The sequence below is a fragment of the Cotesia typhae genome, unplaced genomic scaffold, assembly GCF_013202065.1.
Source record: "Cotesia typhae breed Kobodo isofemale line unplaced genomic scaffold, CoteBio_Ctyphae contig_5, whole genome shotgun sequence".
NCBI classification, from domain to species: Eukaryota; Metazoa; Arthropoda; class Insecta; order Hymenoptera; family Braconidae; genus Cotesia; species Cotesia typhae.
Window position 1 is genome coordinate 817,942 of NW_027423757.1, and position 112,165 is coordinate 930,106.

The following is a 112,165-nucleotide window of genomic DNA, read 5'->3' on the forward strand; positions in this document are numbered from 1 at the left end:
CCAAAATCAATATCAACCATATAAAAGCCTACCATTTTACATCTCTACTAGTTTAATATCTACCAGAAATAACTCAACCACATAACAACAATACCAAAATTAATTTATACCAAAAAATAACTCTACCGTAATACAGCTCTAACATTTTTAAGTCTATTAAATTAAAACTCTACCATTTCAAACACTATCAATTTTTTTGTAGTAAACGCGTGAAGAAAATATTGCTTAACGTTCGTTGGTACAGTAGTGAATTACCAATCTTTAAAAATTATCTAGATATAATTTGAATTATGGCGGCAACTGATAAATATAATACAATTGAAATTTTCAATATTAATAAAAATCGGCTTGTTTACTTAAATAATAACAATGAACAGCTTGCAGTCACTATGCGATTTTATTTGCACATATGTTAAATATTTTTTTTTTTTTAAACAGGTAGACGGCTGTATAGATACTCACTATTGTTTTTCATTTCTTAGAATAGAAAACAGCAACTTGTTTTAATTTAAAAATTTTTAACAATTAACATTTCAACAGAAAAATTATTATAGAACATGGACAAATCCATAATCTGATTTATCTTTCTGACTCTATAAAAATCCTATATGTATTTTTGACCATATGTTCTTTAAGGAATTTTCTACAGGATTGGATATTTCTATCACTTAAAAATGTTCTGAAAAATTTAGAGGACGCGTTTTCGCATTTCTAAATAATTTATTTCAACAGAGCTAAAATGCTAAAATACTCTTTTTTTTTTTTAAAGAAATATTTTAAATTACAAATTTTTAAACTAAATATTTTGTTTGAAAAGTTCAAAATTTATTTATTATTTTATTTAAAAAAACAATTCTTCTGCAAATAATTATGGCTTTGTATTATATATTTTAATCAATGACAAATAAGAAATTAACAATTTCATTGTAATTAAATAGAATCACGTTATTTTTAAGTTTTTAAATTTAAAAAAGTTGATTAGTAATAATGAATAATAACAGGGAAAAAATATAAAAAGAAATAATATACTTAATGAAGTACTATTAATCTAATTTTTTATCATTATGTCAATAAACTATATATATTCTTATAAATAAAAAAATGATGTCAGTAAAAAATATTATACATTTTTATTTTCTAAATACAGATTATGATGGTTGTAGTATTTGACAATCCAAAAAATGTTTTATACGTTAACAATACTTGTTATAAAATAAAGATTAATCAGAATAGCATTATTACGCCTATTATTTTTCGTTATAGTGTACTTTAGAGTTTAAAAATTGATCCATACAAAATATAATATATTAGTAGTAATGATAATTTTGTGGTCATCACCACGTAAAATAATTTCTATACAAGTTGAACGTAATATCAGAGTATGTTCAAACTGAGCAGTGTAGCAGCCTTTTATATCAACCAACGGAGCAAAGATCTTTCAATGTTGTTTAATATTTAACATTAGTACTTCCAACACGATCTAGCCAACGTTTACAAAATGCTAAAGTATCTATAACAATAACAAATATCAATATTAAAAATGTTTTTAACGAAAAAGAGTAATGATTTTTTTTTCTTTTGAATACTTACTGAAATTTTTGTTAATAGTATTTGACAATGATTTACTACTCTGTAATCTTAATATGGTACAAAACCAACTTCAAAGCTCTTCATGTATTGAGAACAATCATCATCATCATCATCATCATGTACATTATGTTTCAATAGCATAAAATTCATTTTTTTCCATACGTGTAGCTTCTCCACCACGTACAATAGGAACAATTTTACCATCATGAATACGATAAAGCGCAATAGAATGACCATTTAAATTTTTTATTAATTGAACTTGATAAATTTTACCATCAATTTCAACCTGATATGAAGCCATAACTTCTTGAATTGCAGCATCTACTTCACACAACTGTACATCAATGCTATCAGCTTTTATTCTAGTATTAGTTGCATCACGTACTGCTTCAATAAGTTTATCATATTTTAGATTTAGATTTAGATTTTGTTTATTTAATGCCAAGGCACAGGCCAAATGGCAATTTCAATTACATAGTAAATACAGTTTTTACAAGAAGCAATTTCTGTGAGTACATAAAATAATATAATATAGTAAATATTGCACTATAATTAATTCAATTTATTTATATATAAACAAAGTAAAAAAGGAAAATCATAATAAACTTGAAACTTAATGTATAAAAACAATAATTTTTAAATATAGAATTTTAATGTTATCAAATCAGATGAAAATTCCGCACAATAATTTTGCGAATGGCAATTTCTTTATCCTTACTTTAATCCTTAATTTGCAATGAATTTATTTAAGTTTGTTATTTATTAGAATTTGTTTTAATTGTCAAGATTTAATAAATAATTAAATACTTCTTTTTTGAAGACTTGTAAGCTACTCGAATTTACAATTTCGCGTGGCAGTTCTTCCCAAAGCTTTATTACAGTAACCAAAAAAGATTTCTCCAAGTAGCTTGTAGTAAAAAGAGGTAGTTTGAAGGAGGTGTGCTTTTTGCAGCCAATCGATTTGAACGTCGAACATCAGCTTCCTCAACGAATAAATTACGCAAGTACTCCGGTTTTCCATTCTCGAGCAATTTTATTTTAGATTAATTGATGAAGTAAAATCACATTCATTTACTCTACTATTAATGTAGGTACCAAAATCAATTTTAAATCCATCATATTCAAAAACGGTTTCATCACCAGCATATGGACTATTAATAGGGGTGCGACATACAGTACAGCCTTCATTATCAGCACCATTACCAACAGCTTCTTCTGGCCACGCAGCATTCTGATGCCAATTTTCTAAAATTTTAATTGACAAGTCAATGTTGTCAATTATAAGATCTGCAAAATATGCATAAGAATTTTATTAAATTCTCTCATTTTATACTAATATAATTTATAATTAAAATTATACTCTACCATTTTTAATTTTTTCATTTGATATAAAGTCCGTTACTTCGCTATTCAGCGTCGCTTTTAAAAAATCTTTAACTGTAAAGCTATAAAAAAAAAAAAAAAAAAAAAAAAAAAAGCAGAGAGAGAGAAAAGTAAATAATTTGATAATGACTGGAATAAAAAGAGACAGGTATATTAAATTTTAAATCATTATAAACTAACGCTTCTTCAAACAGGTGTTATCTAAGACGCCATAGTTGTAAAAATTGCTGTTTTGGCTTCACAAAGTTACTAGCTCTGGTGATCCATTCCTCTTCCTGTGTTTTAATTCTTTCAACTACATTTCCTAAAATGAAATGAATTATTATTATTATTTTTATTTTTATCGTTATTATAGCTGTTTACAATTTGTGATAAACAAATATGTACTTGTGAATTATACTTACTCAATTTTATGTAAATTTTTGATTTTTATGTATTACTCAAAAAAATAAACTTTTTCAAGATAAAAATCATAAGCCATGCTAGTAAACAATTAATTCTACTTTTACCTTATAATGAGCCCACTAAATTTTTGAAAAGTTTCAGAGCCATTAAAAAATATTAAGCTTTTAAAATTAATTTTGCTAAACATTGACTTTTATGAGAAATGTCATTTTTTATTCTATTGTACAAAAAGTGAAATTCAGTTTTCAATAAAAATAAAAATAATTTGAGTAAATAACATCTAATATTTTACGTGTAAAAAAGTCAAAGGGACATAAGAGAAAGGGAGCATAGGAGAAAATCTAACTTTTTAGAAAAAATGTTGACAAATAGATTCTACACACAAGTTTGATCTAAAAATTACCAGTCAAGCATGCAACTCAGAAATATTATAAACAGGAGCAAAACGAATACAATCGTTTAGTTTCGCGGTGACATAATTTCTAAATGAAAACCTTATGGAACGCGATATTTTTTTACAATTAACACGGATATCATTTCAAGTTCACTCCGTAATTTTTTCGGACCTACCGACGTCTACTTAATAAGGACCATATGACACTTTTATTTACGGGTGTACTACCTTACTATAAATATGTTTTTATAAAATACGACTTACTCGGTAAAAAGATTACTCGACAGAAACACTGAAGAAAATTGTTGGGTTGCTCGAGGGAATTTAGAAGGCTCCATTGTCTAAATATATTCTGTAAATTTCAAAATTAATTTGAAAAAAAGCTTACTATTTAATTTTTGTTAAATATTTGAGTTTTACTTATCTCAGTCTTGTATGGTATGTAAATTTCTGTAGATCTGAAGAAACGGTGAAACATGTCTTTAGTCGTTATTATGACCAATTCACAATAATTCAATTCACGATCAATTAAATAGCGTTCCCAATTTAGTTCATCGTGTATTAAAAGGGTCTCCATGTCATTAAAATTTTCTATAATCATTCTCTGGCTTCTCGCTTCATTGATGTTAAATAACATCACCGCATCAGACAAATTATAAGATACATTTAAATAGCTGTAAAAAAAAAAATCATATTTATATGTTAAGCAATTACACTATTGAGGAATATTAATATTGTCATATACATAAATAATTTATCTCGAGTCATCTATTAAAAAAAAAAATAATTACTTGATTCAAGAGTTAAAAATTTTTGATTAGCTACATTTAATTTAAGAATTTTATGATAAATACAAACCATCTAACCTCTTTTAAGATTTTTAATAAATCAAACATGTTTGTAACGCTTTTTCGTCTCAACTCTGCTAGTAAAGCATCATCGCAATTTAGTTAATTAATAAACAAAGACTCATGTTCATGTCGGCCATATACTAGAATGAATTCCCGTAATTGGAGCCGTAATTGGAGTAGCAGTAATTGGAGCCGTAAATTGACATATACGATCCATTACCGTATATGCACTATGAAATTTTCCTTTATTTCCTATTTTATTTATATACTACATTTACTATTTTTTAATCAAACACTTGCTTAATATATCTCGGCTTTGAAAATCATTAACCTTTCATATCGAGTGTAAGACTCTAACTGCTGCTGCAACCGGCTGTACACCACGAAGGAACGACAAGTCCTCGTTCTTAAACTTGAGCATGCGCAGTAACTAATGTATGCACAGTAAATACTGTAAGTATTTATTTTACATTTCTTAAAAGATGAAACAAATAAATTTGACATGAATATTTTTTTTTTCTTTTAAAACTTCCGAAATTTGATCCCATTATTATTATTATTTAATTAATCAGCTCTTAACCTTGAAAAACCACGTCAATCGCCGCTAATCCGGTCAAAATCGGTCAATTCGTTCAAGAGATATCGTGAACGAAAGAAAACCGAAAAAAAAGTGTTTTTTTTTTTTTGAAATTACCCCGAATTTCCTAGTTTGTATACTCGAAGAGCTCAAAAGCATAGAATACCTATCTTTCTAAGCTCGGAGAGCTCAAAAACATCATTAGTACAATTTTAAGCACCTAGGTATATGGAATTAGCGGGAAGTTGCAGGGATGGCCTTCAGGGTCTACCGTTTTTCTAATGTTTTTTTAATTTTTTCATGTTAAATTTTCGCTTAATTTTTAATTTGCTATATATTTTACAAACCATCTGATTGTCTTTAAGTCTATCACCATTAAAATTTTTATAACAACAATTACGATAAATCAATCACGTTACTAATTTTCTTTATTTTTCAACATCGAGTTGAGAGAATTTGAATCATTTATTATTTTCCTTTTAAAAAGAGTAAATTTTTTTCGTAACACACCTTTTTAACTGCAAGGAAAATAAAATTTTTCCATCAAAGAAGTGTATAGACATCCAAAAATAATATATAACTTTTGAGAATCTTATATTGATCGTCATTTCATGGAAAAATTGGATTATGAAAATTGAATAGTTTTTTTTTTTTTTTTTTATTTTAACATAAACTTATTCATTAACAAAAAAATAATTTTTTTGTTTCATAAATGCATGGGACCACTTTTACAGTATGTGGTGCTTTATACTTACTAGAAACTGAACAATTTCAACATTTTCTTTTAAAAGTTTGAAATTGATTTATAATTTTATTAAAAAAAATATTCTTCTGCAAATAATTATGGCTTTGTATTATATATTTTAATCAATGACAAATAAGAAATTAATAATTTCATTGTAGTTAAATATAATTATGTTATTTTACTTGTTATTTTTAAGATTAAATTTAAAAAAGTTAATTAGTGGTAATTAACAATAACAAAGAGAAAATATAAAAAGTAATAATATACTGTATCAAGTACTATTAATCCAATTATATTATTATATATCGTTATGTCAATAAACTATAAATATTTTTATAAATAAAAAAATAATGTCGGTAAAAATATTACACATTTTTATTTTCTAAATTTATGTATTTCATTATTATTTTAACGGATAATTAATAATTAATTAATTAATTACCAGATAAACAAAAAAAAAAAAATACTTTTCAGATCCATACAAAATATAATATATTACTAGTAATGATAATTTTGTGGTCATCACCACGTGAAATAATTTCTATACTAGTTGAACGTAATATCAGAGTATGTTCAAACTGAGCAGTGTAGCAGCCTTTTATATCAACCAATGGGGGATAAGCTTCACCAGCAGCTTTATCACAAAGATCTTTTAATGCCATTTGATATTTAGTACATCTAACACGATCCAGCCATTGTACATACGATTACTTACAAACTTCATTAAGTTGTGTACACTTCACGTGTACTGTCAATACGTGTACGACAAACGGGGCAAGTTGGATATAAGGCTTCATTTTCTGCTAACTGACGATTATAATGGTGCTGCATCATTGTATTACAAGGCATGCATAAGCATAAGTGGAAGCACGGCAGCACTACTATTGTCGACGAAGCTGTGAGGCAAATTGAGCAATTTCCTCGATTTACAACCACTGCTTCACGAGCACCATCGTCATTATCAGCACCATTAGTAGTATCATCTTCTTCTGGACGCGCGACATCTTGATGCCGATTCTCGAAATGTGGAATTGTCAAGTCAATATTGTCAAATATAACATCTGTAAAATATTCATAAAAACTTCATTAACTTTTCTCATTTTATACAAATATAATTTATAAATAAAATTATACTCTACCATTTCTAATTATTTCATTTGAGATCAAGTCCGTTACTTCCCTATTCAGCGTCGCTTTTAAAAAATCTTTCACTGTAAAGCTATAAAAAAAAAAAAAAAAAAAGTAAATTATTTCATATTGACTGGAATAAAAAGAGATAGGTATATTAAATTTTAAAGCATTATAAACTTACGCTTCTTCTAACAGGTATTGTCTGAGGCGCGTTAGTTGTAAGAATTGCCGTTTTGGCTTCACAAAGCTACTAGCTCTAGTGATCCATTCCTCTTCCTGTGTTTTAATTCTTTCAACTACATTTCCTAAAATGAAATAAATTATTCTTATTATTATTTTGAAAGGATGATGTGAAGATCGGTCGCTATAATTTGATGATGTTGAAGGAATGTGTTATAATAAGCCGAGTATCCCGATCCATTTTTAGACTGTTTTATTTCTCTACTGTCACAACGTTTCACCCTATAATCTCCTATAATAGCTGAAATAGTTTTAGATAGACTGATAGAAATTAGTTACAACAATATTAATTTTGAAGTAGATTTTATAAAAAAATATGTAGATGATTTTTTAATATGTTTACCGTCTGACAAAATTACTGAAATACACAATACTTTCAACAATTACCACCCAAGACTACAATTCACGATTGAAACAGAAAATATTAACAGAGAAATTAATTATTTAGATCTTACGATAATTAGAGTTGACAATCATTTAGAAACCGATATATATAAGAAACCAACCTTCTCAGGAAGAAATATTAACTATCTATCAGAACACCCGTACTCTCAAAAAATTGGCATAATTTACAGTTTGGTAGACAAGGCTTTCTATCTTGCGGAACGAAAATACAATTCAAAAAATTTAGCGTCGATAAATAAAATATTAACAGAAAATGGGTATCCACAATATTTCATTAGAAAATACATAGGTAAGAGATGGAAATTTCTAATTAAAAAAAAACAAAAAACAGAATAGCATCGGGAACAACAATATAATTGATAATAATTTAAATTAGAAATACACTAGTAGCTTTATTTATTGTACACTATACAATAGGTGGATTAAAGAAATTTTCAAAAGACATAACATCCCTATAATTTTCAGAATTGAAAACAAATTACGGAAGTATTTTAATAAAGGTAAAGATAAAATTCCGAATGGATTAAAATCAAATTGTATTTACAAAATAAATTGCAATAACTGTAATAAATGTTACATAGGACATACTTGCCGTTATCTAAAAGAAAGAGCTTATCAACATAAATATAATCTTAGCAGACCAATTACCGAGCATACTGCGCTCACTACACATGCGATAGACAACGATCACACTATAGATTACAATAGTATCAAACCCCTAAAAATAGAGGACAATAGTTATAAACGAAATATTTTAGAGATGATATACATAGAAAAAAACAAGAACATAAAAATGAACAAAAGAACAGATACCAATTCATTACACAAATGCTATACAAATTTAATCAACATATCTAATAAATAATTCCAAAAATCCTTACAGATCAATATTGTCTCCACTTTAGTATATGTCACAGCAGATATACATACCAAATAAATAATCCCAAATAAATCCTTACGGACAAATTCTTTCCTTACTTTAATGCACTTTAGTACATACCACAGCGGATATACATACCAAACCAATAATCCCAAATAATTCATTACGGACAAATTCTTTCCTTACTTTAATGAGTACGATAGTATATATAAACCAACAAATAGACATCCCAATTCAGTCTTTAATCTCACTTCATAAGTTGAAATTATACAGTTTCGTACTAGTACAAATATTTATTAAAAAATAACCAATTAATCAAAAGTTATTAAACATGACCATAGTTAAAATTAACAGATATAAGTGTGAAATCGTTAACCAATATTAGATACAATCATTCATTCAACGTTAGATACAATAATACAACTTAAATTGATAATATTTAATCTCGAAAGTTTAGTTCAGTGAAATTGTAGTAATAATTTGCAAATAAACAGAAAAATCTTTTAGACTTATGACATTATTTAGAGGTAAGAAATATTATTAAATTTATATAAATATTATAAAATTCATATAAATTCACATTGTTGTTCAAAAAATACATCTTGTAAAAATGTTTTTCATGTAAAAATTTGTAGTTCACCTGATGATGCCTTGAGACCTCAGGGCGAAACGTTGTGACAGTAGAGAAATACGACCTCGGTCGCGATTTACAAGAGGGGGTATTAATTAAATAATTGATTCGTTTGATGAGGTGACGATGCGCGGTAATGTGTATGTGCAAGCGCTGCACTTTTCGGCAGAAATGGGAGGCCCTGTATTATGGACGGTATGCCGGACATAACATTATTATAGATAAGAATTTTTTTTGTTATTATAGAAACAAATATATACTTGTGAATTATACTGACTCAATTTTACGTGAATTATTGATTTTAATGTATTGATTAAAAAATCACCTCCATTCAAGATAACAAATCATGAGCTAAGCTAGTAAAAAAATCATTTTTACTTTTACATTATAATGAACCCACTAAATTCTTGAACAATTTCAAGGAGCCGGTAAAAAAAATTGAGCTTTTGAAATTTATCTTGCTAAACGTTGACTTTTATGGGAAATGTCCTTTTTTAATTTTTTTGTACAAAAAGTGAAATTCAGTTTTCAATAAGAATAAAAATAATTAGAGTAAATAATATCACATGTTACGTGTGAAAAAGTCAAAGGAGTATAAGAAAAAATTGAACTTTTTATACATAATATTGATAAATAGATTCTCCAGACAAGTTAGATCTAAAAATTATTAGTCAAGTATACAAATGTAAAATATTATAAAAAAGCAATACGAAAACAATCGTTTAGTTTCGCGGTTACATAATTTCTAAATGTAAGTTTCACATTTTATAGGCAAATCAAAAAGGCTTTGTACTAGAGGTATGGGTAGTTCCGGACCTGAATAGTTCAATGATTTTTATCTTTTGTCGAGTATGTATCTATTCGTTTAACGAAATTTATTTTTATACACTCACTATAGTTCCTTTTTTGCACGACTCATGATGCGAAGCATCAGAGAGTGCTTTACGATCGAAAAATTTTTTTGCCTCATTTTGGCAAGTATTTTTATTATTATAGCCTTGTTAGTTCACGGAATCAAGATATTTTGCATACTATTGTCAAGATAATTTAATGGAGATTAATTCCATACTTTTTAAAAATTGATTTAGTGCAACAGAAATGGAAAAAAACATCAAAATAGGTCAAAAAATTTTCCTGTCCGTCATGTGTGAAACTCCGGAAACACTGTAACTTGCGAAAAAATCCGTTATTTCAGTTAAATTTTTTTTTTTTAAATTCTTAGTGAGGATTGTAGGTCACTGAATGCGAATGGCTAGGTAATTCAGTGTCGTTTAATTACAATTAATAAAAAACAAAAACCAGAAGACTGTATATCTATATATATCCATGTAAAATTAACATGGATGGTGACATGTCTATAGATATTATGTACATTTATTCCACCAAGAGCGCCTGCGCATTACCTTCCGAGTACAGCTGTTTTTTTATTTAATTTTTAATTAATTTGTTTTTTTTTTCTTTTCTTTTTTTTGCACAGCTCATGATTATTTTTTATTAATTAAAAAAATTAATTAATAATATTTTTTATTTTATTATTATTATTTCATACTCTAATGAGCATTATGAATCGTGCACTTTTGGATTTTCCAAACTTTTTGTCGATTACGGTCCTCATTATAAACAAGCAATGATGTATATAATTATCTTACTATAGATAATAATTTTCGAAATTAAATCAAATATATAATATTATTTTCAAATTGATTATTATTTTTTTTTTCATACGATTTCATTAATTAATTAATTAACTGAACAAATTAAATAGTTCCGCGGATATCATTTTAAGTTCAATCCATAATTTTTCCGGATCTACCCATCTCTACTTTGTACGCGTACATAGTACATTGTCCGCGGACCATATCACTTTTGTATTTACAAGTGTACTACTTTAATATAAACAAATCTTCATAAAATATTACTTACTTAAAAAAGAAAATAAATTTGATGATGTCAAAGAATCAAGCGGAATAATGTTGGCACCATAAGTCACTGCTCGAAAACATAATTGTCTTCTTCCGGTAAACCAATACTCCTGAATACGTTGAATTAATATCATCAGTCGTTCAGTATGGAGCTGATGCTGCTCAAGAATACCTTCAAAGATACCAGCCCACTTCTCTTGCGGTAAAAAGATAATTCCACAGAAATATTGAAAAAGTTTGTTGGGTAGCTCGTATAAATTTAAGAGGTTCCATTCTTTAAATATATCCTGTAAATTCCAAAAAAAAAATTAGAAAAACGGTAGACCCTGAAGGCCATCCGTGCAACTTCCCGCTCATTTCATACCTAGGTGCTTAAAATTGCACTCATGATGTTTTTGAGCTCTCCGAGCGTAAAGAGATAACTTTTTTATGCTTTTCGAGCTCAAAAGTCTAATAGAAATTTGATAAAACACAATTTTTCAAATTTTTAAACCGCAATATCTTTCGAATGAATGAACCGATTTCTATGCGGTTGGCGGTGATCGACGTGGTTTTTTGAGGTTAAGAGCTGATTAGTTTTTGGAGTTGATCCATCGAGCCGTTTAAAAGTTATTCCAAAAAAACCACATTTGAAAAAAATTTTTTTTTCAGTTTTTGAAGATTTCTTAAAATCTATCGATCTGAATCGGTCCAAATAGTTTTTGAAATCTAAGTTTGGTCAAGCCCTTTCGAATGGCACCAACCGCGATGAAATCGGTCAAGCTGTTCAAAAGTTATAAGCGGTTCACACACACACACACACACACACACACACACACACACACACACACACACACACACACACACACACACACACACACACACACACACACACACACACACACACACACACACACACACACACACACACACACACACACACACACACACACACACACACACACACACACACACATATATATATATATATATATATATATATATATATATATATATATATATATATATATATATATATATATATATATATATATATATATATATATATATATATATATATATATATATATATATATATATATATATATATATATATATATATATATATACACATACACACACAGACATAGTGACAACCTCGCGGGGATAGTCAGGGAAGCTTCCTATGACCTTCAAACGTCGAGATCTGATGAAAACTCGATTCTTGCAAAACGGGGTAAAACCAATAACTTCCCGATTTTTGAAAATCTTCGATTTTCTTAGCGGGAAGTTAAAAATATTTAGTTATTTTGATTTACTTATCTAACTAAAGAAAATGAAAAAGATTGAATATTTTATTAAATCATATATCTACACTACCCAAATTTTTTTATTCTTACCCGCATCTATAATACAACGGAATATTTGATTTCCACTGTGGGGAGGTTTGAAATAATTCCCGCCGCTAGTGATGAAGAAATTTCACCGGATACTGTTTTCAGATATCTAGTTAACTCGGGCTGGAATTCTAATAATCGCTCCCAAACAGCATGGTATACATTAAAATCTCCTCTTATACTCAATAACACATATATTGCTGGACATAAAGTGTTATCATGTACGATTGATATTATAATCAACTCCTTGGCACGTGGTTGATCAGGAAGGTGCTTTATTTTAATATTAAGATTAATAAATTTATTAATATACGTTTCAATTAAGAACTTTTAAAAATTAATTTGAAAAAAATCTTAGTTAGGTGGGAGCCCTAATTATTGATAGGGACCCACCTCGGATGCCATAAGGGCGTATAAAAAAATTTTTTTTTCCGGAACTGATGCACTTTTGTATGAAACGTGAAAAAATGCAAAAAAACAAATTTTTTCAAACTAAAAATTTTTTTGGACTTAGAAAAAATAATAAAATTTTTATTATACGCCCTTATGGCATCCGAGGTGGGTCCCGGGAGCCATAAGGGCGTATCAAAAAAATTTTTTTTTTGGGAATCGACGTACTTTTGTATGAAACGTCGAGAAATACAAAAAAAATTTTTTCTTCCAACTAAAAATTTTTTTTGGAATTAGAAAAAATAATTGAATTTTTATTATACGCCCTTATGGTTCCCGGGTGCCATAAGGGCGTATAATTTTTATACGCCCTTATGGCATCTGTAACGCGATATGTAAAGCAATGAAATTATTGAGAAATCCTAATATTGTCATTTAAATAAATAAATTATCTCATGTCACCAATTGAAAAATAAATTAATTACTTGATTCAAGATATAATAATTTTTAAATCTGTACATTTTACTTAAGAATTTTAATATATATACATACCAACTAATCATTTCATCCTTTAAAAGTTTCAATGAATTAAACATGTTTCTCATGCTTTTTTCTTTTAACTCTGCCACTAAAGCATCAACACGATATTGAAAGTGCGTAAACAAAGGCTCATGATCGTGTTGGCCATATACTAGAATTAATCCACTGGCAGTAATTGAAGCCGTAACTTGACAAATACGATCCATTACCGCATATGCACAATAAAATTTATTTTCTTCGCCTAAACGATAAATGTGCCCTTTATCAATAAATTCATTAAAATTATTGGCCATGGTCTTCGTGAAATCTGTAAAATAATTATTGTTATTAGAATTAACTATTTTAATCCATCAGTATATTTAACATAGTCAAATTGATTAAAATTTCAATTATAGTTTGACTAATAACTAAAGTTAAAACGATTAGCAATTCGCGTCCATGTAAAACTCTTGGTTATTCCTAGCAAAATTATTAATATATCACATAAATTTTTTTCATAATTAATTGAATTCAAATATTTTTAATTTAAATTCCCGGGAATAAGACTCACCAAATTTAATTTGATTAAAAATTTTTTTTTTTACTAAAAATTCGCTCAGTATTTCTACGTTAAAAATTATTAACCTTTCACATCGAGTGTAAGACTCTAACAGTTAGAGTCTAACTGCTGCTGCTACCGGTTGTACACCAAGGAGGAACAACAAGTTTTCGTTCTTAAACTTGAGCATGCGCAGTAACTAATATATATGAAATTAAACAAGTATTTCTTTTATATTTCTTGCAAAGACAAACAAATGAATTCCACATGAACTAGAAATTTGATACATTTGAAATTTTTTGTAATTTCTCGAACAAATTAAGTATAGTACTAAAATTATTTAAAAAAATTCACGCTTTTATTTTTCTTCAATTTCTTCCTGTAAAATTTTTGGTTTAATATTTAATTTGCTATATAATTTATAAACTATCTGATAGTCTTTGAGTCTATCACCATTAAAAAAATTTTAACTACAAAAAAAACTGCGTCGAACGCTGCCGATTGAATAGCTCGAAATATATACCACAGGTGATTTAGAGCTTGAATAACTCAAAATTTTGAAGTAGATCATTTTTCGTACGTTTTGAGCTCGTACACAGCGGGAAGTTTTGGGGATGGTTAGTGGGGTTAAATTTTCCAGATTATTTTTTCATCTCGTATTTTAGTGTCGTTTCTCTTTTGAAGATTACGGTAATAACTCTAAACTAATGCTCGCCATTGGTTCGGACTTCCCAAGTCCAAGGCAGTGGTACCAGATCGCGTGAAAAATTTCCCCTTCCAAGACCTCTAGTCAGCCACACAACGTAAGCGATGTGTGTCGGTGAGCCAGAAAGGAGTGTGAATATTCGTCCGATAGCACGGGGCACGGGTCTGTGTTCTTACTAATATTCACGCACGGGTACTGGCACGGGTACAGATATAGATATAGTATTTACATTGGCCCGTGCCTCGTGCCATCGGGCGAATATTCACATACGCCAGAAAGACACCGATCGCTACTGGCGGAAAGAAGAGAAAAATACCACTATCATGTGGTGTAAAGGAAAAACACACACAACGATTACTCGCTGTCCGTGTGAAGCCCGAGAATCCGAGCGTACCCAAGATAGAAATTAATTACGCGGAAAAAATTTAGCATCCTGGAAACAGATTTTATGAATTTTTTTTTTTCGGCTGACAAATTTATAATATACCTACAACCGGTTATAATTCACAATAATTGCTAATGATAATTGTTACCCGATATGTCAAGCACAGTTTATATATAATTTGTAGCACATTTCTAATAAGAGTTCTTATGGGTGTGCGGTAATATTTTCGACTCCATTACGCGCTTTAAGTCGCGGGTTTAAATCCGCGGCCGGGTCTTCTTTTTTTTATTATCTATTGTGTTTCTGTAATTTTTCTTGTCTTTTCTTGTCTTTCCGTCTGCCGCGATCGTCTTCTCGCGGCTCCTGTCGGGTTTTTGAGTCACCGACACACATCGCTTACGTTGTGTGGTAAACTCGAGGTCTTGGAAGGGGAAAGTTTTTCACGCCATCTGATATAGTATTGCTGAGTGGCTGACCAGTAGTTGCAGTGCGTCGCTCGACTGAAATGGTTGAGAACTTTCGTGTCTTTATTTCCAGTGATAGTCTATTAAAAATTAATCAACCTTAATATTATTATAATTCAGTGTTGATCTGGACAATTAAGCGTACGAATTACGTATTAAGATAATTATTGTTTTAATAATTTGCGATGATAGGTCTTAGAGGTCAGCGGCTTAGAACATTGCGGTTTCTTCATGATGGTCATATGTACCATCATGATGCGCGATACAACAATGGGGATGAGGATTACGTGTGTTCCTTGAGAACATCAAGAATATCAAGATGCCCGGTTATAGCTTCTGTACACGACGATGGTGAAGTCGAAGTTGTAGGGATTCATACTCATGGTCAACGTTTCTCGGCAGAAGAGTTGAGGAAGCAGGAAATGGTGACAGAGTTGAAACGACGAGCTGTAGCTAGTAATGAACCACCGAATGAAATACTGAATGCGGTTTCTCGCGAGTAAGTATAAAGAAAAATATACATATACTGAATTTTCTATTTTTTTTAAATTTTATCTGTGAAATTTTTTTTATAATTTATTTGTTTTTATTAATTTTTTGACAATACTTGAAACATTTAGAAATGTTGCTTAATTTTATTTAATCATGTCTTTTTTCTCATTTTTGGTGTGTATTATTACTTGCAAATTTTACAAAGAAGTTATTTTTTTACTAGTAAATTATTTATAGGAGTTTGTCGCATAAAAAGATATATGAGTGTAGCTTAATATCTATGAGGTCATATATTAAGCTCTGTTCAAATTGTATTATTTAGTTGCTAAATAATAATGGTTTTCGTAGCAAGGGCATATATGCTTATTAAATGAGTGAAGTTGAATTTGTTTTATCAAAATTTTGATATTTTGTCAACACTAAAACTAATTTTGATTGCAATCAAAATACGTATTTTTTTTTATCAGAATAACTCCTCGGTTAGAATACCACTTTTTTTTTCTTCACTGCACATACAGACATGTACGCTTCCTTTTTTACATCAGTTATTAAAAATCATCATATTTTTTCTTTACTTGATTTTATTTGTAGTCAGCATAATGCGATTCATATTTTTTTTTTAATTGAATGAACGTTAGGAGACATAAACGTTTTTAGAACTTTAACTTGTATAATGAATGTACTAATAAATATATTTATTAAGGTTTATAGACATTGCTGACATTATTAATCCAGTCTCTGCTCGAGCAATAATTAATCGGGAACGAATCCAACTCCGTCCTCCAATGCCTCAAACCGTGCATCATGTGGGTCCTATGTTAGATCGTTATTTACAAGCTGCAGAAATTTATCGCGGAGAAATCCAGGCGAGTGATGGAAGTATTGCAATAGTATTTGGAAGCCAACGGATGCTAGAACGCTTAAACGAAGCTGTTGAGTTGTTTGTCGACGGAACATTTCAGGTAAAAAGTTATTTCTACGATATACTAAAAATATTTATAATAACTATGAATTGATTTTTAGGCTGTCCCAGATCAACCTCGCTTTATGCAGCTCCTAATAATTCATTGCCGTAAATTAGATATGGTGATTATAAACAATTAAATATACTAAAAAAATCCCGAGTAAAAAAGATTTTATAAAATTAGATACAATTATGTATAATTATATATAATTATATAAAAAAATGGTCCGATAAAATTGGATAGAAATGATATATAATTGTATAGAATTTTATAAAGTTGTAAAGGCGAATCACATAAAATTTTATATAATTTTATGCAATTGTGTCTCATTAAATATAATTCTATACAATTGTATCTAATTATATATAATTTTATATAATTCTCCTTCATGATTTTGAATAATTTTATATAATTGGATATAATTATATAGAATTATATAAAAATTATATCCAATTGTATATAGACGATATACAATTATACATAATCGTATCTAGTTATATAAAATCTTTTTTACTCGGGATAAGAAAAACTCGTAGATTGAAGATAGAAATTCTCTTTCAAATTTCTCTCTTGCTTTTGGAAATTTAGTTCAAAAAAAAAATTAAAATAAATAACCGTACGAATAAGCCTTTTATGACATTATTCTGTAAAAAAAAAAAAAAAAAAATTAGTATTTGAAAATAACATTCACACATAGGTTAATTCCAGGTTTATTTTTCTGCACAAATTAAAAAAAATCTTGATATTTTTCTGTAGGACCAAGTTTTTAGAACAATAAGGAAACTTTTTAAGAGATAATGAAAAAATCTTTCGTTATTGGAGAATCGGTTTAGAATAAAATATCATCAGATATACACCACATAAATTAATCTGTGAAACCTAAAGTTACGAGGTTAAAGATATAAAAAAAAATTTTGAAATTGACCGTAATACTTTCTTTTTTCGAAACAATTTTTCTCGACTAAGAATATTTATATTCAAAAAATTTTCTTATTAATACGATTATGAATGTAAAATAGTTTTATACATATAATACTTAATTATAACATATAATTGATATACTCAGGGGCTTCCTGCACTATTTATTTTATGCGAGAAAAGAACAACAGCAATATATGAAAAGATTTGGGAATATATATTGGATCGGTCACCTGAGATGGAAAATAATTTAAAGTATGTGTCTGGTGATTTTGAAAAAGCTGCAATTTCAGCTGTCAGGAATAAAATGCGATGGGTCATCTTTAGAGGATGTTGGTTTCATTTCACACGTGTAAGTTAAATTACAATTTTTCTATAAAATAACAAATTAGATTTTTCCACGTACATTCTAAGAGTTAATTAAATACATGTACTTAAGTATTTTAAAAAGTTTAAAAACGTCCTGCTGAAGTTAAAAAGTATTTGATTGTGACTGAAATTAATTTTGTGATGTGATTATTTATTTTTTTGTATATTTCAGGCTGTAACAAGAAGGTGGCGTAGATTACGCCTCATTAGAGCTCCAGAAGCTGTACTTCATCTAACTTGGGTTCTTCCATTGGTGCCAGCGTATCTTTTCCAAGAAGCATTTGAAGTAATTAGAACAGAAGCTCGTGTAATCGAACGAGATCATCCTCGTATTATGTTTTTTATCACATATATTGAGACATACTGGCTACCTCAAGCTGCTCGAGTATCAACTCGAAATTCACCAATTAGAACAAATAATGTTGCCGAGGCGTTTAATAGACAATTAGTAACCAGACTTGGAGGTGCTCACTTAAATTTATTTTTATTCATTGGTAATTGAAAACTCATTATGTCTATATTCTTAAGATATTTAACGTAAAAAAAAAAATTAACTGTCGAAATTTTTAATATCAATTCAGTTAAACGTCACAATTATTGTATGATTCTCTTTAAAAAGATATGTTCTCTTATTATTCGGCTATAATATATAGCAATTAAAATTTTTGAAGTTTTTATTGAATTGTATTATGTATTTTTCAAAATTTTCAGACTTCAAAGTGTTTCTTAAGAACTTAATAATTGCAACTTACTTAATATAAAAATTAAAAATTATTCAAAATAAAGTCTTACAGTATCAAAAATAATATAATAAACTGAAAAAATTCATTTATTTCAGAAAGATTAAATTCAATAATTAGAGATGAAGAAATCAAATGGCGTAGGTTAGATCAAGGTCATGATTTAGCTGCTGAACGTCGTGCTTACCAAGCGTCAGTGGACAGTCGTATAAGGAATTATCAAATAGCCCTTGATAATGGGAGGTAATATAAAAACAAAAACAAATTTTACAAAATTATATCCCAACTTACTTGACTATTTCATTTTCTAAATTTATAGATTCACGGTAGCAGAATTTCTTCGTACAGTCGGGTTACAACGAGTCCACGTGGCTGTTGCAGATGCCAACATACGACTACAAGGTAAAAACTAATGAATAATATGATTTTTAACTGCTACGTTGAATGATACAAAATTGACAAAAATAAATTTTTTATCAACTTCCACAAATTTAAATTAATAGACGAACAATTTGATTCTGACGACGAAATGCCGTTGTTAAGAGATTTGGCTGATCCGTTGGTGCAAATGAAAATTTGCCTGTATTACCTGCATTACCGCCAATTCGAGAAGCGCGTCGTCACCGTCGTCGAGGCGCGAGGAGAGGTGGTGGAGTTGAGGTTGGCGGAGAAGCTGTTATTAACAATCAGCAAATCGGAGGTCGAGGTAGACCTCGTGGTAGACCTCGTGGAGCGCGAGGTGGCCGTCAAGTACATATCCCTCCAATTGCAGCCGGTATTGAACAAAACCAGCCTGTAATTATTGAAGGTAATAGTAGTTCCTTGAAATGACACTACAGCGTGTCATTTTTGTTTAATGTTTTTGCATACAGATGTTTTATGCATGCTTTCTTTGATGTGTATAAATTTTTGCATGTCTTCTACAAAATAGGAAACCGTTACGTACAATCAATTCTTTTTATTATATAATTATAGCTGAAATTGTAGCACCTGGCCCAGAAAATAATCTACCACGTGATGGCGGCAATAATAATAATAATGGTGAAATTTACGATAGAATTGAAGTAAACGAATTTGAAAATGATGAATTAGCGGATGGCAATGCAAGAACTTGTTCCATTTATCTTATTAACATACCTAAAATGATAATTCTACCGTGTTTCCATTTATGTTTATGTTTCCGTTGCGATTTCGGTCGCCAATTAATCGACGCGGATCGACTTGAGGTTAACGCAGGATACCGACCGACGTGTCCTGTATGTCGAACCCCCATTGATAGTTCTCGTGAAGTATTCACAGCTTGATAAAATCAAAAATTCGGTTTTTATTGTATTTCGTTAAGATAATATATTTTTGTTTATTTTTAAAAATTTCTACAATGGCATGCTGGGAAATAAAATAAAAAATGTTAAAATTTTATTTGTTCGTTTGTAAAAGCATGCACTGTTAATTTCAAATACAATAATAAAATTCCAGTGTTTTTTTTTTAAATTTAATTGCTTATAAAAATTATTATATATATACCCTATTTAACCCCCTAAGGTAAAAGCCCTAATTATTGACACGGGTGTAAATATTGACACCCTAAATTATTTTTAAATACATTCAATCATCTGTAATAAGAATGACTATCACATAAATTTTTATTAAATTCCGATTAATTAAAAAATTGAAAAAAATTACTGTCAGTTCGAAATATTAAATATTAATTATAAAAAAAAAAAAAAACAAAATTAGCACCAGTTCATCAAACCAGCTTACGAACGTTTATTTTCTTGACAACTTTGATCAAAAAAGCATTGAGAAAAAAAAGTTGCCGGTCAGTCCTCCATTTTTGACGAAGCTATCGGTTATTCAAAAAAATATCTAACAAATGTTATTTTAAATGAGCTGAAATAAATTTTTAAGAGTATACTTATTATTTTTTTTGTTTCTAATAAAACACAAAAAACTGTATCAATCTGTATGATTGATATCAATATCTGTATCAATCTGTATCAAAAAACTGTATCTTCTTCGTTTTTTTTAAGTTATTTTTTTCTAAAAATTTGAAATTTTTTTATAGTTACAACTTTTAATGTATGAAAAAGCTGCTTTTAGCGATTACTCAAGAAAAAAAGTAATGCTAAAAGCAACAATTTTGAAAAAATCAGAGGTTCAAACACTCATATTTTTAGAAAAAAAAATTATGACTAAGGAAAAAAATCAGAGTGAAATCAATAATTTCCAGATTTTTTTTAATTTCCAATTCTCTCCGTGAGAAATTGAAAATATTGTGATTTTTAAAAATTCGTCACTTTGGTTGGATAAAAAAATTTCCAAAAAGAAAATTATTTTTCAACTTCTAATCTCAAAATTTCTTTTCAAATAATTACGATGAAGTTAATTGAAGAGTCTCAACAATAATTTGAAAATTTCAGTAGAGAGTTAAAAGTATTGAAGATAAAGAAAACACTTTTTCACTTGAAAGTATTTCAATATTATACAAAATAACATTTCAACTTATAAATATAACTGTACACCTTATCGTTAAGAAAATATTATAAAATGATTAACTTAATTAATATGAACATTGACTCAAACTCTAAATTTTTCTCACTAAAAATTTTCGTATCCGCGGAAAAAATTTCTGTTTATTTTTGCTCAGAAAATTGATCACATCGTATATCTAAATTATTTAGTTGAAGATATTTTCACTTAAGTATACATAATAAGCGAAATTGAAATAATTCTACCTTGCAAATTGACAGTAAAGACATAATTTAAAAAAATTCGAAATATTCGAACTATTCGATTCGAATTTCGAATCGAATATCACTATTCGATTCGATTCGATTCGAACACTATTCAGACACCCCTAATTAATAAGTAAATATCACTGATTGTCATTTTAAAAAATTGACTATAGTAAAAACATTACTAGAGACATTAACACAAACAAAATGTAACGATATTGATATTTGATTGCTTTAAAAAAAATCAAATCATAACTTCGTCCCTAATAGTGTCAATAATAGGGGCTTTTACCTTATAAGAGGTAGAAGAACCGTTCTTAAATATCTTAGTTGTATTTTCGACTACTTAGAATAACAATGACTATGCAAAAAATTGGAATATGAAAATTAAATTTTCATTGAATTTTTAAATTTTAACATCCACGTTGACGAAATTTTGGATATTATCATGTTTCTAATTTACTCATGTAATTGGTTTTGAACTATAAATGGCCTAAACAGACATTAAATTAATATTACAGCTTATAGTAACAAAATTAAACTAATATAATCCATTTTTTTTTAGTATGTGAATGAAAAAAATTAATTAGTTACGTAAAAAAATTAGTAGTATCAAAATTTCACTGTTGGAATAATATTTTTGTAATGTCATTAATATTATTAGTTATTACAAGTAAGTATAAAGTACTAAATTATTGAATATATTATCAGTAATTAATTATCTGTAGAAAATTTCTTAGAGAGCATGATCAAATATATGTACATAAAATCTTCATAGAGTAGGAATAAAATATCAGATTATGCACATATATGTATTGGGACAAGTCCCATAACAATTTTACTGTAAAATAGTTGATTGGTAAATTAATTAATTATCAAAAAAATAATAATCCAAGAAAATTTGCATTATGGCAGTATTTTTGGTTCAATTTTCATAATTCAATTTTTAATGAAATGACGAACAATATAAGATCCTCAACAGTTATATCTTATTTTTGGATGTCCATATACTTCTTTGACGTAAAAATTTTTTTCCTCGAAGATAGAAAGGTGTATTTCGAAAAAAATTCACCCTTTTGAAATGAAATTAAGAAATTTTTCACATTCCCCAACTCGATATTGAAGAATTAAAAAATTAAAAGCTTGAAATTTTTAAAATAGTTATAGTATTATAATTAATTTGTTAAAGAAATTAAAAAAAAGAAAGAAAATATATCAAGTTCTTTTGACATAATAAAAATAATAATAATATACCTAGCTGCTTAAAATTGTACTAATGATGTTTTTGAGCTCTCCGAGCTTAGAAAGATAGGTATTCTATGCTTTTGTGGATACCCATTTTCTGTTAATATTTTATTTATCGACGCTAAATTTTTTGAATTGTATTTTCGTTCCGCAAGATAGAAAGCCTTGTCTACCAAACTGTAAATTATGCCAATTTTTTGAGAGTACGGGTGTTCTGATAGATAGTTAATATTTCTTCCTGAGAAGGTTGGTTTCTTATATATATCGGTTTCTAAATGATTGTCAACTCTAATTATCGTAAGATCTAAATAATTAATTTCTCTGTTAATATTTTCTGTTTCAATCGTGAATTGTAGTCTTGGGTGGTAATTGTTGAAAGTATTGTGTATTTCAGTAATTTTGTCAGACGGTAAACATATTAAAAAATCATCTACATATTTTTTTATAAAATCTACTTCAAAATTAATATTGTTGTAACTAATTTCTATCAGTCTATCTAAAACTATTTCAGCTATTATAGGAGATTATAGGGTGAAACGTTGTGACAGTAGAGAAATAAAACAGTCTAAAAATGGATCGGGATACTCGGCTTATTATAACACATTCCTTCAACATCATCAAATTATAGCGACCGATCTTCACATCATCCTTTCAAAATAATAATAAGAATAATTTATTTCATTTTAGGAAATGTAGTTGAAAGAATTAAAACACAGGAAGAGGAATGGATCACTAGAGCTAGTAGCTTTGTGAAGCCAAAACGGCAATTCTTACAACTAACGCGCCTCAGACAATACCTGTTAGAAGAAGCGTAAGTTTATAATGCTTTAAAATTTAATATACCTATCTCTTTTTATTCCAGTCAATATGAAATAATTTACTTTTTTTTTTTTTTTTTTTTTTATAGCTTTACAGTGAAAGATTTTTTAAAAGCGACGCTGAATAGGGAAGTAACGGACTTGATCTCAAATGAAATAATTAGAAATGGTAGAGTATAATTTTATTTATAAATTATATTTGTATAAAATGAGAAAAGTTAATGAAGTTTTTATGAATATTTTACAGATGTTATATTTGACAATATTGACTTGACAATTCCACATTTCGAGAATCGGCATCAAGATGTCGCGCGTCCAGAAGAAGATGATACTACTAATGGTGCTGATAATGACGATGGTGCTCGTGAAGCAGTGGTTGTAAATCGAGGAAATTGCTCAATTTGCCTCACAGCTTCGTCGACAATAGTAGTGCTGCCGTGCTTCCACTTATGCTTATGCATGCCTTGTAATACAATGATGCAGCACCATTATAATCGTCAGTTAGCAGAAAATGAAGCCTTATATCCAACTTGCCCCGTTTGTCGTACACGTATTGACAGTACACGTGAAGTGTACACAACTTAATGAAGTTTGTAAGTAATCGTATGTACAATGGCTGGATCGTGTTAGATGTACTAAATATCAAATGGCATTAAAAGATCTTTGTGATAAAGCTGCTGGTGAAGCTTATCCCCCATTGGTTGATATAAAAGGCTGCTACACTGCTCAGTTTGAACATACTCTGATATTACGTTCAACTAGTATAGAAATTATTTCACGTGGTGATGACCACAAAATTATCATTACTAGTAATATATTATATTTTGTATGGATCTGAAAAGTATTTTTTTGTTTTGTTTATCTGGTAATTAATTAATTAATTATTAATTATCCGTTAAAATAATAATGAAATACATAAATTTAGAAAATAAAAATGTGTAATATTTTTTACCGACATTATTTTTTTATTTATAAAAATATTTATAGTTTATTGACATAACGATATATAATAATATAATTGGATTAATAGTACTTGATACAGTATATTATTACTTTTTATATTTTCTCTTTGTTATTGTTAATTACCACTAATTAACTTTTTTAAATTTAATCTTAAAAATAACAAGTAAAATAACATAATTATATTTAACTACAATGAAATTATTAATTTCTTATTTGTCATTGATTAAAATATATAATACAAAGCCATAATTATTTGCAGAAGAATATTTTTTTTAATAAAATTATAAATCAATTTCAAACTTTTAAAAGAAAATGTTGAAATTGTTCAGTTTCTAGTAAGTATAAAGCACCACATACTGTAAAAGTGGTCCCATGCATTTATGAAACAAAAAAATTATTTTTTTGTTAATGAATAAGTTTATGTTAAAATAAAAAAAAAAAAAAAAACTATTCAATTTTCATAATCCAATTTTTCCATGAAATGACGATCAATATAAGATTCTCAAAAGTTATATATTATTTTTGGATGTCTATACACTTCTTTGATGGAAAAATTTTATTTTCCTTGCAGTTAAAAAGGTGTGTTACGAAAAAAATTTACTCTTTTTAAAAGGAAAATAATAAATGATTCAAATTCTCTCAACTCGATGTTGAAAAATAAAGAAAATTAGTAACGTGATTGATTTATCGTAATTGTTGTTATAAAAATTTTAATGGTGATAGACTTAAAGACAATCAGATGGTTTGTAAAATATATAGCAAATTAAAAATTAAGCGAAAATTTAACATGAAAAAAATTAAAAAAACATTAGAAAAACGGTAGACCCTGAAGGCCATCCCTGCAACTTCCCGCTAATTCCATATACCTAGGTGCTTAAAATTGTACTAATGATGTTTTTGAGCTCTCCGAGCTTAGAAAGATAGGTATTCTATGCTTTTGAGCTCTTCGAGTATACAAACTAGGAAATTCGGGGTAATTTCAAAAAAAAAAAAAAAAACACTTTTTTTCGGTTTTCTTTCGTTCACGATATCTCTTGAACGAATTGACCGATTTTGACCGGATTAGCGGCGATTGACGTGGTTTTTCAAGGTTAAGAGCTGATTAATTAAATAATAATAATAATGGGATCAAATTTCGGAAGTTTTAAAAGAAAAAAAAATATTCATGTCAAATTTATTTGTTTCATCTTTTAAGAAATGTAAAATAAATACTTACAGTATTTACTGTGCATACATTAGTTACTGCGCATGCTCAAGTTTAAGAACGAGGACTTGTCGTTCCTTCGTGGTGTACAGCCGGTTGCAGCAGCAGTTAGAGTCTTACACTCGATATGAAAGGTTAATGATTTTCAAAGCCGAGATATATTAAGCAAGTGTTTGATTAAAAAAATAGTAAATGTAGTATATAAATAAAATAGGAAATAAAGGAAAATTTCATAGTGCATATACGGTAATGGATCGTATATGTCAATTTACGGCTCCAATTACTGCTACTCCAATTACGGCTCCAATTACGGGAATTCATTCTAGTATATGGCCGACATGAACATGAGTCTTTGTTTATTAATTAACTAAATTGCGATGATGCTTTACTAGCAGAGTTGAGACGAAAAAGCGTTACAAACATGTTTGATTTATTAAAAATCTTAAAAGAGGTTAGATGGTTTGTATTTATCATAAAATTCTTAAATTAAATGTAGCTAATCAAAAATTTTTAACTCTTGAATCAAGTAATTATTTTTTTTTAATAGATGACTCGAGATAAATTATTTATGTATATGACAATATTAATATTCCTCAATAGTGTAATTGCTTAACATATAAATATGATTTTTTTACAGCTATTTAAATGTATCTTATAATTTGTCTGATGCGGTGATGTTATTTAACATCAATGAAGCGAGAAGCCAGAGAATGATTATAGAAAATTTTAATGACATGGAGACCCTTTTAATACACGATGAACTAAATTGGGAACGCTATTTAATTGATCGTGAATTGAATTATTGTGAATTGGTCATAATAACGACTAAAGACATGTTTCACCGTTTCTTCAGATCTACAGAAATTTACATACCATACAAGACTGAGATAAGTAAAACTCAAATATTTAACAAAAATTAAATAGTAAGCTTTTTTTCAAATTAATTTTGAAATTTACAGAATATATTTAGACAATGGAGCCTTCTAAATTCCCTCGAGCAACCCAACAATTTTCTTCAGTGTTTCTGTCGAGTAATCTTTTTACCGAGTAAGTCGTATTTTATAAAAACATATTTATAGTAAGGTAGTACACCCGTAAATAAAAGTGTCATATGGTCCTTATTAAGTAGACGTCGGTAGGTCCGAAAAAATTACGGAGTGAACTTGAAATGATATCCGTGTTAATTGTAAAAAATATCGCGTTCCATAAGGTTTTCATTTAGAAATTATGTCACCGCGAAACTAAACGATTGTATTCGTTTTGCTCCTGTTTATAATATTTCTGAGTTGCATGCTTGACTGGTAATTTTTAGATCAAACTTGTGTGTAGAATCTATTTGTCAACATTTTTTCTAAAAAGTTAGATTTTCTCCTATGCTCCCTTTCTCTTATGTCCCTTTGACTTTTTACACGTAAAATATTAGATGTTATTTACTCAAATTATTTTTATTTTTATTGAAAACTGAATTTCACTTTTTGTACAATAGAATAAAAATGACATTTCTCATAAAAGTCAATGTTTAGCAAAATTAATTTTAAAAGCTTAATATTTTTTTAATGGCTCTGAAACTTTTCAAAAATTTAGTGGGCTCATTATAAGGTAAAAGTAGAATTAATTGTTTACTAGCATGGCTTATGATTTTTATCTTGAAAAAGTTTATTTTTTTGAGTAATACATAAAAATCAAAAATTTACATAAAATTGAGTAAGTATAATTCACAAGTACATATTTGTTTATCACAAATTGTAAACAGCTATAATAACGATAAAAATAAAAATAATAATAATAATTCATTTCATTTTAGGAAATGTAGTTGAAAGAATTAAAACACAGGAAGAGGAATGGATCACCAGAGCTAGTAACTTTGTGAAGCCAAAACAGCAATTTTTACAACTATGGCGTCTTAGATAACACCTGTTTGAAGAAGCGTTAGTTTATAATGATTTAAAATTTAATATACCTGTCTCTTTTTATTCCAGTCATTATCAAATTATTTACTTTTCTCTCTCTCTCTTTTTTTTTTTTTTTTTTTTTTTTAAGCTTTACAGTTAAAGATTTTTAAAAGCGACGCTGAATAGCGAAGTAACGGACTTTATATCAAATGAAAAATTAAAAATGGTAGAGTATAATTTTAATTATAAATTATATTAGTATAAAATGAGAGAATTTAATAAAATTCTTATGCATATTTTGCAGATCTTATAATTGACAACATTGACTTGTCAATTAAAATTTTAGAAAATTGGCATCAGAATGCTGCGTGGCCAGAAGAAGCTGTTGGTAATGGTGCTGATAATGAAGGCTGTACTGTATGTCGCACCCCTATTAATAGTCCATATGCTGGTGATGAAACCGTTTTTGAATATGATGGATTTAAAATTGATTTTGGTACCTACATTAATAGTAGAGTAAATGAATGTGATTTTACTTCATCAATTAATCTAAAATAAAATTGCTCGAGAATGGAAAACCGGAGTACTTGCGTAATTTATTCGTTGAGGAAGCTGATGTTCGACGTTCAAATCGATTGGCTGCAAAAAAGCACACCTCCTTCAAACTACCTCTTTTTACTACAAGCTACTTGGAGAAATCTTTTTTGGTTACTGTAATAAAGCTTTGGGAAGAACTGCCACGCGAAATTGTAAATTCGAGTAGCTTACAAGTCTTCAAAAAAGAAGTATTTAATTATTTATTAAATCTTGACAATTAAAACAAATTCTAATAAATAACAAACTTAAATAAATTCATTGCAAATTAAGGATTAAAGTAAGGATAAAGAAATTGCCATTCGCAAAATTATTGTGCGGAATTTTCATCTGATTTGATAACATTAAAATTCTATATTTAAAAATTATTGTTTTTATACATTAAGTTTCAAGTTTATTATGATTTTCCTTTTTTACTTTGTTTATATATAAATAAATTGAATTAATTATAGTGCAATATTTACTATATTATATTATTTTATGTACTCACAGAAATTGCTTCTTGTAAAAACTGTATTTACTATGTAATTGAAATTGCCATTTGCCTGTGCCTTGGCATTAAATAAACAAAATCTAAATCTAAATCTAAAATATGATAAACTTATTGAAGCAGTACGTGATGCAACTAATACTAGAATAAAAGCTGATAGCATTGATGTACAGTTGTGTGAAGTAGATGCTGCAATTCAAGAAGTTATGGCTTCATATCAGGTTGAAATTGATGGTAAAATTTATCAAGTTCAATTAATAAAAAATTTAAATGGTCATTCTATTGCGCTTTATCGTATTCATGATGGTAAAATTGTTCCTATTGTACGTGGTGGAGAAGCTACACGTATGGAAAAAATGAATTTTATGCTATTGAAACATAATGTACATGATGATGATGATGATGATGATTGTTCTCAATACATGAAGAGCTTTGAAGTTGGTTTTGTACCATATTAAGATTACAGAGTAGTAAATCATTGTCAAATACTATTAACAAAAATTTCAGTAAGTATTCAAAAAAAAAAAAAATCATTACTCTTTTTCGTTAAAAACATTTTTAATATTGATATTTGTTATTGTTATAGATACTTTAGCATTTTGTAAACGTTGGCTAGATCGTGTTGGAAGTACTAATGTTAAATATTAAACAACATTGAAAGATCTTTGCTCCGTTGGTTGATATAAAAGGCTGCTACACTGCTCAGTTTGAACATACTCTGATATTACGTTCAACTTGTATAGAAATTATTTTACGTGGTGATGACCACAAAATTATCATTACTACTAATATATTATATTTTGTATGGATCAATTTTTAAACTCTAAAGTACACTATAACGAAAAATAATAGGCGTAATAATGCTATTCTGATTAATCTTTATTTTATAACAAGTATTGTTAACGTATAAAACATTTTTTGGATTGTCAAATACTACAACCATCATAATCTGTATTTAGAAAATAAAAATGTATAATATTTTTACTGACATCATTTTTTTATTTATAAGAATATATATAGTTTATTGACATAATGATAAAAATTAGATTAATAGTACTTCATTAAGTATATTATTTCTTTTTATATTTTTTCCCTGTTATTATTCATTATTACTAATCAACTTTTTTAAATTTAAAAACTTAAAAATAACGTGATTCTATTTAATTACAATGAAATTGTTAATTTCTTATTTGTCATTGATTAAAATATATAATACAAAGCCATAATTATTTGCAGAAGAATTGTTTTTTTAAATAAAATAATAAATAAATTTTGAACTTTTCAAACAAAATATTTAGTTTAAAAATTTGTAATTTAAAATATTTCTTTAAAAAAAAAAAAAGAGTATTTTAGCATTTTAGCTCTGTTGAAATAAATTATTTAGAAATGCGAAAACGCGTCCTCTAAATTTTTCAGAACATTTTTAAGTGATAGAAATATCCAATCCTGTAGAAAATTCCTTAAAGAACATATGGTCAAAAATACATATAGGATTTTTATAGAGTCAGAAAGATAAATCAGATTATGGATTTGTCCATGTTCTATAATAATTTTTCTGTTGAAATGTTAATTGTTAAAAATTTTTAAATTAAAACAAGTTGCTGTTTTCTATTCTAAGAAATGAAAAACAATAGTGAGTATCTATACAGCCGTCTACCTGTTTAAAAAAAAAAAAAATATTTAACATATGTGCAAATAAAATCGCATAGTGACTGCAAGCTGTTCATTGTTATTATTTAAGTAAACAAGCCGATTTTTATTAATATTGAAAATTTCAATTGTATTATATTTATCAGTTGCCGCCATAATTCAAATTATATCTAGATAATTTTTAAAGATTGGTAATTCACTACTGTACCAACGAACGTTAAGCAATATTTTCTTCACGCGTTTACTACAAAAATTGATAGTGTTTGAAATGGTAGAGTTTTAATTTAATAGACTTAAAAAATGTTAGAGCTGTATTACGGTAGAGTTATTTTTTGGTATAAATTAATTTTGGTATTGTTGTTATGTGGTTGAGTTATTTCTGGTAGATATTAAACTAGTAGAGATGTAAAATGGTAGGCTTTTATATGGTTGATATTGATTTTGGTAGAGATATTAACGGTAGAGATTGTTGTGGTATAGTTTGACACGTGGTAGAGTTTCAAACTGGTAGAGTTGTTTTGCGGTAAGGTTTTTAACGGGTAGATTTTCTGATTGGTTGACTTAAATGTTGGTAGAGAAGTAACTGGTATACTTGCAATTGGTAGAGCTGTCTAGTGGTATAGTTAGTTATGGTAGACGTGTTAAAGGGGTAGAGAAGTAACTGGTAGACTTATTAATGTGCCATTAATTTATATTAATAAACCATTACAAACTCAATTTGTTTTAATATAAATTTTTTAAAAATCAACAAAAATATGGTTATATTATAATTTTTTATAAATTAATTGAAATGCTAACTGGCCAAAAACGGTGCTAAGGTGGCCAAAAACGGTACTTCTACCCTATATGCAAATGAAAATTGGAAAAATAAATAAAAAAAATTTTTTAAATTTATGTGTCCAGGTAAGTAGCGCTACCGCCATAACCGAGAATTTGAATACAAAATTTTTAATTTTATTATAAAAATATTTTACAATTACGGAATAAAAATTCTAGTCCTAGAGATCAATTGATGATTGAATTGAAGTTAATTTAATTTTTAAATGATAAAAAAAAACTGTGGTCCCTGGTTCCTTGTTAATCAAAGTTGTAGAGATTGGTGGAGTTCGCGGGTTTCACAACTCAATTACCAATACCGAAATTGTCTAAATATATATTTATTCAGTATAAAACTAGAACTATTACAATTGTTGTTCTTGATAAATAATAAATTATAACTGAATCATTGCGTCTAAGCGTGCTACAGCTGTAACGTGTGTTCAGAATAAAAATTGTCGTTGTAGTCTGTTCTGGCGGTCAGAATCTATTTGCGCGGTCTCCGCTGTTGCTGGTTGTCGCCACTACCTTGAGCACTGATGTGCCTCCTGTCAGGCACTGGCGCGGGTGCCACAAAGTTAAAGTGTGCAATTTGAATTTTTAGTGGTATCCAATTTCGAAAAATATATCAAGTCAAATATTTATTCCGGCGCGAAAATCATACTTGTTACATACAAATTATATTTCACATAAATATTTTTACGATAAAAATGACTAATATTAAAAAAATAGTGCAAAATAAGTATCTGTAAAACAAGACGAATTAAAAAAATTGAAGTTGAAAAAATTGATGAATAATTTATTTATATGACGAAATTAAAAGTCAGTTTTTTAAGCGATGTTTTTGATTAAAACCAGGTTTAATTTTTTTTGGTTCTATTATGTTAACATAGAGTCTAGGCGCTCGAAGAGCTCAAAAGCACAGAATAGCTATTTATTTCAGCTCAAAAAGCTAAAAAAATAAGTGAATTGTTGAGAGCTTAGGTATGGAGGCAGCGAGAAGTTGCAGGGATGGCTTTTAGGGTCAACCTAGGGCCCGATCTATGGAACGCGGACTATGACGAGCTTCTTGAAATCCCGTTGCCAGAGCAAGTAAAGCTAACGGGCTTTGCACATGACGTTGCGGCCACGATAATAGTAGACAGCGTAAAAGAAGCCGAACGACTGGTTCAGGAAACCATTGACACCGTCGAGACCTGGCTTGATAAACACCACCTGAAACTCGCCAAACAGAAAACCGAGATGGTCGTTTTGACATATCAAAAATGGTTCCCAAAACCATTCGCTGTGGACATGGGAGGAACAACACTGATGTCAAAAAGAACCCTGTGCTATCTAGGGGTAATGATAGACGAGAAACTATCTTTTCGTGAACACTTCGACAGTGCATGCAAGAAAGCCAGCAAGACGGTGTCTAGCCTTGCAAGAATCATGACGAACTCTATGGGACCAAGAATCAAAAAAAGAGAGTTCTTCCAGAAGCAGTCCACTCGGTACTGCTTTATGGAGCAGAAATATGGGCAGACATATTGAAGCAAAAGACCTACTGGTGAAAGATAGCGGCGATGTAGCGGCGAGGCACTCTCAGGGTTGCCTGCGCTTACCGAACGGTTTCCGAGGCGGCTATATTGGTCATTGCGGGAGCCGTGCCCATCGACCTACTAGGGTTTGAGAGAGCAAAACTCTATGACGCTATAAACAGTGACGAAAACATGAAAGACGCAAGAACGAGTATAAAGGCGGAAATGCAGCAAGAGTGGCAGGATCGATGGACATCGGGAGGGACGGGCAGATGGACGGCGCGTCTGATCCCAAACATAGACGTCTGGCTTTTTCGGAAGCACGGACTTCTTCTTGACCCAGCTATTAACGGGACTGTAAATTTGATTATATTTTCTTATCTTATATTATTTCTGTGATGCTTACAAATATTTTTCTTTCTATTAACAATTAGATTTACTACATTTTATTGAAGTTAGTTATGATTATAATTATTTTGAGTTTATAGAAAAACATTTATAAATCTCTAAATTATACTTTATTCTTTATTATACTATATTCTTAAATTATTATTACTATCGACTTAAATAATAAAGACACTGATGAGCGAATAAAATGACTTTTTGAAAACATGACTCATAAATACAGTTCGGTTACAAAATTTTATTTATTTTTACAAATGTTATTTTTCATTTATAATAGATATACCATTTTCCCCAAAATAGTTTTTAATACAAATTTATGAATTAATAAAAATAAATTACCAATTAGATAATAGAAGTTCAAAGATGCTACTAATTATTACAATGGCTGTCGAAATTTTCTTTTAAAATGATAAAAATTTTTATCAAGTTTGTTTATAAAAAATAAATCATCATGACTCATTACACTTATTATAAAAATAAATGCAAGTTTTTTGAGGAATTTAACAGTATTCTCTTCGTTTTAAATACAATATTTTTAAAACTATAAATAGAAAATAAATTGTTTTCATCCGAAAGCTAAAATTCTAAATTATTGATTGTAAAATAAAATTAGAACAGTTTTCTTTAACATAAAAATGTTATAAATAAATTTACTTGAGGAAAATGAAAAATATTTAACTAAAGTTTACATAAATTATTTACTAATGAATTGCAAAATTAATTATATAAAAATTAATGTGATGTCGATGAATTAAATGCTTGATTCTTTATATTTAAGTTTATATAAAGAGAAATTATTACCACCGTTAATGGATTGGTACGTAGTATCAAATACACTTACAACAAGGTGATAATTATTTATAAAATCCTTTATACGAGGAGCTAAACTGTCGTACATTACCACCAATGATGGAAGTGTTGAATTAGTATAACGCTTTCGCAGCCAGGCCTTAGGATTTTTGAAGAATATATCAGCTTCATTCATGTAATTGTCTTGATTTTTGAGATTTGGTTCACAATGTAAAAAGTCCATTGAAATGTTTTGATGAACATGGCTGTAGAATGGTGTTGAGTAGCAAGGTGTTAAAAACATGACGTCAACATTAGATGGGCTATTAGTTATCTCTTCTCTTAAATAACTCATAATCTGTGCTGATCCTTGTCGATGGCTAGCACAAAGGTAGAATATCCAGATATTTACACCGATCATAAATAACGCGATGAATCTTTCTTCCATTTCAGAAACATGCTCTCGGTAGTTGTCGAAATACGTAACTACATAGAGTAATAGTGGTAATAGTGGAAGAAGATAATAATGCTCTTTATCCGGTAACATTGAGTAGATTGTAATTGACCAAATGATTATAAAAATGCTTACTAATAATTTTTCACTAGTTATTGGTTGACTACATAATTTATTAACAGTGAAAGGTACCAAGATTGTTTTCATAAGCAAAAAAACAGAGTATCGTGAAACGAAGATACCATATAATAGATTTTGATTTATAGTCATTGGTGATGCCGGTAATAACATTGACCTTGAAAAATTCCCACGGAGTTATTACAAATTGTCCATAGCAATAGCTGTCAATAGCGATTGCGATTACAGAAACGGTTCCAAAAATGAAGAAATAGTCTCTAATTAGCTGGTTAATGGTTTTGCCATAATAAAAAATGTGATATAAGCATAATGGTGCACAAATAATTGCGGAGGTAGGTTTAATAAAAAACATAAAACCGACTAGCCACAGGAACTTGGATCCATGCTCGTTCTTATTTCTCCATGGAAATATCGATAAAGTTATCGTCATCAATGAAGCTTCCAGGGTGTTTTCAAGTGTTCTTGTAGAACAATACTGCCAGAATGCATTGAACAGTAAAAATAACGCTGTAATTTTTGGGTTCCATTTAAAAAATCGGTATTCAGCAAACCCAGTTAACACAGCTTGAAATATTCTTGGTGAATAAATAATCATCAATGGAGAGTCCAAATTGAGGATGGCAAGTTCTTATATATCATCGAGATGACAAACGGATAAATATAGCTACGAGTCTTGTAGTTCCATTCCCAGGTAAGATAACCATATCCAAAAGCTTGACGATGAGCCACCTCCAAAGATTGCCAGTATTCATTAGGAATGTAGAAACTCGTTAAAAAATAAAGAATTATTATTTTAAAAAGTATGATCAAGTATAGCGAATTTGTTAATAACATCGATTTAATGTTTGAAATCATTGTGAGTGTTAATAAATTTCAGCACTAAACTAATAACTCATCTGTTCACTTATTGGATAGTCTCGATTGAACTGAAGCTCTTACAAAAAGCAAGTATTAACAGCTTGGTTAATTCCTACGTCAAGAAATTTCATATAATCCTAGACAAACCTTGCTTGAAAATAATTTTACATTTTAGATTTCGATAATTTTGTTTATGAATAGATTAAAGATGACAATACTGTGTTTACAAGCTCAATTATGTCACTGCGAAAATATTCGAATGCAATAAATAGCGTTCACAATATTTCTTTTATCTATGCTTTTCTTAATAATATAATCCTATAATTAGTAGATTTTATGTCTAATTATTGTATTTCTCATCATGATGGAATTTTTGATAAATTTTGCTTATTTTTGTTTTAGTTCTTCAAGCCGATTTAGAAAATACATACGGTATGTTACGACGATAGCATCTACAATTCATAATGGACCCTAATGAAACCCAAAATAGTTATTATTATTCTCTGTACAATTTTAGAGGTCAAGATTGTATATGAGCCAAAAACGGCGAGTAAATTTAAGAATGACAACAATGCAAAAATGATTAAAATTTCCAAAAATCGTATTTCTGTGTAGGTTCTTTCTGAAATAACTTTTGAATGCAATAACTTAACAAATTTCTATGAAGTTCATCTGAAAACTCATAAAAAAAAGCTTTAATTTTCGTCTCATTTTTTTTCTTTGAAATTACCTACACATCCATAGATGTCATTTTAGCTGCCAAATGGCTTTTTAAAAAAATTTTTTTTTTTAATTGCATGATCCTTACTGTCCAAAATTAATAAGAATTCATTAGAACAATCTTTTTTAGGGAGTTATATAAACTTTTTATTTACAGTACTGAGTATATACCCGGGAAAAAATTATCAGACTTGATCAGACATGAACAGGCATGAGTCTTCAGGCCGGATCAGGCACAAAAAATGACCATGCCTGATCAGGCATGAATCGGCCTGATCAAACATGGTCAGGTCTGAAAGCCCATTGTTACTTTTAATTAATTATTTTGCTTTATCTTATGGATATAATACTTGATAGTCATACGCAATTCTCTATAATGAATTAAAATAAAAAAAAAATGATTACATATAATAATTATACGGCTGTAACACCAGAAGTCACCCATCCAACTACTAATCACGCCTGCTGTGTTGCTATCTTATGTGACAACAATTCTATGAAGTACATAACGTATCAAATAAGTTTACCATAAATATAAGATGAAAATTGATTTTATAATATATTTTGATAGTCCTAATTTATTTATTTAACCGAATCTCATTATAACATCACATTTATTTAAATAATAAAATAAGTAATGATTTGAATATTAGGCAAGAGCAGAGCAGACCAAGATATTCCATAGAAAATGTAACAAATTTTCTATTCCATAATTATTTAAACGTAATGATAATAGTATTTTACACCCCTAGGGAAGAAAAGTAAGAAATGTCTCAGAGCACATGCAATTGTTTGCACAACAAACATGTGATCTGAGGCTTTCTTATTTACTTCCCGAGGAGTGTATACTATTTTTTTCCCCGACGAAGGCGTAAAGTGGAAACTTCGTTTAGCGCAGCGGGGCTAAAGTTGACGCTTTACGCCCGGAAGGGAAAAAAAATAATTTTGCACATTTTGTCATGACCAAAAAAGTTTTTTTCATCAAAGAAAAAATTTTCATCGCATTTCTGACTATACAAAGGCTATTATAGGCCTGATTAGAGATGGACAGGCTTGATCAGACCTGAGTGTATTTAACGCTTCAGAGATTAAAGACATGAACAGGCCTGGTCAGACCTGAGGTATTTGACGCTTCAGGCATGAACAGGCCTGCTCAGGCCTGAGCATATTTAGCATTTCAGACACGACCAGACATGAACAGGCATGGTCAGGTCTGATAATTTTTTCCCGGGATATTTACATTTTGACAACGTTTTTATTAAGATAGACTATGAAAGAAGTAGTGGCTGAACAATCAATTTTGACAAGCCGCAATAGTTGAACACTCCGGAAGCAGTAGTTGAACCAATAAAATATATGGCTATAGGCACAACGTTTTGTTGAAATATCAAAAGAATTATAACATATTATTGAATAATATTGAATATAATACTATGAATATTTAATATATTCATTTAAAAATGAGAAATATTTATATTTAATTTTTTAATTACATTTTTTTTTGAATGACAAAGCAAATTTTCAATTATAAATAAAATAAACTCAAATACAAAAAAGTCAATTTTTGAGTTGAAATGTAAGAAAAGACGACAAAAAAGAAAAAAATTTAGTTTTTTGATTTTTTTTTCCCGAAAACTATATTTAAAAGTTGTAACCGGGGGGTTTAGCCCAGGTCCAGTTAGCTACCCCTTTCCTCTTTAGAAAGGGCGCCACTGGGATTTTAGACACGGTGTCCCAGAAACCGGGGAAGCATGAGAGGGAAGACAGGGTCGTGAGAAGTCCGAGAAAGGCTGTAAATAAAACTGAGAAAAAATTATTTATAACAATTAAAATGATTTATTCAATCAATCTACAAACTTAACAATTTCCTTATAACTAACTTAATTGTGAGAACCTCTCACCTACGTTGGCCCTTGCCAATTATTCTTACAACTTAAACTAACTTAATCGTGAGAACCTCTCACCTACGGTGGCCCTTGCCAATTTATTCAAACCTCGTCATTCCGACGCAGTGTGGCCAGATCGTGCGATTTTTTTACCCCCTCTTTGGCGTCGCGCGCGCCTCGGACACAAGCAAGCGATGCGTGTCTGTGAGTCGGAAAACCGAGCGGAGCCGAAGGAATCCGAGAAAGTCGAACGAATCGAGGGGAATAAACCTCTTGCCACACGAAACAGAGGAATAACTCACACAACAGTAGCTCTCTGTTCGTGTGAAATTCTAAGAATCCGATTTCAGCCGAAACATACAGCGGGAAAAATAATGTTTTAATTTTTATTCAAATAAATAAATAATGCTTTTTTGTTAAAAACATGTAGGTTTAATTTTTTTTTTTTTAAAATAAAAAATAAATTTTTTTTTATCAATAAAAATTAAAATACAAAATTTTTTTTTCTTAAAAAAATTAATATCAATTTTTTACGCTGTTATTAATAATAATAATTTATTATTAAATAACAATAATAATAATAATAATAATTATGGTAACTGGAAATTCCCAAACGCAGTTTTTATATTAATTCTTACTTTTATTCGATACGACGTCTGATGGCTACGCGGCGTAAGTGAAAGCTTACGTCGGCGAAATTTTTGAGATCGAGTCCTCGCCCAATCAATTTTTTTTTTTCAAAAATTTTTTTTTATGTTGCTATACTAATAATAATAATAATAATAATAATAATAATAATAATAATAATAATTGTTATTATTTTTATAAATAATAATACCAATGGTTATTTATAATAATTATTATTAATAATTTTGGTTACTGGGAATTCTCAAACGCAGTTTTTATCTCAGTTCTTACGTTTCCACGGCAGGTCCTACGATGGCTGCGCGGCGTAAGTGTAAGCTTACGTCGGCGAAACTTTTGAGATCGAGTAAAAAAAAATTTTTAAGAAAAAAAAATTGTTTGAGCGAGAACTCGATCTGAAAAGTTTCGCCAACGTAAGCTTACACTTACGCCGCACAACCATCGTACGTCTTGCCGGTGGGAAGTAAAAACTAAGATAAAAACTGCGTTTGGGAATTCCCAGTAACCAAAATTATTAATAATAATTATTATAAATAACCATTGTTATTATTATTTATAAAAATAATAACAGTTATTATTATTATTATTATTAGTATAGCAACAAAAAAAAATTTTTTGAGAAAAAAAAATTGATTGGGCGAGGACTCGATCTCAAAAATTTCGCCGACGTAAGCTTTCACTTACGCCGCGTAGCCATCAGACGTCGTATCGAATAAAAGTAAGAATTAATATAAAAACTGCGTTTGGGAATTTCCAGTTACCATAATTATTATTATTATTATTGTTATTTAATAATAAATTATTATTATTAATAACAGCGTAAAAAATTGATATTAATTTTTTTAAGAAAAAAAAATTTTGTATTTTAATTTTTATTGATAAAAAAAAATTTATTTTTTATATTAAAAAAAAAAAAATTAAACCTACATGTTTTTAACAAAAAAGCATTATTTATTTATTTGAATAAAAATTAAAACATTATTTTTCCCGCTGTATGTTTCGGCTGAAATCGGATTCTTAGAATTTCACACGAACAGAGAGCTACTGTTGTGTGAGTTATTCCTCTGTTTCGTGTGGCAAGAGGTTTATTCCCCTCGATTCGTTCGACTTTCTCGGATTCCTTCGGCTCCGCTCGGTTTTCCGACTCACAGACACGCATCGCTTGCTTGTGTCCGAGGCGCGCGCGACGCCAAAGAGGGGGTATAAAAATCGCACGATCTGGCCACACTGCTCCGACGGAATACTTTAAAATCTAAATTTTCCCTCGTCAACCTAACGGAATACCAATTAACATTATTTACCTCGTCAACCTGACGGAATACCGATTAAAACCTATTCCCGACTGCGCCCCCGACTCGGGCGTCTACGCAGCGGTTTCCTAACTTAATCCGTTGTACCCCCGACTCGGGCGTCTATACAACGTTTCTAAATACTCACTAAATTCCATACAGAAATCGTCCACCGGATGCTAACTTAATACCCACTTTATCCGAATTACTAATTCTCTAAATTCCTGAAATTTTACGCTTAACATTTCTTTAACACAAAATACCAAATTCACTAATTTAATTCATTACCAAAATTTCTCAGCTAAATTTATTAACAATTTTCTCAATAGATTAATTCACTAAATTTACTAAATTAATTAAATTCAGCCCAACGGCCTAGAATAAATTTTACAAAATTTCAAATTTCAAATTCTACAAATTTAACAAGCCTCATTAAATATTCAAACTGCATATATTTCAAAGTGACCTTGACTATCTAAATTACACAAATGCTTCTACTATTTCAACTTAATCAAATAATTTTAACTAAATAATTTCCCATAACTAAAAGGCTTGTAACAAACTAATTAATTGACGTTTATGAATAATTTACTTATAAAAGAATCTACTAAATTAAAAGTGACATCTGAGACAATAGCGATCATTAATTGACAAATTTTATTACAGTTAATTCGGCCTCTCAATTTTCAAATTCAAGCTTGGCCTGAAATAATTGTAATAATAATACCTGACTTAACTTTTACAATTCTCCAAACGTTGAGTGAAGTCCTGGTGGAAACGGGCGAAATCAGCGGCTGGTTGGTCTCTCTCTCTCGTCTCGAATAAACTTTCCGGCTCCAAGTAATGGGTTCCCAATTCCGGATCGTAGATTGACTTCCTTCTTGATGGTCCTGAATCTTGATGACAGAATTTATTACACAGCACTACACTGACTCACTGTTTTGCTAAAAGCCTCACTGTCTCAAAGCGTCACTGGCTCAAAAGCCTGGCTCAAAAGGTGTTACTTGTTCCAAGGGCTGGCTCAAAAAGCGTTACTTGTTCCTGCAGGGCCTGACCAGTGTGGCCAGATCGTGCGATTTTTTTACCCCCACTTTGTACCGCTTTCAATGTAGTCAGACGAGAGTGTCCTACAAAGTGGGGGTAAGAAAAGAGCACGTTCTGGCCACACTGGGCCTGACTCAAAAAGCCTCGATGTTTCTTTTGTCGGATCTTTTATAACCCTTGACTCCGAGTTCTCGAACTTTCCTATTGTCAACCCCGCTTCGTTTTTGGGGACAGCAGTGGGGACTTTCGATTTGCACGCCCGGTGACAAGTCTGAACTACTTGTCAAAAATCGAACGGTAAGGGAAAACCCTCATTTATCGTGGCGTCAATAAAGTGGTCAATAACGACCATGGGAAGTTCAGTTTTCCCTGTCACAAAGTGAAGAAAAGAGCCACTTGCAAAATGAAACTTCGATAATTTAATCAGGAATTATGAATTTGTGAAAATTACCTCGTGTTATTTTTTGACGATTTTCAAAAATTTATATCTCCCAGGCTTTTGAAAATTAAGGACTCAAAATGTAGGATTAGGTGTCTTTTTATATGTACTTATAAAAAACAGAAAAAATTCAACTGGATCAAAAATTATGATTTTAAAAATTAGGTGATTTGGCACGGAATGACCCATGTATAAATATTCGTATTTGATTTTCATAGAATTTTAATAATTTTTTCCGGTCGCTATGGAGATATTATCTCCACAGCGGAAATGGTCAAACAAAGCTCCTGTTAAAAATTCTATGAAAATCAAATAACTCGTCTCAATCCAAAATATCTCAGCAAATGCCCAAACACAATGAAAATTAACTTAGCTGATAGTTGATAATTTTAAGAATTTTTGTAACAAACAAATTATAGCAAAAAAAAAAATTTATAAAAAATATTATAATGCTGAAGTTAGCCATCAGCTGTCAATTTTAAAAATTTTAATAACAAATCAATTACAATAAAAAAATGCTTCTAAAAATTTTTCGCTTGTAATTTTTATTAATTTTCACATGTGGAATTTTTCAATTTTATTTTTTTTATAATAATTGCATTGTTATAAAATTTTAAAATAATTATTTAATTTTATTTTTTTTTTATAATAATTACATTGTTATAAAATTCTAAAATAATTTTTAATATCTGCTAACTTCAGTGTCATAAAAAATTGATACTTAGAAATTTTAAACAACTACAAATGCAATTTTTTTAAAATAATTTTTTGGAGCAAATTTATTTGTTAAAAAAAATTAAACAATTGTCAAGTGACAGCTAACTTTAATGTCATCCAAACACAGCTTCTGTTAAAAGCAGAACTCAAAATTTCAATTTTAAAAGGTTCTTCACGGAAAATTGGCACACCCTAAAATATATATACATGTTTCTTACTTACCATCTGTTAACAACAAGACTTACTATTGAACCGTCGTAGTCAACAACACAGGGTGTGAAAACGTGCAATAAAAGTCAGCTGTCCGGCTGAATAGTTCATTACATGTGTATTATGGAGGGTAGAGGTACCTCTACCCTCCATACGCTATCTGTATTATTTTAGCAATTTTATAGGTTATATTTACTTAATTACATTCAACTACGTAAGTAGTTTAGGTTTTAAATATTGCATTTCTCCTCACTACAAAAGTCACAAAAAATATTAAATTATTACGTCCTTTTGCTACACTAGAGCCACTTTGGCAATTTTTTGAATCATAATTTGCTGTTTACTGGTGGACACTTTTTCAACTGATTCCCCATACTAGATGGTCCTCCTTACCTCTACCCTCCATAATGTGTATTAAGATCCATGCCGAATATACAAGAATAAACAATGGCATGTAAAATAATACAATGTTGTGGAACTATTGCTCGCGTCCCTCTTATTTCGCGAGTTTTAAATAAAGGTTTTAAAATATTCACTACTATTTGCTTATTTTATTTTAAAATATTAAATTTCAGAATTTAATTTTTTTGTTATTTTAGGTCCAAGTTTTTCTCATACTATTATACAACATAATTTTAAACTACCACAAGTGCAGAATTCATTAATTAATGTTCGAAATGTTTCATTTTTTAATCGATGTAAGTAATAAAAGAGTTTAAAGGACTAATATATAAATTGTGGGTAGATTTATATAATATGATTTAAATGAATTTCAGATCCTGCTGAACGATTATGGAAAAGTGCGACGAGTGTTAGTAATGCAGGAAGAAAGCGAGGAAGAGGTAAATCAAGGAGATTGATAAAAAATTTGAACAGAGGACAAGTAATTGGCGTTGGAAAAGTTAACATGGTTTGGCCAGGTTTAAATGCTCCTATAGTAAGAGGAAGAGAACTCGTGGAGCAAAAACAGCTTCCAGAAAATCCTGATAGAGAAAAACAAATTTTTAAGTTAAGAGATTCAATTCAAAAAAAGAGAAGAGTTAAATTACATCCACTAGAGAGGGGTTGGACCGGTGGAAAACCTGGCGGAAGAAAAATTGGCCCACCAGATCCTGTTGGCACTGGTTTTTATAAATTTCAATATTATGCTTATATATAATGCTTACCATAATTACGTATATATTAATATGTACTAAAATTATTTCGCTTACAGAAAAATTTGAAGGATTTGAATCAGTTATTTTGGAATACAAACTAGTTACTGTCATGACTGGAAATATGGGTAGAAAAAGAAGAGTGAGCGCTATGGTCATAACAGGGAATAAGAATGGCTTGGCAGGGTTTGCCGTATCTAAAGCATCTGAAGGGAAATCGGCATTAAGAATTGCTAAAAATCGTGCTGCAATGAAACTTATGTTTATTAACAGATATAAAGAACACACCGTATTCCATGATTTTTTCTGTCAATTTGGAAAAACTAAAATTTTTGTTACAAAAAAAGGTGAAGGATATGGATTGAGGTGTCACAGAGCAATCAAAAGTTGCTGCGAAATTATTGGAATAAAAGATTTACATGCTAAAGTTGAAGGATCTCATAATTTGCAACATATTATTAAAGCTTTTTTTATTGGTTTATTGCAACAGGTATAGTCATAATTACTTTCATTATTAATTAATATATGTTTTAACATTGAACTAATAAAAGCTCTTTTAATGAAATTTAGAAAACACATGAGCAGTTGGCTGAAGAAAAGAAAATGCACCTTGTTGAATTCAGAGATGAAGATGATGATTTTCCTACCGTAGTAGCTTCTCCTGCCCAAGTAAGGAAAGCAGAAGAAATAAAATCAGACGAAATTATGGATTTTACTCAATACGTTATGGGGGGTAAAGTAGTGTTAAAAAAGAAAACATTTCCTCCATTTTTTCAACGCCTTCCTTCGTGGACGATTAGGTTACGAAAGACAGCATATTTAAGAAACAAGGATGAAGTAAGAACACGTTTGTATGCTGAACATGGAGAGTTAAGAAGTTTCTATACTGACAAATATCCAGAAGCAAAACCTAAGTTATGGAGTAAAAATTTAAGAAAAAAACAGGAAATTGAATTTGAATAAATTTACAATTATATGAGATCTTGTATACGAATAAATTGGTTAAAAAAAAAAAAAAAAAAAAAAAAAACAAAACCATTTATTTATAATCCGATATTGCTTTTTCAGCTCAAAAATAAAGCAAATAAATTTTTTACAAATTTTTCCTTAACCGCATTAGCCGAACTAATTTGAGTTCATTGAAAAATTGAGCTAAGCTGAACAGACATTCTAGACGACTTTTTTAATCTATTAAATTGTTTAGTTAATATTGCCCTAGAACACCAATAGAAACGTAGTGTTATTTAAAAATATTTGAAATAAAAAATTTTATGATTCAATAATAACAAATTAAACACGCAAAATCTATTTTAATATGTTTATTATTTAATATTATTCATTTATTTATTCTATAGTTCGGTAAAAAGTTGCATCTCGATTTAGAAAAAAAAGTTATAAAAACAATCTGAAAAATTTAATCTCTACAAAATAAAGAACTGAAAAATATAGTTTGGTAGTTTGAAAATAATTGACGACGAAATTCGATGATCTATTTTTTGCTTCTCTTTTTGGACTATCATATGATTATTCGATATTATTGGAGTTGTGGTAAAAAATATCTACATTTTATTTTGACTAAATTTTGCGTCATCAAATCATTATAGAGTGCATCACTAGAACTGATTATAAACTGGGATCGAAAATTGAAAATGATCTATGATATTTGAGAATGTTTTGATACACTTGTCACATTCCACTTTACTGCATTATTAATTATTCCTTCGTTGGTCGACTAGACGAAAATTACCTCTTAATACTGGTTAAGCTTCGAAGGGTAACTATATCGTTCATTTGATGGAATATTAGATTTGTGTTTATCTCAGTTAAGAACGTGGGTTTGTGTTGAATTACATATGAGCGTTCCCTATATTCTTACTCGAATAACGCTGAACACTATTGTTATAGTATAAAATAAATAATAACAAATTTAAATAATAATTGTTTATTAAACTTAAATAATTATCAATTGAATATACGCTCTGAATTCTATAAATTATTAAATTCAACCATTCAAATTAAATAGTTGCAATTCGTATGTAATTATTTATTCTAATGCGTATTTATATACTTATATCTCTTAAATTTACTTTATTCAAACGTTTAGTTATTTATATTTAATCTTAAAAATAGAAACGCATCCGTGTAAGTAGTTACTTTAATTAAACTTATTGGCAATTTATATACAATACAATATACTCTTGGCATTTATCTGTTACACAATAAAGTTCTTTAAAGTATCAAGTGTGACTTGATTTTTTTTTCAGATTTATTCATTTTTATTTTTTTTTTCTTGATCACGTGAGAAAAATCAAATAAAGAGTGCGAATAACGTTTTTTCGATTTTAATTCACGTAAATAGTTTATATTAATTAATAGTATACATACTCGTTATAAAAGCAACCAGATCGAGTAATAATCTATCATCATTACTTAAATTATCTTTCATACTTAATCAAATTTTAATTTCATATAAAGTAACAATTATTTTATAGCCTATTTAAACGTAAGAAAGAACTTGATAGTCACAGCTCAAGTAGAAAATTATAGTATTTTTGTATATATCCAATCATTTTTAGTAAAGAAATGTAATACAAAAAAAAAAAAAAAAAATAAAATAAAATAAAATGAAATAAAATATGAATATCTTAAACTTACTAATAATTCTTTAACTGTTTACTTTTTAGCTTTAAATATTCGACATGTTCATTATAAATTGAGTTTTTTAAACTGAAGTGTTTAATTTAATGGGATATTTTTTGTCATCTTACATTAATTTCAGTCATATTGTTCAACACTACAAATAGACTTTTCAAAAGATCCAACAATCTTTGTTATTAACTTTCATCAGCTATTCACAAACATTGGATACCATTTTCTCCATTTCAACATCTGTATCAATTTCATGATGAATGTGATTGCTGCCTCCGACATTAGTTACCGGAGTAGCTATTGTCACTGTTGATGATGTACTTGTTGGCGGTGTATTTGGCGTCCCAGACATTTCCAATGGTGAGCTTGGAGATTGCAAAGGTTCAACTAGATCTTCAAGGCCCTGAGGTGTTGACAGTTTATTAAGAGCGTCTCTCAAAAGTCTATAGTGTCTCTATAAAATTTATAATTCAGATAAAGAAGATTTTTATCGAATACAATTAAAAAAATAAAATAAAAAAAAAAAACAATAATAATAACCTTCAAAGCCAAAGCATTAAGGGAAATCGTACGAGCAGAACGTTTATCAGATCCATAAGTTTCCATATCCATAATCCAACTTTCTAATTGGGCTACTATTTCATGTCTCTTAATCCAGAAATGCGTGTGAATAACCTGAAAATTTGTATTAATTTTATTATTTAACAATTTAATACACTGTAAATTAAAAGTTTTTTAATGTTGAAAATAAAAGAATTTTTAATCATTTCTAAAATGATGTAGAATTTTAAAGATAGAAAAGGAAAATTATTTATTTTTAAGTAATAATTTCAAAACCGAAAGTATTGTCTTAATTTTCGATACACAAGAAGTAAAAAAAAAAAAGCTTCATAATATACTATTTTTATATTTCAATAAAGATGGCCTTAAAAAACAATAAGCAATGAGTTTTTTAATAAAAAAAAATTGTATGACTTTTTTCGATTCTCACGCTATAATTATTTGAGGCAGCAATTTTAAACAAAAAGTTTTTCTTCATAATTAACTACTTTCTTAACAAACGTTTGGAAGAAATGTCTTACTATTTTTTATACTTTTTAGCCTTGTCTACATATTAATTAGTTTCCGTAATGTTTTTAAACAATAACTTACTTCTTTGAAACATGGGCACGGATTTTTAATTTGATCAAGCATTGCCCATTTAACAGTCGCCAAACAAATATTAGCATTATATTCTTGACTAGATTGAGCACCACTAGCAGTTCCGCGAGACCTTTCATAACCTGGTTCGTTGAAATAAGGTTCGGGTACTAAGATTAAAGATTGAATGGACACCAAAACCTGTTAAAAAATTACAATAATAATGTTGAATGTAATAATTATATATAAAACTATTTATTTATTACATTATTTTTAATTAATTACCTGTAGAAAACTACTAGTGTGAGCGTTCCATTTTTCTTCGGGTCTACCATGCCAAGTATTCAGTACACTGAGGCAAACTTTTCCATCATTATACAAATTAGGATTGAATCGTACAGTGTGTCGACCAGTTGTTTCAAGATTAATAAGCATTGGGCTGTTTGGATATTCAGGTGGAAAATAAACATCAAATTCAAAACAACCATTGGCATATGGTGTTTCTGCTGGACCTGTTATTAGAACTTTCATAATATCTAATCTATCAGTATCGCATCGAACAAAGACACTACTACTATAAGATAATGGCAAAGCGGTCGACAATGTTACAGCTTCTTGAGCTAATCTTTTGACTCTTGTAGGATGGCTTCTTTCTCCCGCCGCTCTCATATTTGACTCAAAATGATAAGATACTGCAAATCGGTATCCACTACCATCAGGATTTTCTGATATCATTTCATATGTGTCAAATTGAAGACTTTTCATCACATCTAAATACCGTTGTTCTATGGATTTTAAAGGTAATTCAGTAACAGTAGGGCTTGGACTGACAAGCTCTTCACCAATAACAGTAAGTCTTGAAGTCGCATTTTGGACTAACGTTGCACTTTCTTGAATATCAGGTATCAATGTTGCTAATCCTTCATCTTGCTCTGTATCATCTGGGTATTTAATAACACCTTTTAATTTATTACTACGCGAACGATTGATTTTATGAACGTATGTATCTACACAAACTCTCATAGTAGAAAGAAGTGAAACAATAGATGGATCATTTGATTTACCAATTCTTGGCAATAACAATAAAGCTAATTGCGGAGACAGTGCCATTGAGCGTAGTAATTGAAGAACTGCGCGGTACAGTGGAATATGACGTGCCATGTCTAAAACTGAATCATTTCTCAAATACGATGATAACGCTGGAAGAAGGCACGATCGGGATATAAGCTCGGCAAAAGTCGCAGGAAGTTCACGTTGTGGATGACTTCCAGAACCAACGTAGCTTGCTAATACTCGAAGAAGAATAGTAACATGCTCTTCTTCCGAACGCTGACGTAACAGTGCTTGTTCTACATTCCAAGATTGTTGAGTTGATCCTGTTCCAAATCCAGTACCTTTTGCCCAATACAAATGAGATTTATCATCGCTACGGCTACTGGTTTGATTATTTTTTTGGTCTGATAACTCATTGTATCCTGTTTGATGAGTAAAGATTGCCAAGCAATTAAGTAATAAAAGAATCGCACCAATATCAACCATAGTTCGTCGGAGTAATAAACCATCATCAGTTGTTAAAGGTGTTGCTTTTAATAGTTGTTTTAAAACTTGAAAAGGTAAAGTTGGTAAGGAACTAGCTATTTGTGAGTTGAATACATCACCACCTTCTCCATCATCTACTACACCCAAAGCCAGCCGTAACAAACATTGTGCTTGCTTTCTGTTTTTTAGTAACACTTCAGCATAACCGGGAAGTCTAAGGAATAATCCAAATGCCGTTAAGGAATGCAGTGGTACATAGGGAACTGAAGAAGTTGCCCGAGATGAATGTAAATTTCCACCTTCCTCTAAATCTTCATAAACATCTTCATTGGTTTCGACTTTCACCCATTCAGTCTCAGTTTGTTCAGGTAGCGAGGTCTTTTCTATGAATGCTCGAGGTTGACTTGAATCAGGATAAATAAGAGGAAGATGTTTTGCTAATACTGCGAGACCTCCAGTTGCACTGAAAACACTTAAAGCACTTTCTATACAACGATAACTCAATAAATCACTGTCATCTAATTTAATTGAATCATCTTTGTTGTCTTTGTTACGTTGATGAAGTACCAGGTGTAAGTATGGACTTGATAAAGATAATCCATTGTCTTCTGCTATTGCAAGTAATTGTGCAATACTTAGTGATAATGGTAAAACTACGTTCGGCCGAGACGAGTGGGATAAATATTGTTGAGTTAACGAATTTATAGAACTGTCTTGAGTACTAGTGGTTGTACTTTTTGACGATGATGATGATGATGAAGTTACATCTACGAAAAAAAAAAAATAATAATAATAATCATAATAAATAATAATACAATTAATATAAAATATAAAATATAATACTTAATATAAAAACTAGCACCAAGTAAACCAAAACGATTTCATGGGGAAAATTTCTTAAATATAGTAGGTAAAATAACTCAGACAAAAAAATGTTTCAATTAAGGAGACAAGGATAAAAAATGATTATTGCTTTCAAATGAAATTAACAAGTTGAACCAATTATGGAATCATACCCGAGTCTACACGGGATTTTCTTATAGTAGGTCCACGAGCTTGTGATTTATTCGAAGCTTCTTTAGCTCGTTTATCCTTGGCAGTATTTCCAGCTGCAACACTTAATTTGTCCACCACCAAAACCAGACTTGATTCCAAAAGCTCCCGCGAACAATTTGTTCCGGTTGTAATAGTTTCATTCTCCTTAAAGTTATTAGGTAGTAGCAAAGTGAGCCAAGAACCTGTGTTACCACAGATGTGAGATTTGTTGTATTTAAAATCTTTAATTTCGAAAACTTTTAGAATATTTAAAACAAAAAAAAAAGAACTAAATTTTATATAAACTTAAATACTTTAGTACATCGATTTTTATAATCGCGAGGGAGATTATTTTCATCAGCAATTAAGAAAATAGATATTACAAATATAAATATGCATGATATTCTGCTTCATAATTATTTACCTGAAACTTGTTGTAAAATGTCCGCCATTGTTGATTGCGTTGAAATATAAAGCAATTGATGATAATGCCCTAATGGATGAGCTGGATGAGGAAACATTGATCGTATAGTTTGATTTGATGCATTGTTTGACATTGGGACATCTGATACTACAGACACTAATACTTTCTCCTCTTCTAATAACAATTGAAGAATCAACCGTCGAGTGAATCCAGAAATACCAAGTAGATATTTCATATTAACTAAAACGTAAAAAAAAATTTTTTTTCTTTAAATCAAAAGTATTAAAAATCAAGATATTAACTTATCACGCAAATAAAAAATATCATATCCTCATAGGACATATCATAGTAAGAACAAATATACATTGAGTTTCATAGATTATATGAGGTTTCATATGTAAGTTTTTTCGTCATTTTATAGAATCTTTTCATTAGAAATATATTAATTACTTACAAGGAGAAATTCGCTCTTGTGAAATCACATCAGTCAATAATTCAGCAAGTAATTTTTGATTGTGCGGATGACACCAACAACATTTTGAAAGAAATTTAATTGTAGCATTTTCCAATTTAGTGTACGATACATTTACTCTGAAAAATGGAAAATGTTTTAAAATTAATAAACTGTTAATTTCTTAAATGATCAAAAATAAAATATTTCTACATAATAATACTTACTCAGCAAAAGAAGTGGATGGACTCTCAACAGGTTTGCTATTTAATAAAGTAACAAGAGGTAACCAAAAGATACGACCTTCTTCACCTAACCAATCTCGCATTTTACCCTCTGAACAAACTAAAGTTAAAAATTCAACTACTGTTGCAATACTATCTGGATTATACATATTTAGTCCACTAATATTCTGGGTTTGGTAAACGGTTTCACCAGCTTTATCATTATCAGTTAATCCACTATTTACATTACTTCTGTTGTGACACTTATTAACATCAAGTGTACTATTTTGCTCTTTTATAATCTTCATATGAATTTTACAAAAGGCTACAATGGTATTAACTAAAAGAGATGGAAGACCTGAATCAATTAGTTGTTGAATTCCAGGAGTTGAACGTGCTGCAGTTGCAACAGTTAATAATTGTCCTTCGGTTAATTCTAGATGCTTACATTCAGATATATGTAAGCGACAATACCATTCTTCTGTATTAGCTTCACTTTTTTTATCATCCGTTTGACTATCACTTTCTTTGCGATCATCTGATACTGATGCAAATTGATCCGTTGCTAAATTCGGAACCAGAATACGAACTTTTTGCAAAAGTACAGTAAATAAAGATGGTCTCACATAACAAAAAGCGCATAGAGTCGCATCAATTGATTGTTTTAATGCAGAATTTGGTTGTAACAAAAGAGTCCATTGATAAAGAGAATCAAAAAGATCATCAGTTAACATATTTTCTAGATTATACGTACGATTTTCAATTTGCTGCGCTTCCCAAATTATTGTTGAAATACAATGAATATAAGCTGCAGGTGGATTGATAATATTTGGATTATTTTGAGGACCTTGTGTGATACTATTTATCGAAGATGTATGAAGCCATGTGAGTACGGCTACTATACGAGCTTCAGTATTAGCATCTTGACTGTTACATAACTGTTGAAGTAGCTCTATTATTAATTGTATTATTGATGTTTTCTGAGATGATAAAGATTTTTGAAACAAAAAGGTACATCGATTGTTTAAAAGTAAACTGATTAGTTGAAGTCCAAGTTCACGAGAATGCAATCCAAGCTGTAGAAGAACTCTTTCTAAGTTAGATGTGAATAATGATGGCGCTGGAAGTAATAAAAGTGTACAACAGGCTTCAATAAGACCTGTAACTGATGCTGCAGAATCGAGTACACTTTGAGATAATGTTGAAGATAATGCACTGACTGAGAAACATTGATAAATCAGTCTCAGCCAACCTAAGCTCATTTTAGTCAGTTTTTCTTCATCGATAGTTTCATTTCGTGATTTAATATCACCAAATGCTGTTGTTCCCAAAATCCTGATTTGACTAAGACTGATATTAGTTGAATCTCGAGGTTTATAAAGACGTACTAAAACTGCTGATGTTACTTCTGGTTGCGCAAGAGTAAGTCGAATAAATGTTAAGCCAGCGGTAAGCATTGGAGGACAAATCGGTGTAAAATCAGAGTTGGCTTCTCGAGAAATTTCGAGCGCTACAGCTGAAGGACAGGTAACTAATGCTGTGAGATGAGGCTGAAGCTCTACTTCTTTTAAAAGAATAGCACATGGAAGTGTAATTGTGAGATCAATCCAAGCTTCACCTGGGAAAAAATGATAAGACCAAGCAGCAGTTCTTGCTCGTCTATGAGGTGCAGCACTTTGAATTAATACATCAGCTGGTTCTACCATAGGTTTTAACCACGATATTGTACCAAGAGGTGCAAAGTTTAATAATCCTTCTTCATGAGATTCTAAATTACTTGTTGATTTTTTACTTGACGTACCAGTAGCTATTACTAAGTTTGGTACATTTGATAGATGTTGCATTACAAGAGCAATAATTCCTGGTGTTAACATATTGGTATTTTCGTATCCATAATTTGTACTACTAGATTTTACCATATTTTCACAGATTATTTTAACACCACCTAATTCAGTAAATATCGCTAAAGATGTTTCATTATCTAAGACCTTTAGAATGTACCAAAGGAGTGGCTCTGAAAGTTGCATTACACCAAAATTATGGTCCGTATTAATTTGTTCATGAGAGGATGACAAATAGTGATACAATGGGTTCAATACAAATGTTGGATTCGTTGCTTTCTTGACAAGAGTCATAAGAAGCTGAAAAGTAGCATCTGGAATAGAATTTGGATCACCAAGCTCAGGAACTGTGCTGGACGTAGAATCTTCTCCAAATAACATTGCAAGTGATGAACCTGTACTGTGTCCTAATGCTCCAAGTAATCTTATCATTGTTGGCTCATGTTGTAAAACTGTATCCGCGACACAAGGATGACGACGTTTAGAAGTTATACCTTGGTTTGATTTTATTGATGTTTGTTGTTCGGCGACTTTACTCTCATCTGTTTGTGAAATATTAAGTTTTTCACATTGGTCTATATTTCTCGTATCTGATTTTTGATTTATGTCACCGATTTCCATATTCATTGGATTTTCAACACGTGACACACGTGGATTAGGCAATGGTGTTTGAACGAGTTTACAAACTAGTTGTACAAGAGCAACAATAAGTGCATCCCATGATGCAGGCCGTCCTTGTTTAGAAGTTGCGCCAAGAACGCCAGAAAAAAGTCCACCAAAGCCACCAGATTGATTTGTTGAGTCTACAGCACCGCTACACTGTGCGCCGATTCTGGAAGTTTGAACGTAAGTAGAAACTAAAACTCCAACACATTCTGTTATACTCATGGCAGTTCCCAGGTCTGTATTCATAAAATTTAGGTTAATGAGAGAAGTTATGAGAATACATTGTGCATCCAGAGGACCTCGACGGGCGACAATAACACCTCCTGGTTGGATGAGTTCGTAAACGACCCATAGTAAAAGTTCTTTCAACGTATTGCCCAATACACTTCCCGGTGTAATTACATCACAACGCATTTCAAGTCGAAGCAAAAAATCTTGTAATGCTTCTCCTATTTTAGGACCAGCAATCATGCATTGTTTATCATGTGGCTCAATATTTAAACCATTACCAGAAAGAAGTCGTAAAAGTACTGGTCCTATATTACGATTTTTAACAATGCAACAAGCCATACCACCTAGTAATCCGTCTAAAGGAGTATTTATACTTGGATCACTATGATCACTTGGCATTGGTTCATTACTTGCTAGTGTCAGAGTTTGTAAAGCAAGACACCATGCGCGCAAAGAAATTCCAGGATGCCAAAGAAGAGTTGATATAAGACCAGAAATTGCTGTTGAGCTCAGGGGGATAACTGGTACTAATGATGGATCAAATTGATTCGAAGTATTCGCAGACGGAGTTTTTGACGCATCTAAATTTAATGTTAACCACAATTGTAATATTAATTCTAAATTTATACCGGAATTTTGAAATGACATATCAGTAAATATTTTATCAAAACATCGCATCAGCATCGATAAACTATTAGGTATTGAATCAGCAGAGGTTCTTATATCGTGATTTCTTTCTGTTGACCCAATATTTCTCAACAAAAACTGTTTTGATCGATTAGTTTCTACTGGCACTTGAATTGGTGCATTTATACTTCGCGGTAAATTATATGCTCCTAAAGTTGAATATCTTCTTAGGGCTATTTCTACTCCCATTTCTACACCATATTCTAACCGGGCATCAAGAGCTGAAGATATTCCTGAACTTGCTGATGGTGGAATTTTGGGAACAGAGTTTCCTTTTTTTAACATATTTTTTCCTCTTTCTAAAATGTCGTCTAGAAAATCTTCAAGTTCACTGTCATCAGATTCTAATAATGATGGCAATTCAAATCCATTTGACTTTGAGGTTGATGGTGTAGGCGGAATCGTAGGAATACTATCTTGTGTATCTTCATCCACTTCACCTTCAGCGAATCCTTCATCATTTCCCAATGTTGTTCCAGATCCACCTGTTCGAGCCGTTCCTGCTAAATCATCATCCCCCCCTTGTTCTTCTTCACTCTCAGCGGCATCAAAGTTTTCTTCTGTTTGTACATTATCTTGCATTGAAAACGGCTTTGAAAATAGTCGCCCACTTTCAAATAAATCTTGTAAAAGACAAGTAACAGCATGTGACATCCAAGCTGCATCTGATTTGCTCATAGATAGTTTTATTAATTTTGATAGTTGATCTTCTGTCATTAAATCACTCAAACTGATTATAGGCCGTGTAGATATTACTAGTTTGGCAATTATTTTACAAGATAATAAAAACATATCTATATTTGCAGTGTTATGTAAAATTAAAGCTACGAGCCCTCGTACAATTGGTAATACAGATTGATATGACAAATATAAAAGGTTGTCGACATCTGCATCAAGAATATCTGACTTTGAATTTGATGCATTGGCATTACGATTTGAACGAGGTGCATGGTGAAGATCGTTTCGTTTTATCATATCTCTAAAGTGTCGAAATGCTGAATGCTGTTTGAGTGTTTTCTTCAAATGTTTTTCATGACTTTTTAAAACCTCTAACTTATTTGACAATGTAGAAATTGGTGGTCCACTCGACCAAACTAGACCTTGTGAAGTTGATACATGAATGTACTTTTTTCCTGGATCACCATCATGTAATTGTTGTTTTTGATGCATAAGTCGTTTTTGTAATTTTTTACGATAATTACGTGAAGCATTTGAACGACTAGCATTGACGTATTTTTTTTGCATTGCTAACTCACCTTGTAAAAATTCCCAACGTGAAGAAATACCTTTAAATAATAATTATAAATTTTAATCAAACATAAGTATTATCAATCAAACATAAATAGTAATTCAATAATACATACCATGTTCTTTACTTTTTCCATTTTCGTCAGAATATGTATAGTAGGTGGTGGCTGTATCTAAACAGACGGACAAAAATAAAAGGATCCAACCAATAAGATTTATATCTAACTGAGCTGCATTGGAAGGTTGATAATCAGACATTGGAATTAAAAATCTTCCCAATGTTCGAACCATTGCGTCAATTACTGACGATTTATTAGCTCCAGAAATGAGGGATTTTCGTCCAAGGAATGTTAATAATATGAATACCCTAAAAAATTATTTTCATTAATAATAAATCGAATGAAACTATCGAATCACTAATTTTTTAAAAATTATAAGAATAATAATTAATTCTCAGGGATTGAAGATCTTAAAAAATATATAACTAATGATAAAAATCAATTATGTACCTATCTTGTGGAAAAATATCCGTGGAAGATGATGAATATAAATTAATCAATGTGTTAGATAAGAAATTACCCCACCATGGTTGATGTCCAGCCATACGAACTAATAAAGCAACTGCGTGAAGTTGCAATCGTGGAGCTGGAGTTACTACACAAATTGAGTGAAAAAATCGCTCACAAATGGATGGAGTAAAAATTTCACAGATAGATGATGGAATCTAAATTGATAACATTTATCAGTTATAAAAAAAAAACTTAAAAATAATATGAAAATAAATACGTACTGTTGGAATTGGTCCAATTTCATACATAGTATAAAGGAGAATATCGGAAAGTGTTTCGCCAAGAATTCTTAACTTATCACTTGGAACATTTGACAATTGCGTTATCAAAGGCATTTCAGCACCTTTCCAACTTTCCAGTCGACACCATACACCACGAATAATATTCAATTGGTGTTGAAATGCAATACATTCGTGATATGTAGATAAAATTTTACTCGATGGTTGTTCTTTATTTTCTGTAAGATTTTTACTTCGAGAAAGATAGTGTTGCATATGCACAACATTGGGTGTTTCAGTACATAATAATGGATCTAGTAGAGCTTTAAGTTTTTCAGTAGCTAAACTGAATCGACATTGGATGTCTTCAGCTAAAGTTGATAATATATTACATTGCGAATCAATAGTTGCGATCAAATTTGTATCATTACGATTAATATCATTTGATTGTGCATGGAACATGTCAGAATAATCTTCTCCTGGCAAAACTACTATGTGCCCATAAAACATTCCTAAAGGTATTTTACATCTTGTTGTTGTCATTCCATATCGACCTATTGTTGTGATTTTTAAAAATCTACATACTGGCGGAGGTTGAAGATCATTAACAATAAGAGGTTTTGCCCCAATGTCTCCAGCAACAACAAGTCTAATACCATCTTTTTCCTCACTCTTTGTCCAAATGTCTATTGAAAGTGAAACCAAATCACTACAAGAAGGTATCATCAAATCTGTAAGTAATACAGGAGAACCAAAATCTAAAACGATGAATCTCCGTGCTCCTGAATGCATCCTTTCCACGACTAAAGCTTGTTGTGATGGTAAGCTAAGTAATCGCGCCCATGGGAAATTGATTTCTTCACGCTAAAAATGTTTTTAATATTAATTTAAAGTTTTAATTAATTTTTTTATTTAATTATTCACGCAACGAAATTAAGTATACTTAAACTAGTAATTATTAATGGCGTAATGAATGTGAATACAATATCGATAAATAGAGTTTTTTTTTTTTTTCAAGATAATTCAAATTAAAAGTAACACATGTAAAATACATAGAAAAAAAAATATATGATGGAGATAGAGATATCTAACTGAATGAAATCTAACCTTTTTTATATGATTATCATCGACATTGGACACAGTAGAATTGTTATTCAACGCGAAAGATTTTTCTTTTATAATAGAGGATGTTAAATTTTTTAAATTTGATGAATCAGTTTGATTGACGTGCCATTTTTGGTCATCTCTCGTCATATTCACTTCATCACTGTCCGATTGATCATCAGATATAATCGATAATTGTGTTGTTGGATTTTTATTCATTTCAGCTTTACAGTGAGTAAGTAGAGCTTTTAAATTCTGTTCGCATGTAGTTTTTAAATTTGACCCTAGCGATTCAGCTTCCAAGCTCTATAATTTATACAATAATTTTTTTCACAATCTAGTGTTTTTCTAAAGTACCTAACTCAAAAAATTAAGGAAGTAGAAATTTTCATTAGGTGTCAATAAAAATTTTAATGAAAAATCTGTTAAAAACTTTGAATTCCATAGAAAGTAGACAGATTTAGAGGGTTTTGCAAAAATACCTAGACAATGACCAAAGAAAAATTTCATGGAAACTAAAAGGCGCTTCTGATACTAAAAATGAATAGAAATAACTTTTCAAGTATAGTCGAGAAGTTTGATAGCTTGATTCATAAGATTAATAATCATATAATAATGAAGATAATAATCAACATTCTGAAAATTGGAAACTCACAGTAAAATGTTAGCTTTTGAAAAATTGAAAAGATCTACGTCTCTTCTTTCGTGGGCTTCATTCCAGCTAACAGTCTACTAGTTTTTAATTTTAAAATTCATCAAAAATATTTTTTTATGAGAGAAATAGTGAACTGAGTAAAGGAGTTATTTGTAGAGTTTTCTTTACGATTAAATGCACCGATACATTATAATAAGAAACTCAAGGGATATTGCAATTTTTGAATGAAATTAATAAATAGTGTAACATGTAATTGTTTTATTAAAATTAAATTGGTCGGTATTAGATTATATAATTATATTCGTATGGAAAAATTTCAGTCATATTTTTGAGAGAAAAATTACAGTTGTGATCTATAGGGTAAACGTTTTCCAGTTTTTTCCAAACAGCTTTTAGATTACTTTGCCGATCAATTCTAAATTTCAATCAGCTCTATTCTCAAATAGTGTGCCTAATGTGGCAATCCGGTTTAAAATTAAGTAATTCGTTTGATTAATTTCAGTGAGAAATTAAAAAAAAAAAATGTTTTTTTATAATAGTAGTTTAATTCATCGACTGATCAATTTTTGCAAACCAATGCGTTTTAATAGATATGACATAAAAAAATCGGATTTATTTCATTTGAAAGAGTATATTAAGTTTTCAACCTAATGAAATTTCAAGTCGATCGGTCGAGTCATTTCAAAGATATTCGACTAAAAATTTTTGAATCCACTTATATATTTAAAATTTTTTATCTTGAAAACAGCGGTAAACTCAATCATTACCACAGGAGTCAGCGTACTTTACATAATTTTTAGATATGCGTTTAATATTTGAAATAACCATACATATATTTTTTTCAGAATATCTTTGAATGGAGATCCGAAAAAAAAAAAATAAAATTTTGTTTCATTTCTCGATTATATTGTAATGAACATAAATTTACTTACATAAGATGGCTGAACAGTTTTGAGATCTGGAACACCATTATTCGTGACGTTATCATACAGACTTGTGAAATTAACAGTATTTCCCACTGGATCCATTTTTTCCATTTTGGTACCGTCAGAAACGGAATGACATGTGAAATGTAATGGTTCAGCCTATAGAACCGATTAATTAATAATCTTTCTCAAATCGTTGATCGAATAGTTTATAAAAATATATTATTACCTCTAATAAACCTTTCGTGCTATGATTTGTATACAGAGATTTTAGTTTGTTCGGCACAACAAGTTCACTACTTGAATGTATTGGTAGTGTTAACAAATCTCGTAAATCAATATGATCCTGTGAATACATATCACCACTTGACATGGCAGACGAAGTTTGTTCACCAGTTACAACTGATGCATAAGTTAATGGTAAAGAATTGGATTTAAGAGGCATTGGAGTTTCAATGTCAAATAATTTTGTCTCAAATGGATTATTATATAAACCAAATCTGAAAATTTATAATTATTATATTTTTGAGTAAAAAAATTTTTATTTTTTAAATTTCTTAAAGGAGTTACCTGGTTGCAAGTAATAGGTGGTATGGATTAACTCGATTTGACATTTCTCCAGCAATTCGTTGAAGAATTGTAATGCATTGTTGTGCGACATTGTGATTTTGATCAAGTGGTAAAAGTCGGTTAATTAAAACTGTTAACCAACGTAAAGATCCTGCCCATCGGATACTAATAATTGAAGGCAGGAGTGTGATAAGAACAGATAATACAGCTGCATCAAATGAATTCAAAGTATTATCATCTAGATTTTTTAAACCTCTGAAAGCAAAATAATACAATTTATATTGTAATAAAAAAAAATATGTAGAAAAATAAAAAAAAAAAGTCATAATTATTAGTTTAAAAGGTTTTAAGATGTCACGTTTACTTACTCACTGCATATAATTATTAACTTAACACATTTATGAGCTATAGATCTACCAGCATGGAAAAGACAAGTACGTAGAAGTTCTGGTAAATGTACTTGAATACATCGAATAGTGTCCAATTGAAAAGCTTTCGTTTCCGCAACATTTTGTTCGACACGTAGTCTTAAAAGTCTGATAGATGTTACCCATATTAGAATATCCAATGCAAGTGATTGCATGATGAGTGATCTATAAAAAAAAATTTTTTTTTTTTAGACAACAACGTCATTTTTACACAATATTAATATAATACATACTTATCAGCCCCTTGTAAACATGCGATGTTTACTAAATTTTCTGTAAATAACGATGAGTCTAACATTGCCCATCGCTGAGTACGTTCATTCGGAATACTTGTAGGTTGAACAGTTCTTACAGTAATTGAAATTTCATGAATCCAATCACATCCAATATAGTACTCCAACTTTTTATGAGTATTGGCTGCAATTCTTTCAACGGTAGTACCGGGAAAAAAAGGCCCAGCATCGTCTATTCTTAGTTTCTTCGTTGTTGGCGGTTTGTTATCAAGTAAATTGACTCGAGATTTTGAGGTAGATGTTCCACCATCTTTAGCTGGGTCAATTAGCGCTTTAATATGGACGAGTAGTGTTCTTGCCTTAGTGCGAAAGAGTTTCGGACTAGTAAGAGTTACACAGCCGGAATGATCAGAAAGATCCATACACTGTTTTAAATTTATTGGTCCACAAAGAATTTCTGTGTTGTGTTGTCGTTGAAATTCTTCACTGACAATGGGATTTTCTCCTTTTTGCTCATTATTTAAATTAAACTGTATTTTTTCATCAACTGGAGTTAAATGTGATTTTTGATGTCCAAGACCCGTGATATTTTGTTTAAGAAGAGTCACTTGAATATTAGGTGGCTCAAGGCATGGAGAATGAAGACTGAATCGAACATCTATGTGTCCGATATTTCCAACTACTTTTCTGGGTAATGTAATTTCAAATATATGCTCATCCCACGTAGTAGAATCATTTTGAAGTCGCCATGTGCGTGTATGATGTTGATTTTCAGATTGATGTAAATGTTGTGGGTAGCGTCTTTGCCGTTGAGCTTGCATCATTTCACTCCAACATGAAGGGACTGTTGCACTGTATGCAGGAGACTGTCTATCAAAGCGTGTTAAATCATATAAACTCCGTAAATCTGAGCAAGTTAAATTTGGCCTGTGCGCAATTATCAATTCTTGATAAGCTGTTGAAGAAGTCGAAGTACTTGGCGCAGTTTGCTCACTTAATACTGCAGATTCTGTGACCATCATATTTATGTCATCAATGTCATCCTTTCCTTCTAAAGAATCATCTTCATCAGCTGTAATGAAAAATCGTAGAGTTCCATTACTTGTACAAACACATAATCGTTCTAGTCGACTGCAATACGTTGCAGATATGAATTTTTCTCCTTCTGGTCGAGATTCAGATACTATTTTTAGGGTGGCTAAGTTTAATATTCTTACTACGCCGTCTTTACAGACTAAAGCTATTTGACCCCGTGGTTCATTAGTATTTATATTACCTTTACTTGATGAATATGATTTGTATTTTTCTTGTAACGGTAAAAACACATGTGCTATAGGTGTTTGATTTGCTGATAATTCGCGTTTTACAACAGGTTCAGTTATAATTTTAGGAAATTTTTCTGAAAAATCTAAAGCATAAACTAATAGTAAAGCTTTTGCAGAATCTACAAAATTATGATTTTCACTATTTATTGTTTTGTTCTCTGATGAATCATCATTTTGATCCCAATACATGTAACTTTTTGATGAAAAAATTTCATTTTCTTCATCAACATCCATTTTATTTGTGTTGACAGGTAAGTCTGAAGTAGTATGTTCTGTTGATTGGCAGGTAAGTGCAACATACAGATGTTTACCGTCTTTAGTAGGTCCAACAAAAGTTATATGTAAAGAAGGATCTGCATCAATTACGAAACTTTGTAAGACTATAGGATCAGATTTTACATTTTTTGTTACATCTAACACTTTTTTATGAATTTCCGAGACATTTGATGTTGAAGCTAGTTGATCAGGTTCATTGATAAGATTAAAATTAGCATCATAAGGAGTAGAGCTTGTCGTGGAAGGTTGTACATATAACCCAAGTGAAGCTGGATACAATGTGTTTGATGAAGATGCATTCAAACTTCCATCTTTATTTGAAAAAATTCCATCAAAATGTGCACCCACAATCATATCTGAATCTACTTCTTCTATTACTGGAACTTCATAGAGTAATTTACTCATACACAGCTCTTGATAAAGACTATCTTGACGACCACTTGTAGAACTGGAACTAGTTCCAGTGCCTGAAGGTGTTTTTTTCATTTTCAAATGTTTTTCAACGTTATCATTGTTTACTTTCGATGTCGCGACTTTGTGGTGAAAATCATAAAGAACAATATAATGAGATTTAGCAGATTCTTGGTTATCACTTCCAATTTTCATTATGTCTAAACTATCACTGGCAGCACTATTTACACTATTCATTGCACGAACTAATGATGAAGATGTCGCCATGTCTGTACTTGCCCAAACATTCTCTAGTGTCCGTAAGTGTGACGCACTATTGCCGGAATTCATAACAGAAATTCCACATACTAAACATGATGTAATATTCATGTCCATACATTCTGGAATTGTGGCAGAATTAGTAGAGCCTGATTTAAATTTTGGTTCATCTACGTTTAATGGACTGCCTATAATTGATAACGCTGTTAAGTGAACTTTATGAAAATTTACACTTTTGAAATCACCCAGGGATTCGCCCTCAGAGTTGAGGTTTGACAAATAAGTATTGGATAAGTTTTTTGTAGCGTAAAATTGTAAAGAATCTGCATTATTAGTATCTTGATTACATGATCTAATGTAAAACGATATTTCACCCTGTAAAAATAATCATCATATGTTACAGTTATGAATAACAAATAAATAAATTAAAAAATTAATAAATGATACCTTTAATTGACTGTTAATATCCCAAATATGAACAAAACCACTATGAGATGCCGTTGCAATAAGTCCGGGAACGTTTGTTGTACTGATAATTTCAACGTTCGATTCACAGGCAGGGGCTGTAGCAAGGGTAACTGATAATGGAACATTTTGCGTATATTCCCCCCTAACAAAGGGACAGGTAGGTGAATGACGCTCATGTTCAGACCAAGGCTCATCAGTCGGTTCCCAGCATACTAAACAAACATTACATGTGAAGCACATTGCTCTATCTTCGGCTGTTGCGTTTGGTTCGTAATAAAATCCCGCTTGTGCCATCTGACCAGGTAAAGCCCACCTGAGAAACATTTCTCGGTTACTATATCTGTCAGTAATAATAATTGAAATATATGTACGTAAATATATATATGCATACATTTTAAATTAAATAAAAAGTATAAAAATTAAATTATTTGACCGCTTTCATTTTATTAACTTACTTGTAATTCATGTGAGGCCATTTTAAAAATGTTTCTCGTCTAGCTGCTTCACTGAACATCGGAGCTTTGTCAGCTGGTCCATTTTCCGAAATAAAGCCAGGAAGTAGGCCGTTGAGACGTTCATTAATAGCAGAAGCAATAGGTAAAGCTGGTATGTGTTTGTTTTGTTTTTTTAATTCTGTCACTAGCCCAGAACATACAAGCTTGAGTACTCCATGGGGCAGTTCGAGACAAATTGTATTCCACTGTAATTTATAAAAGTAATAACCATTAAATTAATAATAAATTAATCTAGGTGTTTGAGTAAAATGAAATTAAATTGTTACTTTTTGAGCTTTGATGCCTTTTTTTTGAGTTTCTTGTGCAACAAGAATTTTATTCCACAATTCCTGTAGTACACTGTGCACGTGATCAACCCCAGGTAGATCTACCAATCTAAGACACTGATGCAATAAACAAGCTTCAGAAAGTAACAATTCTAATTTTATTATATCTTCACTTCTGGAGACTGGTGTTTGAAGTATGGTATCCAACAATAAAACACCATTGTAATCACTTCTGACACCAATTCCTTTGCCATTTGTGTACAATATTTTGTCTACACCATCGGCGAGATAAACTCCCAGTAATTTTCCATCAGTTTTATCTGTAATGGTAAAAAAAAATGCCAATATGAATAATTAAAAATTTATTTGAGATTTATAATTTCATTTATGGAATAAAAAATAAATAAAAGTTAAAAATGCAGCTATTAATAGGTTTTTATGTAATTAAGGTCATAAAATAAATTTATCGTGGTGGTTGAAATTATTCATGACAAATTTCTTGGAAAATGATAATTGAAAAGATGTTAGAATACTTAAGTTATGTCTCATTTTCAACATAAACTATTGACCTTGAAAGTAAAAAAAAATGTTAATGTAAGTTTAAGTGATACATAACAATATTACAATATATGAAATAAGAGAACAATGATAAAGGCTGTTTGGATAAGAGAACAAGTTAAATATAATAAATATAGTGACAAAAATTATACCTGATATGATACTTTGTTGTAGAATTACCCCGAAATTGACATCAAACACATATACTTGCGCATTACTAGTTGTAATCAGCAATACGTTTAAATTAGGATGATAGATTATACTTCTGCATTCAGCATCTATATTAAGATAGCCGTCTTCTTTTAATAAACTCGAATCATCATCAGCCATTTCGCTAATATAAATAAATAGTTTCAAAAAAATAGTCTAATGCTCGTACATCACGGAAAACATGGCGTTCTAATAGCCACCATGTTTTAAGGAGAATGTCAGTAGATTGTACACTGAAGTTGCTCGACTATCGAGCAATCGATATATTTAAATCATTCAAATGAAACAGAACTGAAGTGAGCTGAAACTGAAAAGTTCTGTGTAGTTTTTTTCATTTTTTCACGAGCAAACTTTTTAGTTAGGTATAAAACTATTATTGTAAATTGTGTTTTATAATTTTTTAATATCAGATAGATGATGATATTTTAGATTAAACGAGTGGCTCTTAACAATAAGTAGTTTCAATATATTTTTAGGAATTTTATTTTTCTAATTAGGTCTCAAACAAAATTTAGAATTAAATAGAAAATTCCTGATATTGGGAAAAAAAATTTGATGTATAAATGCTACAGTTTAAAAAAATAATAGATACAAATTTTTTAATATAATTTTTTTTATGCTTGATAAATATTGGATATTTTGATATTAATATCTAATTAATTGAATAAAATGTGTGTAACAAATTTCTATACAGTAGGTCCTAAGTTAAGTATTTTTTAAAGTTGCTAGACATGAAAATGCCGCCACCTTATGTAATAAAGGTGCATTCTGAAATGTGCTACGAGAAAGGTATGTTGATATCACTTCGCACAGGAACAAAATTTAAATTTAAATACAAATGGTCATAAACCATTGAATATCGTTAAAAAAAAAAAAAAAAAAAAAAAAAAAAAAAAAAAAAAAAAAATCAAGATAGATTTTCACAGATAAAGTCAAGTACTAGTAGAAATATTTCAGTATCCATTGTTATTTAGATTGTTAAGATTTTAGTTTATAATTCTTTATGCGGAAAGCACGTAATTTTTCATCGGTAATTTAAAACAATAAATATAAATTCATATGTTAAAATTATTATTTTCATATTTAATAATAAACATTTTTCAAAAAGAAAATTTTAATAATAATATATTATATTATAATATAATAGAAATATTTTTTTTCCTTCTAAAAACTCATTAATCGTTGAAAATTGGATGAAGAGACAAAACCCATCTCATTAAAATTTCATCATTATTAATTTTTTTATTTTTAGTAGGACTTTCTATAGATAATTTGAATTAATATTAAAGCCAATATTAATTCCTACAATAAACATACATCAGATTGTGAAGTTAGTCAATAGTCAAAACGCAAAAAATGGAACCTGATTCCTTATTGGTCGAAATTAAGGCGCATGCGTAGCACGCTATTTAAATTTCTAGTGTAAAATAAAATATATGTTAGGAAACAATCGTAAGACAGTTAAATTATGAGTCGCATTTTAGATTTTATTCGAAAAACTTTTGGTTTTAAAAAGTAAAACGACATGCCATAGATTTACATAAATATTTAGAAAGTATCGAGTATAACTCAACCTGGAAAACTATTAAGATTAATTCACTAAGAAAAAATTAAATTAAACTAGCGACCCGGTCCGCTTCGCTGAGCCTCAATCAAAATGACTAAAGTTTTTATAATAATTTTTTATTTTATTATAATGATCAATTAATTTTTAAGTTTGAACAATAAGTTCAATACAATAATAATTAATCTAGAGCAATAACTAAAATTAATAAAATTATAAGTAATAAATTTTGCATTATTTATCGTCAAATAAAAGATTCCTACCAAATTTCAAGTTTGTATTAGAAGTTACAGTGTGGAAATGGAAATTAAACATTTTAACACCCACCCCCGCAATTCTTATTGGGAGTGGGTTGTTGTAAAATCCGCTCTTAGATCATTTCCGCATCACATATAGAAGACTCCACTTAAATTTACCGTCTGTAGGATCTACAATTTGAAAATTAAAAATTTTAATTGTTAATATTCACCCCCGCAACCCCCTGTGGAGCGAGCTATCGTAAAATTCGTTCATAGATTATTTATATATCTCTTACGGAAGATTTCTACCAAATTTGGAAGCTATAGGAGCTATAGTTTACAAACGGGAATTATTAATTGTTAACGCCCCCGCGATCCCCTTTGAGGGAGGATTTTTTAAAATTTTTTTACATACAAACCTCCTAAAAATTCTGAAAACAACAAAAAAAAATTTAGCTCAATCGGTCCAGCTGTTCTCAAGTGATGCGTGGACATACATACGGCATTTTATTTTTATTTATATAGAAGATAGAAGATACTTGTAGAGATTTCTAATAATTTTTAACGAACAATTTAATAGATATTTATTATTATTATTTTTATTTATGTATTTATTTATTCTATGAATTTTAAATTCATATCTTAACTAGTTATTTGTACAAAGAAAATTTATGGATATGAAAATTTTCTCAAATTTTCAGAAGATTTTCAAAGAGTTTTGTTATCTCATAGTCCTATAGCAGTTCTTAAATTATAAAAAAAATGTGGGAAAACAATTTCTTAATTATTGCTTTCTTTTCAAAGGTTCGCGATCTTTAATCACTTTTTAGCAGCGATTTAATTTTAAAATTATACATACTTACATTGTAACAGTTTTACCTGCTCAGGTTGGCCCCTAATCAATTTTATAATTAAACAACAAAACTAACAACAATATAATTATCAGGGCGCCACCAGGATTTTTAATCACGGTTCCTGGAAACGGTCCAGAGCTGAGAAATCTTTTCTTAGGGTAGAGAGAGTGGAGGAAGGTGCTGTTGAAGAATAAATACTTAATTAACAATATATCGGTATTTATTAACAATAAAAATTAACAATTTAAGCGCTTATAAAAAATTAACTAAAGTTCACTCACACACTCACACTATAATTAATTAAAACTTATAAACTATAGCCTAGCTAACGGCTAACCAGAATAAAACCAATTTAATATAAGCCTAACTAACGGCTAACCAGGACCAACTTAACACTATTAACACTCTATTACGCATGACCCACACTAATCTTCACACACATAACCCACACTTGTATGATTTTATTTTAACAAAATTGACTGTACTTAATTTTAGTTAAATATTGTAAACTTAATTATTCAATCATTAGTTATTAGTAAGACGATAATTCCAAATTCACAATCAAATTCCGAAAGACTTAACGAACATTCAGTTTCAAATCCCGATTGTTAATTTTAACTTTGTATTAAGATATTAGATAGATTAAAATTCCGAAGTAACCTATTGTCATGGTCTTAAGAATATAACAATAATTATTTAGAACAAAAGGTCTTAATACCTTGAATTAACTTTTGATAATTAAATCAATCACGATATAATTTTTACAATCAAGTTCAAAATTATTAACATAAGTTTAATTAATTAATTCTGACTAATTTTCCTGTGACATTTTTGACTCAAAATAACCAATTCTTTGGACTTAATGTCCACGCTGATAATTATCAATTTGGAATAAAAATTAATTTAACTAATTCACGGAATTAATCCCAAAAATTACTAAATTCACACGTGACAAAATAATTTTACAATATAAAATATGTTCAATAATTAATTCTCAATAAAATATTCTTAATAATTTTCTAATCGTTTTATCAATTATAAAAAAAATTCGACACAAGTCGAAGCATTCAAATTTTATTACTAGAACATTCGCTAGCTTGGTTGTATTTGACCTTGGGTATTGGAATTTACTGCGACACAAAAATGTACTGACGCTCGACCAAAATTCCACGAATAAAAGTTCGTCGATTATTTTTAAGTAACAATAATTACTCAATTTTACTTAAGTTAATTATTATAAAAATTATAACAATAAATTTAACGAATTTTTCGGATGTTAATTATTTAATTGATAATTTTTTAGTTGTTAAAATTTTTCCGCAAAGTCGATTGAGTGATTCTCGGGTATAAGCCTCCAGGAAAATCACTCAGTACAAACTAGCAAATGTTCAACTGTGCAATAAATTGTGGCACTAGATATTCTCAATGTATCAATTTAAAATTAAATCACTTAAAAATTTATAGTTGTAATTTAGAAAATATATTTAATAAAATGTTTAAAGGAAGAAGAATTTAAATCTGTAAATTAGAAGCCTAAAATAAATCATCATTCTCTTCGAAGTAGACTTTTATCAAAAATCAAAGTTTATTTTTGATTTGAAAATATAACAAATGACACTATGAAAATCATGTCATAACTAAACCTAAAATTTTGTTGTAATTTTATATTTTAATACTATTTTATTTTTATTGGTATGGAAGACTATTTCAATTATAGTAATATTTGTTGAAATAATATAAATTTTTCATATTATTCAAATCAATGGAATGCGATATTCTGAGAAAACCTATCTGTGTTTGTGATTCTGACCACAAATCACCGCCTTCTCTTTCCATTTCTCTGATAAATTTTCCAAAACATGTTTCATCTTTTAAAATCCCCGAAATTCGTTGTTGCTGTTGCATTTGCAAGCCACTTCAAGATGACTCAAAGAAAAATGATATACATGACCTTGGGTTCGCATTACGTAAACTTGAAGTAATGAAGTGTCAAATAAAAAAATGGCGAGATGAAAAATTGCAATTAGAAAGTGAAATCCGAGCTCTTAAACATGCATTGCAGTCACGCGGTAAGTCTCTATTATGTCGATGGAAAAATTTATTTAAAATTTCTATATGTATTTTAACAATCATACGAATTACGAAAATAATATCCGAAAGACAGCTAATAAAATTCAAAACCATTCATTTGTAAGACATAAATGTAATCCATATAACGGATACAAACAAACATAATACGAGTCAATCATTTTTAATGCGACATTCTATTTTTATTTTGTCCATAATTTCAACGTTAGATTTGTCATAAACATATCTTCAATTAAGAATGTTCGTAATTGACACGAGCTGAACGAGTCTTTTTTCTACGGAAGTGGACGATATAATATTTTTCCAAATGGATATGATTTTATATTGATTTTGGTCAGGTACCGTTACGCAAGAACTCTTGGAACCAAAAAATTAATACCAACATCGTCTTTGATCATATTATTTATGACGACGTTTCGTTGAGTAGAAGTGGGTGTGCCGATAGGTAAGAGTATATTTCTCAAGGTCTCATCATCTTCGGAAAGCAGGCATAGGTTTTATTAAATAGTTCATTTGTATGTCTTCTAAATCTGTAGAATCAATATTTTTAGCGAGCACTCGATAGCTGTTAACATACAATTGTATACATTGTATGAAATTTTGAAGTACAAGTCAATAAATTGCATTTTTTGAGTTTCTGTATCGTTGAATGATATTGTTTCCTGCAAAGTAATCATTGTAATCAAAATTAAACTTTGCAGAAGTTGAAAATCTTTTTAATCCTCCATACTATTCAAATCACTCCCGGTCATTGTGAGTAAATTTCTGTAGAAGGGTCATTTTAAGTTAAGAGGCGGTACTTGTATCTTAAGAAATGGGGTACTATGTAAATTTTAGATTTTTAGTCTAATCATATGACATTATTATTAAAACAACTAATTTGAACATGTCTGCAATGTAGTCAGTCGAGTTATTAATTTTATCTTGTTTTGTAAGAGACCAGAAAAGATACTCAATTCAGGGGAGAGACTAGAAGTATACAAGAAAGAATTTTACCGTGGCTTTGTGAAAGGAAATAGACTTTTTTTAAGGAATCAACTTCAATGATTCATTTTATAACTAAGGTAAAAGACCCCATTGGTGGCGGGGATCCCATTGCAGAGACTTTCTTTGATTTTGGCACTTATTCCATTAATGAAATCATTAATTTCTATTATGAATATATTATTTCTAATCTTTAAGACCTTTAGATCAAAAAAATTTTTAATTTTTATTCCAATTAAATCATTTTTTCATCGAAAGAAAAAGTGCCACTAACAGGGCTTATCTATTAGAGCAACGTTACCGAAGTGACTAACAATATGACTGCGTGGCTAGATCACGTATCAATGGGTGACTGTTAACTTTATGCTCAATAAGTTTTGTTTCAGATTATGTCTTCCTTTTACAAAGTAAATAAACGTGATTTATAAAGGAATACAAAAAGCTAGGGAAGGAGATGTATAATATAAGAAAAAGGCGTAGATGCTGTAAATTTTTATGAAAAAGAAACATTATGTTATTTTATTTGTTAGATTACAATGATTTTCTTATCCTTCGTATTTTTTAAAGATTTTTTTTATGAACAATTAAAAAATTTTGTTAGATTTCTATTGAATTAAAATTATTGATACGCGAACTAAATTAGTCAAAGATGTTTTGCACATTTAAGGTATTGTAACTAATGAATAAGGTAAATTTAAGTAATGTATTTCAGTGATCATCAACAAGATAGTGAGTTTTGAAACATAATAATATTATTAAAAACCAATTAAAAAAAAGTAATTTCTTCCGTGAACATTGAAATTAAGTATACTTCTTTACTTAGAATAACCCAGATGATAGTCGTAGCAGCATACTAACGAGACGAAAAAGGTGACAAAATGTCCATAGATAGTTATTTTGCGCGGTTTGTGTTTATAAAAATTTTTTCCTTTAACAAAATTAAAGACTACAGCAGAGCTTTTGATCATGATTCGTTAATCTTGAACTCGAAAAATATAAGTAAGAAATGTAATGATAATTAGATAATATAATAAGTTGATAAAAATATACTATTAATCAAATTATACAACAGAAAAAGTAGAAAAACGAAGAAAATTTTTTAATAATTCTTTCCATAAAAACAATTTTTTTCATTTCGGTACTCTCAGTCAGTACTTGTATTATTTATCAAACGAAGAATTCTAGATACAATTTTTTATCTAAATAAGCTTCTTGTTTTTTTTTATATGTGTTATATTTTTGAGGCTTTGTTTAAAATAATTTAAATTTATTTAATGATCATTGAATAGGTAAATATAAATCGAATTATTCATCGTTAAATCCATTGATTATTGAATATGGCAATAAAAATATTAAATCGAAGTTAAATGAAGTAGAACGGGAAGAAAAGTTACTAAATTTACAAAATATATTAGTGCCTGAATCTCATGGAAATTCTTGCAGAGGAATTCAAATGTTAAATGCAAAAATACGAGCATTAAGAACGCTATCTGGGTATGAACAACAAAGGTAAGGTATCGATCAAATATAATTGATGAAGAATAAGAAATAATATGCGCGCTTTAATATACACGAAAACAAATGTAGGAAAAATTACAACTGTCACATCGTAATCATAATTTCAATTTCTTAATTTTACATTTCATCATTTACGAAGTTACATATTAGTAAAAATGCGTTGAAAAATAGTCAATATACGAATGTTTACGATGTAACTTTTAATTGATGGTAAATTTTAAAATGTATATGATTGTGAAAGTAAAGATATTGACAATCTGGTTCTGGATTACGATGTGACAATTGTAATTTTTCCAACAATTTTTTTTCCGTGTAGAACTGCAATTATTTTCAAGTTTATGATATATTCTACCAGTCACCAATATATTCCATCCCAATTTTATTATATGGATAACTATATTATAAAGTAATAAAATTTTTTTCATTTATTTCAAATCTAAGGCATAAAAAAACTCTGCCAGAATCAAAATCGAAAGAAAATGAAAGAGAAATTATTCCTGCAGACATCAACTCTTTGGAAGTTGTCAGTCGAGCCGATAATGGAGGGTAAGAACATCATACGTCATACATAAACTATATGCATGTTAGGAAATTCTATGAAAGATTTAATTGAAACTGACATTTTCAATTATCTTTTTTGTGGTTTCGGATTTTTCGATATTATTTTGAATGATGTCAAAAGACATCATATTGACGAGTTTTGTAACTTCTCTACGATTTAAGGAAAATACGTTCCAGTATATGAGCATTGAATATGCTTGCATAAAGTGTCTAGGAGAATTGCGATCGACTTATTAAATATGTTTCTATGATGAAATTCCCATCATATTTTGACATCATTCATCCCAATTAATAAAGCTCAAAGAGCAGAAAACATCGTGATAGGGGAAATTTGGAGCTCTCTGCATTTAAAATTAGCGGGAAGCTGATGCAGCGATGGCCTGTAGGGTCAACTATTTTACTAATTTTTATAAAATTATTTTTGTAGGTGCAACCTGTTAAGTATACGATGAAGAAAAGTATATATTTCTGTATTAAAAAATTTAATCTTATTGAAAAAATCAAAATTATAGTCAAACAAAAGTTAAAAGTTTTTGGCCTTGAGCATAAGCTTATCTGTTTTAGGCCATCTTCCCCTATTTATTCGGAGTTTAAAGATAAATAATTGAAAGAGATGTTAATATTATTAATTTTTTCAGGATTGATACCAAAATTGATAGAGATGAAAAAATTCTTGAAGGAAAAAAGGTCACAGATGATATAACAGAGAATCATATTTTAAAAAAGAAGAACAGTGAAGTGATACATTTAAAAGATGAGTTAACAACTTACTTTGAAAATTTGAAAAAAAGCTATCAATCTTTGATGACTGAAATCAATAGTTATGTAGAAGAATTAAAGAAACGTGACGATAAATTAATAGAATTACTAAACCAATCAAGACCAATTTTTTTTGATGGACTTAGAATGAGCTCGTTTGTAGATCAAATAAAAATGGTTGAGTCACAACTTCATGATGCAAACATTGTGCGTGACAAGTTGTTAAATGAATTGTATAGAATTTTAGAACAAAAACTAACCAATGAGAAGCTCCTTCAAGGTACATATGAAAAATCTAAAAACGAAAAGAATGAAAATAATGAAATTTCTGAGCGAGAATTGGACATAAATCCTATTTTTGATTTAAAAAATAAAGTTAATAATTTGGAAAAAGATGAATCATTAACAGAATTAAATCTTGAAACATTGAAAAACGATGAAAATTTGAACACGCTATTAGATCAACGTAGACAAAATGTTGAGGAACTACAGCGATTGGAAGAGTATCTTCAAAAATCTAGTAATGAATTTAAATTTCTTGAAATTAGTAAACCTAATTAAGTTAAATAAGCAAGGATTTTTAGAGATTTTTAAGTAATAAGTAATCCATAGACACTGTAAAGTCTAACGCGAAGTATTTGTTCTAGTTTGTATTAGAGTAGAGTGCAACATAACTTTATAAAGGAGAAAGGGGTCAATTGAACCATAGGGCAATTGAACCGCTTGACTTAAAAAATCGAAAAAATTGAAAAAATACTGCATCCTCTTGAAATTAGATTTAAATATGTTAAACTCCGTTATGATCAAAATTTGAAATTATTATGATTAATAAATTTTGAAAAATTGAGATTTTTGTATGTTTAGGGATGTAAACTTTTTTTTCGGCAGGTGAAAAATTTTTTAATAATATTTTAATTTTTGAATTAATCGATAAAATTTGAATGGTAGTAATTATATATGGGTCATTCCATGCCAAATCGACAAATTTATTACCTGACCTCTTTCGATTTCGCTAAAAATTTTCTATCTTTTTCTACCCCCCGAAAGACATTTTTCAGAATTTTTTTTCCAAACTCAAAAAAAGTTACGAATTTTCGAAAAAAACCGCTCTTTTTTTTTGAAAATGCTAGAACTTTTTCAAAAATTGACCGTTTGGGAACTTTTTTTTTTCAAAATTTTTGTTTTTAAATGTAGTTTTTGAAAAAAAATATGAAAAAATTTTCAGAATCCCAGATATATGAAATATTTTAGTTTTTTTGAAAAAACCGTGATTTTCTCAAAGTTGGACCATTTTTTTTTTTTTTTTTTTTTTTCTAAAAAAACTTCAACTAATTCCGCAGTGATCCCCGCATATTTCAGGATGTGATCGCTATTGCTTCTAATTTTTTTTACTATTTAAAAAAAAAGTTTTTTTACAATTTAGTTTATTTTTTTTTAACTTTTCGGCCAAATTTTTTTAGCTTACTCGTGAAACTTCAGAAGTTAAAAAATAATGTATCTTTCGAAAATTTTAAGTCGTTATCTTCCAAAAATTTTTTTTTTTTTAAATTCATACTTCCAACCTCATATTTCTACATAAATAAAAATCACTTTTATTACTTGTCCTGAAATCAACACGGAAAAAAAAGTGATACAAATTTTACGTCAGGTGATGCTATATTCGGTTCACTACTATAGAAAATGCTGTATCATAGTATAGTAAAGTATAGGACATAATACATTAGATACAAAATTAGCGTCTACAGTGATACAAATTTTACATCACCTTTTTATCCGTGAATGTATTTCATATAAAACATTTTCTTCTGACCAGGTTCTAATATTTATTGATTTATTTATTCATTAATTAGTTTATTTATTTACAATAACATCTATTCTTTATGATAACATCTATTTCCTTATTTCTTTTTACTTAATGATTGTCTTCTTTTTTTCACTGTGCTATGAGTTAAAGACTGATCCGAAAAAGAAAATGACTTAACTTCCACTATACCATCTTCCAACGGCGAAATTTTATGTATTTTCTGTGTTGCTGGGATGGTTTTGGCATTTTTAAAACGATCTTCTAGTTTGTCTTTCATCAGATTGTAGGCGTCAACTGTTGAGAATCGCACATTTATATTTGTCAAATTTTTGACACCCATTCAAAAAATTGTACAGGTGTTAATATTTGCTCATCAGGTGGTAATTGCAGACTTGCTCTCGAGGCCCTCATTTTAACCGTCCCACCGACTCCGTCACAAGGCCCTTTGCCGTGAGCCGTTGCAAAAAAATTCCATTCAACTGGTACACCAAAATCTTCACGATAATGGGATAAATTACTAAAATGCTTATAATTTTTATACTGTTGCGGTGCACCATCCGAAAAAAAAATACTTTGGAGACTGTGGGCGAAAGAGATTTGATAAAGTCGAAAATAATTCCAGAATAAACATGGACAGCAATAGAATCATGGTTTAAGCAGTCTGAAATTATAACCATACTCTGATGAGTTAGTTGATTATTAACCTTATAATAAATAACGACTGTGTAAACTGTTGCTTGATCGTTATTCCAATGGAATCCCGGTGCAGCATTTTGAACAATAAACGCATAATTTTCAGCAAAATCAACAATTACTATGAATTCGTTATCGGTTATCGATTCTTTTAGCGCTCTTAGATATGCCGATTGTTCTTTTGCAATGAAATTATGTGGTAATAGACCAACAAGCTTATCACAAAAATCATCAACAAAATCCGAAGCATTTTTCAGCGTTGTTTCAAGAGTTACTTTTGGGGTAGACACCCATTGTTTGTAACGAATTTCATCGATTGCATGATTATCCATTTCTGTGAAAATTAATTGTTTTATGTTGTCAATGCCTGGACAATTTAGACATGTATTGAAATAGCATTCAGTCTTGGGATTGTCACAGATAATAGCATTCACACAGTCGCTGTAAGTTTTCAATGGCATATTTGAACCTTCTGTTAATCGACTTAATTTACCTCCTAAAATCATTAATTTGACATTCTGATGAATAGAACAAACGCAAACTGTATGAGTCCCCGAACCACCAGCTAAGATACAGTGTTTTGGACGTAAAGATGCAAATGACGAAAATCCGATCTTAATTCCGGGAAATCTTGATTGAAATATCTTATGTAACTCCTTGAAATTACAGAGTACTAAGCGTTTTTCAATTTGAATTTTCGTACCATCATCATTACGCAATGAAACAAAATCTTTTTCCCTGGCATAGGACTGCTCATTTCATCGTCATTATAAAAATTTATAACAGCTGATGACACTTCAACAGATAATCCATGGCCTGAAAAATTGAGTGATGATTAAAATTATATATAAATACGTATAAATTGTTCAAACAAAAATTAGTTAGTAAGTCAATATCTCACCCATTTTCTTTTCAGGTATTGATAATATTCCTTTATCAGCTTCAAGATTTATTGCTAATCGCGCCATATACGTAGTTGTGCCCATTACTTCAACAATCTTCTCAATACTCCAACTTGACGGCATAAGAGTCAACATTTGTATACGTAAAGATTTGGTCGTATTGGTATCATGGAACTTTTCTCTTAATTTTTTAATTATTTCAGCAGCATCTGTGTTGCTGCATTGAAAATCTACAGGATTTGGAATTCCTAATGCCTTTTTCAAACTATCAGCAACACGAGAAACTTTATTGTTTAAATACGTTTCATCATTTACTCTTCTAGCTAGCAATGGAGATTGGTTTAATAATAATAAAGCTTCATTTACGATCGGACGAGTTATTTCCAAACTGAGTTCAGATAACGACGAACTACTTTGCTGAATTTGTGATTCTCCAACACTTGTTGTTGGATCTAAAAAAATAATCAATAGAAAATACAAAGAACAATGATAGTTGAACATCGAAACATAAAAGCTTCAAAAATACCTGTCAGGTTATTGCCTCCGGAATTATCAACTTCTATAGATCCGGTAAGAATATTTTCATCATTCTCAGAACGCTCATCGGGTTCATTGTCATCACTTTCATCAGAAAGACTTTCAGCGTAATGATGAAGTAATTTTTTATAGCATGAACTGCATATTCGATCAACAGTTGACAAATTGTATCGATTAGCTAAATTTTGTGGTACATTACGCAAAGATGATGTTTTCCGATGGTTCTCCAAATTATGTGGATTACAACATCGATCGCGAAACTTTGGCATTGTAATCACTTGTAAACAAAAATTCGATAAAAAGAACTCTCCGTCAAACTGTGTAAATTTATTTAATAATGTTATATCTTTGTGACACTTTGAACACATCAACGATACGATTATTCTTTTAACATAACCTTCATTTTAACAGAATAAAGTAGAGATGATCTCTTTTTACCGATAGACGAAAGTTTAAAAATTATCGGCTGAGGATATTTTTCTGCACACTTCAATAGTGCAGTTGTGATTTTTAGTACAAAAAAATTGAACAAATATGAAACAAAAACATAATTATCACTTAATTTAAAAAAAAAAAAAATTTTGGAAGATAACGACTTAAAATTTTCGAAAGATACATTATTTTTCAACTTCTGAAGTTTCACGAGTAAGCTAAAAAAATTTGGCCGAAAAGTTAAAAAAATAAACTAAATTGTAAAAACTTTTTTTTAAACAGTAAAAAAATTAGAAGCAATAGCGATCACATCCTGAAATATGCGGCGATCACTGCGGAATTAGTTGAAGTTTTTTTAGAAAAAAAAAAAAAAAAAAAAAAAAATGGTCCAACTTTGAGAAAATCACGGTTTTTTCAAAAAAACTAAAATATTTCATATATCTGGGATTCTGAAAATTTTTTCATATTTTTTTTCAAAAACTACATTTAAAAACAAAAATTTTGAAAAAAAAAAGTTCCCAAACGCCCGGGAAAAAATGATCAGACCTGATCAGACATGAACAGGCATGAGTCTTCAGCCCTGATCAGACATGAAAAATGACCATGCCTGATCAGGCATGAATTGACCTGATCAGGCCTGATCAGACATGGTCAGGTCTGAAAACCCATTACTATTTTTAATTAATTATTTTGCTTAATTTTATGGTTGTAGTAGTACTTGATAGAGTCGTACGCAATTCTCTATAATAAAATAAAATAAAAAAAAAAATAATTACATATTATTGTAAGGATGTAACACCAGCGGTCAACCATCCAACTACCAACCATGCTCAATGCTGTTTAACTCTGGTGTTATCCGTTTGCCTTGAATTTCCCGCCTGCTGTGCTGCTATATTAGATGTAACAATTCTATGAAGTACATAGAGTATCGAATAAGTTTATGATAAATATAATGTTAAAATTGGTTTTATAATATATTTTGATAGTCCTAATTTATTTATGTAACCGAATCTCATTATAATATCACATTTATTTAAATAATATAATAAGTAATGATTTTCATATTAGGCAGGAGCAGAGCAGACCATAACATCCCATAGAAAATGTAATAAATTTTTTATTTCAAAATTATTTAAATAAACGTAATGTTAAAAATAATTTTGCACTTTTTGTGATGACCAAAAATTTTTTTCGTCAAAGAAAAAAATTTTTATCATATCTCTGACTATAGTCAGAGAGGAACAGTCATAAACAGGCATGGTCAGACATGAATAGACATGAACAGGTATGAACAGGCCTGAGCGTATTTAACACTTCAGACATGAACAGGCATGGACAGGTCTGATCAGGCATGGAGAGGTCTGATCAGGCATGGACAGGCCTGAACGTATTTAACACTTTAGACATGAACAGACATGAGCAGGCATGGATAGGTCTGGTCAGGCATGGACAGGCCTGATCAGGCCTGAGCGTATTTAGTACTCCAGATATGAGCAGGCATGAACAGAACTGATCAGGCATGATCATGTATAACTTCAGGCCTGGTCATACATGAACAGGCATGATCAGGTCTAATTTCAGGCCTGATCATACATGAACAGGCATGGTCAGGTCTGATCATTTTTTCCCGGGCGGTCAATTTTTAAAAAAGTTCTAGCATTTTTAAAAAAAAAGAGCGGTTTTTTTCGAAAATTCGTAACTTTTTTTGAGTTTGGAAAAAAAATTTTTAAAAATTCTGAAAAATGTCTTTCGGGGGGTAGAAAAAGATAGAAAATTTTTAGCGAAATCGAAAGAGGTCAGGTAATAAATTTGTCGATTTGGCATGGAATGACCCATATACTTATACTTTATAATCCCCGAATTCGTTTATAGTGATATAATAGTTTATTTATTTATTATTTACTATTAATTGTCATAAACTTATATGGGAACAGATGAATCAGCAGTACCGGAGACAATTGAACCACGGAGAAGCATGAGGCATGGGCGCGCATCTTGACTTTGTGTAAAAAAAACTCAGGAAAATAACCTAATATTTTGATGGACTGCATTTATAATAAATATTTTTTTTTTAAATTCATTGTGAACAGATTTAATATAATGTCTGTGCATTAAAAATGTCCAATACTGATAGTAACAAGTAACAATTAATATGTTGTTTATTAAAAGTTCGGGTTTGAATTTTAAATATTATTGGTTCAATTGCCCCCAAGCGGGGGTCAATTAAATCATTTGACGCGTTTGCATAAATTAATCATTTTTAAGAATTCACGTTGTTTATTGACTAATTTATAGATTGGTAATGATAGTAGATATAATAAACTACCATTTCAAGAAAAAAAAAATTAGGAAAACGGTTGACCCTAAAGGCCATCCCTGCAACTTCTCGGTAATTCATATCTAAGCGCTTAAAATTGCACTTATGACGTTTTTGAGCTCTTCAAGCTCAAAAATATAATTTATGTTTTATTTTGAGCTCTTCGAGCTAAAAGAGTTAGCTGTTCTAGACTTTTAAGCTCTTTGAGCTCAAAAGTCTGATGGAAGTTTAATAAATCACTATTTTTTGAATTAGCAAACCGCAATAACTTCTAAATGAAGTAACCGAGTTTTATGCGGCTGGCAGCATTCCACGCAGGTTTTCAAATTCTATGATATCCTTTTGAACACAAATTGATCAGGCGGGAAATTCCGGTGTAATTTGAAAACATTACTTTTTTTCGATTTTTTTTCGTCAACGATAACTCACGAACGAATCAACCGGCTTTCACTGGCTTGGCGTCGATCGACGTGGTTTTTTTATGTTAAGAGCTGATTAGTATTTGGAATCGATCGGTAGCCATTTAAAAGTTATTCCAAAAAAACTACGTTTGACAAAATTTTTTTTCTTAGTTTTTTTTTTTATTTCTCAAAATCTACCTATCCGAACCGGTCCAAATTTTATTCAATTTCTAAAAAAATCGAATGTCGCAAACCGCGATCAAGTCGTTCAAGCCGTTCAAAAGTAATGAGGTTTACATACACACACATACAGACAGCCAGATTGACACCATCATAAAAATAGTTGGGGAAGCTTCTTAGGACTACAAAACGTTAAGATCTGATGAAAACTTGATTTTCGAAAACCGAAAAAACTTTTCAATCTTTGTAAATTTTCAATTTTCTCAACGGGAAGTTAAAAAATTATTATTAAGTTTTAATTCAAATATATAACAAAAAATTGCTAAATTTTTTTTGGTTCAATTTACTCCCTTCTTCCCTAATTTAATCAGGGTCATAAAGTCAAAGCCCTCTCAGGTTGGGCGTTTCTCTTAAATTGATAGAATAAATTCGTTAAAGTTGTGAAGATATTATCTTTTTCTAAATTTGAATGATGAATTAGAACTGAGAGTTTTGGCGCGCACTTTGAATATCCATGGAAACTCATATTTTTTATTGCGTATCCAAAACGCATATCTAAAAGGATATCCGTATTGTGAGGATAAGGATAATGGCAACTTTAACAGGATATTCTTTGTATGGAGAGCACAACTCTACTACTTCTTTTTCCGTGATCCGACTCTTGGTAAAACCACATTTTACTCCGTAAATAAACACCACTCACATATTCCCAAGCATTAAAACGAACCACTTACACGACTCAATCCACCCGAGTATTCATATCTGCCATCTATAACTAATTTTACTCTAAAAAATCTTCCCAGAATTCAAAATAAAAAAAAATTCTTAGACTTTTAGGCCTTTGTGTTTTTAATATTTTTAGAATTATTTTTAAAGCCTATAATAGACTGAGCGTACACAGAAAAAAAAAAACTTCTTACACTAAGAAAATTTAAAAAAAGACAAAAGTTATTGGAGCAAAAAGAAATTTTCTTGGCTCAAGAAACTTTGACTTCATTCAAGAAATTTTCTATCTTTCTTAATCTTTTCTTGAGCCAAGAAAATTTACCCTCCAGTCAAGAATTTTTTTTTTCAGTGTAGCTATTAAGTTTATTACCCAATAAGTGAATTCATTTACAAAAAGCACGAAATATTTTTTGTTATTTATTGTTACAAGAGTGAGTAGATGAGTAATTTTGAAAAGCACCTTAGCTTCATAGCCTTCATACATAATTGCACGTCTTATAATGCACCCATGACATAAAATCATTTTTATCCTTAAAGCTATATCATAAATAGATTAATTGTCTTTATTATTAAACAAGATTATTTATCTTATATTAAATAAGTAAACTTGATTGAAATCTCACAATAGTTACATGTGAAAAAATGAAATAATAATTCTCAAATGTAATTTTAGATGAGTATAAAAAGTTACCACAAGAAAGAATTGAATGGAATGAAAAATTCAATCATCTTCGAGAGAAGTTGTTTAAGAATGAAGAAGACTTGAAACAAGTTAATAATCGATTAGTTCAAGAAGAAAATGAAATGAAAGCATTAACAACAAATATATCTGATAGTAAAAAGCAATTGAAATTATTTGAATTGAAAATTACTAAGCTAGAAACATTGAACAACGAAATTCACAACAAACTTCTAAATGTTACAGAAATACTAGAAAACTATAAAAAACAACTTTCCACAGAGTTTGAGTCAACAAAATTTATGCATAAAGAACTAAATGGTATGAAAAGCGAGTTGAATAATTTACTTGATAAATTAAATAGTATGCAAAAAAATTATAACGATTTGAAAATCAAACAGGATAGTTTAAATAAACTACTGTCAGATATACAAGAAGTTACGGAAGTAAGAACAACTAACGATAATATAGGAGAAAAAAGTTTTCATCTTTTGTCAGCTGCATCAAGTACACCTATAGCATTAAAATCAAAAGATGAAAATTCAAAAAATAATATTATTAGTTTAGAGGAAAGTATTGAATTTTGCAAGTTTGGAATCTCTCAATTAAATCGTAAAATTAAAACCTTAGATGCTCTTTTTGACAATACTGAGAAATTGAGATTGTATAAAGATGAATTCGAATGTCTTCAAAATGAATTATCAACTAGTCGAAGTGATGAACAAAGTTTGAATCAGTTAGACAAACAACTTAGTAATAAAAATTTGGATGAAAAAATGGACTTAACGAAGATTAGTAGTCTAATAGAAGAGAATCAAATAATTAAAAATAAATTAAAAGAATACGAAAGTATCAATAAAAAATTAAGTAATGATTTGAATAAGACTGAACAAGGTCATGATGATTTAAGTGAAAAGATTCATAGTTTACTAAACAATGTCGTAGGTTCAGGAAGTTTCATTGAAGAATTAGGATATGGATATAATCAAGAAAAGGAAGCGCTTTCAACTGCAAAGAAAGATATTAATTCATTAAGAAAAAAATCTGAGAGAATTGAACATGATACTGTGGCATTAAGAAATCATAATGAAAGTTTGAAGGCTGAGATTTTAGTTTTTAATAAACAATTAAATGAAAATAATAACCATATGAAGTCAATGAACAAAATACTCGAACTGTTAAAAATGAAACTTCACGATAAGCAAACCCATTCAGATGACTTGCAGTCTAATTTTCATGATTATAAGTCAAAGATTAAATCTTTGATGACAGAATTTTATATTTTAAAAAAAGAAATAGAAAATTTGAAGAAATATCACGATATTAAAGAAGTTAAATTAAATAATACAAAAATAGCTGAGGATGGTTTGTTTACTGTAAAAAACGAATTAACTGAATTAACCCAAAAATGGGATGAACTTATTTCAAGTATTGACTATTTAAAGAAACAAACAGAAGATTCAAAAAATTGTAATTTGATTTTAAATAATCAGTTAGAAAGGGTGAAATCGATAATTAATAATCTTCGAATGGAAAATGATTTAAATTTCAAAACAAAAAAACTTGATGTAAGATTCGAAACAGTTCAAACAAATAATGAAGAGCAAAAAAAGTTAAATTATGAATTGGCAAAGCGTTCTTTAGGTGCAGATGAAGAATATGATGAGCCAAAAAAAGAAGTGACTCGTTCGCCAGCTGAATTTTCAAAGAAAACAAAAGACATTTCTCCAAAAAGTTCTCTGCAAGATGAATTAGAAATTTTTAGGAGTAACAACGTAAACTTAGAAGAAACTATTGAAACAAGTATGGTCGATAATAATCACCTACGTGAGGAACTTGCAAAAATTCAAAATGACATGTCCACACTTGAAGTAAAATCTAATAAGTCATTAATGGTAAATGATGAACTCATCGATAAGGTTAAATTAATAATTCATGAGGATGCTAGTTTCAATAAAAAAGTAGACTGGTTGCATCATTATGATAATGTGGATATTGAAAGTAGGCATGAAGAAAAATTATTAATACACGATAGTTTGCCAACTGAAACACAAATTTTTGAGTTGGGGAGTAAAGATATCAATGACCTTATTGACAATAGTATGATTAACAATACAAATGTAAATAAATTACTCAACGAAGTTGAGTTGGACGACAAAGACACGTTTGATGTTGAAGTCGCTGATCAATCGTTTGACAATGTAAAAATTCAGCAAGAAACTTTGAAGAAACTGCAAAAAAGGAATATAGTGTCGCATAATAATTCAGAAATAATAAAAACAGATTTACAAATGAGGCAAAATGAGAATCGAAATTCGAATAAGATAAATCCTAGAACAAATGAATCAATTATAGGAATGAAAACTAAAGACAATGCTCATTTTACAAGTAACAAAGTTGAGAGTAAACAGCAATTACAAGGAAATATTTCTCTAAAGGAAAATAATGATGTACCAAATTCAGGACAACGGCACGTTAAAACAGAACGACAAAAAAGTCTGAGAAAACAAAATCATGAGATTCTTAGCACTTCTTTGAAAGAATTTGATCATGAATCATCAATTAAAAATTATGGTGTTAATGATGAAAATGTATTCGATAAGTTTCATCAATTTATTTATAAAAACATGAAGAAACATTTTGAAGGTAATGTAATTTTTCTACTCAAATTTTAGCGATTTCTCTGTCATGATAAAAAATGGATATAATAATTCAATCATAATATGAATAATTCTTTACAGAAAAATATCATATATTTTAAGGGTTAAAGGTCATTTATTTTTTATTTTAGAGAAATTTTTATAGATTCTAGAAAAAAGGCATGGATTTTTTGAGTAGTAGATTAACAACAGTAGAAAAATATTATTCGGATAGCTTGAATCGGGAATCAAAATTAAATTTGTTTATTACTTGAAATATTTGTCTTATTGTATGACTAATTATTATGTACTTAATTGAATTGGTTTAGTTTACTAAATAATCCTTGTTTGATAGGAATTAATTAGATACATAATACATGTATAATACTAGACATGTGGAATATACACAGAACGTCCTTTTGCGTCATTACGTCAAAAAATTTTGTGTTAAAAATTTTTATGTTAAATATTGAACATTTTTTTGTGTTGATTTAACAGAATAAATGTTAAATTTATCCATAAAAGTGTTTAACATTTAACACAAAAATTTTTGACACTAATTTTTTTGATGCAATTACGCAGAATTTTTTACTGTTTATCGATGGATACCAAAATCATAGTTATTAGGTGGAATCGATTGTTTTAGGAATAGTATACTCAATTCAACAATCAATATTAACGAATTATCTATAAGGTGATTTAAATCACAAATTTTCGTAAATCGAGTGCTATCCGAATATATATTGAAAAATTTTTTTTACTTTATCAGAATTGCTTTTTTTATTCGACGTCATTTAAACCTTTATAATAATATTTTGAGATTAAGTAATTATTATTAATAATGACAAATGAGTAAATTTTTTTAAGGATTATCCTGTATAAATGATATCATTCTTGATATGAATAATCAGAAATCACAAAAGGAATCTAAAACTATGTTGTTAAATAACGACGATCTAACAGTTTTTGATATTTCCAATCCTCTTCTCAAAAAAATTGCTCAATTATCTGTTGATATTTTGAATAATATTACATATATTATAAGAAACTTAACAGAAGTAAACGAGATGCTGAAAAATTATTTGAAAGAGAATCTTCAATTGAAAATGACACTTCTTAAAGTAAACGAGAAAATGTTGATTTTATTAATTAGTGCAATTGAGGAGCTGATTTTTAAAAGGGTATCTTTTCATATTTTAAAAGAGCAGTTTTTTTAACTTTTAAATATTAATTACTTTCAAAATTATAAAAATTTCAAAATGAAAATCAAATTGTAGCTTCATAATCGATAGCACTTTATAGCTAAATTAAAAAAGTTAAATAAAAATGCTTATAATTGAAGATAACCAGTTTTTTGTCTCGATTAATCAAAAATGTGAAGATACTCTTTTGAAACTCAACTTCTCAATCTATTCATTTTTGAATAACTCCAAATTTTATTTATTTTTTGTAGGATACAGTTCTTGGGATACCAACTTCATTGAGAGAAAATATGTTAAAATCTAAAGAATGGTTGGAAGTAAGATTTTTTACTTATGTAATCAATATTAGTTGGTGGATGTTTTTAAAGTGAAACTTCTTTGTGTGTGATGAGAATAAAATTTTAAGATAAGATACGAGTAATTGATTTTATTATTATAATATTCATCTCTGCAGTTTAACGTTTTATACATCAACAAATTCACGCTTCATCACTAAAGAAATTTCACTGTTGGCACCTGGGCTGTTATACTGGCTCTTTGTTTGTTTTCTAGTAAAAATTTTGAAATGTTATTTATTTGCAGCCTTTAACTTTAACTCATTTAGCTGACATACATGAGAAAATATGTCTCATGGCATCGAAAGTAGTAACTGAAGATGAAGATTTGACGTCATTTACATTTAATAAAATATACAGTTCATCAAAATGCTTGAATAAATGTGATCGAGAATGTGAAATAATGAGTCCTAGAGTAACTGCTTTACAGCGAAAGATTTTTGAATTACAAAAACAAACATGTGATAAAGTTTTAGATATACAGAAAGCAATAGAGCACAGAAAAACTGGGCTTGACGAAATTTCTAAGATAATAAAATGTGAACGGCAGCGTAATTATACCTCTTATCCAATAGACAATGCGTCATCTCTAACGCCAAATATCTGTGTTACCAAGTGTGCGGAAAAAGAAAAATTTATTCAAATTATTCAATGGGAAAAACAGTAAAAACCATCATCAGATTTAAGATTAATATTACTTGAAATTATATAAAAACTCATGACAAGTTAGGATGTATAAAAAAATCGTCTTACTTTTTAAAATGACAGATTTTTCGAGAATGCAAAAATAAAATAAAATTCATTTACGGTACATGTGATATTTTGTATTATTAACATTAATTAATAATTATTGTAGAACTTTTTGCCAGTTTCATGGCTTCTTTAGGTACTAAATTTATTAAACATTGATTAAAATATAAATTCATGACAGTAATAATAAAAAATCAGTTATTTTTTTACTTCTGTTGTTAGAAATATCCTAAATTATTTTTTTAATTAATATTAATATATTATAAAAATAAAAATAATAAGAAATTAATAAAATTTTGATGATTGAAAATCTTGACTCATAGCATGTTAACTCTTCCAGTTCCCTATCAGCTACATGTGATTGCTGTGTAACTATTGTTCATTTTCACACTTTTCGATTATAATTACTTCAAATTCAGGACAATTCCTTCCTCCCAAAAGTCTTTCAGGTTATATTTGCTATATTTGAATGAATTTAGTACATTTATTAATAATGATTTATAACAATATACACGGAAAAAATAAAAATAGAAAAATTACATTATATAATGTAACGTGGCGTTTCGTGATGGAAACTGAAAAAATTACAGTTTCAGATTGTAAGTATGACAGATTTTATAAGAATTACATTGTAAAATGTAATATTTACATTGAAAGCTTTGAAAATTAACATTCAAAGTTTGAATTAGAAAAATGTTATTTCGAACTGTAATTTTTTTAGTTTTGCGAATACGACGGGACACTTATTACTATTTATAATGTAATTTTTCAAGTTTTCTTTTTTCCGTGTATAATTATGTATGGTAGAGACTAAGTTTTTATCATCGAGAGACAATCATTAGAAAAATAAGTATTATAGATATATTGCTTTTATTCAATTTTTCTTAAATTTATTTGTAAGAAAAATATATAAGTAAATGTTTTTTTAAAGTATTATTTCTTATTATTATTGTTATTTTTGAGTAATCAATTCAAAATACTCCATTACATCAATTTTTTTCTTACATAAGTGTTCTTATAAAAATTGAAGAATAAATAAAAATTTATAATAACTTGTGACATATAAATATAAGCGAGTGGTTTTCGAGTTGGCTCACAAGATGGTAGTAACGCCTGTGAGGTGTGAATAGCCATGATCAAGAATTGTGTCTATAAGTAAAGTAAAATAAAAAAATTTTTGATTAAAATTCATGAATAATTAATCGATTATGATTTGGGTGACAGCATTACACGTTTATGCGTTACCGCTTGAAATTTGTTTGACACTATAAAACATTTAATTTCTTATGTAATGAAAGTTGTATTCTTTATATGTAATAAGTAATCTATCTTTATCATGTAACGTAAAATATACCGTTATCGCTATAATATTAATTATACAGCAAAAAAAAACCTTTTTTGCGAAAAAATTTTTCTAAGTAATGAATAGTATATTACACCCCTTGGGAAGGAAAATAAGAAAAGCCTCAGATCACATGTAATTGTTGGCCGAGGCGAAGCCGAGGTCGACAAACATGTGATCTGAGGTTTTCTTTTTTACTTTCCAAGGGCTGTATACTATTTTTTTGTCCGACGAAGGCGGAAAGCGGCAACTTTGTTTAGCGTAGCGGGACGAAAGTTGCCACTTTCCGCCCGGAGGGCAAAAAAAATTATTATTCGGAAGTTAAAGAGTTATGATATTGATAAGAGAAACTAGAGCACAACAGCTTTATAATAAAAAAAATTTGGTAGTTAAAAAAATTTACCATTAATAAGTTCCTATGAATTTAATTGATATGTTTTCATGTATTTACCCAATTTTAGAATGATACACGATTTAAAGTAAAATGATATCTTCCTCAAATTTGATCGAACAAATAAAAATAGTTGTTATAATTAGGTCTGAGCCTTATGAGAGAATCACAACATATGAAAGATCGAGTGATTATACGATTATGAAAGCATTATCGTTCTGTTAGAATATTGGGCTCATTAAAAGAGTGGAAAATCAAAGGAGTTATCTTCTTTTTCGACCAGCGTGATAAAATGATGAATATGTAACGTTCATCGAAATTTTTCTTAAGAGTTTTGACTGAAAACGTTTACCTCATTTCATACATTGAAAAAAAATTAATTGGATTCAAGAGAGAAATTCTTAAACCAAGAAATTCATTTTGAAGAGTTTCATCGTCTTATAAGTATAAAAATTCATAAACTAAGTAATTTTTCATGGTTCAAGTAAATTTTACTAAATTCAAGAATTTTTCGTCTTGATTCAAGACAATGAAACTCTTCAAGATTATTTTCTTGGTTTAAGAATTTTTCTCTTGATACAAGTTAATTTTTTTTCAGTGTCTGCGAGAAAATAAGGGATCTAATATAATAATTAACTATGAAGAAAATTCGACTTAATGCGTAGTCACCCAATTTTAAGTATAAAAAATTACCATCTGTAAAATTGTAAGCCAAGGCTTCCAGGGAGCAAGCTTTTTTTGCAATTTTGGCCCCAAACTCGCCAAAAGATAATAGGTGTACATAATGACATGAATAATGCAGTTCGGCATCATAATGAAAGTCCACATACCACCTTTAAAATAATTTTTATTTAACAATCAATTAATTGTGTTTTTTTTTTGTACGTACCAGGAGCATATTTACAAGCTATCCACGCAAGGCACACAGTTGTAGCATGATGATAAATGTGTAAGCAAGACGATTGATTGTTTTTTTTCCGTAATGTAAAAATGATTGTATCACCTAGTTCACATATTTTCAAAATCATCAGCCACCAAACCCATCTTGCCATCTAAATTTAGCAAAAATCATTTATTTATATAAAAATTTGAAATTTTTTCGGTTGAAGATTCATCACAATAAATTGTAAGAAAATACTGACACTCATTGATTCCGGGTCATAAGAAAAATCAACAGGTTCACAACGCCACGATAGTTTTGTCGTAAATCCCGACGTAAGTAGCTAATTGCAATCAAAATTTCTTTATTAGTTCATGAAAATAATTTTTACACAATTTTTTTTTTTTTTTATATAATTACCCCGAAAAATATTGAACCACTAGAAAATGCAATGCAAATATTGTAAAAAATCATAACTGTGTGTAAAGAGTAAGGTTGTCTATTCTTCATGTATAATGGTCCGATTACAATAACAAATATTAAATATCCTATTACTATTATCAAGATCGGGAATGGAGAGGACATCAATGGCCAATTCGATACTCTTGAATCTATAAAATATAATTAAGTACTTCAATATTAATTTATATTGCATAGTTTCGAGTCGAAAAAATGAACTCACTTGGTATATTAATCAATTGTTTTACATACCTAGTAAGCCCATGTAAGTTCATTTTATCGATTCGGGATGTATTAAAGATTATTTGATAAAATTAATTATGATTTAACTTACCAGAGATTTCATTGATAAGGAAGCGATATATTTCCAAAAACTGCATATCCTAGAAAAAAGAAGTAATTGACAGTACCTGAGATATTGTGAAAATAAATATGATTGAGACGGATAATAGAAAATAAAAAATAAAGCGGCAAAACCAGATCTCAAACGAATTTGTCGATTTCATGTGTTCTCATTTAAAAATTTACTGAGACTGTGTGTGATAAAGTTTTGTGAAAAATAATCGGGTGAATTTCAAAAATTCTTTTGATTGAAAAAATCTACGATTGTATGTATTATATCTCAGGTAGGGTTTGTCAATGCTGACAAATGGTCCAGTCTTAGACTATTTGTAACTTTTCCAAGTCTTGGTGAGTTATCAGTGGCTCAGGCTTGGCCCGAGGTTTGGCTCAATGGTTCAATATTTTGGAACTAAGCCTTGGGAGATCACGACTGGCCGAGGCTTAGTCTGATGCTTGGCCCAATGTCTCGATACATATAACCAAGCCTTGAAAAATCACTACGGACTTAAATCCTGTTCGATACTTAGCCCAATGCTGATAGAAGAATTTAATAGAATTTAATAAATGACTTGTTAACAAATAATTTGTAATAAATATATTCATTAACCGTTAACAAATTATTTTTAAATATCATTTATTTGTGGCTGAAAAATATATAAAGCGCTCGAAACTGGTCAAAAAATATTCAAAGATATTTTCCATACGAGTAAAAAATGATAAATTTAATACTGATAGGCTTGGCTCCAAAATATTGAACCATTGAGCCAAGCCTCGGGTCAGGCTTGGGCCACTGGTAACTTACCAAGGCTTGGCAAAGTTACAAATGGTCCAAGGCTGGGCCATTTGTCAGCATTGGTAAACCCTACCTGAGTTGGTCCAACTCTTAGCCAATAGTTCTTTCCTACCTGGGATACTATGTATTATATTAATAAACTTTATAAGAAGTACATTTATGAATAAATCAAATCCCAGGATCCATCAGCAATATCCTAGAATCATCAGACGTCTGTTAAAGAACTCTTAAATTCATTAAAGCCATTAACGCAACTCAGTTTATTTAACGTATCTTTAATCTATCAATGTTGTTACCTCTATCGTCTATTCTTTTTCTACTTTCCTTGTATGTAGTTATTTAATTTTGTATGTCGTCGTTTAAAATCTTGTTGTTATAAAACGACTTCAAACAAATTAATAAAAAAAATGAAATACATGAATTAAAACAATGCAAAATTCTGTTGTAAGAATATATATAATTCTTACACACCATTGAAGTAAAATTTCTTTGACGTTATAACAGTCATATAACAAATGCATTTAAATTAGATAAGTCACGCTAGAATATAATAGTAGTCATTGATAATATGATTGAGGTCAAGAAACAGTTACTTACACGTATTTTCATCAAGTCTTGCTTACAAATCAATTTAATTATTATTAAAATTTTAACATGAAACGAAGTTATTAAATCCACTTTTTCTCATAAACTTAAATATCAAAATTAACATATGCAGTATTCCTTCGAACACGTTAATATGTTCGTTATATTATCATGTATTGTAAAGCTATAGTGTACTAAGATAGTTCTTATTCGTTTGACATGTGTAATTGTTTTAGCATGAATCGAATTGGTATTTGCAAGGAACTTCGGGTTCTAATTAGTTGATTATGATTTGTAACATAACATTGCGTATATATTTATATATGTTTCATCAAAAATGGATTGTTGTATATTTATAGATTATAATCTTATATTTAAATTAATTATTTTGTAGGTAGAATTCTTTAAAAATCTATCTGTTGTAGCCGATCTCATGTCGTAATTTTAAGAACATTTTGTCATATGTTTAATTTCATTGAGTAATGTCGAAAAATAGCAAAATTGCGCCCACAGTTCTTAATTGATCGTCATGAAATTTTGTGGGCTCATTTTGTGGATCAATATCAAGATCAAGTTCGAAGATAAGCAAAATCGGCCGGTTAATTTACGAGTTGTGGGTGTTTGAAAATTTTTTTCATTTTCAAAAAAATTTTAAATTTCGTATATATTGTGAAAATAATTTTACAGATGTAAAAGAGATAAAATCTATTAAATTTATCTCAAATTTCATTTGATTATCTCCAATTTAAGCTATTATTTGTCTAGTTTTTATGATTTTTCTAATTAATTTGAAAATTTGAAAAATTTTTTAACGAACTCATTTCGGTCCTTTTTCTTAGAATAATTTTTAAGTCATAAAAGTTAGCTCAAATCTATTAAATTTATGTTAAAATTCACATGATTATCTTCAATTTGGGCTATTATTCGTCAACTTTCGATACTTTTTTCAATTTATTTCGTAGTTGGGAAAATTTAAAAAATCAAGAATAAATTAATTTTTAGCTTTTATCATCAAATTTCTTTCATATGTTCCAAATCCTATTTTTTAGGTAGATGTATTAAATCAATAATCATAGCATGCTGTGATTATTGATTTCTAATTACTTGATAAATGAAATTAAGAAAAAGTATCGAATACTTTCTTCTTGTGTTAATACTTCTTGTGATTGGATAAGTTAGTCATAATTGTTTATCTGACTTCTTTAAACGACTAATGATATTATAATGTAATCTAAATAATACAAAAAAAAATCAGTTAACTACGGCTTGTACCTTCATTTATCACATTTAAATGTAGAAATGAAAGTATTAATTGGTTAAACCGCTTATTTTAATAGATCACAAAAAAGTAATTTTTTACAAAGATAATTTTTGATAAAACTTCACAATTATCACTTGTATAAATGAGATCACTTGTATATTGTGAATAGTAAACAATTTAGTTACACCTTTCACTACTTTCAGGAATAGACAACTGTTATCATTTAGTGCATCTTCGAGGTAACTACCCTCAGCAATGGCTTAACTGCAGGGCCGTCAGTTATTGACTAAATACACATACCAGTAGATAAATTTTATGTATTCAGCTATATTGTCTTTTTAACGTCATGTTCATTCCATAGTTTGTAAAATTTGAATCAAATTTTAAGTCTAGAATATACGACTCAATAATAATATAATTTATAGTGTAGTATTTATACAAAAAATTCTCTTTAAATAAATGAATACATCCCTGAATCTCTGTCGAGCTTGGGTTACAAGATATTTTATGTCTAGCGAGATAGATATATGGCTTCTTTGCATGTTAAAATTTGAATCGAAATTGACTCAGCTAGAATTTCCCACTGTCTAATAGACATCAAGTATGTAAATGTATCAAGTATTTATTCGTAATTATATGTTGCTATGATCGAAATAATATTCGCAGTATGATTTTTTAAGGATCGAATAAGAATTAAAGCTTTGCTATATCCGATATTTCATTTTTTTTTCTTTGAAATATACACACTTTGTAATCTATATAAATAAAAATAAAATGCCGCATGTATGTCCACGCATCACTTGAGAACGGCTGGACTGATTGAGCTAAATTTTTAACTTCCCGCTAAGAAAATTGAAAATTTTCAAAAATCGGGAAGTTATTGGTTTCACCCCGTTTTTCGAAAATCGCGCTGTCTGTCTGTGTGTGTGTCTGTGTTCCTGTGTGTGTGTGTGTGTCTGTGTGTGTGTGTGCGTGTATGTGAAAGTATGTGACCCGCTTTCAAATTTTGAATAACTAAACCGATCGGAACCTACCAACCGGCGATCCGAAGAGTTTTCTTAAACTTAGATTTCCTGTGAATTTTAACCGATTCGGATCGATAGATTTAGAGAAATCTTAAAAAAATTTAAATGATAAAAAATTTTTTTCAAATGTGGTCTTTTTGGAATAACTTCTAAACGGATTTGTTGATCAACTTTAAAAACTAGCCAGCTCTTAACCATGAAAAATCACATCGATTGCTGCTAATCCGATCAAAATCGGTTAATTTGTTCCCTTTAAGAGATATATCGTGAATGAACGAAAACCGAAAAAACTGTTTTTTGGAATTGCTCCGAAATTCCTGGTTCGATCAATTCAAACTTGAAGTTTCTTAATAAGGCTTAAAAAAGTACGTCGGATGTCTACGTAGTTTTTAGGAAAATTGTTTTCTAAATATATAAAAATTGTTTTCTAAATTTTAGTTTGGTTTTTTATTAAAGCGTGTTTTTTATTTTTTCAAACTAGAATGTTTTTCTAATTGTAAAATGTACAAAACTCTCTTCATCTTAACGATAAGCGCTATGCATGGCTTAGTACACGCCTCAGTACTAGGCGCAAGGCACTACCGTGTCTCCAAATCTAAAAAAAACCGCTAATCCTGAAGATCCTGGTCCAGATAATGAAAAAAACTTATCAAATGGTGCTATTGTCATCGGTGCTTTATAAGTATGCAAAGTTTAAATTTAATTAATTAAAAAAATTAATTCGACGTTTTGAAGTGAGTGAAAATCGCCTTGAAAGATTCCGTTATACACACGTACATTGAACCATAATAATTATTACGATAAACGTCTTAACGTGCGTAATAATCCTACTATAGCAAGAATCTCTTAGATCTTCTTAGACAAGGTTGTTGACTGTAAGATGTCGTTATTAGTGTTCAAATAGTAAAGGCCTCAACTTTGTGCACATGCTTGGAATCGATGAACGAAATGGAGAGGTTATATGACTACTTATTTTTTTTTTTCGTTACACTGTAGATAGCAAATTGTGTTTTAAGCTGCATGAACCGTCATTCAACTCTTTTCGAATTAAAGGATATCGGAATTTACGGTGGCTAATGCGCGGGGAGAAAAATTTCTTGAGTATTGATAACAATTTTAGATATGTGAGTTCACGAGACAATCAATAGATATATATAATGATAACGTAGTAACTATCATATCCATTTCAATACTCTAACTGGAGTTAACTCTTTTTTCTATAAGTTTTCTAGGTGGAAACTTATGACATGCTGCGTAGCCAGCTGAAGAGTTGTTCTCATGAGTTAGAACGAAACGTCAATGTCCCTATTTATCAATAAGTTTTTGAAGTCAGAAATTAAAAAAACAAAACTTCTGTTTATTTCATAATATTAATATAAGATTGCCTCGAAAAAATTTTTTTCATAACTTAAAAATTTTTTTCATGTAAAAAAAATTTTTTCATAAAATTCTATTTTTTGGTAACTCAAAAATTAATTTGGCGCATTAAAGAGGAGGAGGTTTTCATTTAAGATACTGAGGGATATAATTTTTTATTTTCAAAATAACTGAATATAAAACGTTTTTTTTTTTTTAAGTAAAACTTCTTTAGGCTCGACTAGGAGGTAACTGGACGACAATTCAACGGAAGTTCGTTATGGCAATATTGCGTCACGTTTCTGTACCATCCGGTTTTTAAATATTTTTGATTTTGTCAATAAAGAGTTAATAAACAAATCAATCAGAAATTGAAAAAAAAAAAATAATTAATAAAAAATTTGGAAAATGGTTGACCCTGAAGGCCATCCCTGCAACTTCCTGCCAATTCCATACCTACGCTTGAAATTGTACTAACGACGTTTTTGAGCTCTTCGATCTCAAAAATACACTTTGAGTGTCTTTGGGCTCTCCGAGCTCAAAGATATAGCTTTTATATACTTTTGAGCTTGTAACAGGGTAAAATTACCCTAAATCGATAAGTCACCGGATATCGATAATTATTCGACATAGCACTGGCGCGTCTCGATCTTCGGGCCTAAGGGGAGCCCTGATTAAAAAAAGTATTGAGAACAATAGAAACGGAATTGGAAAGAATTCGATTCATTGTAAAAATAATTATTTTCAATTTCGTTTCCATTGTTCTCAATACTTTTTTTAACCAGGGAGAATAGGACGGGGTAGTTTAGGGTTAAAATAGGTGAGCCGTGCAGTGGAAAAGGGAGAAGTAGTGTGACCGCCAGACTGAGTGACACGGAAATCAAGAAGGACCGATCCCCGGAGTAGTGACGAGACGAAGGAAGCCAACTACAACTAGGACTTCATCTTCAATTAGAGAGTTAGATCATCATCTTATTCGTCAAGGTATCAATTATTACTCTATGGGAAAGAAGTGGACCAAGGTTTATCCAATACCCAGTTACTTCTCCTATTTAATTATTAATTGGATCGTTTAATCGACGATTATTTCAATAAATAATAGTTGAACATTTGCTAGTTTGGATCGAGGATTTTCATGGGGGCTTATACCCGAAAATCTCTCAATCGACCTTGCGGGAAAAATTTAACAACTAGAAATTTATCAATTAATTAATTAACATCCGAAAAATTCGTTAAATTTATTGTTATAATTTTTATAATAATTAACTTAAGAAAAATTGATTAATTTTGTCACTCGAAAAATAATCGACAAACTTTTATTCGTGGAATTTTTGGTCGAGCGTCAGTACATTTTGTGTCGCAGTAAATTCCAATACCCAAGGCCAAAGACAACTAAGCTAGCGAATGTTCTAGCAAATAAATTTGAATGCTTCGACTTATGTCGATTCTTTTATAATTCATAAAACTATTGGAAAATTATCGGATATTTTATTAAGAATTAATTATTGAAAATATTTTATTGTAAAACTATTTTATTTATTAATGATAAATTTAGTAATTTTTGGGATTAAGTCCGTGAATTAGTTAAATTAAAATTTACTGAAAATTAATAATTATCGGCGTGGACATTAAGTCCAAGAAATTAGTTATCCTGAGTAGAAAATGTCACAGGAAAATTCGGTCAAAATTAATTAATTTACAACAATAAACTTGTGTTAATAATTTTAAACTCAATTCTAAAATTTATATCGTGATTAATTTAATTATCAATAGTTAATTCAAGGTATTAAGACCTTTTGTTCTAAATAATTATTGTTATATTATTAAGACCATGACAATAGGTTACTCAGGAATTTTAATCTATCTAATATTTTAATACAGAGTTAAAATTTACAATCGGAATTTGAAACTGAATGTTCGTTAAGACTTTTGGAATTTGATTGTGAATTTGGAATTATCGTTTCACTAATAACTAATGATTGAATAATTAAATTAAAATATTTAATTAAAATTAAGTACAGTCAATTTTGTTAAATTAAAATTTATAAAATAAAATCATACAAGTGTGGGTTATGTGTGTGAAGATTAGTGTGGGTCATGCGTGATAGAGAGTGTTAATAGTGTTAAGTCAGTCCTGGTTAGCCGATAGTTAGGCTAGACGATCTCTGTCACACTGTTGTCTTTGTACAGAGTAATTAATTAGTTCTGGTTAGCCGATAGTTAGGCTTATAAAAAGTGGTTTAATTCTGGTTAGCCGATAGTTAGACTAGACGGTCTCTGTCGCACTGCAGTCTTTGCGCAGAGAGACTCGTTGGTCCTGGTCAGCCGACAGTTAGGCTGTAGTTTTAAGTTGTCCTGATCAGCCGACAGTTAGGCTGTAGTTTATAAGTTTTAATTAATTATAGTGTGAGTGTGTGAGTAAAATTTAATTGATTTTGATAAGTACTTATTTTGTTAATTTTTATTGTTAATAAATATCGATATATTGTTAATTGATTATTTATTCTTCAACAGCACCTTCCTCCACTCTCTCTACCCTAAGAATAAGATTTCTCAGCTCTGGACCGGTTTCAGGAACCGTGATTAAAAATCCTGGTGGCGCCCTTATAATTATATTGTTTGTTAGTTTTGTTTATTTATAAAATTGATTAGGGGCCAACCTGAGCAGGTAAAACTGTTAAAAGCTCTTATAAATAAGCATCATGAGTCGTGCACTTTTGGATTTGCCAAACTTTTTATTTTTAACTTAATTTAATCGCAATCATGCCAAAGAAATTTTACTTCAATCGCGTGTGATGGTTACACGCGCTCATTTTTTTTTTAAGATCTGATAAAGAATTAAATTTTCTACAGAATGGATTTCTGTTTTTAACTCAAGCTTGACAGAAAAAAAGTTAGGAAGCATAAAAGGAATCAATTGAATTATTGAAAGTTGAAAATAATTGACCCTTTGGATAAAAAACGACATACTTACGATGAATTTAAATTAAATCTTCAAGTATTAAATAGATTTTTTTTTTCCGTTCTTACATGAGTATTTCCGTTAAAACCATGAACATTGTCAATAAAAATTTTGACTTTTGATAAGCTTAAAAATTTAGTTATCTGTCCTAAAAAATTAAAAACCTTTTGTCGATAATTTGAGAAACTTATTAATAATTAAACTTTTAATATACAGAACTTTTTACGAAATCAGCATTGTTTTGTGTTTAAGATAGCAATTATTCACATAATAAATAAACGTGTAATATAGTAGTAGTAGGTAGAGAAGTATACCTAAATATAATGAAGAAGTCAAGACATAATACAGGGAAACTTCGATGAGTCAGACTCGAAGGAATCTAAAGATTTTTTCTCTCATAAAAGTTTCTTCATTTTCCAGGTTTCTCATTTGTCGAGAAAATCGTTGCCAATAATAGCATTTAAAAAAAAAAAAAAGCCGGGTTGCGAGACAGGGCGCTGTGTGCATGTAAAATATAGTGTGATCTATTTTAATAATATTTTCATTGTAATAAAAAGTAAATAAGATAAATGCTAAAGAAAATCCGGTAAATAAAAATTAATTAATTCAGAATAAATAATAAGTTTGCTAGGCTAATCAGAAATAATTAGATAATAATTAAAAGAAACGACAAGCAAAGTTTTAGGTTAGTTTGGTAAACTAAAAAAAAAAAAAAAAAGCAGACCGTTGTTAGCGGCACAGGGTAAAACAGTGAATTTAGCGGTAAATTTAAATTAAATTAAAGTAAAATGGTGGGAAAATCCCCAGTAGACAATAAAACGCGTTCCACGAAAAATTCTACGTTAAAAGGCTACATGACCAGCCATCAGCCAACTAAACAAGGTAACAAAGAAAGTGGTAGTAGCATCAACAGTGGCATCGAAACTGTACTTCGAGAAATTAGAGAAATCAAAGGGATTGTGGCAGATAATCAGAAAGATTTAAAGGAGGATATCGAGAAAATCAGGGAAGACATCCAGAAGAAAGATGAAAGGTGGAAAGAAGAAAAAGAAGACATCTATGGAAAGTTAGAAGGCCTGGACGAAAGGTTAAAGAAGATGGAAGTCTCAGATGGCGGAACTACTGACACAGATTGGGTAATCAAAAGAAGAGCGCAATTACAGCAAGAAGAAGAACAGATTGAGCAGAAGAGAAAAGGGATTGAAGAAGAAATTTCAAGGATGCAAAGAATGATAGATTCCCAAGAAAAAAAAGAGAAAAGAAATAATATAGTAATCAGAGGCCTTCAAACAGAAGAACGTGATATAAAAGAAGCGGTTAAAACGTTTATAAAAGAAAAACTGGGAGTCGAAGCTGGAATAAATAAAGCATTCAAACAAGGACGCGAAAAAGGTGTCATAATTGCCACAATAAGCAACTGGGAAGAAAAGCTTGAAATAATGAAAAGCAAAAGCAGACTGGGTGACAACAAGATTTACATCGACAACGATTTGACACATAGAGAAAGAGAGATCCAGAATCAACTGAGAGATATAGCAAAAAAAGAGAAGGAAGCAGGTAAAAGAGTAAAAATTGGATACCGAAAGTTGTGTATTGACAGTAAATGGTACAGATGGGAGGATTTAAACAGGTTAGCAAACCGGGAAAATCCTTTTCAGTAGATCAGCCGACGGTGAAAAAGACAAAGAAGTGCGAAATGGTGTTTTGGAATGTGGCAGGTGCAATGAATAAAGATAAAAACTTCTGGGAATTTTTAGAGCAATTTGATGTAGTGGGTCTGACCGAAACCTGGGTTGAAGAAAAGACATGGATGAAAATGAAAAGATACTTGCCGAAAGGGTACAGATGGTGTTGTCAATACGCAATAAGAGATAAAAAAAAATAGCATTTAAAAAGGAGAATAAAACATATTGAATAAATTAAGATTCATTTATTAATTACATCAATTATGTCCAAATAAACCGTTGAAAAACTCAGTTACCTTTGTTTGAAATGTTGTTTTATCCTCGTAGGTCAACATTGTTACGAATTTGGATATTCAGGTAAACGAATTCGTTTTAATTTTCCTTGACCATCAGGATATTTATTTTAAACATCAGATTTATTTTCAATCATTATGTACAAAATAGATTTTGACTTATTATATTTTTACCTGTTAGGAGCTTTGTTGCCTAAAGAATAAGATTAATGACTAATTATTAAGGTGGTTATTGAATAAAGTCATAAGAAAATTATTATTTATAGAGGTCCGTATGTAAGTATCAATTAAAAATGTTTTTCGGTATGAAAGTGCCGGGGTCTGAATAAAAAATCTCAGTTAATATATTTTTCACTTATCGGGGTTGTGCTTATTCAGGTTTTATTGTATACTAGCTTTTATCAGCGGCTTCGCTCGCGTTGAAATCCTTAGATAAATATCAAAGATCATTACATTCTAATAGAAATGAATATCAACGTGATTCTAATTTTTTGATAAAAAATTTTTCTGTCTTTCGTAAAAAACAATGTTTTTTCTTTTTTTTCTTCAATAAAAAGTATTCTATGCTACTTCCCATACCTCCAAGAATATGTGTACAAAGTTTCATGATGATCAGTTAAGTAGTTTTTGAGTAAAAGGGTAACAAACAAACTTACATTCACATTTATAATGTTAGTAGGGATGTTATTGTTAAATCTGTCCAATAATTTCTCTTGATGTACAGCTGATGATATGGTTAAAAAAGACGGTGTTGCCAAGTTTAATACATCAAAGAGGATTAAATCAATAGATAATCAATTTTACATATAATTAGTATACTGATATTTGAAAATAAATGTCAAGTAGAGATTTGGGATAAATAAAAAGAATATAATAAATATTATAAAATTATTAATGGACATTAAAATTTTTTTGTAGAAGTTTGTATTCATTTGATTGTGGGTATGGCGCATAAAGATAAATGTCCTTATAAATCTGACTGCTTAAATTCATGCCTAAATCGAGTTACATTTTCCATTTAAAAAACATGGGAATTTGGAACTTTTTGCAAATAATTTTTTTTCTCAAAAAAAAAAAAAAATGTTACTAAAACTATGATCGATGCTTACTCTGATGGGAAATTGAATGCTTTACAAAAAAAGTTCTCTTATCATTTTTTGATAAAATCATTCCTTTGGAAGTCATTTATGGTTCAAGTTGTGTACATCGTTATTATCATAGTTTTCCAGTCTTGATGTAAATCTTCATGTGTTACAATCATTTATTTAACCTATAAATGTTCCAAAAATGTTATTAAAATGATTAATAGCAACAGTAGCGTTAATAATGCGATGTATTGAATACATGATTAACAATATTGCCGCTTATTTGTATTTTTTCTGTCTCTATTTGTATTTATTTATTAAGCAGTTTTTAGTCGCATTATTTGAGTGCCGATGAAATCAAATTTTACAAACCAAGTGCATTTCGCTATGCACGCTAGATATCAAAAGCGATGTATTCGCTGAAAATATATATTTTTCGGGACATTTTCTAGTTAGATCTTGAAACACAACAAAATCTTTTGGATATTTGTTCTAAATTCGATTTAGACATGGTTTAATTTGGTAATTAAGAGCTTATTTATGTAAGATATTTTTAACTTCCCGCTAAAAATCTCAGATTTTCAAAAATCGGGAAGTTATTGTTTTCACCCCGTTTTGCAAAAATCGAGTTTTCATCAGATCTCGACGTTTGAAGGTCACAGGAAGCTTCCCTGACTACCCCCGCGATGTTGTCACTATGTATATATATATATATATATATATATATATATATATATATATATATATATATATATATATATATATATATATATATATATATATATATATATATATATATATATATATATATATGTGTGTGTGTGTGTGTGTGTGTGTGTGTGTGACTCGTTTATAAATTTTGAACGACTGAACGAACTAAACGGTGTTCTAAAGAGTTCCCTCGAACTTAGATTTCCTGAGAATTTGAACCGATTCGGACCGATTGATTTTAAGAAATCTTGAAAAATCTAAAAAAAAATAAGAAAAAAATCATATTTGAAAGTGGTTTTTTTGAAATATCTTTTAAACGGCTCTATCGATTAACTTCAAAAACTAACCCACCCTTAAGCTTGAAAAACCACGCCGACCGTCGCCCATCCGGTCAAAATCGGTTGATTCGTTTGAGAGATATCGTGAACGAAAGAAAATCGAAAAAAGTGTTTTTTTGACATAACTTCGTCATTTTTTCTCGGATCGTTTTTGATGATGTAAAATAATTTTAGAGATTAAAAAATCGCGTCGATCGCCGCCAAAAACGTAGAAATCGGTTGATTGGTTCGAGAGATATCCTCGATAAAATATTTGGAAACAAGTGTTTTTTTACCATAACTTCGACATTTTTTGGAATAACTTTCAAACGGCTGCACTGATCGATTTCAAAAACTAATCAGCTATTAGAATGAAAAAATTACGTCGATCGCCGTCAAACCGATCGTCAAAATTGGTCAATTCGTTCAAGAAATATCATAAACAAAAAAAACCCAAAAAAGTGTTTTTTTTTGGAATTATTCCAAATTTCTTAGTTTTATCAATTCAAACTTGAAAATTCATCATGAAACTAAAAAAATTGCGTTAAATTCTGCCAACCGCGTGAAAATCGGTTGATTTATTGAAAAGTTAGTGCGGTTTGAAAATTTAAAGAATATTGTTCTATGATACTTCTATCAGACTTTTAAGCTCGAAGAGCTCAAAATAACATATAAATTGTATTTTTGAGCTCGAAGAGCTCTAAAACAACATTAGTACAGTTTTATGCACCTAGGCATGGAATTAGCGGGAAGTTGCACGGATGGCCTTAAGGGTCTACCGTATTCCTAATTTTTTTTTTTTAGGCCCAGAACTAAAAATCCAGAGGGCGGCAGTGAAAAAAAAATCAACGGGAAATAACGGACATTTTAATCTACACCTCTCGCAAAAAAATAAGGAAAAGAAAAAAAAAATTTTTTTATTTTTGACGATTTGTATTTTAGTGAAAAATGATTCCATGGAAGTTAAAAAAAATGCATTTCAAAGCTCCAACATTTTAGTTTAAGATTTTTCAGTAGCCAAAAACTTTTTGGTGTCCTGATTCTCACGTCGTTCTACACTGAAAAAAACTTGAGAGGTGTCAAGGGACACCCGGATGGAACAAAGTTTACAATAGCTTACTATAGTTTACTATAGCAAAAAGTGTCGTGACAACTTTTCGTGGGAATTTTTTTCGTCTAGCCCCCTTTCGCAACGCGCCATAAGGAACTTCGTTCCAAAAAAATCGCTTAAAAATTATAATAGTAACATCGTAATCCAGGACTAGACTTTCAATATCTTGATTTTTATAATTTTATAAGTTAAAAATTACTATTTGCTTATGAATTTTTACGATGCGAACATCGTAATTCTAACAAATAATTTAATAGTAATAAATAACATAAAAATTCTTACGATGCTGCTGTCTATAGAATACAATTTGAATGTTATTTAGTAAATTTTTTTTCCGTAAGAGCAAGTGAATAAGAACGCATACTATATGTTTTAATAAAAGAAAGACAGAGTCCAGTAATTTGCGACGCCACCACCGGAATATGACCAACTACTGTATAGAGGGTCTTATTATGTGACTGTTGCTCTGATATTCTTTCAGCGTAAGAGGGTAAACCTTGGACTTCAAATGAAAACGAAACCAGGTTCGATTCTTCGATGATTCAGATTTAATTTTTCAGTGACCGAAACTTTTTTTACCGATACAAAAAATAGTATTATAGTAACTTCGTAATTTTTGTTGTAATGTATAAGACTGTGTGTAAGGTCGAACAGAACAATTCTTTGAAAAAAATTTACGATGTTACATCATATAAATTGTATTTCGCGCCTCCTCCTCTGATCACTTGGTAGTACTACTACTTCATGCCATTGTTACCACACATTCAAAGTAAACTTTTTTACTAACACGCCGCCATCCAGTCCGCGGCGCCTCGGTAAGAATCCTCATTCCATTTCTTTGTGCAAAGAAACCACATGTTATAAGTAAACTGCATGTTTTAAAAATTAATTAAAATGGGAAATAAGAAGAGGAAGCATCAAAAAGAGAATAAAGATGATGTTGAAAGATCAATTAAGCGAATGAAGAAAAAACTGCGTGAACAAGAGGAAAAAATCGAACGTTTAAAGAGAAAACGTAAGTATAACCTAAAAAAAAAAAAAAAATGTTACAAAGTAGGAAATTAGGATACAAGTGAAGGGTCAAGTACCCGAGGACAGAGGAACAAGTTTCCTTGGCCAAAAATTGTCAGAAAATGTAAATATAATATTTAATATAAATAATTTGGTCAAGTACCGGAAATGTTAGAAAGTAAACAAGTTGTTCTTCCTCATTTTACTGGCAAGTGGACAAGCTTCACAAAAATGGCTGTCCAATGAAATGTCAGGCCTAGATATTTTTAGTGATTATTATAACAGTCAACAATTAAATATTGTTGATAGATAATAATTAAGCGGGGCACAATAAACCAATATAAATAATTCATACTGGTTCTAACAACTTACGTTTCATTTAGGCAGGAGATACTCGTCTACATCATCGTCATCATCAGATAATGAGGAGGATCTACGGGGTCGTCCGGGCAGAGGAAGATCACCCTTGTTTCCAGTAGATCAAATTTTAAAAGAATTAAATAATATTGATCCACAAACAAATCAGCTAAAAATAAGTCAGTCCCAGCCACCAGTGTGCAATCAAAAGGTCCTGGAGTAACGACAGCTCCTGTAACAACAGTAGCTGCTGATCCACAAGATGGGACAACTCCAGGGGTATCAGTGAGTAACAAGGCAGTATCAAAAGATAGTGCGCAAGGTCTGGAGGCATCAAGTACTACTAAAGCAACAACAGAGGCTAGTGCATCGCAGGAGTCAGCACCTAAAACATCAGAGGAAGTGAAATTGGATGAAAAGATGCTCGAGGCTCTGGGTAAGCGTTTAGACCCAGAGAAGAAGACAGCTCCTGCAGTTCATAAAGATTTATTTTTGCGCTGGAAAGAGATCCTCAAAAATGGTCTTCCAAAGAAAGAGCGTGAAAAGATCCTGGCCAAGTATCCAACTCCAGAGAATTGTCTGACTTTAGAGCCTCAGAAAATGAATGCAGAGATCAAGGCATCGCTACCAGAACCATTAATTAAAAAAGATAATAGACTCGTGGAAAAATAGCAAAAGGTTTGCCTATGTTTATCGGCATTAGGGCCTCTAATTTCAGATCTTTTAAAAGATAAAATACCAGAGACTGCAAAAATGGTGGCTGTGCTTAGTGATACGGCGAGAGTCTTGGTAGACCTGCAGCGTGATGAATCACTCACATGGCGATTAATAATTACAGAAAACATCAATCCGGCACTTAAAGAGACGCTAAACAACAAGCATGGACGAATGGTTGTTCGGAAAAAACCTGGAGGAGTCATTAAAGACAGCTAAGCTAATTGAACGTTCGTCCAAAGAACTGAAGTCGGTTAGCAAGGGAAACACTGGTCCTAAGCCAAAAAACTCGAAAGTCCCTCTTCAGCAGCCGCCTCGGGCGCGAGTAAAGAGTGGGGGGGGGGGAGAGTAGGAACAAGCAGCTACAAGTCGTCGATGACTTACAGCCAGGGGTCAACTCAGAGAAAACCTTACTTCAAGTAGCCAACGACGTCGAGAGATCAGAAGAGTTACAGGAGGTAATTGAAAAGGTAAGTTTATCAGCAGGTCGATTAAAAAATTTTGTATCAGTCTGGGAAGGTTTTTGTAAGGACCAGGTAATAATTGAATGGGTTAAAGGGTACAAGATACCATTTAATCAAAAGGTGACTCAAGCTAGTCCTCCTATAGAGCCGTGTTGGTCAGCAACTGAACAACAGCTAATCGCGGAACAAATCAATAAGCTGCTAGGAAAAGGTGCTATCAGGACATGCCAAGATACACCTGATCAGTTCATGTCAAAGATTTTTCTCATCCCTAAGTCAGATGGCTCGCACCGTTTAATTTTAAATCTAAAAAACTTAAATGAGTTTATTTCGATTGAACACTTTAAGCTGGAGGATATAAGACGGGTGAGAGACTTAATAAAACGATTCTGTTTTATGGCAACGCTAGATCTAAAAGATGCGTACTATTTAGTATCAATCGATAAAGAATATAGGAAATATTTGAGGTTTAAATTTAATGGTAAGACTTATGAGTTCACATGTTTACCTTTTGGGCTTAGTACGGCTCCTTACGTGTTCACAAAAATTTTAAAACCGGTGTTCACATTACTGAGAAGTCATGGGCTCATCTCAGTAAGATATCTAGATGATATATGGCTTATGGGCGAGTCAAAGTTTGACTGTTTAGATAATTTAAAGGAAACTATTAAATTACTAAGAAGTCTAGGGTTTATAATAAATCGAGAAAAAAGTCAGCTGACGCCTTCGATGGAATGTAAATTTTTAGGGTTTAAATTAGACTCAGTCAAGATGAAAGTCGAGCTTCCGGGTCCAAAGAAGGACACGGTTAAGCAGCTAGTTAAGAAGTACAAGAAGCTTAGGACTTGTAAGGTTCGAGAGTTTGCATCTTTCATAGGAACCTTGAGTTCTTGCTGCCCAGCGATGCAATATGCATGGGTCTATTTAAAGGACCTGGAACGTGAGAAGACCCGGGCGTTGGAGATAAACGATGGCAACTATGAAGCACGCATGGAGGTCCCAGCGTCTTTAAAAGAGGACTTCTGTTGGTGGGAAAACAACATAGAAATAGCGTTTAATCCGATTAAATTGCCGGAATTTTGTCTAGAAATTTTTACGGATGCATCGTTAACAGGTTGGGGAGCTAGCTGTAATAAGCAAAGTACGCATGGATTTTGGAGTGAGGTTGATAGAGAGTCTCCTATCAATCACCTAGAGTTGCTCGCGGCATTTTTTGGATTAAAATATTTTGCGAGTGAGAAGATAAATTGTGATATTCTCTTACGCATAGATAACACAACAGCGATCGCGTATATCAACCGCATGGGTGGAACACAATTTGAGCGTTTAAGTAGCATCGCGAAGGATATCTGGAGATGGTGTGAAGCTCGAAATATTTGGATTTTTGCTTCTTACATTCAGTCTAAGGAGAACACGATTGCCGATAGGGAATCTAGAAGGTTAGAGCCGAAGGCGGAATATGAGTTTAATGAAGATGCTTTTAGGGAACTCTGTGATAAATTTGGTAGACCAAAAATAGATTTATTTGCTAGCAGAATGAACACAAAATGTCGTAGATATATCTCGTGGAAAAAAGATCCTGGAGCGTTGACAGCAGACGCGTTTACGGTTAAATGGAACTCATGGTTCTTTTATGCGTTCCCACCGTTTACTCTAATCCCCAAAATCTTGGGAAAAGTAGCATGTGAGGATGCTCGAGGCATTTTGGTGGTGCCTAATTGGCCTTCCCAGACCTGGTACCCACAATGTATGAAAATGTTTGAACCTGAACCGATTATTTTTAATCCTAACAAAAATCTTTCATTGCTTCTGACAGGAGTCCACATCCTCTGTGGCGACAACTTTCCCTGGTGGTAGGAGTCTTGTCCAACAGGCATATGCAGCAAGAGGTATTCCAGCAGAGGCATTGAACGTGACAATGGCATCCTTGAGTGACTCATCGATGCGTCAATATGATGTAAGCTTCAAGAAGTGGTGGGAATTTTGTCGATTAACACAGACAGAGATACTGAAGGCGGGAAAAGCAGATGTATTAAGATTTTTATCTAGTGAGTTTGATAAAGAAGCGAGCTATGGCTCTATTAATTCTATGAGGTCAGCGGTAGCGCTGCTATTGGGTCCAGAAATTGGGCAAGACCCAAATATAAAACGCTTTTGTAGTGGAGCTTCAAGATTAAGGTCAGCGCAGCCTAAGTATGATGTGTCGTGGGATCCTAAGATTGTCTTAAAGTTTTTGGGAGGTTGGTTTCCTAACGAGAAGCTAGTGTTAGAGAAATTGTCACTTAAATTAGTTACACTGCTGGCATTGACGACGGGGCATAGAATGCAGACCTTGGCATCGATTGATATTAGAAACATAAGGGAATTACAGGATCAGCTTGAAATTAAAATTCCGGTAGAGCTGAAAACATCTAAGCGCAATAGGAAACAACCATCCTTGGTGCTGCCGGTCTTTAAAGAAGATACTTCCGTCTGCGTGGTTGGTGTGGTAAAAGAGTATTTAAAGAAAACAGTGAACCTTCGTGGCGGAAAAAATGAACTGTTTATATCCTGGAGAGCGCCACATAAAGCAGTGACGGCCCAGACACTTAGTCGTTGGATAAAAATGGTTCTTAAAGACAGTGGAGTTGACACGGACATCTTCACGGCTTACAGCACGCGCCATGCGTCAACATCAACGGTTAAGAGCAGTGGGGTTAGCATAGATCTTATTAGGAGCACGGCAGGATGGACGGCAGAGTCAAAGACGTTTGCAAAGTTTTATGATCGACCGATTGTTCAAGATAAGAAACAGTTCGCTCAAGCGGTCTTAAGTAAAAAACTAAAATAAGAAATATTTGGAATGATGCAGTTTAATAAATATTATAATTAATATAAAATATACACATTTTATTCCGGTATATAATATAAACTGTCATACAGACTGTAAACATCTACCAAGTGATCAGAGGAGGAGGCTCGAAATACAATTTAACGATTAAACGAACTTACCTAGTGAAGTTCTATCGTAATTGTACGTAGCGCCTCCTCTGAATGATCAGAGGAATAATCAGTCCCTCCCTAATCCCTTCTATCCTGATGGAATAGGACCCAATATTGTATGACAGCACTTTAAAATAAATGAGGATTCTTACCGAGGCGCCGCGGACTGGATGGTGGCGTGTTGGTAAAAAAGTTTACTTTGAATGTGTGGTAACAATGGCATGAAGTAGTGGTACTACCAAGTGATCATTCGGAGGAGGCGCTCCATACAATTACGATAGAACTTCACTAGGTAAGTTCGTTTAATCGTTAAATTATAATGTTTGAGTTCTGGTCCGGCACTACAATGTCCTATACTAACTATCACGATGTTTTCACCATAATTTTTCGTATGATTTTTTTCCGTATATAAGAGATATATCTTATAAAAGATATTTCGAGAAAGATGTTTTGCTTTGGATCTAAAATATACACTTGTTTTCGGAAATTCGCAACACAAATTTTAGACTCAGATCGAAACACCATGATTGGCGGTAAATCGCTACTTTGCGGCTATGTGACTTAAGTAACTATAATAGAATTTAATAGTATATTACATACCAAGGCCAGTAAAATAAGAAAAGTCTCAGATCACATGTAATTGTTGGTCGAGGCGAAGCCGAGGTTGACAAACATGTGGTCTGAGGCTTTACTTTTTACTGGCTAAGGTGTGTATACTATTTTTCTGCTCAACGTAGCCGGAATGTGGCAACTTCGTTTATAAAAACTCAATTTATAATGTTTGGCGTTTGTAGAGTTATTTATACAGTAATCTGGACATAAAAAGCTAAAAAAGATATATTGGTCACAAACTGTACTTTCATCCTGCAACTCATCAAAAATCATCGAAAAATATGGAATTTTCGTTTTCATCTTTATTTTTTTGTGAGAATTGCCGTATTAAAATATAGTAATAGCAACATATAGCTGTATGCAGATATTGGCAAACAAAAGTAGTAATCCAATTGTATTGAAGTAAAATTGATCAGATAACAGAAGCTTCTTTATTGTGGTAAAAAATTCAAATTTTTGACTATTGAGTTTTGTATATTTGTACACTATAATTTATAAAAATTTTTTCTAACTCGCTAATTATCGATTTCTTAACGTGCTTACAAAATCTTAAAAAAAAAAAAAAAAAAATAAATAAATATAAATTTGATCTTAATTAATATTTAACAACAAGAATTATGGCATTCAATTCAATTAACAGTTTTTTAATATAAGGTGTTGGTCCACGTAATATTATTCAAACTCTACATGTCATCTAGATATAGTTATGATAAACAAAATTAATATTTGAGAGTCCATTATTTACATTTTTAATTTTTAATATAAATAAAAAGATGATATTGTAATAGCTTTCATTTATTTTAAAATTTTTAACACTAAGGATAGGATTTAAAATGAGAGTTTTTTCTTATAATTGTATTACATATAGTAGAAATTGAGCGAGTAATTTAAGTGTAATTATAAATTGTTCATTTCTTTTGAGATATCTTAGTTTATCTATAATATTATAAATGAATGAGTTGACTGATTCATATAGATGCATAGTTGCAAGATGATCCAATAGAACTCAACCTTTGACTGCTGGTATTGAGCGTTTTTCATAGGTATCAGAATAATCTGAAAGCAAAAGAAAAAAAAATTAAGTTTATAAAGGTCTACTTATAAATCTTAATAAGATATACTTTGAAGTTATTATCTTAATTATTAGTAATGATGAATTTTAATTCGTGATAAAAAACTCGATAGTTGTATTTTTTATTAATGTTAACGTCTTAAGCTATTATATGATTGAAGTAAATGTATTAATTCATATTTATAAATTGAAAAAATATTAAGAAAAAGAAATAAAAAATCGAAATACCAAAAAAAAAAAAAGTCAGAGGCTGGCATAAGCTACATCAGTGTAATCAAACAGACCGCTTAGAGCGATTTTAACGATCGTCGTAAATGGTCTCGGTTTTACTGCTTGCAGATTTTTTCGTCTCCCACTTCTTCTTTATATTTTTCCTGAATTCCACCCATCTACTATCCTTTACTTCTCCCCTTCTTATCTTCTCCACCTCTTCTTTGTGAAACCGTCTCTTATATATTTTTATCTCCTTTAAAATTTTTATGACTATATTTTCTTGCTTTTATTTTTTTGCTCATTTTATTCATGCATTGTAAACTATCCTATTTTATGTGACAACTAGTAAATTCGCTCAGTCGTCATCGTTTGCGATGTTGCATATACAAACTGTGCTCGAACAGCGAATAATTTTCTTGTAAGTGCGACTTCGTAAAAGTCTGATGAGTAGCCTTGCGTGCAACGATGTTCTGAACTGTATCTTATAATTTTATGTTAAATCGAATAAAAGGAAGACTTAGATACGAATAAAAAAAAATAACTGTTGAACAAATGAAAAAGCGTAGGAGGCATATGATGTTGACGAAATCTATATTTATATGTATTTAATTGTTGAAACAATTTTCGAAGATCATTATTAAAAATCGGTTTTAAGAAATTTATTCATTATCATTTTATAAATTTATATTGTGAGAGTCAACGATTGTTGTGTTGTGAAGCAACGTTGAAATTAGCTAATCAAATAGCGTGCAGCATTGCCCTTATTTTATTATTTTTACTTTGCATTCTTCTTTAATACGTTGATTTTATCTTTTCAAATATTTTTTTCTCCTTCACTAATATTCTTTGAAATATTATATATTTATATTCCATTTAAATTTATTTAACATCATTAAACAGTTAAAAAAAATAAGATAAATATAAGAAAAAAAAGAATAAAATTTTTTGCAATAGGACTAAAAGTCCACAATCTTTTCAATTGTATCTTGAATTTTAAAATGAGCTATTTTTTCAGGCCTGGTAAAAATAATTTTGTTTACAGTTTTCTAGTTTTTTATGAATAGTTGGAGCATCAATGATTTAAAATTAACAAAGAAAAAAAAGTTAAAATTTGATGTAAGTACTGGAGATATATTTCATA

At 30.0% G+C, this 112,165-nt stretch overlaps 9 protein-coding genes, 2 long non-coding RNA genes and 2 pseudogenes across 18 annotated transcripts; 6 read left to right on the plus strand and 7 right to left on the minus strand.

The window, feature by feature from the left end:
• Positions 1 to 1,132: 1,132 nt before the first annotated feature.
• On the minus strand, positions 1,133 to 6,607 carry LOC141531562 (methionine aminopeptidase 2-like; annotated as a pseudogene).
• LOC141530494 (uncharacterized) lies at positions 6,428 to 7,808 on the minus strand. The gene is made up of 4 exons (XM_074247620.1): positions 7,772 to 7,808; positions 7,258 to 7,381; positions 7,085 to 7,164; positions 6,428 to 7,006 (listed from the first exon to the last, which is right to left on the minus strand). Exons 1-4 carry the CDS (start codon positions 7,791 to 7,793, stop codon positions 6,669 to 6,671), a joined length of 564 nt encoding a protein of 187 aa, XP_074103721.1. The 5' UTR covers positions 7,794 to 7,808; the 3' UTR covers positions 6,428 to 6,668.
• Positions 7,809 to 8,861: 1,053 nt separating this feature from the next.
• Positions 8,862 to 23,829, plus strand: LOC141530492 (uncharacterized). Of its 4 annotated transcripts, none has more exons than XM_074247619.1 (10): positions 8,862 to 9,128; positions 15,746 to 16,052; positions 16,749 to 17,007; positions 17,069 to 17,131; positions 18,077 to 18,280; positions 18,470 to 18,761; positions 19,136 to 19,280; positions 19,357 to 19,439; positions 19,541 to 19,845; positions 23,705 to 23,829. In XM_074247619.1, exons 1-9 carry the CDS (start codon positions 9,113 to 9,115, stop codon positions 19,834 to 19,836), a joined length of 1,665 nt encoding a protein of 554 aa, XP_074103720.1. In that variant the 5' UTR covers positions 8,862 to 9,112; the 3' UTR covers positions 19,837 to 19,845; positions 23,705 to 23,829. The 4 variants fall into 4 exon arrangements, with proteins under 4 accessions (XP_074103720.1, XP_074103718.1, XP_074103717.1 ...); XM_074247617.1 differs by lacking the exon at positions 23,705 to 23,829 and adding an exon at positions 20,013 to 20,451 and having other exon boundaries at positions 18,470 to 18,791; XM_074247616.1 differs by having other exon boundaries at positions 8,864 to 9,128; positions 18,470 to 18,791.
• Positions 12,233 to 13,922, minus strand: LOC141530951 (uncharacterized). The gene is made up of 2 exons (XM_074248355.1): positions 13,473 to 13,922; positions 12,233 to 12,803 (listed from the first exon to the last, which is right to left on the minus strand). The coding sequence occupies exons 1-2, from the start codon at positions 13,751 to 13,753 to the stop codon at positions 12,770 to 12,772; spliced, it is 315 nt and encodes a 104-aa protein (XP_074104456.1). The 5' UTR covers positions 13,754 to 13,922; the 3' UTR covers positions 12,233 to 12,769.
• A 2,207-nt stretch (positions 23,830 to 26,036) lies between the features above and the next one.
• LOC141530984 (uncharacterized) lies at positions 26,037 to 29,027 on the plus strand. 2 transcript variants are annotated; one of them, XR_012479836.1, is made up of 5 exons: positions 26,037 to 26,453; positions 26,640 to 27,049; positions 27,807 to 27,930; positions 28,043 to 28,120; positions 28,199 to 29,027. It is a non-coding gene; the product is annotated as an uncharacterized LOC141530984 (long non-coding RNA). The 2 variants fall into 2 exon arrangements; XR_012479837.1 differs by lacking the exon at positions 28,199 to 29,027 and having other exon boundaries at positions 26,053 to 26,453; positions 28,051 to 28,061.
• A 1-nt stretch (position 29,028) lies between these two features.
• Positions 29,029 to 29,934, plus strand: LOC141531563 (methionine aminopeptidase 2 pseudogene; annotated as a pseudogene).
• Positions 29,935 to 42,632: 12,698 nt separating this feature from the next.
• Mrps5 (mitochondrial ribosomal protein S5) lies at positions 42,633 to 46,347 on the plus strand. Its single transcript, XM_074248854.1, has 6 exons — positions 42,633 to 42,772; positions 42,862 to 43,078; positions 43,158 to 43,256; positions 43,335 to 43,682; positions 43,772 to 44,202; positions 44,283 to 46,347. Exons 2-6 carry the CDS (start codon positions 43,006 to 43,008, stop codon positions 44,673 to 44,675), a joined length of 1,344 nt encoding a protein of 447 aa, XP_074104955.1. The 5' UTR covers positions 42,633 to 42,772; positions 42,862 to 43,005; the 3' UTR covers positions 44,676 to 46,347.
• On the minus strand, positions 45,850 to 65,032 carry Bruce (BIR repeat containing ubiquitin-conjugating enzyme). Of its 4 annotated transcripts, none has more exons than XM_074248850.1 (21): positions 64,780 to 65,032; positions 64,070 to 64,389; positions 63,744 to 63,988; positions 63,268 to 63,601; positions 60,551 to 63,195; positions 60,258 to 60,482; positions 59,890 to 60,144; positions 59,549 to 59,819; positions 59,326 to 59,478; positions 57,742 to 58,044; positions 56,638 to 57,498; positions 56,357 to 56,571; positions 55,964 to 56,214; positions 51,178 to 55,885; positions 50,954 to 51,090; positions 50,500 to 50,739; positions 50,057 to 50,278; positions 47,787 to 49,807; positions 47,514 to 47,702; positions 46,902 to 47,036; positions 45,850 to 46,815 (listed from the first exon to the last, which is right to left on the minus strand). In XM_074248850.1, exons 1-21 carry the CDS (start codon positions 64,955 to 64,957, stop codon positions 46,561 to 46,563), a joined length of 14,163 nt encoding a protein of 4,720 aa, XP_074104951.1. In that variant the 5' UTR covers positions 64,958 to 65,032; the 3' UTR covers positions 45,850 to 46,560. The 4 variants fall into 4 exon arrangements, with proteins under 4 accessions (XP_074104951.1, XP_074104950.1, XP_074104954.1 ...); XM_074248849.1 differs by having other exon boundaries at positions 63,268 to 63,628; XM_074248853.1 differs by lacking the exon at positions 57,742 to 58,044 and having other exon boundaries at positions 63,268 to 63,628.
• Positions 65,033 to 68,611: 3,579 nt separating this feature from the next.
• On the plus strand, positions 68,612 to 74,338 carry LOC141530619 (uncharacterized). Its single transcript, XM_074247823.1, has 5 exons — positions 68,612 to 68,673; positions 68,798 to 69,563; positions 71,856 to 72,075; positions 72,526 to 72,630; positions 73,284 to 74,338. Exons 2-5 carry the CDS (start codon positions 69,257 to 69,259, stop codon positions 73,963 to 73,965), a joined length of 1,314 nt encoding a protein of 437 aa, XP_074103924.1. The 5' UTR covers positions 68,612 to 68,673; positions 68,798 to 69,256; the 3' UTR covers positions 73,966 to 74,338.
• An 880-nt stretch (positions 74,339 to 75,218) lies between these two features.
• Positions 75,219 to 76,537, minus strand: LOC141530785 (uncharacterized). Its single transcript, XR_012479796.1, has 2 exons — positions 76,395 to 76,537; positions 75,219 to 75,869 (listed from the first exon to the last, which is right to left on the minus strand). It is a non-coding gene; the product is annotated as an uncharacterized LOC141530785 (long non-coding RNA).
• Positions 76,538 to 76,574: 37 nt separating this feature from the next.
• On the minus strand, positions 76,575 to 77,730 carry LOC141531564 (uncharacterized). The gene is made up of 3 exons (XM_074249455.1): positions 77,330 to 77,730; positions 76,803 to 77,255; positions 76,575 to 76,717 (listed from the first exon to the last, which is right to left on the minus strand). The coding sequence occupies exons 1-3, from the start codon at positions 77,706 to 77,708 to the stop codon at positions 76,575 to 76,577; spliced, it is 975 nt and encodes a 324-aa protein (XP_074105556.1). The 5' UTR covers positions 77,709 to 77,730.
• Positions 77,731 to 81,259: 3,529 nt separating this feature from the next.
• LOC141531565 (uncharacterized) lies at positions 81,260 to 87,144 on the plus strand. The gene is made up of 6 exons (XM_074249456.1): positions 81,260 to 81,334; positions 82,477 to 82,870; positions 82,970 to 84,721; positions 85,582 to 85,835; positions 86,168 to 86,233; positions 86,499 to 87,144. Exons 1-6 carry the CDS (start codon positions 81,260 to 81,262, stop codon positions 86,916 to 86,918), a joined length of 2,961 nt encoding a protein of 986 aa, XP_074105557.1. The 3' UTR covers positions 86,919 to 87,144.
• An 841-nt stretch (positions 87,145 to 87,985) lies between these two features.
• Positions 87,986 to 98,492, minus strand: LOC141531566 (very long chain fatty acid elongase AAEL008004). Its single transcript, XM_074249457.1, has 7 exons — positions 98,410 to 98,492; positions 90,408 to 90,456; positions 90,035 to 90,225; positions 89,877 to 89,957; positions 89,624 to 89,786; positions 89,428 to 89,567; positions 87,986 to 88,150 (listed from the first exon to the last, which is right to left on the minus strand). The coding sequence occupies exons 2-7, from the start codon at positions 90,451 to 90,453 to the stop codon at positions 87,986 to 87,988; spliced, it is 786 nt and encodes a 261-aa protein (XP_074105558.1). The 5' UTR covers positions 90,454 to 90,456; positions 98,410 to 98,492.
• Between the last annotated feature and the right edge of the window lie 13,673 nt (positions 98,493 to 112,165).

Coding starts and splice junctions, on each gene's coding strand:
- LOC141530492 (XM_074247617.1), top strand. Junction 16,053..16,748: donor CTGAATGCGGTTTCTCGCGA/GTAAGTATAAAG, acceptor ATATTTATTAAG/GTTTATAGACATTGCTGACA. Junction 18,281..18,469: donor GTTGGTTTCATTTCACACGT/GTAAGTTAAATT, acceptor TGTATATTTCAG/GCTGTAACAAGAAGGTGGCG.
- LOC141530619 (XM_074247823.1), top strand. CDS start 69,257: ATGGAATGCGATATTCTGAGAAAACCTATCTGTGTTTGTGATTCTGAC. Junction 72,076..72,525: donor TCTGGGTATGAACAACAAAG/GTAAGGTATCGA, acceptor TTCAAATCTAAG/GCATAAAAAAACTCTGCCAG. Junction 72,631..73,283: donor AGTCGAGCCGATAATGGAGG/GTAAGAACATCA, acceptor TAATTTTTTCAG/GATTGATACCAAAATTGATA.
- Bruce (XM_074248849.1), bottom strand. CDS start 64,957: ATGGCTGATGATGATTCGAGTTTATTAAAAGAAGACGGCTATCTTAAT. Junction 55,886..55,963: donor TGGAAAAAGTAAAGAACATG/GTATGTATTATT, acceptor TATTATTTAAAG/GTATTTCTTCACGTTGGGAA. Junction 51,091..51,177: donor CCATCCACTTCTTTTGCTGA/GTAAGTATTATT, acceptor TCCATTTTTCAG/AGTAAATGTATCGTACACTA.
- Mrps5 (XM_074248854.1), top strand. CDS start 43,006: ATGGCATGTAAAATAATACAATGTTGTGGAACTATTGCTCGCGTCCCT. Junction 43,257..43,334: donor TGTTTCATTTTTTAATCGAT/GTAAGTAATAAA, acceptor AATGAATTTCAG/ATCCTGCTGAACGATTATGG. Junction 43,683..43,771: donor ACCAGATCCTGTTGGCACTG/GTTTTTATAAAT, acceptor TTTCGCTTACAG/AAAAATTTGAAGGATTTGAA.
- LOC141531566 (XM_074249457.1), bottom strand. CDS start 90,453: ATGCAGTTTTTGGAAATATATCGCTTCCTTATCAATGAAATCTCTG. Junction 89,958..90,034: donor GTGGTTCAATATTTTTCGGG/GTAATTATATAA, acceptor GATTGCAATTAG/CTACTTACGTCGGGATTTAC. Junction 88,151..89,427: donor GGCTTACAATTTTACAGATG/GTAATTTTTTAT, acceptor CTTTACTTATAG/ACACAATTCTTGATCATGGC.
- LOC141530494 (XM_074247620.1), bottom strand. CDS start 7,793: ATGATTGTCAACTCTAATTATC. Junction 7,382..7,771: donor GATTGTCAACTCTAATTATC/GTAAGATCTAAA, acceptor ATTTCATTTTAG/GAAATGTAGTTGAAAGAATT. Junction 7,007..7,084: donor AAATGAAATAATTAGAAATG/GTAGAGTATAAT, acceptor AATATTTTACAG/ATGTTATATTTGACAATATT.
- LOC141531565 (XM_074249456.1), top strand. CDS start 81,260: ATGGCAACTTTAACAGGATATTCTTTGTATGGAGAGCACAACTCTACT. Junction 82,871..82,969: donor AATGGACTTAACGAAGATTA/GTAGTCTAATAG, acceptor AGACTGAACAAG/GTCATGATGATTTAAGTGAA. Junction 85,836..86,167: donor TGAAAATGACACTTCTTAAA/GTAAACGAGAAA, acceptor TATTTTTTGTAG/GATACAGTTCTTGGGATACC.
- LOC141531564 (XM_074249455.1), bottom strand. CDS start 77,708: ATGTGTTCAAAGTGTCACAAAGATATAACATTATTAAATAAATTTACA. Junction 77,256..77,329: donor CGGAGGCAATAACCTGACAG/GTATTTTTGAAG, acceptor TTATTTTTTTAG/ATCCAACAACAAGTGTTGGA. Junction 76,718..76,802: donor AATACCTGAAAAGAAAATGG/GTGAGATATTGA, acceptor TCAATTTTTCAG/GCCATGGATTATCTGTTGAA.
- LOC141530951 (XM_074248355.1), bottom strand. CDS start 13,753: ATGGCCAATAATTTTAATGAATTTATTGATAAAGGGCACATTTATCGT. Junction 12,804..13,472: donor AAGGATGAAATGATTAGTTG/GTATGTATATAT, acceptor ATTAAAATAAAG/CACCTTCCTGATCAACCACG.